A 127,560-nucleotide genomic window follows, 5' to 3' on the forward strand; every position below is an offset into this window, starting at 1 on the left:
AACCGAGTAAATATTTATAGCTTTTGACACATACTATAAACATTTAACCAAAAGAAAAAAAACAACAATTTAGTTACATGTAATAACCAGTTAAGTTAAATATAAAAACTTTATGATGGATTTATCTCTAAAGACCATAGCTTTTAGACAACATTGGAATAAACCATTAAGTCGTTTTATATATATAATCTGAATAATTAGTATGAATAAGCACGGCAACATTAAAAACCAAAACATGAATTACGAATTATTCATGTATACATAAAGGAAGTTAAACCGTGCCTACCGAATTATCCCATTGATATTCGAACAATGTGTAAAGAAAGCATGAGGAGGGCGGCAATAAAGACATACATTGTATGAAATAAAGATCATAAAAGTTTTAGCAGGCTATACTGACCCAAAACAAGATACATTGAAATTATGTGAAATAAAGATAAAAACCGTTTTGGCAGGCAATGCTGACCCAAAACAAGACAGTTGAAATTATATGAAATAAAAATAATAAAACGTTTTGGCAGGCAATGCTGGCCCAAAACAAGACAGTTGTAATTATAAGAAATAAAAATCATAAAATGTTTTGGCAAGCAATGCTGACCCAAAACAAGACATTTGTAATTATATGAAATAAAGATAATAAACGTTTTGGCAGGCAATGCTGGCCCAAAACAAGGCAGATGTAATTATAAGAAATAAAAATCATAAAATGTTTTGGCAAGCAATGCTGACCCAAAACCAGACAGTTGTAATTATATGAAATAAAGATAATAAACGTTTTGGCAGGCAATGCTGACCCAAAACAAGACAGTTGTGATGGTTGGAAATAAAGATAATAAACGTTTTGGCAGGCAATGCTGACCCAAAACAAGACAGTTGTGATGGTTTGAAATAAAGATCATAATGTTTTGTCAGGTACTAAGTAACACTGACCCGCAACAGCTGAAGTATAAAGTTCTGATACTAAATTTATTCTTTTTAGCTGTTAAATTCAATAAACGTATTTGACTTCAATCCTTGAATCACGGATACTATTAGGACTATTCCATCCATGAACTGCGGCAGAAGTCTTTGTTTGTTTTATTTTCCTTCCTCTAAAACTAAGTGCTGTATTCAAGTAACGAGAGTCATGGACAATTAACGACATAGTCAACTTTAAAGAGATGATGGAATAACATTAGGTGCTTTGAGCTTTCATCGTAACTAGGGTCCAGTTGTGTATCAAACTGCTGATCGAAGTCGTATTTAGTAAATTTGTATTTATAAAACAGTCAATTAGGCTTTGGTTAGTCAATGTTGATACGACTCGCACTTCTGGATCAAAATTCTAATTACGAAATTAGGTATGTGTCCTTAATGTCAGTGAAACGGCAACCCATCAATATTCGTATGTTCGTATTATCGGACTTATGGCATACCGCTGTCAAAAGAAAGAATATGGAAGTTGTTGATATCACGCTTTATTGCACACGTCCTTAAATGGGGAAAGTTCTTTCGTAGATGAATGCCATTCTTAGCGCTCTTCGTCCATAGTCAAGGCATGAAAATAAACAAACAAAAAAAAGAATATAAAATAATGGATAAAAATTAAATTCTCATAAATAACAAACTTGGTCTTACTCAAGGACCACAAACATAACGCATGTTAAGGAATAATATGCGATAATTAAATTATCAAAGTTTCTCTTCTTTAATAATCAACCATTAAACAGAAAAGATGTTTTTATCATGTATTAAATGAAGAGTATGAACTTTAAAATATCATCAGTTTATATCTATATATGTCTTGTCCGATGTTATTTTTTATTAACAAATCTAGTATATAGAAAAAAGCAAACGACCTTACAGTGCATAAGTATCGGCATAAAAATTATCAATTACGTTCATCGCAACCCAAACTATATCATTTACATGAATTATACTAGTAAAGATAAATAAAATAATACAATAAAAACATGTATTACAAACTGACAAACATTAAATCTGACTACATGTATCAAAATAATGGCAATTTTGTATGAAGTTAAAATAATTTATTACAAAATTAATTTATTCCAAACCAATCACCATGACGAAAAAATAATTAAATGTAGTTTAGCATGAGTTTCATGACGAAGCATAAAACAATACAGAGATCATAGACCAAGCTACTACGACCTCTGCAAAAATAAAACATGCGTTTCATGACGAAGCATAAAACAAAACCCACTACATATTAACTTTACAAAAGCAAATATACAGAGGTCATAGACCAAGCTACTACGACCTCTGAAAAAGTAGCATGAGTTTCATGACGAAGCATAAAACAATACAGAGATCATAGACCAAGCTACTACGACCTCTGTAAAACCGAAGCAGCACGAGTTTCATGACGAAGCATAAAACAATACCCACTACATACTACAATATTTGCAAAAGTAAATACACAGAGGTCATAGACCAAGCTACCACAACCTCTGAGAAAAATAATACACAGAGGACATAAGTACAAGCAACCACGCCCTCTGCGAAAATTTAAATATCGTCCACATTACCCAAAAACAGGCAAAGACAGGTAAATTGGTTCGTAATAAATAAGCATTGGGTTGCGATAAACATTTAGGTAAGAGACATATCCTTTTTATACCGATCACATAAAGCAAACAAGGTACACTTGCATAAATTAAAATACTAACAATTATAGCGATTAGGCTAACTTGCAAAATTATGATAAGCTCAAACCAAACTGCCGTGACGAGATTTACGAAAGTAGCATGAGTTTCGTGACATAGCATAAACAATGAACTCTGCATAGAACGTAATGAAAAAGCACATACACAGAGGTCATAAGTACAAGCAGTCAAGCTAACTGCACCAATTGAAATAACTCCAACCTTACCCAAACAAGTAAGTCAAAAGGGTTTGTAACACAATAGCTTAGCATTAATACTTAAACTGTCTTGCTCTTTCACATAAGTGTACTTAAAATGTATGAAACCGTTAAAAACATCATATAAATTATAAGTGTATAACTTTGCATTCTATCATGTATGGTATTAGTATCGTTATGCAATAATCCAATTTTTAATTGTAGTAAAATTTAAACAAATCATGTATCTACAAATATATAAGGCGGATATACGTTCTGCAAACATTGTGATGCTGTAAAGGATGCAGTAACTTGTAAAATTACAATCAGGTTAATCATCAGATAAATGATAAATAATTACATTTTGATCGCAAACGCATAGTGTCGCCACCCACATGAAAATCAAATTGACCTAATATCTCTTTGACAAAGAAATGAATTTGACCAACTGCTCATGTTTGGCATACATCTAAATAGTGAGTTTTATTCGAATGAAAGGACGGTTAAAAAAAAATTAACTGTACGTTTGTTCAAAATGTAAGCATAGAATAGCTTAAAAATAAAAGTATAAAATAAAAGTACAGTTCGTTTTTACCTGAAAAGCTAAAATGAAATCACTCCAGTCCAAAATTATCCATAAAATAAAAAACAAAATCACATATAATTTTGAACAAATTGTTTGATAATAATCACAAGTTAACACATCAAATGCTGATGTTAAAAGGAAGTGATAACAATGCACTTACACGTGAACTCGTGCTGACCCGCAATAAGAAAGATGATATCCGGTCATGCATTGGTCATAAAAGAAATTTCTCTGCACGTGAAAACAAGTTATCTAATTTCAACAATTTATCGTTTAATTAATTAGGACACTCTGACTCTTTGACCAGACTAGAGACATTATACATTTACAGTAATAAATTAATAGCTCACTCTTTTATTTAAGTCGGTTAGTAATAACCAATTAAACAGAATTATCTTCTCTGCTGTCTTAAATTATTTTATTCCGCTTAATTTTCAATTAGCAAATAAAACTGGTTATTCGTTCTTTGTGTAATCATACGTTTTTTGATTGAGTTAAGCCTGCTAATTGATATTTTATCGTATGTTTTTATATGTTGTGATGTTATGCTATTGTTTCAGAAAAAGGGAGAAGGTTTGGGCCCATTTAAACGTTTAATCCCGCTGCAAATGTTTGCACCTGTCCTAAGTCAGGAATCTGATGTACAGTAGTTGTCGTTTGTTTATGTAATATATACGTGTTTCTCGTTTCTCGTTTTGTTTATATAGATTAGACCGTTGGTTTTCCCGTTTGAATGGTTTTACACTAGTAATTTTGGGGCCCTTTATAGCTTGTTGTTCGGTGTGAGCCAAGGCTCCGTGTTGAAGGCCGTACTTTAACCTATAATGGTTTAATTTTTAAATTGTTATTTGGATGGAGAGTTGTCTCATTGGCACTCACACCACATCTTCCTATATCTATCAAAAGTTTATCGTGAAGACTTCCTCGTAATGAAGTCAATTTAATGTGAAAAGAAAATATCAACAATACCCCAATGAAAAGCGGCAAAAATTAAAAGTTCAAACACATCAAACGGATGGATAATGACTGTCATATTTCCTTGACTTGGTACAGACATTTTCTAGTGGATTAAACCTGGCTTTATCGCTAACTAATCCTCTCACTTGTACGACAGTCGCATAAAATATCCCTTCAATTGACAAAATTGTATGAACAAAACAAACTGACATAATACGTATACGTGTCAAAATAAGGGGTACAGCAGTCAATAGTTATCAAAGATACCAGGATTACAATTCAGTACTTGTACGCCAGACACGCTTTTCGTCTACACATGACTCAACAGTGACGCTCAGATCAAAAAAGTTAAAAAGCCAAACAAGTACAAAGTTGAAGAGCATTGAGGACCCAGAATTCCAAAAGGTTGTGCCAAATACGACTACGGTAATCTATTCCTCGGATAATACAATTCTAGTTTTTCGAAAAAAAATCAAAGTATAGTAACAAAAATTACCATATAATTGATATTCATGTCAACACCGAAGTGCTGACTACTGGGCTGGTGGTACCCTCGGGGACGAAACATCTACCATCAGTGGCATCGACCCAGTGGTGTAAATAGTTATCAAAGCAACCAGGATTATAATATCAATATCATGTTATACTCTAATTCACTATAAAGACACACACATAAGTTAAATGTATTTGAACGTTACAACTAAGATATGCCATGGCGATGAAATTGAACTGATATTATTTTAATTCGGTTCGTGTTGCTAAGTATTTAGTTTTCTATGGTGTGTCTTGTGTACTATTATTATCTTTTGTCTGTTTTCTCTCTATTGTAGCCATGGTGTAATGAGATTGTTTTTGATCTATGAGTTATCTTTCGTCCCTCTTTTAATGCTGAAAAATGATACTTGTAGTCGAAAATTAAAAAGCTGAAATGGCCACCTTTTGCACAGATTCTAGTGTCTTGCCAAACTTTGCAATACCATCACAATTGTTCGCGTGCTGCTGAACATTTCCGACCGGAATTTACCTTGCCAAAGTGGGTTGTTCGGTATTTGTAAAGTTGCACGAATCGGAAACAATGATTGGCTTTGAATCTCATGCCTCGCACAATTTCTGTATAAGCGTCAATAATGAGTTTTCTGTCGACAAAACACGCATGTGAATACAATTCTTCAATTCTTATATCCGGAATTTGGCATTAAAAACTAGCTTGAACAGTGTCATAATGTGCATATTTAGAGAGATTAAAATTTTGTATGCGCATGATTTAATTCCAAATGTGTTATTCCATAACCAACTCGTGATGGCGTCCGTAAAATTTACGAAGGGATGATTTCAACTTCACCATTTGGAACTATTGGTTTAATAGCTTCCTTGTGAGCAGCAACCCTCTATCAAGAAAATTATGATCGGAAATATAATCACGGGAATATCGTATCAATTGGGAGATATATATCCCGTACGCAGGTGCTGCTGGAATGTTGATACTTAGAAATGGAAGGTTCACAATTGGAAAATTGAAATCATCTCTTTTGTCGTTAAGTTTTGTTTTCAACCGACCCTCATTGTCAATTTCTAGATGTAAGTCAAGATATTAAGCCGACTTAACTGTATCTGTAGTATCCTTTATCTCCAGTTCGATGGGATAGATGTGTTCCACATAGTCACCAAATTTTGAATTATTTAGTGAAAGAGCATCATCTATATAGCGGAAAGTAGAGTAAAATGATATTGCTAACCTCTTATCTTTCTTCCTAAGGAGTAGTTATCATTCCATAGCTTATAACAATAGCTATGTGTCCTTGACCGTTGACTGTTCATATGAAAAGTCAGCTAGTCCTCCCGGTCTAAAATTTGTAACGCATATATGATGCAGATCTGCTGAGAAAAAAAACATTTACAGTGTCCTAAATATTGTTTCAAATTCGTTCCGGACAAACGAATTGTTTAGTTACAAAATTCAAAATTAGTTTAAAGGAAAAAGAGTCATAAAATACTCTCCTATAGAAGTTAATGGATATTGACAGGCTACTTGGTCTTTCGTGGGATCGACTTGCAAATGAATACTGCTATTGTTGAATACTAACTGCAATCGTAATTTGGTTCCACGTGTAAAGTATAGTGAAAATGAATGTAAGAATCTCTAAAATACATTTTCCCATCTGAGTATTCAAGATTTATGGGAACGAAATATGTTTTCTTTACACAAAAGAACAATGGTTTTCGTAATCTTACTTTTATCTAGTTAACTTTAATATGGTTTTCTTTACTTAAATTCAGAAATAAATGACATTTTTCGCTGCAAAGAATTAAATAATTTAACTAACTTAAGTCCCTCTTCTCGAAAAGCTGAATGATCAGAGTCTAAAGGAAATATTTTAATTCCATGGCCCACTTAACGATGTTAATGTTAACGCTGAGCGAAATACTATAAGTTTACTTACAATATCCATGGTATTTGATATGGAAACAACATATACTTATACACATTTGTACATTGTTAGGTAGGAGAATGGATAAATCTCAACAGAATTATTTACGGATAGTGGCAGTTGTTTACGGGCCAGGACTAAATGCAGTTCGGAGTTACTTTGATCGGTGCTTTCCACCAAATTTGCTAAACATCCAACTTTCAGGCGTGCTAAGAAAAAGACTTGAGGTGCTGAAACAGAAAAAAGTGATGACTAACGCTCAATGGGATACCTTATTTCCTGCAAACGGTATGTTTGGGGTCTTTTTTATTTATTTCAAAAGATGAATTTTGGGGTTTTAAGGCTTGCAAACATCGTATTTGATTTGGCTTTAATTTTTTTTTTATTTAAATCTGTCTTATATAGACGAAAGGTGCATCTGACGTATCATGTGTTTGAATAGTGTCAATTAAGACATGCACCTAACAAAATATTATCTTGCCAAATTAAAACCTTTCACGTTTGATGAATAACTCCATCAGAGCTAAACTGTAACTATTGGATATATTGATAGGATCACTAAGTGGAGAATAATAAGATTTCCTTCAAATGATTAGTCGTCTCTTCATTTTACAGGTAGCGTATCTTCGTGCATGTTTGATGTTGCGATAATGACACTCTTACTGCGACATTTTCATATTAAAACTGAACCAAGCGGCGGATACGATGTGCTTCCACCTGATCATGATCAAACACCGGCTGCCGATTTGGCGAGAATTAAGTTCTATAGAAACTTAATAGCTCACTCAAAAGACGGAACAATTGATGAAGAATGTTATGAGGAGGCGTGGAGACATTTATACAGTGTGAGTGAGGTTTTTTTTTTATTATTGTAGTATACGGCGTTATTATTTACCAAATAAAATGTTCTAACTACATGCAAATATGTCAAATGATCAATGATTAAGAATTATAAAACCTATATATAAAGATTCTTTCTAGTCAAAAGATTGATATCGTATCATTCAACGATTAGAAATTTAACATGGTTTAACATTACCTCAAAGTTATTGTGGAGTTTAAGCTTTCTCCTTATTGTTACGTAGGCTACTATGTCTTTTCGTCAACTTTCTTGTTTTGTCATTATTTTGCCAGTTTCTCTGTGACTTATGAGATTTTGATGTCCCCTTTATTTTCAAAGCCTATTGTTTTGAGTAGGTAAATTGTGCCTTTTTTCAATTGACAGGTAGTAGACAGATTAGGCGACGCTCATTTAAAACAAGATTGTGACCTATTAGGACGAGTAGATTTGAATATGGCATACAAGTCCCTGTGCGAAGAACTTTCAAGAAATATAGAAACACTGAGAGAACATGCATCTGCACTAGAATCTAGTCAAGACCAGCTGACCAGTGATTTGATAAAACAGGAAAAGATTTCAAGAATAAATGAGAATATAATTAAACAGTTAATAGAAGATATCCAAAGTAAAAATAAGGAAGCGGTATGCATTTTGGAAACACGTATGAACAATCTCAAAATACAACTAGATGGCATGTTAGACCATCTCAATACCCAGCAAAGTGCTATTCCATGTTATATGAAAGGTAGATTGTGTTCTTTTATAGTTCATCTTACTTGACTATACAACAAGCTTAGTGTATCAAATTTGTACTTACAATCCATCGTCAAATGGCATTTACAAAATGTACCGCGTAACCCAAATACAGGTCAAACAGGGATTTATGTACACAGATGTTTGTAGCATCCCCGTATCAATTAGTATAGATTGATCGAGAATCGTTTTGATTAGTTTCGTCTAAAATCTTATTCTAGTAATTGCGCTTTTTGAACAGAGAAATTGATTAAATATACTAATAGGTAAATATTATCTGACTCGCAAGCTATTTGGCAAAAAACTGTTGTTTAAGATAAGTAAATGTACAACGTAGGTTTTACAGTAATGAATTTAATTTATATGAACTGTTTTCTACAATTGACTTTGCAGGCTACAGTTAACTTATTAGCAGGGATAATAGACTACTGCAATCAATAGCCAATCACTGATGTTGTCAGTTCGAAACCCGCTCGTGCGGTTGCACTCGACTCCAAGCTTACTTTATAAGGATTGTCTGTTTTCCTATCGAAGGTCGGTGATTTTTTCCTGGCACTCCGGGGCTTCCTCCACCAATTAAAACTACCCACGACGAAATAGCCAAAAAGGGTGCTTTAAAGTGCGTTAAAACACAAAAAATCAAAATCAATCTATAGAATGCAATCAATAAAATACGTGACTGTATAAAATCATTTAAAAAACAAGCTTTATTCAATTTCTTACAGCCAAATGTTGTTATTATGATAGTATACTACATCATAAGAATTTAAGTTCCAAAAGTGGAATGTACACTCAAGATTTAGTGTTTATAAGATGTCCAGGATAGTGTATATTTCGTATTATTCTTTTTGTTTTGAATATTTATAATTCTCATTATTTCAGCAAAAATAGTGCGTCAGATAAAAACATGGATTGATGACGAGAAGAAGTATGTTATTATCGATGCTGAAATGGATGCGGTAGATCTCCTAAAGAAGCATTCTTTTTTGACAGTTGCTGGAAATGCAGGTTGTGGGAAAACCGCTTTTATAAGACATTTAGCACTACATTTTATGGCACAAGGTTATGAAGTAGTTCCAGTTATAGAGCCAAAATCTATTGTAGAATACCATGATGAAACTCGAAAACAAGTGTTTGTTTTGGATGATGTCTGTGGGGTTCATACAGTAGATCAACAGAAACGCGGGGCTTGGTTAGTCTATGGTCATGTAATCCAGGATTGTGTGTTGCAATCTGGTTCTTTACTGCTAGTGTCAGTTAGGCTTTCTATATTCAATAGCGAGTCGTTTCACGATTTAAAAGTTTTATCGCAAAATGTTATCAATCTAAAAGACAAAAAGTACGCATTGTCATTAAAAACCAGACAAGACATATTTCGATCGTATTTCAAAAAGGGTTATGAGGAACTAGGGATAACTGACAAATCTTTAAACGCGCACGATGCATTTCCTTTATTATGTCGAATTTCTTCTAGATCATTATACATAGTCGAAGATGATGATAAAGAAAATTTAGATTCGAAATCAGAGAACATTATCAATGATTTGGATACATTCTTTCAAACTCCTATTCCAGTAATTGAGTGCGATATAAAATCCTTGAGAATCGACTCGCCAGTTAGCTATTGTGTTCTAGTACTGTGCTTACTATTTAACGGTAGACTACCAAAGCATGATCTATTCTACTCAAATAGACATAAAAAGCTTTTGAAAGATTGTTTAAGTGTGTGTGGTTTGAATAGAGGTACTTCAATCAAGACCGTCTATGACATATGTCAAAGTCTGATAGATGTTTATCTAAAAGAAGTTGATGGTACATTTATGTTCATTCATGACATAATAATGGATATTGTTTCAGTTTGCTTTGGGGAACACTCCCCAGATATTATTCTCAAACATGCCAATATAGAGATAATACTTGAAAGAGTTCAATTACAAAAGAATACTGAAACAATCGGGTACAAAATTTTTATCCCAAAAGATCATCATTTCGATTTTTTTCATAGACTTTACACGGAAATTAAAATTGGAAATGTATGGCGGATTTTCAATCACTGCCAGTTAGAAATTCAATGGGTTCAAAAAGCATTTTCCAATTATTTAGAAAAAAAGAGTAACGATGAATTACGTTCAATCTTTTTTCTAGTTGAAGACAAAAAAGGAGATCGTCATCAGAAACTCCTTTTGAAACTTATGGACATCTGGGCTCAAACTCTTGATATCAACCCTGTAAATTTAGAATTTCAGTCATATCTTGACTTTATTGTAAATAAAGCCTTCTACTGTCTCCTAGGAAAGGGTCTTTTCGAAATGATAGAGTTATTAGAGAGAAGAGTATGTAGCGATGTGTACAATGAATTGTTTAAAGCTGATAGTGCGTGCACATTTATTGCAATTTTAGGAGGAAATATAAAAATATATTCTTGGATATTGAACGTTCAAAAGAAAAGAACATTATGGCGAAATTTACGTTATAAATTACTTCAAAATACATTTTTAATTCAAGATTTCCGATTGGCGGTAGTAACAGGTCGAACAAATATTGTAGAATGTCTCCTGCATTACGATATTTGCAAAACCTGTTTGAATGAATCGATAACTCCAGACGACCTGCTTCCCATAATTGGAAAACTTCTCGGATTTTCAGTTTATAAAGAAAGAGTAAAATTGTTCTTGACAAAGTTTATACAAAAACATATATTAAATCTAAATTGTGGGTTTGATTGGTCTGAATTCAATCTTGATAACTTTATAATGTATTATAGGAAAGAAGGATACATGTTATTCTTCACCAAAGATGACAATTTCAATAAGTTGATATATAAAAAATTTAATTCTGATGTTCAACCGATAGTTACCAAATTATTTCAGAATAGAGTAGAGTTTCAGTGTCCTCTGTTTCCACTACAACAAACTATTGGTGATGAGATTCAAGGTCGCATGAAAGTACAGCCAACATGTATTGCATTAGCAGCAAAACTTGGCCATGAATCCGTTGTTAATCTGTTATTACTAAACGGTTCTAATCCAAATAAAATCAATATCCCATCGAATAATGTTGCCAAATTACGTACTGCTTTACCAGTAGTTTACGCAGCTATGTATGGGAGATTATCTATTGTACGAAATCTGCTCCAGAATGGTGCCCATATTGAATCCACTGGCCCAATGGGGTGCACGTTATTGATATTTGCGTCTAGTTATGGTCATTATGACTTAGCCAAATTCTTACTGGATAAACATGTTGATATAAATGCTACAAACATGTTTCAAAACACTGCTTTATTGTATGGATCTAAAAAGGGACATACTAATATTGTTAATCTTCTTCTCGAAAATGGTGCGTTAACAAATACTGTATGCAACAAATCATCAACGCCATTGATAGAAGCTGCCAGTGGGGGGCATCTAGAAATTGTTGAGAAATTATTGTCATGTTTCTCATCTGTAAATGCTTGTGATAATAAAAACATGAACGCTTTAACAAAAGCCGCCAAAAATGGTCATTACATAATTGTAGAAAGACTTATTGAAAACCAAGCTGCTGTAAATATTCCAACACATAAAAGTGAAACAGCGCTGATGATTGCCTGTAGAAAGGGACATTCAATGGTGGTTTCAATTTTAATAAAACATATGCATGAATGTTTAAATAATCGGTATATCATCATGGAAAAGGATTGTTCCACACTTGAAATTGAAACCCGTATTGCTTTTTCACAATTACCCTATGGATTTTTCTCCCCATCAATTGCTGAAGAAAGCGAGGAAATGAATCAAGCCTTGTTGGTTGCTTATGAAAACAAACGTATTGCTATAATGAAATTCTTACTTGACAATGGCGCAAATGTACAAATAGAACGTTGTACCTCTCTATCTTTGTTAAATGCGGCGGTATCTAAGGGTGAATATGAAATCGTAGACTTGCTTCTGAAAAATGGAGCACAGGTACAAAAAAGAGCGAACTTTGGTATTCCATCTCTAACGCTTGCTTCAAATAGAGGACACACAGACATTGTAACCGTTTTGTTGAAAAACAATGCAAATATAAACTCTAAAGCAGATCGTCTAACAATCCCTTTAACTTCTCAAGAGAACATTTGGTTACAACAGAAACGGAACAAATCAGATTTAAATAATATAGAGACCGACAATGGCGGTACTGCCTTGATCTATGCATCGCTTAATGGTTCTTTGGAATTGATAAACTCCTTATTACAGGACAAAAACATCAATATAAACTCGCAGACATACATGGGAAGAACTGCTTTAATGATTGCGTGTGGGTCAGGCAGGGAGGATGTCGTCGAATTACTACTGCGGTACCACCCAGAGTTGAACATACGATCGAAACTAGGAGCAACTGCTCTTGATATTGCATTTATGAGCAAAATGGAAAGCACAAATATAGTACGACGTTTAATACAAAATGGAGCTACCCGGAGTTCTCGAAGACATGGTACATTTCCAGAACCAAATGAACTCCGTACTTTGCGTTCCGAATATTTACCAAAAATACTAAACCGAATAGCGTTTTTATTAAGATTTGCTTTCATATTTGTACTGTCGAAGCTGATAGTGTTTTGCTAGAAAACGCAAAAAAGATGTATATTGTGGATTCGTGAGTATTCAATGAATACCAATTTAAGGGGATTTTGTTGTTAATTTAAACTATGAATTTATTTGTTAAGCGATTTAAAAGTTTGTATAGACTTCTTTGTGTACTTTCTCAATGTTATACATCTTTTGTCACAGTGATTTTGTTTTAAAATCACAGTAAGAATCGATTGTTTAATGATGCGTCTCAAAAGTCTTATTTTTTTGCCTGAAATGTATGTTTTAAAATAACACAAGTGTAAGATCAAACCATCAACAGATTTAAAGTATGTGATAAAACACATTTTTTTATACACATTCTAAAATCTTGTCAATTTACAATGTTTTCAACGGAAGTGTTGAAATACTTTTTTCCGGGTGTATATACGATGATTTCGTGATATGTATTTCAATTTTACGTCAGTGTTTATGAATTATTATGTAGATTTAAAAACTGATATGCAGAATTATAATAAATTAGATAAAACTGATTTATCATTTTTTGTGAATAATTCTGATGTTAGTCGTTTATGTGGTTTGTTGTACTGTGCAATTAAGTTACAACTGCAGAAATTATAAATATGTCCTACATATTATTAAACATGCAACATAAAAATAAATATGGGGTATGATTGCCAATGAGACAACTCTTCAGAAGATAATAATAACATTGCACGTTTGTTTCATTATGATACGTTATTTTGATTGGTTAATCAACCTCGCGTCTTTCTGAAATTAACATTCATTACACAATGAAATGTAACATTAAGGATGACACGAGATCCCTCAATAAAGTACATAGGTAAATTAAAGAAAAATTTGATAGAAATCCTAGGTAACAAATGTATTTTATAAGTAATAATTACATTAGATGTAAGTTTCATTATAATACGTTATTCTGATTGGCTAACATGTTATTCCGTAAACAATTGCATCAGACAATAACATTTATCATGCATGATGACACGAGGTCCCACAAAAAAGTGCACAGGTGAATTAAATAAAACTGGATAAAAATCGTGTTTTAATGATTTTAGCTAAAAAAATGTAATTATATGTATTGAATACTTCTTTTTGAAACTTTATAGGGTTGTAAAAGCGTTGACCGTGCGTACATTTTTAGAATGAAGCGCTTCCGCGCTTCATACAAAATGTACTTCGGTCAACGCTTTTACCACCCAATAAATTTACAAAAAGAAGCATTCAATTCTTAATTGAATGCTTCTTTTTGTAATTGCATAGTTGTAAAAGTGTTGATCGTGCGTACATTTGTTTTTGCGGTTCATACAAAATATAATTCGGTCAACAACACTTTTACTCCCCAATGAATATATGAATAGAAGAATTTAATTCTTGTCCAAATGACACAGAAATTAACAACTAAATGTCATCGCACGGCTTTCAACTCTGAGCAAAGCTCATATCCGGTAGTCACCTATATAAAGTATCGTAATGACAAATGTAAAACAATTCAAACGAGAAAAGAAACGGCATAATTTGTGTACAAAAAATGAACGAAAAACAAAATATGTAACACATCAACAAACGACAACCACTGAATTACATCCTCGTGACTTAGGACAGGCACACAGATACAGAATGTGGCGGGATTAAACATGTAAGCGGGACCCCTTTTTAAACATGAGACAGAGGTGTAACAGCACAACATTAGTATGAACTATAAAAGTTAGTTACAAAAGGGCTCAACTCATCAGAAGCTCTGTGGTTGGTATATAGAAGTTTATTTTAAAAAAAAATGTTCGTTTTAAGGTTTAGTGTAGTTTTCTAAGACAATAATAATTGGAAAATTTTTACCATTTCAATTAGCATGTCAATTGTCTTATCCGTTTCTTTGCAATATGCATATCAATGGTGTGTTATGAAATAGTTCAGGTGCATTAAGAACCAATTTGAACGGATTTATAAGCATCTGCAAACCCAATGACAGCAAAGAGCGTCAACGAATTACTGCATAACATCTATGAAAATAAGGTCACAGGCCCAGGTGAACTATCTGTCATTGTATCAAAGGAAATGAAAGATCATCTTAGTCCTTTCATCATACTTCTCTTTCAAAAAGCAACCAAATACACAAAATACCTACAGACTGGGAACAGGCAAAACCTGTGCTGCATTAGATATAAAGTAAAATCACAAAAATACTCAACTCCGAGGAAAATTCAACCTAATCAAATGGCAAAATCAAATGATAAAACACATCAAACGAATCATAACAAAAAACTGTCATATTCCTGACATGATACAGGCATTTTCACAGACAATCACAGTGGAAAAAATTACCAGCTCTTTTCACTAAAATGTCTTAAAATAACTGATCTCATCATAACTAGCCAAATATAAGAAAACCTTGAAAAAACAATATTTCATATGATCAATAATATGACGTGTAATAAACGCTTATGCGAGAGACAAACTGATGTCATTGTGATGGACTTAACTGAAGATACTGACAAAGTCCCGCACACAAGATACTGTATATATAACGTAAACAATACTACGGCATTAACAATGAAACATTGTTATTGATTGGAGACGTTTTGCATAAACGTTCACATACATTGATACTAGATGGAGAACAATTAGAAAAAAATTGACCTGTTAACAGTTATTTCCCCGAGGAAGGGTGAACCTTAGTGCGGTTGCCAATTTATGTATTTCCCGACTCGTAGGGCTGTAACTATTGCATTATATCGAACACATATTGGCATTCAATTTGACTTCACCAACAGGAATAAAAGTTTTTTTACTGGACGGTACATATATATATGAAGCTGTGGTATGAGTGCCAATAAGACAACTCTCTATCCAAGTAACACTTTATAAAAGTAAACCAGGCCAAGGTACGGCCTTCATCACGGGGCCTTGGCTCACACCGAACAACAAGCTATAAAGGGCCCCAAAAATTACTAGTGTAAAACCATTCAAACGGGAAAACCAACGGTCTAATCTATATAACAAAGAGGAACGAGAAACAGGAATGAACTACGGGGCGCCGAATGGGACTCTTGTGGTTTTGTACTCGAAATTCAATTTTGTACGGACAAAAGTGAATTTTGTAACAAAAATGAGTTCAGTGTAACAAAATTTGTAGCATACTACAAATTTAAAATTTTGTCATACAAAATTATCTTTCAGTGGACAAAAGTCACTTTTGTAATGACAAAATTCATTTTTGTTACCTAATTTGAAAATTGGACGACATTTGACTTTTGTGAGACAAAATTTACTTTTGTGAGACAAAATTGACTTTTGTAAGGAAAATTGACTTTTGTGAGACAAAATTGACTGTTGTGATGGCACCAAACCTTCTCCCTTTTTGAAACATTAGTATATCATCACAACATAGGAAGACACACTATAAAATATCAATTGGAAGGCTTTACTAATCAATATTATTCAAATTCCCTGTCGATGATTAGACGAAAATATTCGAATTCATGAATTTAACTTATTGTTAGATTTATTTGATTATTATATACTGCATTTAACATATGATAAAAAAAAATCTTAAAAATTAAAATCTTTTTAAATGTACATAAGCCGAACATGCAACGGCACGTAAAAGATACAGTTTTGGCTGTTTTAAACCTATCCTGAAAATGTTAATTTTCCGTGTAATATGGATATGGGTAGTTAAATAGCTGCACATTTTTAGAAAACAATGAGATGTTGATGCAATCGTCAAATACTTTAAGAAAATAATACAAATAGACAGGAAACACTAACAAAAACCTCCTGTTTTTAATCTACTAACCGAGACCCAGTGGTTTAAGTGCCTGTTATTTTTTGTTTCAATCTTTCATCAATGATTATTTTTGCCAGAAGTATTGTCAGTGGTTGAAAGTTCTACGCTCCCATCTTGCCTGCAAGTTTCCTATTGTGTGTTTCTTACCAAAACGGTGCTCTTATTCATAAAATTTAAATGATTTTACAGCGGATTCCATCATGAGTGTGTCGCCAAAGGTAATTTTTTTGGTTAGCTTGCTTGTTAGCTGAACCGTGAAGTCATTGTTAAGTTCGATAAACTACCCTACTTTAAGAAAAGACTAGTCCGACAGAAAACAAATCAATCTGTCTGGTGGACTAAGCTACATCGAAAGGAGGGTGGTATACTTAACCTATAACAACTTCACGGTTCAGCTAACAAGCAAGCTATATTACCTTTCGCTACACACTTAATGGAATCCGCTGTAAATCCCAGTAAATACTGAACTAGGAACGACTTATGAGTTGAAAATATAAGGGGGTCGCCGGATTCCCTTTTTTCAGTTGAAAATAATCAGTATAATTTCTGTAGCGTGTAAAGGGTAAAATAATGTTAACGTCATAAAATTCTATCACTCATACATATAAGATGAAGACAGCAAATCTGAATCCCCCTGTCCTATCGTTAAAATGGAAATGTTTACAGCAACATACCATTATTTTTTAATAGAACTATGTGAACGGATTTTCGAAAAAAAATCAATTTAAAGTGGGAAAAGCATAATATTCTCTGACGCGTTTTATTTCAGTAATCCTTTGCTCGTAGTCGACATCAACTTGGAAGTATAAATATTCTTATTTAAATTTTCTTATGATTCCAACGAATTATAAATGCGTACTACTTTTCAACTAAATCTAAAATATCTTGCTTGAAGGTGATTTCGAATATGAACTGAATTTACTTGGATAGTCAGATATTTCTTTTTTGCCGCCGGTCTGTCTGCCATTTGAAGGAAAATACTTTGATCTAATCATGTATAGAACTTTGTAAGCAAAGTTACTTGTAAAATGATAAAATAATATATTTGAGTGGCTGGTCTCGAATTTGACAAAATTTTGGCTAGTATATATAGTTCAAGTCCGGTAATTTCGTGTGCCTCTTAGTCCAATGAACGTACTCCGAACGGATTGAAATACCGGTAGGCATCAAATAATTGTATATACAGTTGTCTTATCGGCATGCTATTACCACACATGTATTCTTACACGAGCTACATGTACTTGTTGACATCTTTATAAACAGTAAACAGATTAGCAAAAACTTTCTTATCAATGCATCACAAGATTGTTCTGTTATTTCGTTTACGTATAGTTTACATAATGTCCGTTCCTGTATCGGGACGTTTCTTGAATAGCCAAAACCATAAACAAATCAAAACTTCAGGACATGACCCTTTTATCAAGAATTGGTGCTCATTCTTATTGGTCACGAGTAAGCGCCTTACCAAACGCATTTTGTTAAATATGTATGAGTATAAAATTTTGATCTTATGAGGAGGAGGGGAGACAGTTTTCCGGATTGATATTCTTTTTTATTTTTTGCTAGTACAAATCGTTTTCATGCATTCTTGTTCCCTTTATTATCGGGCATTTTGTTGGACAAAATTATCATTTTCTCAATCCGACTACCCCAATCTCCCATCCTCAGAATTTTAAATGGTCATCCCATGTCCCATCCCGGTATCCATGACTTCGCAATGGCTATGGCTGCACCTTATTGTTGCATAAGTTTACAAAAGAAGACAAAGAAATACTTCCAGAATATATGTTAAAATCTAAAAAAAAAAATCATAAGAAATATGGGTCCTTTATATCATTAATCATAAATATGACTGTTTTAATTAACACTTGATTCATTTCATGCTTCCGTAGCTTTTTTCTGGATTTGCTTTTATTATGCAGAAATGTTCAAAATTAGATATTATAAAGCAAAGAATGTTTAACAATGTTTAAGAAGCGAAACATGTGAAGACAGCACATGATCGAAAGTATTGGTAACCTCTATTTGTTTTCTCCATAAACATGTTTGTTTCATATGAAAACTTTTTCTCCAAATTTTGTTTTTGTACAATAAACAGAAATAAAAAAGCTCCACAACTAAAATATAACCATTTGAAAAATAAACCTGTGAAAATTTGGCACCAAATTGCTTATTATTCAACTACATTTACCCCAAAACATGTTGTTCTTTTGAAGAAAAAAATTTAGTTCCATATGATATGTAAAGTTAAAGATCACAATTTACAAATTCTTATGGACCAAATGATAAAAAAAATGGCCAATCTGTCTTCGGTCAACCTAATATGTCTTCTTGAAATTATCATCAAATATATATAAATAAGAAGATATGATATGATTACCAATGTACTGAGCAATTACCAAACATCTTTTTTGAGACCAAAAGACAATGTCATTATAAAACTTTTCCCTCTCATCTTGATAGAGGTTGCATTCACATATAAAATGAAACTCATTATCAATTTTGTTATCAATACAATGTTTACATATTCTTTGATCCAATTTAAAGGCGTATTATCATCATTATATCTGCCCTTTTCAATGTGTAAATTGTGGTTAGAAATTCTAAATTTACATAATTGTCTAATATATTGTTTTGAGATATTTAACTTTGTATAAGTCTCAGGTTTATATTCCTCTTTTAACTTGTAATATGTGCGAAGTATGTTTTGCTTTTAACCTGACAAACATGAGAAAAAATAATTTCCATATCTTTCTTGTAATATCTTTTTCACTGTAGATATGAGTTTTCCTTTTAACATAGTTCCTTTATTTTTCCAAACGCGGTCAAATCGAATGAATTTTAGAAATGAAAAATGTGTATATAATAAATGCAGAAAACGCTGCGAGAGGTCAGTGAAAAGGGTATCTAGCTGGCGGTTCTAGTGAGAAAAGAAGACCGGATATTCTTTGCTGTTTCCTATGCCGACCGAGCAATTATAAATTTGTAAAAGGGGAGAGAACTTGTACTATCTCGCGGGATTTTCTGAAAAGAAGCACAAGTAAGCAAAATAATATTTCGTAGTTTACTTCTAACTTATAGAAAAAACTATGAACTGTCCAAACATAGAGAAAGAGAAAGGAGAACTTTTTCTTTTGATTTATTACACCTTCATTTCACAATATTTTGTAAGGAACCCTTTTCTAAACGACAAACGGACAAGAAATAGGCCACAGACAGAAAGTAAACATATAAATCAGAACGACAAAAAGTCGAAATTAATAATAATAAGTTAACCTTTAAGTTTTCTGTTATATTTGGTGTGATATTTGAGATGAACTCATCGAATTATTTCTTCCTAATCTTGATAATTTGTTTTAGATAGAATTGGTATCTTCAACTGGTCAACCTACTCACATGACTCAGCCTCAGGCCGTTTAAAAATGATAGTTGGTTTCCCCAACCCTACGGATCTTTTTTGACACTGAGGGTCAATTCTTTTTTCTCTTTTTTTCTTTGGCAGATCAAAATAAAGAGTTGATTTGCTTTCTATTGACAATTATCAATAATGCTTTTTGAAATTGTCTGATAATCTCGTAAACAGTCAGGGGACTTACTGAAATAAGTGATTTTTCAAAAAGTTTGATAATAAGTAATCTATATACAGTCAACTCTCGTTATCTTGAAGTCAGCCAGACCAGAGAAATATTTTGAGATACACATAGTTCGACTCAAACAAAAACCAGAAGTTTGACAGAAGAAGAGAAAAAACTCTTGCTTAGCTTGGTTACGCTAAAATAAATCCAGGTCAATATGGGAAGGGGATCGATAATCTATTTAAATGCCAGAGGTCATGTTTTGACATATATATGTGTATTAGTTCGCGATAAATAATGAATTTTTAATGCTTTTGTTAACCTTGGGATCGTAAATTTAGTTCGACTTAACCGAAATTTCATTAGGAGTCGAATTACATACATTTATATGGAGCAGAGTTCGGGACCATGTGAAAACTTGACTCCTCCAAAATTTTGAGACAACGAGAGTTAACTGTATTAGTGTTGAAAATAAACCAGATCAAGGTTGGGCGGTAAATACCACCCCCGGTAAATTTAGTTCATCTTAACCGAAATTTCATTAGGAGTCGAATTACATACATTTATATGGGACCATGCGAAAACTTGACTCCTCCAAAATTTTGAGACAACGAGAGTTAACTGTATTAGTGTTTTCAACATTATTTGTATTGCACACTTATTTTTTTTGTCAAGATTATTTATGATCTGTTAACCTTCAAACACATTGCTTTCTTATATATTATAATTAGTGGTCAGGTAAAGTGCCTGCACCTCGACTAGACAATGTATCTGGTAACTGTAATAACTAAAGGGTGTTATCACAGCTTCTCTATCTCACTTCAAAGCATTTGCTCAGACATACATCATGCTTAATTAAAATGTATTTTAATTTATTGTAAAAAATAATGACCAGAGCATGTAATGAGGTTCTGCACAAGTTTCTCAGTAATTCCCAAGTGTCTTATATAATAAGTTACATTCCTATAATAACTAAGCCTTGTTATCACAGCTACGTTAATTCCTAAATAGCCTTGTCTCATTGATTAACCATGGTTAATCAAAAATGTCTTAATTCCATTTAAAAATTAATTAGCAAGGCTATGCATTTAGTTTCTGTGCAAAGTCTCAAGAGTTCCCTAGAGTCCACTATAGATTAAATAATTGTACAAATAACAAACATATGTTATTACAGATTGAAAAAATTTAAGGAAAAGTATCCGTAATAACACCCGCAAGTTATTTTCTGTAATAACCCTATAGAGTTATATCTCTGACTGATTTGTGTGCTATTGTTTTAAAAATATTATTTTGTTTTTTGTTTGTGTATTTGTTATCATGGTTATAGATGCATTTAGTGTTCTAAAAAATTTGAAAACTTGACGTCACATACGAAACAATGACGTAATGCAATACATTGCGTCACGCCCAAATGACTGTTCTATTAGACCTATTTTGAGGGAAAATATTTCTTAATCTTACATATATTTAAAAAAACTGACTTTATGTAAAATAAAAAAAGAGGAGGGGTGTGATAAAGGTGTGCATCAAAGTTTCTCAATATGGATTAAACAGTAGGCTACTTGTCAAATATTCAAAACTACTGTACATGTACTACTAAACATGTGATAAATGTATGTACTATACAATGTTGACTGCAATATTACTATTTTGCCATTTATATCAACTGGGAAGAAAACTGCTGTAACAGAACATGTGAAAGCATGAATGCATTTGCATAGTACTTTTAAAAAGTAAGAACTCTCTGCATATCATGTACATTGTATACATGTATGGATTATGTAATATGTAACTGCCTCCAGATATGGCCACATATAGTGAGATATTGAGAAATTTTTAAAGTAGTAGGTGAAAGAAGGAGAAGTAGTAAGTTAAATCACTCTGTTTATTTTTTTCAGATATGCCAGACATATAAGAGTTAAATTGTAATGGACAAGGAAGATTCAGATTCTAATGGTAAAGGATCACCTTCAGATCCTGTTAAATTTATTATAATGGATTCTCAGTATGAGTCAGAAGATCCAGATATAATGCATCTACCAGCTCTACAACAATCAAAAGTAAGTTTTGTCTATATGTAAAAGAAATAATACAGAGTTCACAATAGTATTACAGAGTTCACAAAATCTTTTTCCCCTTGGAGGTCCTTGAAGAAAAACTGCTTGTCCTTGTTACTACATGTACTTCTATAACAAAATAACAAAATTATGTCAGTCCTTTGCAAATTTTGGTGGTCAAACTCTTCTACCACCACTTATCAAGAACTCTGCAGTGAATAGTCAGTCTGAAGGTATTCATTTCATGACAAAAACTAAAGTTTTAATGCAGACTGAAGTAAACACAGGTAAATTTGATTGCACATTGACTTATACATGTACACTGTTATTGATATAATGAATATGAAAATAAGTCATAGTATATGTACATAGAATATGAAAACAAAGAAATTGACATAAGGGTTTATCATATACTTGTATAAAATATTACTAAAATATTACAGTTCAATAACATTTAAAAATATCAAAAGGCTATGAAAGGATTACTAGGTTAATTGACCAGATTCTTAAGAATTTCCATAGCGGGCTGATAAAGGTACTGCTTCCGGAATGTAATCACATGCCTTTCCGTTAATTTCCGTGACGTTTATCACATGCAACTTCGTGCATTTCCGGTAATTTGATTGAAACGACAACAGAACGCGGGTAACGGCAAGTGATAAGACTTTTCCTAAAATAGTTGAGAAGCAGAAATGAATTAAGTTAAACTTATTTGGAAAGATGAGGTGTTAATATTATTAAAGAACATGACAAAACAAATAAATGCTTGTTCTATCAATAAAACAATTAAAGTAAAGAATTTGTTTTGGTTTTCTGTAAATATTTTCTGAAAGTGCAAAGACAAACAAATTTAGATTTTAATAGTTCTTGTCTATATATCTTCTGCTGAAGTACATGTATATGATAACAAGATAATTACATGTCATTTTTCATATTAGACCCTTTATCGGCCCTCGTTCATGATATCAGCCCTCAAGCCTGCGTCTCTTGGGCTTATATCACAACCTTGGGCCGATAAAGGGTTTGATATGAAAAATGCCATGTAATAGTCTATACTTATTCAATAGGAAAAATCAATAACAGGAGTTTTGAACTTGATAGTATCAGATGCCAAAAATGTATTGATAGACATGGTCAAGTCATAATTTGTTAGATTATATCAAATATTTATGAAGCTTGTACATGTACAAAATGTATGCATATAAAAAAAATTGTGGTATGATTGCCAATGAGACAATCCACAATTGACCAAATGACACAAAATTGACAACTACAAATGTATAGGCCATCATACAGCCTTCAACAATGAATATAACACAGCAAAAAACAAAACCCACTGAATAATTGCACACTCCTGAATTGGGACAGGCTCATACAACATGTAGCTGAGTTAAACTAATAAGATAGTGCCTTATTCAGTTATATAGTACAGTGGTAATTTATATGCACAACTTGTGTTTTATCATTATTACATGAATGTAACAGTTAAAAATATGGTCTTAAGACTATGGAAAAGACTGTTTTCTTTGTTGTGCAGTGTTGTAACACTGTTATGATATATTTGAAAATTTACTGTTATAGGTACAGTCACAAAGAGGGAAAGACAGTCAGTCAAAGATATTAGAGAACCTAACAAGAACAACTATAGAACAGAGTAAGATTTACATCAAGGATTATATATAGAATAATACATGGCAAAATCCGTATCGCATGCTGTATCACCACATGAAATCAATATCAGTTCCTATGGCCGAAGGTCTCGAGGGCTGATATAGGTCGAGTGGTGATACAGCATGCAATACGGATTTTGCCATGTATTATTCTGTTTATCATATATTTTGATAGAATCAGATTTATGGGATATCCTTGTTTTTTTAAATAGTCTGAAATTATCAGCTAGCAAAGACCCATTGGTTGTCTGCTCTATGGTCGGGTTGTTGCCTCTTTGACACATTCCCCATTACCATCATGATTTTACTATATTTTTCCAGCTGACTAGGTGTTTTTTTATAGACATCCTTATTTGCTTAATTTCCACATCCTAATGCCCACTATAATCTTATTACATTCTCAATATATGGTAAAGACCATGGGTAATGATTTAAAAAAAAATATTGAATTTAGTTGAAATGATAGGACATTTGTTTTTAGTGGGAACTCATTTTTTCCAGGAAATACAGCAACTGAATGTCATAGGTCAATCGTTAGGTATGCGATAAGGGTTTTGCTATGCGATACAGGTTTAGCCATGTGCTACGAGGTATTCAATACAGGGTAGTTGATACAGACTGAAAAAAAGAACCTTTATTAGATAAACAAAGTTGCTGTATTTTGTACTAAACATATGATAAATGCTAATATCAAATATAATAATTGTTAGTCTTTTAAGAAAAATTACTTGCTTGTCTTCCATAACTATAGTCATGTTTTGATGTGCACTTGAGGTATATCAACCATAATTTGTAAAGATAATTACCCAACTGTTAAATCAAAACTTTAGATTCTTTTGGGATTTAAGAGTATAATGCTTTTTCTTAATTGAATTGATTTCAGCATTTCCTTTTGGTAAAACTATTGTCTTTATATTACAGAAAGTGTCAATGTTTTAGTATCTGATAGTGAGTATGACAGCCATGGTAAATCTTCTAAAAGGAGATCAGCAAACTCATCAAGGTGATTATCTAAGTCAGTGTTACATCTTATTCAATGTTGATGTAAGGTTGGCAGTAAGTTCAAAAGTAAACTTTAACTTTTCGCATCATTTTACACTAAGTGTATTCCAAATTTTTGTGGTTCCCATGAATGATGTATTTTTCATTTATAAACATATGATTAGAAAACATTTTTAAATGTATGAAATTTAAAACAGCTAATAATATTTGATAACTGTATACTATGTCCAATTATATTGAACAATTAATGTTCCTTTGAACTGTATAGTTACATGTTTGAATGTAGCTATACAGGAACTGTTTTTGTTTCATATCCATACTCATAGAACACTTTGAAATAGTTACACAGGTACCGAATTTTGTGACAAGAGAGAAAAAAAAGGAAATCGTGGATACTTGATCTCTGTTGTTAAACATATTCTACACATTACATTATGAAATCCATGGAATGTTTACCACACAAACAATTATAAATCCACACTAATACATTTTACTTGTTATTAGTGACTCTGTTATAATGATTGTTGAATCTGAAGACCAAAGTGTGGCTGAATCAGAAGATCAAATGGAAGTTACAGTGATAGAAAGAAAAGGTATAATTACACCCAAATTCTTCAAGAAGGGGCTTTATTGCATTCACATTACACAACAGGTTAACTACACTTTATGACTTAATTTAAATTTTTATCATTTATTCACTGTACAAAAACGTGTGTGTATTTGACCACCAACCATAGTTGAGATATTGCATTGCTGTCCTCTTGAGTCCCATTTAGGATTTATTGAACATCCCTTAACATCCCTTAGTAGATTATAAAAACTAGTATATTAAAAAAGAGAAATGGGAACAACTGATTCAATAAATGGAAACAGTGAAACATTGTTATAGTTTTTGAGTAGTACGTTTCAGTTATTTTGGTTTTTTTGTATGAAGTGTCTGAAGTTTGTTATTTCTAGTCTGCAATTTTCTTTTTCTATAAATTTTCAGCTGAATCTAGTAAAGGAGTTGAAAAAGAAGAAAAGTCAGATAGCGGTTCCAGGTAAAATCAGTTAAAAGTATAAGACAAATATACTGTGAGTCATGCTCATCTTAAGTGGCATAACTTAAACTGTACCAAATTAAAGAAGACTGTTTGCAATAATGTAAAAAAGCATGTTGGAAGAAATTTTTTGTAACTAGTTTTATTTATGGAACCAGGTTAAATTATCTTTAAAAATTAATAGAGTGAGGTGAGTGTAAATTTTCTCATTGAAAATAGCACAAGCACATATTAATTTACTTTTTATTCCATTCTTAATAGTTAAAAGTGCAGATATCATTGCAAATGTAAGTACATGTACTATTTTCTATGGCTTCAAATTTACTACTTGATATCTTGATTTTGCATAATTTAATTTGACTTTTGATCATTTGAATTTTATTCTTTTTAGCATTATATCAAGCAGCAAACAAGACTTGGGAAAATATGCAACTGCTGAAATGTCCCACACACAAGGAGCAAAGCTTAGAGGTCACATGTTTCCTAAAAGTATTGATCCGTCTGAGGTGGATTTATTTCCTGACGATGAAGGTATTACATAGGGTTTCCTTGCTTAAGAGAGTATGCTTGTTCAGACTTTTAAAGAATATTGTTACTTGTGTGATTTATTGAAGAAAAGATAAAATTATGAATTGAAATGGGGAATGTGTCAAAGAGAAAAAAACAACCAAAGGCCAACAATTGGTCTTTAACATGGATAATCCCGTAATTGAATGGAAAAACTTTAAATGAATTTGTTTTAAATGTGATTTTATTTTGTTTCAAATGATGCAAATGGTTCATACCAGACTAGTAAGTTACTAAAAAATCTGTTTTAGTTATAACAGCCACACCTGCTGAACATATTGGAAGTCTACACTTGTCACAGCCTATGTTAGTCCCAGAAACTGTAGACGATGACATGTAAGTATTCAACAAAAAACTTGCATGCTGATATTTTATGTTTAGTGTCAAAAATTCCACACCAGTTTTCTCAATTTATTGTTTGGTATCTGCAAAAAAATATTTTATCATACCAAAATTAAAAAGAAGATTTCAACAAATTCAAATGATCTTTTTAGATATTTGTATTTTGAATAAGTCAAGACTGACAGATATGACTCTGTAGACCCTTGTTATAAATTGTAAAAAGTAATAGCTTCTTTAAAAATAAATATTTAGCATGTATAGTTTTAAACCTCGTTCTTCTAGGCTTTGTGTTGAAGACCATACTTTGATCTACATATTGTGACTCAGATGGAGAATTGTCTAATTGGCACTCATACCACATCTTTTTATGTTGATTTATGTTTTTCAGGTTTGCTGTATCACCATCACAAGACAATTTTCCTCATATTATACCTGACTCACCAACTAATGGTATATATCCAATTTGATTTTTATTTATCCCGTACACCTTAATTAGAAGGTTAAAGAGTGTATTATTGAAAGAAATGAAACCTTTCTTCAAGAATCTGTACCTGTTCATAAGGGTATTTTATTTTTTGCAACATGAATTGTTCCAATGAATTAATACAATAGCTTAATCCAATATCTTTTGTCCTCTGAAGAGTTCATTTAATAGGAACTTGAGATTTCTCCATGAAAAGTGGACTATTCATTGATTGATTTGGTTTAACAAAAACACAAAACTGTGAGTGATAAAATACATGTACCAATACCTAAAAATATTCATAAATAGTTTATGTGTAAATGTTCCATTATTTTTTATGCAACAGATTGTTTGGTTTCCCACAACAAATCATTTATGAATTTACTTTTTGTTTTTGCTAGTTTATATTCATAAATTCATTGTATGTTTTTGTTATAGTTTTTACAGTAAAACAATTGACTTCAAAATACACTGTATATAACCATTTTTTAATAATAAATATTTTAGTTTGTAATGAAGCTGAAGAAGAATATGACCCAACAGCAGAGCAAACACTGTCAGATCAAAATGTGGATTTTAATGTGAGTCAATGGCATTATGTTCATCTTTCTAGTAAAGTGATTGAAAATTTTGTTAAAAAAATTTGATACATTTAAACTCATTGTTAACCCTTTCGCCGATGATTCCTGGTTTACCAGGATTCACGCTTCAGACACCTGACGATGAGTTCCGTTTTACCGGGATCGAAATACCTCTTTTATATTTCCCGCTCAAAACAGTGCAAACATGAGTTATCTTTCTTAGATGACTACCCGGATAAAAGGCTTCCATTTGTTGAAAACTGTGTCAAAATCAGAGGAAATATACAGAATTTACGAGAATTTGACAAATGTTTGAAATGAGGGAACATTTTTTTGGAAAGAATATGGAAGAATTGAAGGCAAACTAGTATACTTTTTTATGTAAAATGTCGTTTTATGTAAAAAAAAAAAAAAACACACTTGAAATGGACATTGTTCAGTGTGAGGAATTTGTACAGCCTCATAAAATTTTTCAAAATTTTGCCGTTTTGGGTTAAAAAATTACGATTTGGGGTCAAAGAGCAGAATTTTCAAAATTTCACCTAGATAATGCCAAAAATCTGAATATTTTATGAGGAAAAAATTATCAAACCATGAACAAAACTGTGAACATGGTGTTAGTGAATAAAATAAAGACACAAATAACTACAAACAAGTTTTTATAGACATCTATTATGAAGATCTCCCACTTGAGTAATAGTAGACAGGGAAGCCATCGTCTCCGAGTAGCTTCTGTCTGGGCAGCAATTGGTAAAAGGGTAAATATGAAGAAAAGGAGTTTATTTGGTTTTTTTTAATATTAAACATATTCTATTAACAATCACCTGTTACATCAACCCTCAGTTGCCCAGAAAAAAACTAAGGGGCCCCCAATTTTTAAAGTCTCATTTGTCAGGGGAAAAGCAAATGATAAAAAAAATCCCACTATAAATTATTAACATTAACCTTTATAAATATTATCTATCCTTGTACAAATGACATTATGTACATGTACCTGCAATCAAAAGGAGTTTTGATACACATGATTGAGACAGCAAACCAAGGACAAAAAACTAAAAAAAATCAAGGGGTCAACATTACGTCTTCAATAAATAGATAGTGTCTCATTATTTGTCTGTGTAATATAGGAAGTTTATCAGGGAATTTTCTAAAGTCACATAGGTTTCCATAATATCATTAATATCAATTTTAGAGATATAAACATACACATCTTTTATTTATTAGTGCTTGTAGACTTTAATTGTATCTTACAAGTATTTCTTAGAGAGAGAGAAAATTGAAATTTCTAATAACCATTCAAATCTTGCACATTAATAAATTAAAGGGAAAATGAAGGGAAAATCAATGTCCTGCCAGCAATTAATTGATTTTTTTTGCTTTTTATTTAACTTCAGGGAACAGTTGTCAGAAATATATCTCAGAAGTCTAATAAAAGTAGGTCTGCAACCCAGGAATCATTCCATCTTCACTTCAGCTGTACTGAGTATTCACCAAAACAGGTACTTGTTTGTCTTTAAACTTCATCATATTTGTATACCTGAAGTTGCCAGTAACATGGAGTTTTGTAGCTATTTTTTTCTCCAACATAAAATATAAATTGACTGTTTTTAAACATTGAATATACTATGTCAGTAGACATTTGTTTGAGTTTTTATTTAGTCCCTTAAAGTTCAAACTGTTTTGAATCTTTTGATCAAAAGAAATAAAAGTCAAAATACTCAGTGGGATAGCATCGATCTTTTCTGTTATAACATTTTTCCACCAAACATTGCCCTTTATCCTAAGATATATGTAATAGGAATACACTGCATTAAATTTTATTATATGTCTGCATTAAAACTACTCTGCTTTGAAGGTTTATGCATGTCTCTTTTCATACAATAAAAAACAGAAATTAGACCCTTTATGAACTTTAAAGTTGGATAATTTTCAGCATGGGGTTTAATTATGATTTCTTGTTCCTCCAAACTATTGCTAGGTTTGTTCGAGAAGATGGTGGATGATGATTTCATTTCAACTTGTTCATAAAGTTATGAACCTTTTACTTTCAATAACTGATGGGTTGTTTAAATCTGATTCATATAAGCATCTCTCTTGTTATTATTGATTGCATAATAAAGCTTATCTTGGGTCCTCCACCACATAGGTTCATAGTAATGCTTGTTATTTTCAGACGGAAGAAGAAGCTTCAGTCCAAGTGTTAGAGAAATCTGAAGATGTTATTGTTATAAGTCAAGACGGAGAACAAGAAGGTACAGTTATCATTTTCTGTTAAATATAATTTATAAAGCTTAAAGCATTGTTTTCAAACTGTTTTACTATGCACCATATGTAAGCAATGAGGTCATTAAGTGTTACCCTTGACTGTCCTTCCATCTGTCTTTCTGGTGGTGGTTCCACCCTTCTGTTCTTCTCATTTTAGGATCAACACTCTATATTAAGTTTGCCAGATGCAAACTTTATGGAACTCATACACATTGCAAAGAAGTACAACATGCACACAGAGTTTAAATTTGGGCTGTGAGTCATTTTATTGCACTGGGGTTATGACCATTGTGGCAAGGCTTCTGACAATGGATCAAGAAGATAGACATAAACTGTCAGTAGAAAATTATATTGATGAGCATAATACTACAAAAGCATCAAATATTCATTTAGATCACAATATCATATTGGTAATTTTTCTAATATACTAAAATAATTTATATATGTTTATTTTTGCTTTGATTGTAAAATATTTAATATCTATGTATTTGGAACAGACCAAGGATTATCACAAGAATTTATGTTGCATTTATCCCAGTCCCAGTCAACTCAAAGGGGAAGTAAATCTATAGATTCTAAATCACAGAGTAGTGAAGGTAAGATTTATTATACAAGAACAATTACTGTTATTCAGCTGACTTTTATAAGTTATATGGTTTGCTACTGACCCCCTTATGGATCCATAGAGGGTTAGTAAAATCCATAGGGGTGAGGCAGAAGGAGAAATCCCCTATGGATTTTGTTCACCCTCTATTGTCTGTAGGGGTCAGTAGATAACCATAAAATGAATTTATTGCAAACTGGACTTTTTCTGTTGTGTTTTGTTGAAAAATAAACAATGAAACACAGCAACACTAATAGATGACGCCACCATTAACGCGTCATGAACCCCTTATGAAATTTACTAACCCCCTACAGTCTCATAGGAGGTCATCACGTGACAGTGTTAAACCAATCACAACGTGATAAAGCCCAATATTGAAAAAAAATACTCAACACTGATCTATTTTATAGTTATTCACTTTCATTCTTTATCCACTTGACGAAATTCACAAATGCAGATTTACTCTTCAACTGCCTAAATGTTATTTTTATTTTTATCCAAAAAGAAGTACTATGCTCCAGCTTGTATTTATTTTTAGCTCACCTGGCCCCGGCGCCATAAAACTATTTGAGTAAAGTTTTTTTACTCAGCCTGAGAATTTTCTCAATTTTTTTATTCTCAGCAAAATACACCGCCATAAAAAAATTCTCAGATTTTTTTTACTCAAAGTTAAGAATATTCTTAAATATTTGAGTATGGCCAAGAGCATACTTAAGTATAAAAAAAAATCTTAAATGTTGCTATTTAGGGTATTTGATATAAAATTACAATTGTTAATAATATTTTTTTTAAATTTTGAAGAACGTCACTAATCTACACAAACCAAGTTGTATCCAAAAAGAGCATACACATATTTATTCAGCCCAAAATTTTGTTCCATATATTTTGTAGAATAATTACTCAATTTTGTCAAAACTGTAAAAATTGAGGTTTCAAGGATAAAATATAGTTTAGGTGTTCGGGTTTTTTTTCTTTCTTTTTAAATAGATTAATCTCTCTTATATCTACTTTTTACAATTTACTACTGCATGGTACCTTAATAATATTGCAATATTGGTACCTCATATCTACAAACAAAATATATGTATAATCAAATATACCTAATGTCACCATTTCTACTGTTTATTATCTTAGATATCCAAATTATTACAAAGATGTAAAATAATTTCCCCCTTGTTTGGTTTTAAACAAGTTTGAAATTGATAAATGTCTAATGTGTGCAGTACAGTAACAGATTCGGGGGAGATACAGACGAAAAATATATCATGTGAAAATCATGATACAGAAGGAAATTCCCATATGCATGATCAGAACACAAGAATTTTACAGAATAAATATTTCTTACAAAATACAGGAAAAAGAACCATCCCCAATTCCCCCCTACCCCTTATAAAGACCCTCATATATCATTGTGACGGATAGTTTTGTTGGTTCTATTTAACTGTTTTTTATTTTTGAAAAGAATGTTTGAACACTTGGTGTTTTTAATAAATGAAATGGGGAATATATGTCATGCCTTCTCACACGACGTTGTACGTTCAATTTCTTTTCCTGTGCAATATGATCAATTTTTCGCAAATTAAGTTAAGAGGGGGGTAGGGGGGTCATTAAAAAAACTATCTGAATTAAGTTTTTTTTATCCTACATTGAACTTTTGATGTCGTCCCTAAATCGACTTGATTTCATATTATAAAAATCTCCGGTTTGTTGTTTTTTTTGTTGTGTTTTGTGTTTTTGTTTGTTTATAGATCTGAGCAAAAGAAGTAATAAATAATTAACTAAATAATGTCACATAGTATCTTCTAATGTGTCGTCTGAATTCATAATGTATGTTATTGGTTGGTCTTAATGTTTATTTGGCATGCCATACTCGATAGAAGTGCGGACGTGAAAGAAAGCATCCTTCATGTAAACGTCATCGCATATTAAGAACTTTGTATTACTTATCCTAATTTAAAGAAATGTAATGATGAAAATATGTTTATATGGCTAATGGGTTGTGAGAATCTAGAAGTTCTAAAACACTTATGTAATTTAATAATCAGTCTCTGGACTGAGAGGGATAAACTGATAAAAATGTAAATAATGCCAATTCGCTGACCCAATGAATCATTCATAGACCAAATTTAAATTTTATGGCACTAATGGTATCCATAAACAGCTTAAAATCATTTTTACATGTTCAATATATGCATATAAATATCTGGTTTTAATTTTACTTTTGGGCTCATTTTTTTTATTCTATATTTTGTTATTTGCATATCATTAAGAATTAATAATAATCATTGTAACAAATTGCTTGTAATTAAACTGCTCTTTTAGGGCGTCTTTGATTGACAATAAAAATATTGTATTGTATTGTATTGTATTGTATTATATTCCAAGGAGACAACATTTTGAAGATTTCGCCATTATTAATAAAACATCATCATTAAAACGTGTATCTTAATAGACAGAAGTTGTATGAAAATAAATATTGGCACCAACATAAATCTGTTGGATGTAGAAATCATCTTCAAACTAGGTGTTTATTTAGAATAGACCATTCCACGGATATTACATGGTTAACAAATCTATGCAGTTTTCAACTTTGTCTAGTTTTCCAGACTGAAATGATTTGGAATAAATTATGGTATAAATTAATCAGAGACATACAATTAAGGAATACCATTATTATGTCTTAATTTGTATAATGTTTTAACAAAGACATAATCTTTATAAAACAAAACAAAAAAAACTGAAACTCTTTAAAAAGTATATTATATATTTATAACAAGCTACGGGTAAATAACTTAAATATTTTGAGGTCTTTGTCTTTTATTTCAAGCCACAAATTATTTGTGACTTTATATCATACGACTTTCTGCCCATTGACAGATGCTGACAAAGCGTGCAGTGTCCATTTGTCAATGCTTACAAAATGCTACTTGTCATTTCATCCATCATGGATTTTTTTTATGTTTTACATCGTTGATAAAGAGATAAAAGCTGCCTTTTTGCGAAGTTTGGTACACTTTTTAGTTTTCAAACATCTATTTTACCGCTTACATCACTGAGAAAAAAATTCTCAACTGAGAAAAAAATACTCAGCTGAGAATATTCTCAACGTTGAGAATATTTTTTTATGGCGGATAAAAAAGTTCTTATTCTTAGCTGAGTAAAATAATTAATTCTGAGAATATTTTTTTACTCAGAAAAAAAAAGTTTTATGGCGCCGGGGCCTGGCCCAAAGGGTCAAGTGAGCTTTTCTCATCACTTGGCATCCGGCGTCGTCCTTAACTTTTACGAAAATCTTCTCCTCGGAAACTGCTAGGCCAAATGTAATCAAACTTGGCCACAATCATTATTGGTGTATCTAGTTTAAAAAATGTGTCCAGTGACCCGGCCAACCATCCAAGATGTCCGCCATGGCTAAAAATAGAACATAGGGGTAAAATGCAGTTTTTGGCTTATAACTCAAAAACCAAAGCATTTAGAGCAAATCTGACATGGGGTTAAATTGTTATTCAGGTCAAGATCTATCTGCTCTTAATTTTTCAGATGAATCGGACAACCCGTTGTAGGGTTGCTGCCCCTGAATTGGTAATTTTAAGGAAATTTTGACATTTTTGGTTAATATCTTGAATACTATTATAGATAAATAGATAAAGATAAACTGTAAACAGCAATAATGTTCAGCAAAGTTATATCTACAAATAAGTCAACATGACCAAAATGGTCAGTTGACCCCTTAAGGAGTTATTGCCCTTTATAGTAAATTTTTACCAATTTTCATTAATTTGGTAAATTTTTGAAAATTTTTACCAAATAATTTGTTCTGTTACTAATTGTCAAAGTTCATTATAGATATAATTGTAAGTAGCAAGAACGCTTAGTAAAGTAAGAACTTTAAACACATCACCATCAATAAGACACAATTTTGTCATGAATCCATCTGTGTCCTTTGATTAATATGCACATAGACCAAGGTGAGCGACACAGGCTCTTTAGAGCCTCTAGTTAAATATGTAATAAATTGAAATTTCATAAAACATAAAAGATTTTGCTGCACAGTCTGATGGCTTATGATGACATGATACTTATGAGAAGTTATATAAACTGAAGTTATTACAATACATTGCACTACTACTCTTCAAATTTGAATGAATAACATCAAAACAATGTGCCCCCAAGGGTGACTAGGGAAATAAAATATGGTCTCTTGGTCTTCTCCCAACCAGCATTAAAACGCTTGCTGAAGTGAGTCGTCTGTTTGGCTGTGTGGGATGTTTCAAATTCATATTCACGTCCAGTCAGAATGGGGACGTTTAATTAGATGCCTTGTGTAAAGAGAGTACCACACTCTTTGCACGTTAAGAACCCTTGCAACAACTCTTAAGGGGTCCGTAGGTGGCCTGTTGCAAGGCAAAATTTCTGTCTCTATCCAATATACCCTTATTTTCCAGTGGCAGTAAAAATTTTCCAGACTATCATCCTGAATGGCTTATATTATGACAAGACCTACCTATTGTATTTATTGTTAACTTGTTTTCGTCCTGAACATGAATGAAGTATTTGCCATTGGACTTTAAGCAACTAACAATCAATCAATAGATAAAAACAACATTCTTGAAAAAAGTGCTACATGTACTTTATTTTCAAAATTTTGTTTTAAATAAATATGTTTTCTTTCAAAAATTTCAAAATGGTGGGTCTTTCCTTAGTTATGACATGCTTTAGTCAATGAGAAATAAATTGTAACATAAAAATTGCATTAGAATTTTGAATATTTATCATGTATTTCAGGTTTTCATATTAAACTACCAAGAGAAGATGATCCCCTGCTGTCATCACAAAATCAGTTTGACAAAGATGTAGTCCAGGTTGAAAATAAACAAATATCTCAGTCAAAACAAGTGTCATCTCAAGGTCAGCATGATCAGGAAGAAGATATGGTTACTCAAACACCACAGTATTTTCCAAGGCAACAGACGTCTCAAGAATATGTAGACAAATTTACAAGTGAAAGGGAAGAAAATACTTTCAGTCAGAAGACAGATAAATCTTTTAGTCAAAGAATTGAAGGAAGTCAACAAAGGTATATTAAACAAAAACTCATGATATTACATACAGATGTATATTTGACATAGCTATAAGGGTTAAAATAGAGTCCCAAATTTTGATATTCTGTTTTTTATGTATGTCATATTTTGTGTGTGTTTTTAGAAAATAAATCTGGGATAAATGTTTTCGAACTGATATCCTGTATAAAGCTCTTATAATTTGAAGATAAAGGGGTTGCTATTTAAAAAAAGCAGAGTGTTAAAACATTGTCCAGTTCAATATGGTCTTGTGTTAAGCCCAATACTCTGTCTTCAGTCATGTTTAACTTCCCACTTTTGATGTCAGAGTTATTTTCAAATTCTTGTTATTCTATTAAATTCTGGATTATACATTCTCTTTTAGAAAACAAGTGTAAAAATGTTGCTTAATGAATAGACAGAAGCTCTAATGTCAATGAACTTTTTATTTTTAATTAAAGGACACCATTGAAGCATCCTCCATCTTTGTCTATAGAAATGATCACAACAGAGTCACAAGTTTCTGAGCATTCTTTCAAACTCAACAGTAAGTATTTGTTCTTATTGTAAAATTAATTGATGATGTCAATTGTAATTCTGAGACTGAGACCTCCATATTTTAGACTTTATAGTAGGAATAAGATAAAAAAAAATCAAAAATTGTTTAAAAAAAATAGTTTTTTTTAATGGACAACCATATCCCTGTCTCCTTCATACCCATCTTTGGCTTGGTGGCTTCTGCATCTTCTTCTGATATTCATCATTGAGTGGAAAGATAACTTTCCTTAAGCTAAAAAGACATATCCATTGTATTCATCAATTGCAATATACTTCAAACCATCATTTTATTGCAAAAATCGCCACTAGAAAAGTAACACAATGAAAATTCATCACAAATATGTAAAACCTTGAAGAAATTGGCTAGAAAAGACAAAAAGCAAAATATGTTATCCATGAAAATATGTCTGTGTACAGTTTGTATGCATAAACACATGCATTGAAATTCTTTGTATTGATGAAGCTAAATAATTGACAGGACCAGACGTACATGTTGGAAGTGAACAGTCTCCTCAAGAAGATACCAGAACAGATGTATTTAGAAAAATAAAATCATCAGACAAATCTACTTCTAGATACCAAATTCATGATGACAGGTAGGAAATGTTGGGGTATACCTTATTATAAATTACTGATCATTTAATTTACAATATAGTTTTAACTGTGAAAAAAAATCAAGAAACTAGATTTGTCTTGACGAGCCAGAACTTTTTAGCATAAGGAATGACATGTTCTGGAACAATTGCTAATGAAACAAACTACAAATAATCAGTACATTATAAAGTTGATAGCAAAAAGATTAAGATCAGGTGTTTCTATTTTTTTGTGTTTTTAGTCCTATCTCCCCTTTTCAATACATTCAAGTTGCCAAAAGACAGCATAACAAGTCACCCTGACCACCAACTGACAACACCCACAGAAAAAAAAAACAGTCAATAGATAATTTGAGCTATTTTTTGTAAGGAAGATTTGGATTCTCAGTTTTATGACTTGATACCTGGATATTTATCTCTCTCTCCCTACTATTACCAGCTTATATTATATTTTCTAAGCATCATCAACTGATTTTGTCAGCTTTTCAAACATCAATCTATACCAGTTTTAAATAATTAAGAAAATCTGAATGTCTTCTATTTGATAGTTATGCATAAAGAAATAAAATTCACTGATTTAATTTACATGTATGATATACCGGTATTGCTTTAAAAGAATTTGATTTTATGTTATTTTGAATTTCAGTGATGAAGAAGTATCATTTAAGACAGTTGAAGGCAAAGAAGAAAAAGAAAAAGACAAGAATTTAGATGAAGAGAAAGAAGATACTCCTCCAAAACTAAAAATGATCCGTACAATATCAAGTGAAGTGACTTCCACAGGTTATCAAGGCAGCATTGAAAGTTTACAATCATCAGCTCATCCAAGAGAAACTTCAAAGCAGCCTGAAGACACTACTGCTCAGCCTGAAGACGCTACTGCTCAGTCTGAAGACACTACTGGTCAGCCAGGATACACTACTGGTCAGCCAGGATACACTACTGGTCAGCCAGGATACACTACTGGTAATCAAGGATACACTACTGATAGTACAAGAGACACTACAATCCAGCAAGGAGACACTATTGTTGAGCCTCAGGATAATACATCCACACATTCAGTCGACATTAATCTCCATCCTTCAGGAGATGCTTCCAGTCATCCAAATAATTCAATGTTGGATGTTGACAAAACTCAATCATATGACACGGAAAAGTATTTAAAAATTGCAGAAAATTCTAAGGATAATATTGAAATTTTGACAACTGAAAAAGATGTATATGCACTCAATGAGTCTACTGTTGACAATGATAAGATTGTTAGTGTTGATAATAAAAATCTGCAAAATGTAGATGTCTCCAGAAAGAGTCCCCAAGTTTCATCACAGAAGACACCATCTCAGAACTCTAGCACACAAGAAGAACAATTGAAAAATGTAAAAAAGAATTCCAAAACTGTTACAGTGAAAACAGCTAAAAGTTTTAAAGAAATAAATGTAAATGTTAGAAATAATGGTAGTGGAAGAGAGACATGCAACAAGGAACCTGAATTGACTGGAGCACAACATGATCCGTATGAATTCCATGGTAGTCAGTCACAAATTACAGAAGATATTGAGATGAAAAAGCCTGATGAAAGCAAAGTTAACCCAGTGGTAAATAGCTCATCACTTAATGCAATTAATGTAAATGTATAAGTTACACAAAAAAGTCCTTAGGACATGCACAGTAAAAAAACTAATGTATAAATTAGTGTAGATTAAAGTGATATAGGACTTTTAGTGATCATGAATAACCATTGACAGACAAAATAATACTTAGACACTAAGAAAAAAAACCTTTTTAAAATACAATTTTAAGATAGATAGAAAGTATATAAATTTCTTGAGAAATGAGAACAGTGAAATTAAAAATGTATAATAAGTAGTATCGTTTTTTACAAACAACAAATTGGAGTAATTATTTATTTTATAGGAATACTATAGAACAAGAAGGATTCCAACACAGCCTGGTGAAACTCCACCTTCATCCAGAAAAAGGAAAAGGAAAGTCCATAAAAAGACCGGTCTGAAAAAAAAACCTGCAAAAAAGTCTGCAACAGAACATCATGTCTGTTTCAGTAGTCCTGTAACTGAAAGTCTGACCACTCCACCGTCACAAACAATTAGTGCCAAAAACCTGTCCTCTTTATCAGAAAAATCAGAACTTTCTAAATATCCAGCAGCTTTAGGGAGTATTCCAACCAGGACTGGTCAACAAATATCATCAATATATTCACCTCCTCAGGACAGGATTGAAGAAGATTTTCAGAATCCTAATACACCTGTAACTGTGTTAAGAGAACCTATAGTAGCAGATCAACAACATTCACCCACCACATCCACAGATATGGGCCCTCCAACATCAGTCCCATTGTCTGCTAGGAGTCCCACCACATTGACAGTAGTATCAGCACTTTCAACTGTTACAACACCATCAACAACAGCTGGCATGCTGACTAGAACAGAAACAACACCTTCAACAACAGCTGGCATGCTGACTAGAACAGAAACTCTAGTGTTGCCAGAAAGTGGTTCTCAGTTAGAACCTGGTCAGGTAAGATGTCTTGTGTTTTGTTGAAGAATATGATACTTGAATATTGGTGGAGCCCTTTTTAGATAGCTGATAGGACCAATTTAAGGCTCTGTGTTGTAGACTGTACTTTGACCTAAAACGGTTTACCTTTACTAACTGTGGATTGAATGAGAGAGTTGTCTCATTGGCACTCATACCACCTCTTCTTATATCTACATATGTCATGTGAATGTGAGTAAACTATCCACCTGTCCTCAAGAAGTGGATTTAAACATCTAAATGTTACTGGCCTTCAACAATAAGAAAAACCTAAACTGTACTGTTAGCTGTAAAAGGTCTCAACATGACAAATGTGAAACAATTCAAAGGAAAAACTGATAGTCAGATTTATGAAAATATGATATAGAACAACAAAAAAGGACAAATAATGACAAATGACAACCATTGAGTTTCAGGCTCTTGACCTGTAATTAGCACATAAAAGGTTAGGTAGAACAAGGAAAATGTTACTTCAAGTTTTCATTTACCATGTGTATAAATCAGCCTAGATTTGCAGTAATAAAACTTTGGGGTTTGATTATTGTACGCTAACTCAGAAATAACCAATCAAATACTGGATTTAGTGTTTCAAGCACAAATTTTGAACTCCAGGTACCGACTAATGTTTAATGACAAAGAGCCCTGAACTTTATAACAAAATGCAATATATAAAATTGCAAGCTAACTGATTATAATATCAATGTCAGGAATGGGCACTATTACTTATTTTTGTGTGTGATCGATTACAATCGATTACTTTATCAAAAGTAATTACATTACTTTTAGATTACTGTCGATTGCACGCTTTAAAATAATGAACAAAGATAAAACACAACTATGTTGCTCAGCTTATTTATAGTGGAAATTTAGAACATTACACAAACAGCTTTAAAAGCATGGTTTATAAAATGTTATTTGTTTTCTAGATGGAAGCTCTTTCAGGGGGTTCAAACTATTTTAAAAATGTTAAGTGAGTGATGATCAACGTGAGAACATGCATATGCAACCATTGCATCAATTACTTTTAATATTTCAGTTAATTTTCTCAATGGTTTGCAAAGTTTTTCTCTTATACTGACTTCAGTTAATGAATGGCTATTATTTATTTTGAATTTATTGAACCATAAAACTAATTTTTGACTCTTTACATTGAATAATCTGCGAAGCGGATTATGTAAAATGTGAAGAGTCAAAAATTAGTTTTATGGTTCAATAAAATCAAAATAAAATATTGCCATTCATTATAAATAATTTTGTATAAAAAATAAGGCTCAAAGAACTTTTTTATATTATTTATCTTGACAATAACAACGTACACACATGTTGGCGTATGAATACACAACGTCAGAGTGGGCGTGTCGCCATAAAAATTGACAACATTGAAAATAAAACTAATAATTTTAACCAATCAGAAGACAGTAAATACACAAAATTTATTTATTTTAATATAATACTTACTTATTATTATCAGATGTATTTAAATAAAATTCAATCTTGGCATGTAAATATGTTTTTTTTAATTTCTTGTAACATGAAATAATATGAGGCAGGCATCACCTGTAAATGGGGACGAAGTCTGTATGAAATATTTGTAAAACAAACAACCGGAAATATCGTAACGTTTCCGATTTTGGTTCTGTTGTTAGGGATTTAAGTTGTGACGTTATTTAAGTTATGACATAATAAGCAATGTAAACAAAGAAACGCTTTCATCAGGTGAGGTTTTTTCATATCAAGGAATTATTAAAAAATGAAATTGGTATTGTGTTCCTTCCTATTTTATACTAGACTGATATAGATATATTTTACATAAAGTTTCATACCGGAAAAAGGAAGTACATTGTAGATTGCTGCGCAAGTCCGGGATTTCAAAACATGACATAAAAAAAATTGAGCAATTTTGCGTTCATTAGTACAATGAAAAATCGGGAAATTTTCCCGAAATTTTTTTTTTATTGAATTTTCTACTGTTATTAGGGACTTCGTCCCCATATAAAATAATGTAAATAATGTTCTTTTTTTTTCAGGATGTACAAGATGACATTAGAATCAAAACTGTAACAACTACTTTAGTTACTTACAAGATTGTGGAAACAGTGGAGAAAATCAAATTCAAAAATGGAACTGTCAAAGTTTTATCACAACACACAGTATGTATTGTCAGTGACTATCGACAGAATGTTCAATATTATGAAATACAGCGACTTCTAAATAAATTATCGGTGATCTTCTGCTGTTGTCTGCTCTATGGTCGGGTTGTTGTCTCTTTGGCACATCCACCATTTCCATTCTCAATTTTATAAAATGCATTTTTTTTGTATTGTATGTGAAAGACAATGCTGTTTATTATTGGCATTATGCATACTAGAAGATGCCTACCAAATTGCAGTACAATTGAGCAATTGTTGAATCAAATAGTTTTTAAAATTCTCTGGTATTATGTCAACTAAGCATGCCTAACAGAGTTAAAGACACAGATCGATAAAGGTATTGGATTGGATTGTTTTCTAAAAAATTTGCTTTTTCTGTGGAAAAAAATTGTTTCAAAAACATGTCTAGGAAGTACAAAACACTACATTTATTTATTTACAATGGAATTGGTCTCTTCCTTTAGTAGTAAAGGCAAACAAATTTGTTGGAAATAGTTGCTCTTTTAAAATTCATGAACAAGGATGTTAAATACCAGTTACTGCAGAAATGCTTAAGTTATTTACAAAAAAGAAAATAATTTTCAACTAATTTGTATATTGCTTTTAGTTCATACTGAAGTAAGGACTTTTCCTCTGTTATCATGTTAAAACAAGTATTAAATTAATGTTTATATATTGATTGTGTGTTGCTTTGAGACCAAGTAATTTCTGTTATAGTACTATTCCTTGTTTTGATTTGAATTTTATTTATTCTTTCTTTTAATGCATGAAGTCTTATGATTCAGAGAAATGGTATTAGTTTAACATTATCATTTAAATTTGTGTACAGGAAAAAATTCCAATAAAAACACTTCAAAAGAAAACAGAAACAACTGAAGAATACATCATGTCCCCTATGTCACCTTCAAAGACTAACAGTACAGTGACCTCTGGTGACCTTGGAGATATCAGTTCTTCACTTTCAAGGTCAGGAAGTAGTGGTCCAAATTCATTAGATGTCAACAGACTTGGATCAGAAGTTGTGGTATCTCAGTCATTAGAATCTGCAGGTACTTTTCAAATATTAAAATATTTTTGTTGAATATAAAAACAATGTTGTTTTAGAATGGTTTTATAAATGTTATTAGATATACAGTTTTATAGGTGTAACACCATCAAATCATGGTATGGCACATTTGATAAAGGATAAAAAAAAAACTATCTTTTGAAGTAGACAGTTGTAGGTAATTAATCCTACATTTCATAAATCATAAACATATCTCTTGGGTACTTCAAAGCACCAGTCTTTTTTTTTGTGTGTTTTTATAAAATATTTTGGAAAACTGTGGTAACATGGTTAATGAAGCTTGTACACCGGGGAATAAAGGTGAAAATTTGATTGGTTAACTTCCAGTGATGGTTATTTCCTTAAATGCATTGAAATATGAGAAATTTTGTCTGCAGTACTGAACAGGTTAACCCTTTACTCATGCCAAGTATTTCTTTATTTGAAACAAAGATAAAATCTGCACAATTTTTTTACTGCAACTACCCTCATACCCAGATTAAAAATGTTTTCATTTTATTGATCACTTTTCTTTTTTCAGTGTCAAGGAATATATTATTGTTGAGGGAACAAGTGACAGCAAGCCCTAGAGACATTCACCACGTATCAGGATCAGAAACTTATTCACCTCTGGAGGTATCCAGTATACATAGGGATGTGGATCGTAGATTAAGCTCAGAAAATCTGTTCACAAGTCCCGACACTTCTAAAGGAGAAGAGGAGGTCAAGAGAATTGAGACTGGTAGCCTTTCTGATGCTATAACTTGTGCACAGAGGAAAATTGTAACTGAACCAGGTTAGATTATACCATTGGTGAATTAATGTGTTGTTGGGTCACTCATTTATTTTTTTTCTCTATTAGAATTCTTCTATAAATATTATTCTCAATACAACAGTTTGATTAGAAAAACCAACATAGTAAAAGATCACAAACAAATTCATATTACTTAAGCAGCGCCCAAATTTTTCTTATGAATATCCCTGAATTTTCTTTATGAGTTAATCAATGGCCAAGAAGTTACTACTGTAATCACTAGCCAGCAAACACTGAGGTTGGGAGTTTGAACCCCTATCCTGCAGGTGAACTCGGCTCCAATCTTGATAAACTAGGATTGACAGTTTTCCTATCGAAGGTTAGTGATTTTCTCTGGACACTGCAGTTTCCTCCACCAATAAAAACTGGCCGTCATGAAATAGCCCTTAAGCTGTGCTTAAACATATTTGTTCTTTTGACTTAAGGAGGTAGACCTAAGTTAAGGGAAATAACTCTTAGAGTCATTAGTACGTTTGTGTCAATCATTTTCATAAATATATTCTAAGCTTCTATGTTACATAGATTATTTTCAATCTGTTTCAGGTAAATGCTTAAAATACGTGATGAAACTTGACTTTTACAAATACATAACTGATTTAAAGAGTTATCTCCCTGAACCAAGGTCTAACACCTTAAGTTATCACCTTAATTTCTTTTCATTTCTAAATAAATCTTTGTGCTATCCTTAATTTTGGTTGAGAGTCACTGAATTCATGTAGTACTTATGAAAGACTTTGATATTTGCAATTGATATAAGATTTGATATAAATATGTGTATCTTATTTATTGCTAATGGAAGAAGAATACTTTCAGAATCCCTCTAAAACCAAAACACTTTATTCTTAATTTTTGAAGACAAAATAAGGACATATAGCTTTAAGTGATGCATGACTCGTATTCAAAAACAAAACAACAACCTTCATTTTAGTGGAATTACCCATGCCAAATTTAGAGGTTGATTGATTTAGGGGGTCTCATTGGGGGGTTTCCGATCCCGGATCCCGCTTACTGTTTTGTCAGATTCCCGTATCCTGCTTACACTATGTACATAAGCAATTCTCATTTTTTTGTCATTTCCCAGGTCGCGCTAGACCTCATTTCCCATTTTCACGACACAATAATTTGACTTTCACGTGTCCCGCTTTCAAAAAATCGGCAATCCTGCGTCACGCTTAGACCCCAATGAGACCCACTATTTAATCATGCTCTACTGAAGATGTATAATAATTACTTTGGTCACTATAATGTTTTTTAATCAAGTGTGGTTAAGAATTACATCTTAAGATATAACCAGTATAGATACAACCTTGTTTATTTTAGTATAATTACTTTGTTCACTATAATATTTTTTAATCAAGCGTGGTTTAGAATTACATCTTAAGATATAACCAGTATAGATACAACCTTGTTTATTTTAGTTCAAAGAAGTGGCGAAGAGTCAGAACCTCTGTTTATATTACCAAAGCCAACAACCACTGGGTCAAGTGCCGAGAGCAATGAAATTAGGTATTTTGTATTACAAAAGCCATTAACCTATTAGCTAGTCTTGTGGAGAAAGCATTATATATTTGGAAATCACATACCGTGGATTCATTGTTATTCATTGGATACCAGTTTTTTGATAATTCCTTTGTTCAGCATTGAACCATGAATTCCAGTATACAAAGAATTACACATTTTCATAAGATATCCACTAAAATGCAAGTTTTCTTCAATCCACGAAAAATTTGTACCTACAAAAAAAAATTATTTCACAGTACAATAGAGTACCTAACTGTTCTATTGTATCATTGTATATTACATTTTATACTATATATTATCAAGTCTTCAATCTTCAATCAGCAATACAAATTCAAACAGTTTTGATTTCCTTGTTATATACATCCTGTTTTAAGTATACAGACCACTTTATGATATTGGTACTGTGACCAGAACAAAATGACTTCAATGTTGAAATCTATTTGTGTGGGATACTGAAGTGTAGTTTCAAAGATTTTAAAGGGGTTTGATGAGGGGAGATAATATGAACACAGACTAGGTGTCCTCTTCAAAAAGCATTTAGTGTATCATTGCATTGCCATAGGAAGTTCCTAAAAAAAACTCTCACATTTAGAAATACTAGAATGTTGGGATCTTTTTTCTATATAGGAGCCTTTATGCTTATTCCTAAGGAACTTTCAATTTCAGACTGATAGTTTTTGCATTTGAATTGTCATTTTAGGGCCTTTATAGCTGACTGTCAATAGGGCTTTTACTCATTGTTCAAAGCCATTCAGTGATAGAGAGTATCCACATAATTGGGCTTTTGGATATATAGTTGTTTCATTGGCAATCATACCACATCTCCTTAATTGTTTATTATTATGATTTCAGCCCAGAAATACCATATCAGGACCAAGCTATATCCACAACTAAGCCAGACAAACAAGATGACAAAAATGTGGAAGTGACATCCAAAGAAATAGGTGAAGGTTGAAATATATTATTGTGCATGTGTCCAACATGAATTAAGCTATTTGTGTATATTTTTCAAATTCCTAGAATGCAATCACTGCAAACTTTGGTTTTATCAACAACAAAAATTATCTATTGTGCATATGTGTCCAACATGAATTAAGCTATTTGTGTATCTTTTCAAATTCCTAGAATGCAATCACTGCAAACTTTGGTTTTATCAACAACAAAAAATTATCTATTGTGTTTTTAACTTATTTTTTATAGATTAAACCATGATTTGATAAAAATTTATCACATATTCTGATATGAAGTGCTTCTTTCGCTTTGTAAACAACACTGTGATAAAACTTTCGATATATCTATAATACTTAGCGCAGACTCCAAGATGTACATAATAATAGCTGTTACAATATAATTCCAATGTAAATCCACATGTATTGAAACCTATTTGCAAACCCTTTGCAGATTTTATTGTTTAAAAAGTTGCAATTAAAAAAAGACAAAATTACTGTTATTCTTATTCAAATGCATAATAAAAAGAAGTAATGCACAAGAGCTCGAGAAACCAACAAAATAAAAACAAAATAAAATTCTGCAGAGGTCAATAATGTTTTTGGCGCATTTAAGTAATTTCAAAACATGACGTCATACAAATGAAAACACTAGAGTTGAAAGTTTTCTGTGACGTGAACCATTGCAATGTCCTTTACTATTGTATAAAAATTAATTATCAAGATAGGTTTTGTTTGATTTTCTATTCTATTGCATTATTCACATATTTACTGATTTCAGCAAGTCAATATGGCGGCTCCTTAGTTACGAAGTGTCAACTTTGGATTTGACGATAGCTTACGAGAAAAACTTGTAAATCAAAATGACATTATTTTGAGAAATAATCCATGCAAGCTACAGATTTATAAGAATGTATGAGCTTTATCTAACAGGGAGTAAAAAAGAACAGCCACACACACAGCATATCCACCTTCGCTTCAGCTCTTTTAATGACCATATTTGTCCTATTAAAATCGAAATAATTCATGGAAGCCATAGATTATTGAAAATTTACACATGGCCTGGGCCGTGATATTCGTTAATTTTATCCCTCGCTGACACTCAGGATAACATTTGAATATCACGGCCCAGGCCATGTGTAAATTTCCAATAATCTATGGCTTCTATGAATTATTTCTTAATTATATCCTGTGGACTCATTTATTATCTTTGATTCAAATTCCTAGACTGATGAAAATCACATTTATGTGGATATTTGATTTCATGGTTTTGCTAAAATCTTTATACAATGATTATACAATTAGAATTAGTGAAAGTCAAGAGATTAAATCAGTTATCATCAATAAAACTTTATATGATTTATAAATTACAGATGCAAGAATAATGGCAAAGTGGAAGGACACTCACTTTTATCCTGGAGTTATAAAGGAAGTGTTAGGAAAATCAAGGTTTGTGAATTGGATTGGAAGCATAAGCCACATATAAAACATTCTGAAAAAACAAACGTGTAACCCTGGGGGGGGGGGGGGGGGGGTGAAGTCCTATTCATTCCGCTGACGTCTAAATACATTAGGTGTTGTCAAGATGCTATCAATGATGTTGCATCAAAATTAAACAATTTAACATTCCTTGCATTTTTTTCTTAATTCACATTAAAAGTCCATGTGCGGTGGATTTATTTATTTTCTTTGGTTCCAATTTTGTGGACTGAGGAAAAATTGTTGTTTAGTAGATTTTTAATTTTGTGGTTTTATCTTAAAGAAAGAAAAAAATTGTAGGTTAGATGTCACAAATTCACAATATTTTGTTTACTTTGTTTTTATGTTGATACGGTAATTTTACAATGATTATGCCCCACCTACAATAGTAGAGGGGCATTATGTTTTCTGGTCTGTGCCTCCGTTCGTCCGTCTGTGCGTCCGTCCGTCTGTCCTGCTTCAGGTTAAGTTTTTAGTGGAAGAAGACGTCAAGTCTTCTGAAGACTTAAGGGGCCGACCCTTGGCATTGAGTCTCTGTATTCCGCATTCATTTCGTGTATTACAATTGCAAAACAACTTAGATTCTTTACACCGATTTTTACACATGATTAGGCATCTGAATCATTTAATTTGTAAATCATGATTGTAAAACAATCATTATCGTAAATATGAATCTTTTATTTATGTAAATTATTAGATTTCATCTCATCCACATGAACGTTATTTGTTTACTTGTAACAGGATGTTTTAACTGTAGATATTTGTATTACGCATGCGTGAATTTGGTATTGGGACAACTCGCCCTGTTTACAAGTTCGCCCTTGAAGTTACGAATTTGCAATCCTGCAGACAAGAAGATTTTGTTTTTATATAAATAAAAAGGATATATAAAGTGTTGTCTTTATTCATGGTTTTCCTTTGTCATGTGAATTAGATGCCCTTAGTAACATACATCCCGTTTTCAGGGGTCTCCTCCCGTCCTCCCGTTTAGGAGAAAAAAAACTCCCGTGTATGAAATATTTCATGAATGAAAATTTTCAGACGCCATATTTGATCATTTCTGACTACTGTACGGGTGTAATTGACACCTGTGTTAAATTTTACCTGAACATCAAAGAAGATGTATAATTATATGGCTTCACTTGACAGCTTGGGTGTCAAACATACTGGTAATCAACGATGTTTACCTCCGGCTAACTGCCGTTGTGTTAATCAAAACGATGTGTATTGGGAATATTGAAATACTTTTTTGTTACTTCCCTTTGTTTTAGCCTGTTTTCAGTTATTTTGCTTTTAAAAGTGTAAATTGTAAAAAGACTATAAATGATTAATATTTTAATCAAATAATCATAAAATGATGTTGATTAAATGAATTTAAATGATTTTGGACAAATAAAAAAATTAAAATTTATAAATTATTTTAGCAATCTAGACCTCCTTTCAAGGATTACATTGAAGTTTATATGATAAATTTGTTTCTTATTGATCAAAGGATAACATACAATATGTACAACTAGACTAATAAAAGGTCTAGTAGTCAGATTTATAGATTAATTCCTAGTAAAATCAAATTTATATTTGTAAATGATAGTACATATTGGATTTTATTGTGTAAGCTAAGAAATAGCAAGATATTTTACCTTGTTTTTAAGTCTTTTTAAGCTTTCTACAAATATGACTTTCATAATGCTTAAAATCCATGCAGTACTAGTGTTAGTGTGTGTTATTTTTTTAATTAATTTATGATGTTGCAAATATACATGTGGAGCTTATTTCTTTCTTATTTGTCTAAACATTTACAAATGATAAGGAGATGGAGACATGAACAAAAATATATACAGATATATAAATATAATGATTTATTTGCAAGCAGTGAACAATCATTTGTCAAAAACAAAACAAAACAAGAAACAGATTCTTCTTATTATTTTATTTTATTCAAATAGAGAGTCAATAAGGGAACTATAAACATTACAACTTGATGGAAATTTAAAGAAAAAACACAATTTCTACATCATTTGGTCACATTTACGACAAAATTTATGTCGATAAAAAACATGATGTTTTGACCATTCAGTACTTAATAGATGCATAGTTCTTGGGGAAAAGTTTCATCAAATAATATGAATATAAATGACTTTTTTTGTGCTCATTTTTTACAGTGGGTTGTGATGATCTTCCAGTTAGGTTACCCTCATTTGGAGTGTTGTTCCCAACCTTTTAAAGGTCCATCTTTGTGCATTATTCAAAATTGGAAATTTCAACAAGCATCTAATATTCTTAATCTGGAAAATAAACCCTGGTCTCCTAGCTTCATGTATATTTTTTCTACCGATTTAATATATAAGTAGAATCATGCAAACAGACTTAAGGAAAAGGCATGTAAGTTCATCATACAAATATGACACTTTTTCTAGACAATCCAGATCTTGCAAAATACGTCGCTAAAAATGGTAACCTTTAAAAACCCATATGGGAGCTTTCAAAAGTTTGCGGGTATGTAACAAGTCTTACTATTTTTATGCTCCATTTATGGGCAATATGTTTTCTAGTCTGTCCGTCCGTCCTGCTTCTGGTTATAAAGTTTATGGTCGAGGTAGTTTTTGATGAAGTTGAAATCCAATCAACTTGAAACTTAGTACACATGTGTTCCTCTTGATATGATCTTTTTAATTTTACTGCCAAATTAAAGATTTTACCTAATTTTCATAGTCAACTGAACATAGAAAATGATTGTACGGATGGGAAATCCATGTACTTATGACCTTTTCTTGTTTGAAGAAAAAAATACATTTTAACAATAATGGAACAAAGCAGCCTGGGTAAGTGGGCCTGCTTTTATGGTAATTCAAGTTACTTTTTATTCACCTTCTTCCACTTCAGAGCTATCAGCTCTTTGATTGGTCAAGGTAGTTTTTGATTAAACTTAAGTCCAATCAACTTGAAACTCAGTATACATGTGCCCTATGATATGATCTTTCTAATTTTAAATGCCAAATTAGAGTTTTGACCCCAATTTTACGGTTCACTGAACATAGAAAATGATAGTGCAAATTTCAGGTTAAAGTTTTTGGTCAAGGTAGTTTTTGATATAGTAGAAGTCCAATCAACTTGAAACTTAGTGTACATGTTCCCTTTGATAACATCATTCTAATTTAATGCCGAATTAGAGAATTTATTCCAATTTCACGGTCCACTAAACATAGAAAATGATAGTGCGAGTGGGGCATCCGTGTACTGTGGACACATTCTTGTTTCTTTCAGATATAAAGTAAGATTTGATGATGGTGATGTTCTGGTTATAAAAGGCTGTGATATACTTTTGATTGACAAGTTACCTGTCAGTCAACCAGTGATGGTACTATCTAAAGATGGCTATTTTTATCCTGGTACCATTACAGAGGAAACAGAGAAAGGGAATGTTATTCAGTATACAGTGCTCCAAGGCAATGGTCAGAGTGCAAAGTAAGCATACATTAGAAATAAAATTAAAAGTATGGCTTTTTCTAACAAGAAAACCAAAGACAGAGCTCACACATTCATACACCTGATTCCTCTCCAACACCTGATTCCTCTCCAACACCTGATTCCTCTCCAACACCTGATTCCTCTCCAACACCTGATTCCTCTCCAACACCAGTTACAGAGCTCACACATTCATACACCTGATTCCTCTCCAACACCTGATTCCTCTCCAACACCAGTTTGTAAATTTGTAAATGATACATACATGTAAGGTGATTATTTGTTGAAAGACAAACATTTCATACATTGATATCCATTGTTGAAGTTTTATGTCACCTGCAACATAGTCCATAAAGCTAGCCTCAGATATTCTATTTAGGCTTCATTGTAGGTGTATATTTCATTCCAATAAGTTGATAAATAGTCAACAGCTTTTTTCCAATTTTCTATATTCAACTACCAACACAATCTACATGTACAACTGTATGGGTAAAGTAGATTTAATGAAGATATTGTATTTTAAGTTTACTGTTTCATTGACATAAATTACTTTCATCTCATTACTTTAAAAACAGTGTAGAGATATGACTTATGGTGTTTACTTTACCAGGTTCAGATCCAGCCAGGTAATACTAAGTGAGGACCAAGCTGCTTGTCTCATAGCAGACTTACAATGTAGGCTTGGTGACCAGTCTGAAGACACTGAAGAACCTACTGTGCATAATGCCAATGTTAGCTTAGGTAAGTAAAGGGTGACCAGTCTGAAGAAATGTATACAGAAAAACAGGATGATTAAACTGCAGGAAAAGTCTTACACATGAAAAAATAATATTACGCCAAAAAATGCAAATAGGCGTTTTTATGATTTCCCTTAAGGTGGTAGAAAAATATGGTAATGTTTTCAATATTAATAATTGTACTTTTGTTAACTGTCTGGAAACTTGACTCACCACAATTTGACTCTACATTTCTAGTAAAAACCTTCCAAAATATCTTTATTTATAGTAAGTGTGCATGTCTCATTTTCAATGTAATCCATATGCAAAATTTCATGAATTTCAGCCACAATTAGATCATTGTAAGAAATAATATTAGCAAGCCTTCAATGAAAAGTTGACTTGCAGATAGGAAAGTTCTTTACCATGTATATATTTATTTTAAAGAAAATTTAGTAATGGGAAAGAGAAGGAAAGAGAGTAGATATGAACAACTAAACATGTCAACTGAGGAGCCAAAGCCAGGACCTAGCAGTAAAAAGAAGAGTAAAACTCCATTTTCTCCTACTCCTGGCAAAAGAAAAAAGATTTCCGGACCTTCTACCAGTACGCCAAGAGTTGCCAAACGCAGGAAAATAGCAGAAGGTAAAATATAACTAGAGGCTCTAAAGTGTCTGTGTATCTCACCTTGGTCTATGTGCATATTTAACAAAGGACACTCTTCAACATTGTAGACGAGAATAGATTTCATGATAAAAATCTATTATGTTGATTTAGTATTGCTGATCCTTTATTTAGTCTGTTTAGTTTCTCTCTATAATCTTTATTTTTTTCTCAAAACACAAAAGAGGGTAAACAAATCCTATTTAAAGGCAATCACTCCTATAAAGAGTGACAGTCTTTTTACTATACTGGCAAAATTTGACATAATAGCAAATTTGGCCTTGCTGATAATTTTTTGATTTAAAGTGTATTTATCAATAATTATTTTTATCATGTAAGAGAAAACCCCCAAAAAGGGTTAAAATTGTCATTATGGGCAATAACTCAAATAAAGAGTGGTCATACAATTTCCTCCGTATTGATAAAATTGTAGAACTTGTCTAGCATATCTCTGCAATAAAATTGTAGATCTTGTCTAGCATATCTCTGTAATAGAATTGTAGATCTTGTCTAGCATATCTCTGCAATAGAATTGTAGATCTTGTTAAGCATATCTCTGCCATAGAATTGTAGATCTTGTTAAGCATATCTCTGCAATAGAATTGTAGATCTTGTCTAGCATATCTCTGCAATAGAATTGTAGATCTTGTTTAGCATATCTCTGCCATAGAATTGTAGATCTTGTCTAGCATATCTCTGTAATAGAATTATAGATCTTGTCTAGCATATCTCTGTAATAGAATTGTAGATCTTGTCTAGCATATCTCTGTAATAAAATTGTAGATCTTGTCTAGCATATCTCTGCCATAGAATTGTAGATCTTGTCTAGCATATCTCTGCCATAGAATGGTAAATCTTGTCTAGCATATCTCTGCCATAGAATGGTAAATCTTGTCTAGCATATCTTTGCAATAGAATTGTAGATCTTGTCTAGCATATCTCTGCCATAGAATTGTAGATCTTGTCTAGCATATCTCTGTAATAGAATTATAGATCTTGTCTAGCATATCTCTGTAATAGAATTGTAAATCTTGTCTAGCATATCTCTGCAATAGAATCGTAGATCTTGTCTAGCATATCTCTGTAATAGAATTATAGATCTTGTCTAGCATATCTCTGCCATAGAATTGTAGATCTTGTCTACCATATCTTTGTAATAGAATTATAGATCTTGTCTAGCATATCTCTGCCATAGAATTGTAGATCTTGTCTAGCATATCTCTGTAATAGAATTATAGATCTTGTCTAGCATATCTCTGCCATAGAATTGTAGATCTTGTCTAGCATATCTCTGCCATAGAATTATAGATCTTGTCTAGCATATCTCTGCCATAGAATTGTAGATCTTGTCTAGCATATCTGTAATAAAATTGTAGATCTTGTCTAGCATATCTCTGTAATAGAATTGTAGATCTTGTCTAACATATCTCTGTAATAGAATTGTAGATCTTGTCTAGCATATCTCTGCAATAGAATTGTAGATCTTGTCTAGCATATCTCTGCAATAGAATTGTAGATCTTGTTTTGCATATCTCTGCCATAGAATTGTAGATCTTGTCTAGCATATCTCTGTAATAGAATTGTAGATCTTGTTAAGCATATCTCTGCCATAGAATTGTAGATCTTGTCTAGCATATCTCTGCCATAGAATTGTAGATCTTGTTTAGCATATCTCTGCCATAGAATGGTAAATCTTGTCTAGCATATCTCTGCCATAGAATGGTAAATCTTGTCTAGCATATCTTTGCAATAGAATTGTAGATCTTGTCTAGCATATCTCTGCCATAGAATTGTAGATCTTGTCTAGCATATCTCTGTAATAGAATTATAGATCTTGTCTAGCATATCTCTGTAATAGAATTGTAAATCTTGTCTAGCATATCTCTGCAATAGAATCGTAGATCTTGTCTAGCATATCTCTGTAATAGAATTATAGATCTTGTCTAGCATATCTCTGCCATAGAATTGTAGATCTTGTCTAGCATATCTCTGTAATAGAATTATAGATCTTGTCTAGCATATCTCTGCCATAGAATTGTAGATCTTGTCTAGCATATCTCTGCCATAGAATTGTAGATCTTGTCTAGCATATCTCTGCCTTAGAATTGTAGATCTTGTCTAGCATATCTGTAATAAAATTGTAGATCTTGTCTAGCATATCTCTGTAATAGAATTGTAGATCTTGTCTAGCATATCTCTGCAATAGAATTATAGATCTTGTCTAGCATATCTCTGCAATAGAATTGTAGATCTTGTCTAGCATATCTCTGTAATAGAATTGTAGATCTTGTCTAGCATATCTCTGTAATAGAATTGTAGATCTTGTCTAGCATATCTCTGTAATAGAATTGTAGAGCTTGTCTAGCATATCTCTGCCATAGAATTGTAGATCTTGTCTAGCATATCTCTGTAATAGAATTGTAGATCTTGTCTAGCATATCTCTGTAATAGAATTGTAGATCTTGTCTAGCATATCTCTACAATATCAGTTTGAATGAAACAGTTTGATGAGCATTTTATATTTGAATGGCTTTATTTTTAGATGCTGAAACAGAATCTACTACTGCTCCTAGTGGAGATACATCCCCAATTTCTCATAGAAAATCTCCTCGTAAAGGGAAAGGTAAGTTTAATTGTATTATTTCTTTTTGAAATTTAGGTTGTAATATTTTGGAATCCCTTCTTTCATATCATATTTTGCTTCATTTGTTGTCGAGCCTGCAACTTTTGTTGCAGAAAGCTTGACGTTGGGATAGTGATCCGGCAGCGGCGGTGGTGTTAGCTCACTTTTTAAAAGTTTTATATTTTAGAAGGTAGAAGACCTGGATGCTTCATACTTTGTATATATATGCCCCATATTATGAACTTTCCGTCAGTCACATGTCCATGTCCTTGACCTCATTTTCATGGTTCAGTGACTACTTGAAAAAAAAATCAGATTTTTTGTAATGTTAAATTCTCTCTTATTATAAGTAATTGGATAACTATATTTGGTATGTGCGTACCTTGCACAGGTCGAGAACTCTAGATTTTCTGACGTCAGAATATATTTGCATAGTAATTTCCAAAACACAAGGCCAATACTGCATTAAAAAACTGACCAATCGACTCAATGAACTACAATGCATTGTGGGCTACTACGAGTAAACTCCTACTTAAAACACGCGGAATTAGTGGGAAAACAGTCAACTAATATATTGTCTGGGACTCTCATTACCAAGGTTTTTATTCTGCAAATATATTTAATGTAAAATATATAACGTAATCTTCAATTTGCATGCTCAGATTAAAAAAATATTGTATACTGGCTTCACGATCCTACTTTCTTTTTAGCCTTGCAAAAGTAGTTTTGTGCATTGTTATGAATTAAACCAGCATTAATTTCACGACATGAAACAGTGAAATATCCAATGAAGTGACCACTGTCCAGTAAGAAAATCATATGAGCTCTTTTAAACCGGTATAATGTCATTCCAAAATAATTTCTGCCTAGAAAAACACGAAAACTTTCATTGAAACACTTCTTTCTTTACTGAATGCGTAAAAATTTTATCTGGACCTGAACTAAAAGTAAGAACATCATAATATCCAGTATGCTAAAAATAAGTGTTATGAAAGCAGCAGGGGCGGATCCAGCCATTTAAAAAAGGGGTCCTAACCCTGGACAAAAGGGGAGGGGGTTCGTACTACAAGTTCCCATCCAAATGCACTGATCGTCCAAAAAAAAGGGATCAATCCCCCCGGAACCCCGCCCTCATGGAGCGGGTAGGGTATAAATATCATCCATCGATAATCTCCGTTTGTTGCTAATTTTATCACAAAATATACCTCAGAGATTTTTTATCGTTCGGCTGCTGACATATGTAAAATATCTCCAATATTAAAAGTCTCTGGATCATAGTGGGTGCCATATTACCTATGATTTTTTTTTTTCTAAAACGTGCTTTGTATATTGAAATAAGAAGGTGAGATACGAGTGCCAAATGAGACATTTTTTCAACAAAGACATAATTTAGTAAAATAAGCAGTCGTAGGTTCAATGCCAAAAAGTAAGTTTTAAATGACCCCAAAATTACTTGTGTAAATCAATAAAAAAAAAACGGCCCAATTAAATATATAAAAGTAGAAGAAATCTATCCAGTAAAAAAAAATATATTGTATAAGAGCCTGTATTTCAGTGGTTGCCGTTTGTTTATGAGTTACATATTTATTTTTCGTTCATTTTGTTTTAATATAATTAAGGCCGTGAGTTTTCTCGTTTGAAATGTTTTACATTGTCGTATCGGGCCCTTTTATAGCTGACTATGCGGTATGTGCTTTGCTCATTGTTGAAGGCTGTACGGTGATCTATAAATGTTAATTTCTGTGTCATTTTGGTCTCTTGTGGACAGCTGTCTCATTGGCATTCATACCACATTTTCTTTTTTTTTATATTATAGATCCAACGCTGCAATTTTCACAAAACATACCAAATTTTCCATCTTTTCGCACATACATACATGTATGGATAACATCATTACAGCTTATTTCCTAATGCATGTAGAGCAAAACTTTGGTTAGCTTACTTGCTTTGTTTGTATATTGTACAAAATATAAAATATACAAGTTAAAAACTATGCCTACATATAAATTGTTTAATGATGCCAATCTTATTTTTCAAAGCTTGTATAAACAACTATACAAACAAAGCAAGCAAGCCAACCAAAGTTTTACTTTGCAGGTATAAGAAATCAGCTGTAATGATTTATTCAGTTGATAGATTTTGTTAACACTGCCATTTATGTAAATATTTCTTCGCCTTTTTTACGAACACAAAATTCAAGGATCACACATATGTCTTAGATTATCTATACGAAAAATGCTGTACTCGTGAATATCAGCACCGGCTGTTATCTACGGCTTATTTTACACCAGTTAGTTTGTCTCGTGGGTAATTATGTTTTTTGTCTTTTGTTTCGTTGCTGTCTGGTTGACAAATACATGAAATCTCGGTGCAATCATCAAACATGTTAATGGCTATATATCGGGTAATTCAAATCCTTTTTTCTTCGCATAGAAACAACTCTTCGTTAATCTGAGCATGGAAGTAATACTTTATATCACGAACTATAAATGAGGATGCACAAAATGAAAAACTAAGCAAAATTGTGAATCCCGCTTTGCACGAAAAAATGTGTTGTATTGCAGTAAATAACACGTGTTCTTGGTTGATTGTAAACACGTAGTAGTTCATCATGCATTGTGACTCATTTAGTGGATTGGTCAAAAACCTAGGTAAAAATAAATTGCGTCACCTGTAAATAAACAATTACATGTGCGAGAACATAAGTATGCTAATTTATGCATTTCCATATAAGGTAGTGGTCCTGACCTGTTGCAGGGTCCTCATGCCTGTCAGACTGTTTTCACTTGACCTCAACCTTATTTCATGGATCAGTGAACAAGGTTAAGTTTTCGTGGTCAAGTCCATATCTCAGATACTATAAGCAATAGGTCTAGTATATTTGGTGTATGGAAGGACTGTACAGTGTACATGTCAAACTGGCAGGTGTCATCTGACCTTGACCTTATTTTCATGGTTCAGTGGTTATAGTTAAGTTTTTGTGTTTTGGTCTGTTTTTCTTATACATTAGGTCAACTATATTTGGTGTATGGAAATATTCTATGATCTATATGTCGGTAATGCAGGTTTTATTTTACCTTGACCTCATTTTCACAGTCCATTGCTAAATTTAAGTGTTTGTGTTTTGGTCTGTTTTTCTTTATTTATAAGCAATAAGTCAACTATATTTGTTGTATTGAAGAATTGTTAGCTGTACATGTCTGCCTGGCATTTTCATCTGACTTTGACCTCATTTTCATGGTTCATTGATCAATGTTTCATTTTCTTGGTTAATGTTGAGTTTATGTGACAGTTGTAATAAAGCTTTATATTTAGGTCTATCAAGATAGTATCAAGGATAAGTAAAGAAGGCGAGACATTTTAGTGTGTGCACTCTTGTTTTATAAGAAATGAATTCAAGTTTATCATTCTTATTTTCAAAACTTTTTCTTTTCATTTTTAGTACACACCTGCAGTAAAATATGAATATATTGCTTGGGCTGCTCCTATCGTACTCCCACTTTTTATGAATGAGTTACCCAATGTCATTGAATAAGGACATTAGAATATCAGTCAATTGTAAAAGGGAAATCATCACAACAAGGAAACATAAACGAACAAGCTAGGATAAAACATCTTAAAAGCCGTTTTTTTAACATATAAGTACAATTATCATTTAAATTCATTCAAATCTATCTAAATATGTTTTTGTAAACTGTTGAAGCATTCTCTAGATAAGTTTGTTCCCTTATTTTAAGTCAATGTAATAGTGTGTTAATAAAGGAAACAGCAAATATTTGGCATCATCAAATGCACTTCGATCCTAAATAACTGACATATTTGTTCTTTTAGAATAAAAATAATTTTTTAGGGCTTGAATTATTTCTAGTTATCCATGCAATTTTCATGTGCCCACTGTAATGGATAAAGCATTAAACAACTTCAGTTTGCCTGATCTAAAACTTGTACTCAAAGCTTACTGCTACAAAAGACAGATTAATTTTGAATTTGGTGGCCTCACTTTTACTCTTCTAGATTTATGCCCATTTACAAATGGAAAAAAATGCTGACTTATTTGCTTCACCCAGATGTTATGAAATTTATACACAATGCTCTATACCACAAAAAGTAATCAAGTATGAATTTAGGTAGCATCACTATAACAATTCTTGAGTTATGTCTCTGTATAACATAGTATTCAAAACAGGGCATTATCTGTGTCCCAAGAACACATTTACAATTTTTAAGTACAGAAATAAAAATATAAGAAATTATGTGTCACATGAAAAATATTATTCACAACATTATGAAGAAGTATGTTGAAAGAAATAGCTGAAATTGCAAATATAATTGTAACAGCTTGCTTATTTGACCATTAATTAAAATATTTATATCCATTTATAAAGGTCCAGCTAAATCACCACAGAAATTGTTCCAAGGAATGTACTTCATGTTCACCCAGGTGAAGAAAACAACTGATATTGTAGCCAGAGAAAAAGAGATGTTACGAGACTCTGCACAGGAGACGTCTGCCGAGGAAAGTGGTCCTGATGGTATGTTTGTATCACACCAAAAATGTTTATAAATTCAGAAATTATTGCAGTGTTTTCATTTTTGAGAAAATGCGACAGGGTTATAACAATATATATCGCTAAATTTATATCTTATTTAACTCTGAAATGACAAAATTGCAATAATAAATGCACCCAATAATTTCGAACTTATGGTATCTTTGATAAAGATTTGGTCTGTATTATATATATGTGATTTTTCTTGCAGGAAAAAAATTCTTCCCGTCATCACTCCCATTTATGATTCATTGCTTCCGTTTAATTTTCAATTTTCGACCACAAAAGAATTGTCTGTTTTTATTTTATCACTTCTGATGCCAAAACTCCAGCTGAAAATTCTCAAATCTACAGTTAAAAATAAACAACTTTGTCAAATATATGATTTATTAGGTGGTTAATTTTACACAATTTTTGTTGGGAAGTGAAGTTTTTTTCTGATTTCTCCTCATTTACGCAAATGGCAAATTTATACAGTGGTTGTAATCCTTATAATATTTGAATATATATTTTTTATTATGAGTTTTTTTCTCATTTTAACAGCATTTCCATAACTTTCCCAAGGAAGTTCCAACAATTGGATTTGATAAATTTCAAGTGTAGTATACTCTTTAAAGAGAGATAACTCTGTTATGACTAGTTTTAGCAAAGTTGAGTGGATTTTACTTTTCATTATTTTTTCAGAGCAGTGATATTGATATTAGTTATGAGGAGTTATTTCTTTTATTTTTTTTAGATGAAGGGAAGGTTCCATTTGATAAAGACTTCTTGAAAAGCCAAATAACCAGAGAAGGTGGAATCATATTGCATACAATAAACAACAGTTTTTTACAGGTACTTTTTTATGTAGAATATGAAATAGTTTCATGAATTTATATACATGTGGTGTATGTCGTTGCAAAATATATATGTCAATGGTAAGTTTAATTTTAAAAAAATATTCTGGGAGATTTGAATCAGTAACTTTAAATTTATAGTGGTATGGAATATTAATAGATATGGCCAAAAAAATGACTGATGTGTAAAATAAAAAGCATATGTTCTTTATCAGTATATCAGATGTGTTTTCAAAACTGAAGAAAAAATTAAATAAATGTATTACTAGTACATTGTGTTTTGATTTATTGACTTTATGATTATGTAAATAGAATAAATGAAAGTATATAAAAAATATTTTAACAAAAAGACATTTGTTTGATGCTACATTCCTTACATAAGTATCATTGGTTGTGTGTTACTATTACTGGTATACATGTATCCAGAATGACTTGTCTAAACCATCAACTTTTGACAAGTAATTGGAGGGAAAAAAAGAATCATTTAAAGACATGGTTAATTTCAAGTACTTCAGAATTTTTATACAACTTCAACAATTTTTTTGGGGTCGTATAATGCTGTCGTTGTTGTTGTCCCAAAACACATTTGGTTTCCGGACACAAACTTTAGTTTATGTGAATGGATCTCTATAAATTTAACTAGAAGGTCCAATACCACAAAAGGAAGGTTTGGGTTGATTTTGGGGGTTATGGTTCCAATAATAAGGAATAAGGGGGAATGGACAATGACTTGTGTGTAAGTTTATGGATCTCTCTGACATTGTACCACAATTTTTTATATAACAAATGGGAGGCTGGTATAGAGATTAGTGGTAAATGCCCAACAGTTAAATATGCAGGATTTAGGGCATAAAGGGCCAATAACAATCATTTTTATAGTTTCCAGTCAATAACTTGTGTATAAGTGTATGAATCTCTCTAAAATTGTATTACAATGTTCCACAATTCAAGGGGAAGGCTGGAATTGAATCTAAGTGTAATTGCTCCAAGAGTGGGTTCCAATATTTTTAAGAGGTTCATATTTTTTTTTTCAAAAATTTTCATATTTCAAGAAAAAATCTCCAATTGCACAGTATTGTGCAATAGATTTTAAAGATCTTTGAACATATTTATTTTGTGTCAGAAACCTTTATTTTGTCAAAAATGTGATCATAATCCCAAGTTAAACAGTATGAAGCTTGAATATTGTGTCCATGTGTCCTAACTGTTCTGACAGGATTCAACTTCTATTGTCATGTCAGACTGCACTCTGCAAAGCATTTTATTTTTTATTGCAAAATTTTGGAAGTGAAAGATTAAAAAAAATGATGACTCACTTTTTAAATTTTGATAGAATTATTTATATTCTGCATTTCTTTAGATAGAATTACTGTGGATTAATTATAACTCATTGGATACCAAGTTTCATAGGTACAAATGTACCAGGAAATTATTTTTTTTAATATCAACAAATTACAAATTTTCTACTAGGAAGTATGCATTGAAATATTAAACCACAAAAAAATCAAATATCAATGAAAAAAAATATACTTCAATCCACAAAACAACAAAGAGGATGCAGTAATTTTTCAGATTCAGGAAAAATTGTATTTTCATGTATATTAGATTTTGTAGTTAAGCCAAAGTCTGTATACAAGCGCATAGAAAAATGTGTTCTTGCTGAACTTTAGATTTCATAGATCTAATGAAACCCATGAAAATTGGTATCCAACAAATAATAATTTAATTTTGGATGTAACATGTCTTCTGATTAGCTGACCTTATTTTGTTATGAGCCCATATATAATATATTCATATTACATTACATTGCAATGTTCAGGAGTTTATAGTACACAAAAACTAAAACTAGACATCTTTCAATCAATTTCTTCTATTTGGATTTTATTTATGAGTTATTTCAGAATTTTAAACCAACTGTTGGGTTTTAAATTTAAAATTGCTCATGTTGAATAATTTTAATCAATTGACCTTACATTTACCAGAGTTCAATTTCAGCCATATCTGTTTCAACAACCTTTTTGTTAAAAAGATCTTGATAGAATTCAAATTGACCACTTGCAAGAAAGTTGATGAATCAATGCAATGTCTGGTTTATTTTTCTAAAATATTTTAATGTGCATGTTGTATTGATTGCTTAATTGCCATGATATATTTCAGAACAATTCATCCATGTTCCTGATATCAAATTCATATGTACGGACAGTGAAATATTTCCAAGCATTGGCAGCTGGTTACCCTTGTGTGTCACATCGATGGATTATAGACTCAGTATCACAGCAAACACTTCTAGACTATAAATCCTATATGTTACAAGCAGGAATCAGTATAGAGAAGAAAAAGAAAGTAGAATGGTATGTGAACTAATGGACAATAAGACCCACTCCTTTGAAATAAACATTTTGCCTTGATTTTTTTGGGGAGAAGAACACTATGGCCTACATTTTACACTTGAATCACTATCATGGTAATGTTCATTTCAGGGACATTTGTCCAATTTTGATTTATAGATAATATTTTTTATGAATAATAATACACAACAGCACACAGTTGCCTAGTATTATTAGGTCTCTATGATAAATATAAGGAAGAAAATATATGACCACATGGCTGATATATGCAGTTGATATTCAATATATATTTTGTTTACTTTGTCTAGGAATGCACACAGAGGAGATTTAAAGGATATGACTGTAATGTTAGAGGGTGAGAACTTGGCAGAATGGTCAAACATATTGGAAATAGCTGGAGCTAATTTAGTCAAGAAATTACACAGCAGAAGAGCTACTGGTATAGTTTTATAGTATTATAAACATGATATTATAATACAATATTATTTGTTATTTTAATTCCCATTGGAAAACACAACAAATTTCACCAATATCAAATGTGTTTTTTTCATAAAATGATTTCTTCAACAAAAACAAAATCTTTAAATGTCAAAAGTTATTGTTAAATTCAATTCCTTTAAAAAAAAAAATACAATGCTCTTTTTTTTTTATTGATTTAAGCTTTAAATATAATTGCAATTATATCATTTCTTTTTCCTCAATATACAATACACACATCATACTGTTGTATATAGATTCTACCCCTGCATCGAGTGTGATAAGATATTTATCCACTTGAGACAGTTAAATTTTCAAATTTAAAACACGAGGCTCCCAGAGCGTTTTAAATATTTAAAATTTAACTGTCGAGAGTGGATAAATATCGTTTTACACAAGATTAGGTGGTAGAATCTGTTTCTCTAATGATTTTCAACGATATACAGGCAAATGTATTTCTTCTCTCTGAATGATCTGCAAAAGATGTGTTCTTTCTTTGTGACGTCATCAGGCATGGTCGCCTTTGTTCATGCTGTCACAATAGGAAATTAAGAGAAAAGCAAGAAAATTCGACATCCTAATCAGTTTTTTAACCAATAAAGAACTGACATCATACGAACCACAAGTTGATTAAAAAAATTTATACAATGGGTGCAGAAAGGAATAAATTGACAAAGAATTAGAGAAACTTTTATACATGTAGGAGCAAATTTGACATTTCTTTGTTAATCATTTCCAAGTTTCTTTTTCTTTTTCCTTCCCTTTTCTTCCAATGTAATATTGCATCAAGATATATTATTTGAAGCAAAGATGAACAGACATATCTCTGTGTCCACATTTTCATATCACATTCCATTATATATTGTTTTCTCCAGTACTTGAACCTAGTAAGATTTAGTTCATCAGATATACTGTACAATAGTATACTATTTATATTTACAGATGAAATTGTACAAGTTGTTGTGACAGACAATTCTTGTAAACCCCAGATTCTACGATCAGCTAGAACACTTAGAACTCCTGTAGTATCAACTGAGTGGTTAATCCAGTGTTTAATCAATGGTCATCTGATGGACTTCACTGGACATCCTATGTATGAGTATGACTATACTGACAGCCAAGTCATTTGAGACATATAGTTATTATAGATTTTTTCAGTGTCTCTTTATGTTGGACAACTCATGAACATTTGGTTGATTTCTATGGCTCATAAAGATACATTTCTTAAATTTCCACATCTAATGGACTGTTGTCTCAGATATTACCATGCAATTACAATGCTTTGTTGGAATTTAATGAGTAAATCATGGCTCACTGTGATATATACATCATACTTCATTCCCCACTGATGGACTTCACTGGATGTCTCAGATATCACTATGCCATTACAATGCTTAGTTATAACTACTTTATTATTGGATAAGACACGGAATATAATGAAAAATCATTGCTCACTCTCTCAGTGGTATATTTCATAATTCATTGACAACTGATGGACATTCCTGGGAACCTATGGCTGAAAAATGATGGACTACTATTTAAAAACATTGAATTGATAAAGAAGCTGCAAGCATCAGCTATTTGACAGTAATGAGAAAAAAATACAATTTCAAATCTGACTCTTTATCATTAAAATAATATCATTATTGTTCTTACATAAATGATGTTAATTCTTTTTCATATTAACAAGTTTTTCAAGATCATTTTTTAAACTTATAAATTATTTACAATTTAATTCATCATGAAAATGATATCATAATTAGTCATAAGAATGATTTGTCATGTTAAAGAATATAAGGAAAAAAATGTCAAGACAGAAAATTTGATTGAATTATAAACATGATTATGTGTAGATAACTTTTAAACAATATGATGGTTTTGAATTTCTCTTCTGATCTGGAAAGATTTTATTTAAAATTCTTTTTTGTTTTGTTTTAAGAAACCACATGGATTTTTTTTATGCAGACCTAACAGAATACATATAGTAAAAAATATATTTTATTATTAAAAAAATAGAAAGAATTATACGGATCCATAAAATTTACGTTTTAAAAAAAGTGAAGGATATTTTACAAAATTGTGGTTCCTGGTTCTCTTTGCTATATAAATTTGTCAAAACAGTTGGTATGATGATAAAAAAATGTGAAAGACAACTTCCCGGTGTACAAATTATGGAACTAGAAAGATTTTCAGCTAAATTTTTATTTTGCTCAATCAAACTATTTCCATTACTATTTGAAATTGTTTTCTGTTTATTTTGTTGTTTTTCATGAAAATTGGACTAAATAGGTTATGTGATGACCTTGAGATAATAACTGCTTCCAGTGATCTTCGATGGGTGACTGTCTCATTGGCAATTCCAAAATGTGTTATTTTTAAGAAATGTTTGTTTCTGTTCACTATAAATGCATGATGGTGATATAGAAAAGAAACATTTATCATATGCCAAAAACATTATAGAATACTCTAGATATTAATCAATCATTAGATATGATTATTTTAGTAATAGTTTTTAAGATTGTTATTGTTTGTTTTATTGTTAGTTATGATACAGTGTTGAATGTAATAATTATTTTATATTTTTCTTACATTTTTAATATTGTTTTTTTTGTTTCAAATGTTCCTGTATAAGTAATGAATTGATAACAATATTTTTAACTGTCACAAACTGTTCATGCTAGTTAGAAATGTTGATCATGTTGATAGGTGCTAATGATTTTTGTTTGTGTTTGTATAGTATATTAAAGATGAATGCATTTTAAATTGATCTGATGTTTAGTTCACTTTGTTCTCTTTCAATGAATGAATTGTTTATTTTAGTATACTGTGGATCTATTTTTATTTGGTGAGGTACCACATTTTTTTTAATGCAGGGTTTTGGGTAACCAAGGATTAAAATGATCAACAAAGTATGATTTTTCTATAAGCTTGTAAGCCAAATTTTGCCAAACCTTGAAATTGAACATCTATTAGAATAAATTAGTCCACAGTATATTAATGAGGTCCGTGCGTAGTGGATGGTCCTCGTATAATGATAAGTCTGTCTGTCCATCTAAAACAAATTGTGCCTGCTCTTTATCTTAAGTACTGTTATTATTTCAAAGTATATACCTGACATGTATATTAACCAACACCAGAGGGGGTGTCATAAATGTATGTACAACTTCCTTGGTCAAGAGTCAAGGTCATTAACTTTGGTTTCAGTTGACAACCCCATGACCTTTTGTAAAGATACAAATTTTTAAAACATGCTATTTACAGTGGTGCCCATAAAGATGGGATCCATCTCAATGATGCCATCAGCGCAAAAAGGCTATATTGCATGATTGACTCAAAGCAAATTCTCATTAGTTGTAACTGTGACTTGACTTTGATTGTTGCTTTCCACATATTATAGCTATTTCAAAATTCTAACCAGATTGCAATTTATTTTATTGATCCAAACTGTTGAACTTGTCGGAAATCTTAACTACAGTGACTTGACTGTTAGTGTTGCTCTCCACCAATTGCAACTCATTCAAAATGTTGACCAAATTGCAATTTGTTATATAAAATCAAATTGTTCAACTGGTCAGAAATTTGAACCAACTGCTGTAGAAAAACGCAGTCAAGTCGTGAAAGTGCAAGGTGATAAAATAAAACATACTTACAATCCTATAAGACTTTAACTCCACTTTAATGATGTTGTGACAAATTTAGTTTATCAGTTTGTATAGGTATATTATAGTCATTTCCATGCTGAAGGGGAACTGTTTATTTTGAATTGCTATAGAATTGTCCAAACTAAGCTTTCATATAGTTTTTCTTTCTAAAAGTGTTCTATATTTATAAGAATTAGACATTATTTGAATTAAAACATTTCATATGCAGTAAAATATGTGTGAAATAACAATATATGTTTGTATGAGGTTTCCATGGAGGAGATTATCATTTTTTCTTTCAAAAAGTCTTATTCAAAAGAATAATATTTTAGGTTATCTCCCCATGGAAACTTATCAATAGCATATTGTTATTTCACACATATTTTACTGTATATATGTTGTTTTATTGAAAATGATATCTGATTCTTAAAAATATAGAATACTTTTAGAAAGAAAAACTATATGAAAGCTTAGTTTGGACAATTTTATAGCAATTCCAAATAAACAGTTCCCCCTTCAGCATGGAAATAACTATAATATAACTATACAAACTGATAAACTAATTTTGTCATAACATCATGAAAGTTGCGTTAAAGTCTTGTAGGATTGTAAGTATATTTTATTTTATCACCTTGCACTTTCACATTTTGACTGAACAATTTATTCAATATTCTGACCAGTTCAACAATTATGAGTTACAATTGGTGGAGAGCAACACTAACAGTCAAGTCACTGTAACTGCTATGGGAAACTGCAGTCAATTGGTGATTGTGAAAGGTAATAATATATTAGCATACTTCAAATTTTAATGGACCTATCTTCCAGTTCATAGCTACTAGTGAAAAATTAGTCAAATAATTTTGATGCACAATTTATTGTAACTGTCAGGCTATACAAGGTGATAGGTACATTAACCTAACGATTAGCAATGACATGTTGTAACATTGTCTCATGATGCTGTGATAAGCCAATCAAATTAAAACAGTTTTCCTATCACACTCTGTGCAGTATAATAATGAAAAATATATATTTCCGCAAGAAATAGATAACAGGCAGCATCCATAAGAGAAATGCCTTCTGTTATATATGATCATAGACATGGTAGAACAACTAATATATTTTGAAAATAATAGACCGCGGTTGACATTAATACACTTGATATTGAATGGCCTTTTGTAACACTTGTTTAAAGTCGTCATAATTTTGGTACTAAGGCTCAATTTCAGGTCACAAATGAAAAAATCATTTTATTCATTATTTACTTAGTAGTAAATTCAAGTTAATTGTATGTGTTATACAATATATGGTGTTTGTTCTTTAAAATTATCAATTATCCTGGATGATATCAATATAAGCTACACAAGGTTTATTCAACCCAATTGTGAAAAAAAAACATCCAAAGAGGAACAACATCTTTACAACATTGGCAGTTGTTTAAAACAGTATTTGATATGATGTCATCCAATATAATCTTACCAGCAGAGCTCTTGGAGTTATATTGGTATTAAAACTGGTAATACAAAAGAAGAATGATTGTAATTGGTAATTGTGGTTGTTGGTTACAAATCTTGCCACTCCGTGTTCTATTATTTCCACCTTCTTACCTGACCCATGTGAGCTATTCTAATCACTTGATGTCTGTTGTCGTTTTTCGTAGATCCTTTCTACTGAGCCAGTTTCAAATATACTAGGGGTGAATGAAAAACAAGATCTACAAAATGACAATACAACCAAAAAGATTTGATGACACCTTAAGAAAGAGATAAAAGATACCAAACCAAAAGGCACATTACAATTTAAATATCGAAAATAAACGGACCATGCCATGGCTAAAAAAGAAACAAATTAACAGAAAAAAACAATAGTATGCAAAACATAACATAGAAAACCAAAGACTGGGCAACATTAGTCTGCTTCCCAGCCGTTATTGAAATTCTTGACAACAACAAATTATTAGTAGTTAGTAATTTATAGGTCTAGTTTTGCTTAGTTTTTATTTTCTATGTTGTGTCTTGCATACTATTATTTGTTTGTTTGTCTTTTTCCTTTTTAGTCAGCGTTGTCAGTTTATTTTCAATAAAATTGAGAATGGAAATGGGGAATGTGTCAAAGAGACAACAACCCGACCAAATAAAAAAACAGCAGAAGGTCACCAACAGGTCTTCAATGTAGCGAGAAATTCCCGCACCCGGAGGCGTCCTTCAGCTGGCCCCTAAACAAATATATACTAGTTCAGTGATAATGAACGCCATACTAATTTCCAAATTGTACACAAGAAACTAGAATTAAAATAATACAAGACTAACAAAGGCCAGAGGCTCCTGACTTGGGACAGGCGCAAAAATGATGAGTTTGAATATCCCTCTGGTATCTTTTGCCACTCTCTTATTGTCAACCACTAGTTCTAGACAAATGCTATTTGGTATGCAGTTTTATTAGAATTGGCACATCCCATTACCATGAGGATTATTTCGCCCCTCTCTCTCAGTAAGGTTCTATTACTTTGAAAATTTGCTTTAATACATTTATTACTTTGTGATAAGGTCATTTTTTGGGGAACCACTCGTGGAAGGTCAATGATATTTGGCATGCATTTGTATAAGTAATGGTATATCTCATTTCCATATAGATTACTTGGTTCATTGACGACCTTGAATATTTCCATAGCTTACATATTAAAATATTGCTATTTTAGTTTCACCATTTGCATTAACAAAATAACAAATAGGCGAGAATAAGTTCTGTGGTAACAGTTATTTACTTTTTCAGAGCTCTCCTCTGAAACTATTCAATTTCGAACCAATGAATGATCCATATAGTATATCTAGTATGATTTTTTTTATTTGTCTTCGTCAATCATCAACTATGGCTACACTGATAACATATATAAATTTTCTTAATCTTAAAAGAATATAATTGACAGAAAATCTGGCTATGTAAAAGTACTCAGAATGAACCTCTATATCAGATAGGTAAACACTATAAAAGTTACTTGTAAAAACAAAAATAATCAGCATTTAAGGATTTCAATATGACAAACCATCGGATATTTATCAGCCATAAATAATCAGAATATAAAACCTACGAACACGACAATACAAACAAGACCGTTATATAACCGGTCAAGGAGTTGTAGCCTGAATGACATTTTGTTTTCACTTACTTTCATGTCCGATGTATACTTTCAGGTAACTATGAACTTAATTAAGCAATTTCAACCAAACGTGGGTAGTACGATCCTTCTGGTTTCTAGTATAAAGTTTGCATTCTTTCAGATGGTCTGACTACACAAATGCTGAAGGTGTAAAATCCACTTAAAAATCCTATTTTCACCATAATTATACTTTTCCAAAATATTTTGACACTGGTAATAGAAGGGTAAAACATGTGGAATGAGTCCTTGAAGGGATATTAGCTACGAGATATAGAAAAAGATAAAGTATGATGTTTCGTTGTTCAAACATTAATGAAAGTTAAATCGTCGAATTATGATTCCCTTTTGACAGGAAGTTGGGTTCAGCTTTGTCAAAATAAGCAAATGACTTTCAAGTGAACAATTTGACGTCATTAAATCCGTATTGATGTGAAATTTGATTGAATCCTTCAGCTAGAAATGGGTAACAAATGAACTGGATGTATTCAACTAATAAAGAAAAGGAATTTTAATATTGAAAGTGAAACAAAGGTAAACCATTTGTTTGAATGATTCTATCTATTAAAAAGTAAAATCACAAAAATACTGAATTCCGTGGAAAATTCAAATCCCTTAATAATTGGCAAAATCAAAAGCTCAAACACATCAAACGAATAGAAAGCAACTGTCATATTCCTCACGTGGTACAGTCCTTTTCTTATGTAGAACATTGTGGATTAAACCTGGTTTTGAAGCTAGTTAAATAAAGGCAACAGTAGTATACCGCTTTTCAAACCTCTCACTTGTTTGATGGTTGTTTACAATTCTATTATATTGACAGTGATGTGTAAACAGACATGATAGGTAAAAATGTCGAAATAGGGATACATCATGCAGTCATTGTATTATTTTGTTAATCACTATAAAATAAACAGATATATAAACAAAACTATGACACAATAACACAATGCCGGGATGTATAAGTACAGAGCCACGACATATGTCACAAAGAAACACAAAAAGGCATACAGAAAAAGCATAATACCAAAATAGAAAGACAGAAATACAAAAAATATTATAGAAAAATCACACAATGACCGGATGTCTTGGATTTATGAAGTTGATGCGAAATATTTATCAACTATGCATATTTACACAGGTAAAATACGATAAATTACATGTTTTCTTATCATGTATTGTGAAATCAAACAGACCTTTCAAAAATCTTCGTGTACTAGTTTGCTATCTATTTATATGTTTATATGCAGTAATATAAACGTCGGCGGTCTTTGGAGGTCGCATCGATAGTGTCTAGACTAAAATACACACCAAATGCTGATACTGTCGATCGAGTCTATGAATCTTAAATTGTTTGTTTTATACTTTTTATAATTTTAATATGTTTTATTATGTTAGTCGAATACAAGAATTTCAGTCTAATTGGTCAACATTAATTTGACAGCTACATGTAATACCCCTTTATTAAAGGGGTTTATGTTCATTGAAAAGAATAATTTTAATATTTTTTGCCATTTATCTCTTGAACTAGAGAATATAAATAAAAACTGCAAAATTTTATAGGTAATACACGAGAAACAAAAAGATTATATAGTTTATACCATTGGCCATTTGTTGGCTGAGTCTTTATATGAGTTGATATCCTTAAAACAGTTTGTTTTATTTTACTTTTTTTGTCATACTTTGACCGATTCGAAAAACCGAGTCATAGGTGTGCTTTTTCCTGCAGTGACCAGCGTCAACAATGTAGAAGTTTTTAATAAGGTCATGTTATGGAAAACCACTAGTGATAGGTCAATGATATTTGGAATGCAGTGGCCTATTTCATTTCCATTGATATTATTTGTAACTGCTTTATAGTCCTGGTCTATTGACTTTTAATGTTTTGCATATTTTACATGTTAAAAGTCTGTGACAGATCATTTTAAGATGACCCATTGATGTTAAGAACATTATTTTCAGTTGTAAGTTTATTTCCATTAAAATTATATGACCTTGTCCCGTCATCATGGTTCATTGACTTTGTTAAACTTTTGCGTAAGTATCATAGTAAAGTGTGTGTTAAGGTGAGTTAAAAAAAGCCACTGGTGCTAATTCGTGGTTTGCAGTTTTATAACATTTTCCATATTCATGGAGGTTATTTAGCAAGTCCTCTTTAGTTATGGATCATAGTTTGAAAGTTTAGCGTAGTTTTTATTTCATGTTCATAATACTATCATGATTACAAAAAAACGAGATCGTTTAAAGACATATAGATCTCTGTGTCAATTTTGGCAGCCAAGGTTTTTTTATGCCAAAACAATTTAAATTATGGGAAAATTTACCATAATTGAAGTTAGAATACAAATAATATTTTTTAAGGGTTCATAGCTTCATAAATTATAAAGGACGGTGCAAAAAAAGTAGTTTTTTCTTAATAGTATTATCAGAAGAATTTCTTTATGAAATGTATAGTATTTTGGTCTGATTAAATAGTTATCAAAAGTACCAGGATTATAATTTTATACGCCAGACGCGCGTTTCGTCTACATAAGACTCATCAGTGACGCTCAGATCGAAATAGTTAAAAAGCCAAATAAATACAAAGTTGAAGAGCATTGATAAAAACACCAAATCTTAGGGCCAATTCGAAAACTTCGTGCACATCCTCCAATATATCCTTGTAAACATCGAATCTGAAGGCTCTTATAATATAGATTTACAACCCGAATCGTACGTCGTGGCGACTTACTTTTCCAATGGTTTTTGTTTGCGTAAAACAAGAGACGGATGATATACGAAATGTGAATTTAAACACAAGTATCGAAAAAGCAATCATGGCAAAACACAACCAAAACATTATAATAAAATACTTGAGATTCAGCAACACGAAACCTCAATCAACATTGTCACATAGGCATTACATCTACTCATGCTGTAAAGAATATGCACGAGCGTAACATATTGATTTAAACATGAAAACACAAAACAACGGAGCAGATGATTGGTCCTGCTGATAAATGGGAAGTTGCAAAACTGATTGTCCGAAACGAATTATTATTTCCCAATTTCACTTTTATTAATGATTGAACAGAAAAGAAATCATTTTTTTTACTCGTAGCTAGTGCCCCTTTAATTCACAACAGTAGAAATACTCATCAATGTGAGATAAACAATTGTTATTGCCGATTTACTCCTCAAAGTAGTTGTTGCCATTACAAAAATACTTTTCACCTCCAGTTTCATTTCTGACTATTATCTAGAAAATTATTATATGTATAGAAAAGTTTTTTATGCTTTTTTGTTTTTGCGTTTTTAGTAATTATAGATACTATAAAATAAATTGGTCTGGTGGAAATAATTTTGCTGCCATAAATCTTCGTGAAAAATTCTGTTGGTTAATGACCTGTGAGGTCATATCACTATTTAAAAACACATTTTAGTTATTTTGTTTATACTTAATGTTGATAACTTAATGCTTTCGTCATTTCATATTTTAATATAATTGCTTGCTTCAATGGTTTAGACATGGAGAGAATCATGTGTAGCACCCCATGGTGTCTCTTCCATGTAACTAAGCATACACAAAAATCGTATTCCCTAAAGTCACAAAATCGAAAACATCCCTACTTTAGAGAACCTGTAAAATCTAATTGTCTACAAAAATTTTGGTCGAAGACACTGAAAGTTGGTTTAAAACGACATTGACGAAAAGTAAGATATTAATTCGAAAAATGATAACAAACGAATTCGTTACCAATAACACAGGATTTATAAGTTAAAGTAACCTAGTAGGAATATCATGTTTTTCTTATAAACTTTGTTTTGATCAGATGTTGTTTAAGATTCGGACAGGTGCGATGATGAGGGGTGTTTACGTTAAAAAAAAGTGACCAAAAAAAGTGATTTTCTTGGGGTTTTTTTTGTTTTTTTTTGCAATAGGTTTGTAAGCTTTTCTTCCACGCATTCCCTTTTCATCAATATTAGTGTAAATCACCACTTTACCCAACATTGGCTACTGTTTGGTGGTTAGTTTTTAGAGGTAGAGGAAGCTGGATTAAAGGAAGAGATCTTAGACAGAGAAACTTGCAATGTCAGGCAGTTAAGATTGGAAAGAACTCGCCTGCATTCCGTGTGTTTCGAACCTGTCATCACAGTGTTGACATGCTAATGTGAAATACAGAGGCCTCTCAACTATCGACGTTTCTTGGCAGAATGGTCCCCTCGAATATAAACAATCTTTACTCTTGAACATCATGATTGACGTAGATGTTTTGTCTGCAGAACACATTCTAGGACAGTTGTCCTTGTGTCATGATAAAGCCTTGTTTATTACATCATATCTCCTTAAATATTCACGTTTCTAACATGTGTAAACGATCTGTTTACTTGGGTCATGTCAACCATCACATTTCAGAATAAAAATTGAACGAAAGTGCACTTGGCCAATAAACAATGCTATTTTTACATTTTACACATTAATTTCGATATTAAACAGAAATATTTCACTATTCTATTTAGGTAACGTTTTATTACATTTCTCCAAATGTCTTCTTTTTCACATCTGATTTGCCTATAAAACTTAATATGAAATCAGGATGACGGTTAATTCTATATGTGACATTCTTATCTTGATTTCAACAATATTTTCTTTATACATAAACTAAACTAATGATTTCTTCACCAATATCGCCCCCTACTACCAATCAAGAATATCGTTGCTCACAAGATCGTGAAATATAAAATCTAATTCATACAATATTTTGATTATGAAATGTTATTATATTAAAAAACACTGATAAATTTTAAATACAACTTATAAACAACGGAAAATAAAAGAAATCAAAATAGGAAAAAAACATTATTTTCAATCCAAACCTTTTGTACTTGTAACCTGTAGAGCTATACATCAATCAAATCTCTTGTCATATTTCAGATTACAATAGATTTTCTTGTCAATCATTCAAACATTTATACATATCATTGGATTGTGGTTTACCTGGCTGATACTACAGAACGGGTGAGCGTTTCATTTCTTTTTTTTTTATAATTTAATTCAGTTTTTTTCTCGATTAAATGGAATCTTGTGTATCGATAAATACGATATTTCATACATGACTAATTTTAGATTCTTTTTGCAAACACTTCGATGTATTTGACATTAAAATTTTACTGGATATTTCAAATGATATGGTAATTTGTCCCTTCAATTAATCTTTATGACAGGCATTAAATATCAATAAATATTAAATTATATTTGATGTTTAAATCATTTTGAATGTATATATATTATAACAATTATTATGTTACTATCTCTAAAAATGTTTGAAGTTAAATGTGTTAACACATTCGACAACTACAAGTCTTTGATGCCTATAATTTTCCATTTATTTGACATTCTCTTGACTTTAAATAGTTCACATGCTTTCAGACAAGACATCGTGAATGATACGTTTCACAATACTCAAAAACCAATTTATCTTTGATGTATGCCATATTTTTTTTTAAAAGAAAACATGATCAAACGTAAGGTATGTTATTGTCTACGTAGAACCATTCATTCTATTATATAGACTTAATAATGTTCCAAAAAGAGGGACCAATGCAATAATTATAATTGCATTTTAAAATTGGTCAAATTAAAATGATTTGTTTATAAATAATATTAATAAATTATTGTTTTAACAAACGTTTTCTATGACTTACAATATACATTTTCTTCTATAAAAAAAAAAGGCCAAGAAAGGGGTATCTTTGACGAAAGCCTCTTTTCGGAATACCTTTTATTTGCAAACATATATTATTTATATTTTACGGAGTTGGTCGGCATATTTAATGTGCAAGTATACTATTATTTCTATAATAGATATAGGAAGATGTGGTGTGAGTGCAAATATTATTTCTATAAGCATACATATATATATATACTAAAGAGAAATTTTTGGCTAGTTAAATGCTACTTGTTAGTTATCAAAAAGTTATAAATATTTACAAATGTATATTTAGGACAATATAAAAACAACTGAAAACTGTTTATTATATTCATTTGTATTATTGGTTTTTTGCTATTGATATTTCTAAGCTACAAAATCAGTATATTAGCAAACGGACTGGGTTTTTTTAAATTGAAATACAAACTTACGAGACATAATTGTGTTTAACGTTTTGTTTTTATGTTGTATATGTATAATAATTACTACAAGATGATGATTTATTATATAATTATTCAAATGAAAGGACTGAAGTAATTTTTATTTATCATTTTTACTAGCATTTTTAAGCTTCATGTCTGTTATGTTTTCCTTAAAGAGATCAATGATCGGACAACGTATAAGATAATCATAATAAACAATTATACATGTTAGTAAATGATGCTATTCTTTAATAGGTTTATAAAATAAAAAGAATCGTAATAAACCCAATACATAAATGTCAAAATTTTGAGAAATATCAAGAGACAGCAAGGGAATGGCCTCAGGTTCCCAGGAAACAAAAATATATGATGAGGAATTATGCATGAATCGCAACAAAAGTTATGAGACATTAAAGCTTTTTTGTTTTTAAAAGCGATCATAATTATTCAAACTATCCCATATAAAAATATTTTTAAAATTAGTAAAAAGAAAAATCTGAGAAGAAGAAAAAGATGTAGAGACGTAAGAAATATCACTTGAAAAACACCTCTCTATTTTATGTTTCCCGTCTTACTGATAGGTCGAATGTAGATTTTGATGACGATTAATCTACATCATGTCACTACAGGTCAAGAACCAAAAGATAAAAGTTGGCGTTTAAGACAGCGGTTGTCATTTTGGTTGTTGACCAAACCGCAAGGCAGTACGTTTTATGTCAGTGAGATTTAGTACTTGTTGTATGACAAAAATAAACAGAGCATATTATTTTATATAGGACTATCAACGGCTAGTTATATCGCGGAAGTCATAAATAGGTATCATAAAACATTCTTTCTTCCGAAACTGTGTATAAATTTGCATTAAATGTATAATTATATATTGACATAGAAATGTTATATATAAAACGTATGAAGTGTATTTCTAATGTTAGAAGTTGTCGATACGTCACTAAGTGGCAATCATACCATATCTTCTTTTTTATATATAAAGCTTATACCGGTTAATGAAGACGTGTAAAGCTTGAAACACACGAGGTTATCGCCAGCCCAGTAGTCAACATTTCGGTGTTGACATGAAAATCGATAATGTGGTCAATTTGACAAATTTCCTGTTTTTCGAAAAACTAAGGATTTTCCTATCCCAGGCATATATTACCATAGCCGTATTTGGCACAACGTTTTGGAAAAAAAAATATAGAAAAGCGACGAAAAACAATCAACAGTCAACAAAATGCTAAGCAGAAAAATAATTATTGAGCAATAAGCCTATTAACACCATAGACCTAAGATAACACAAAGACTCGTGCTCTGGAAGGTACAGCAGTTTATTCTAAATGGAAGCTGTTTAAAAACACTAGATATAAATGCAAAAAAATACTGGTGTCAAAATTAATAAAGGTTCTCATTCAGATTTTCATGTAAGAATTGGAAAGAGTGTTTTTGTTTGGCTTTACAACTATTTTGATCTGAGCGTCACTGATGTGTCTTATGTAAAAGAAACGCGCGTCTGGCGTTATAAATTATAATCTTGGTACCTTTGATAACTTTTTACGAATACAAATTTATTATTATTTATTTTCTCACAAAAAAACTAGAAAAACCGAATGAAAAATGCAAGAATTAACCGTGATTGAAAGAGCGTTACGTTTTTATTTGTAAATTAACCTAATTTCTCTACTTTGTTTGTGGTGAAGATAATTAATTTCTTCTTCTCTTCCATTAAAAAAAACTTGGTTGAGACAGATGGTAAGTTTGACACAAATGCATGCAATTAAACCAGTTATATAATGTGTTAAAATAGCATCTTAACAATCTAAGTTTATGTGCGTTCATGAAAATTATATTTTCAAACTTGGATCCGAAGGTGAATAGATAATATAATAATTCACATGTTTATTTCCATCGACTTTTAAACAGCAGTGTACAACTGTTGCCTTTATTTAACCAGCGTGTTCATAGTTGAAAAAGAATCTGCCATAGTTAACAATATAAAAAAACATATGATAAAAGCATTCAGTCACATTTATATTTTTATTGGTACATGGAAAGGACTTTAATGCTTAGTATATCATTTCTTAAATAATTATTCCTTCACAAACAAAATAGCACATAATGGTTTTTATTCCTTTTTGATGTATCATATTTTGTCAAGACATGGTGGTGTGAAGCATTCATTACAATTTATTTATTTCTATCTTGTTTATTAAATCATGAAATTTTGCCTTGTCAAATAATCTTTGTTTAGCTATGCTACATCGCCTTACCTTGTTATATATTTTATACTTCTTGGAATCAGAATATCTACTATAATTATGTTTATAATCACATTATAGGTTATAAATTTAAATTGAACTGGATTTAATGTTAAACGATTGAAAGATATACCAGGGTATGTCTTAAATCTGAAATATGTAAAAATAGAAAAGTTAGAGGGTTGAATACAGCATTGCTTACTGTTTGAAAGGGTTAATGGAAGGCTATTAGCAGTAAACTAAAAAAAATTGAAAGTGTAACTTAAATCTTCAACATAATTAACATCGGTAAATTCATTAATGTATTTTTTGCTTGTCAAGAAAATTATATGTCTGTTACCACTCATTATATGATACTCTTTTGTAGTTTGTAAGTAAATAACATTTTCTAAATTGTTTGCGTAAACAAAATATATGTATTTCGTAGTCATCATTTTGCAAATTCAATGCCAATATTAAATTCATGATAACTTGGTACAAACGATCTTACAATCTAGACATAAACAACATAATTAAACTTACTAATTTCAGACAAATATGAATAAAAAACGAATTCGGTTGATCCCTGTACCAATTGATCATATCTGAAATGATAAAATGATAAAAAATGATAAGAACATATAAAAAATAATATTTCATGTATAAACAATGCCACTTAAAGTACTCACCGAAATGTCATTCCCCTTTTGAATATTCACAGCGTGTATTATAAAGGCTAATTGTATGCAAACCTAATTCCACAGAGAGCACACGCACTTTTGTTGAATATCAAATAGTCCATCATAATAACGTAAGACAATATATATATTCATATAACAGTTTCGAATTTATTTCATGAATATAATTTGAATTTAAATACGTTCAGCATCATTACCATTATCTCAAAAACACAAAATAGCAGTAGAATTACTTAAAAATAAATATCATTAAATGTACATGTGCTCTGTTGTTAAAGCGGCAAACTACAATTAGGGCAAAAAATATCATACAATTATTTTTGTTTCAAGTGTTAACGAAAGCGGAATTTTGACATACCATTTCTTTATTAGCTGTCAGCTTGAATGAAATGTGTCAAAACAAGCTCAAAAACATCAATGATGTAGTATTAACCTAATTTTCATAATGAGGTTAACATGAGTTTAACCCCATAACTACAAAATGGTTACCGATAAACTAAACAGGTTCAACTATCAAAGAGAGAAAAGAATGACAATATCAAAAGTGAAACAAGGTTAAACCCTTTAGTTGACTGATTCTATCCACAAAAAAACCCACAGTCTTATACATATATTACCGATGATAAACATATTTCATTAACCAATACCATCACATTAACAGACCTAACACACAAAGACAATCTATCTATTTATAATTATGTTTATATCGGGGTACATGCATGTCGATAGTCTTTGCAGGTCATCGCGATGGTTAATTAGATGGCGCATAGACTAAAATACACACGACATACTGGTCCATACTATCGAATTTATGCATTGTTAATTATTTACTTTTTGTAAGTTATGTATACGTTTCAGTATGTTATATATCAAATAGAAGAATTTAAATCAAATGGTTGACCAGGAATTTGACAGCTAATATACTTTCCATTGCATAACACCTGTAATCGCATTGAGCAATGAATGATAGTAAAATTAACTGTTGTTTCAAAGACAATTTGTTTGAAGGCATTTTAGGATATATGAATCTAAAGTCAGTTATATGCCTGTTATATATCCTGACATATGTTTAGCAGTTAAAAGTGTTGGTCGGTTGAATATTCAACAAAACATTGCTTCAGTTTTTCATTTGTGAATTTCCAGTTGTATGTTACAACATACCAGCAGTTATACTTATTGATTTTAAGTCAACATATGATAATCCGGGATTTGTGCTTCAATTTTCTTTACAAACAGTTGCTGTGTTCAGAAAGAAGAAAACAAATTGAGACACCAATTCTTCGTCATTAAGGTTTATTCTTAAAATGTTAAGTTTTAAAATGCCTGTACCAAGTGAAGAATATGACAGTTATTATCCATTCGTTTGAGGTGTTTTAGCTTTTGGTTTTGCGATTTGATTAGGGACTTCCCGTTTTAAATTTTCCCCGGAGTTCAGTATTTATGCGATTTTACTTTTTACAATTCTTTTATGATTGTCACAAATGATCAAATATTCATTCAGTGTGTTGTGGTTACATCAATGTTAAGTCTTTAATATAATGTTTAGTATATTGTTGTTTTGGGGTATTTTTTTTTTGCTCTCGTTTTCATTCTTTTGATCTATATGTTTTCAACTATGATGCTGTTGCAAACTCGTGTCTGGCGTATGATTTGTTTAATCTGATATATATAATGCATTTATATTCTTCGTTTGGAAATAGAGGAAATATACGACAATAGTACCAAACATGAAAAAGAAGCCAAAAGAGAACTGAAAAAACCGTGCAAGAACATTTGCAAGCTAAGTAAAGGTTATATAGAATACTACTGTAAATTGGGAAATTATTGCAATGTTTTTATTATTGCGAAAAATGCGTCAGGGTTATAATAGCAATAATTAAAACCCACATTTTGAAATGTTTATGTAAATTTTACAGGATTTTCCTGAAAATCGCAAACATTGAAATCGAATCAATGTAAGTCTAAAATGACAAAATCGCAATAATAAATGCACGCAATAATTTCTAATAATCTAAAAAATTAAATCAAAAGGAAACTTTATTATGAATTTAACTAAAAAGTTATACAAATGTCACTACTGTTCGGGCCGAGAGTATTATCAGTTTATAAGTCAGAGCTGTGGTACTGGCATCATAATTTATAGTATATATTAGTTTTTTCTCCATTTTTTTATTAATAAATTGTTCTTGTTTGAATTTTGCTGTCTTTGTAGGTTTTTTGTTTTATATCTTTTAACCTACATCTGTATTTATACATCCCTACCTTTAAATTTTGCCTAAATAGTTGGATCGTTCCTATATATAGGAAACACATTTTATAAAAATCTTCTTTTAGTATTCAACATATACAATTGGAGGTTTAGAAAATGTCAATGAAAGAGCAACATATGACAAAAATAACCGAAATACTCTTGAGGGCATCATAAAGTCTTTGATAATAGATAGGTGTCTTTACTAGGTCAAGCACTAGGTCGTTGATAGTCTAACAAGTTATGAATATAAATGAAACAAATACAATCAAAGATCTGCTATCAAAACCAAGGTCTTTAAATAGTTTCTTTAAATGGTTTAAAACAATACATTAAGGTATGACTATGAAATAAATTAAGACAAAAGTAGTTTTACGATGTTTGAATCTCGTAAATCAGTAAAGAAGAGGTAAATCAATCTAACAAACAAAAGTGGAGATAATCGCATGGCTTCGAAAAGGTGGAAAATCTGGTTGCGTCGCCGCAGTGACAGCATTTCCTGTTATGCATACATCACCCACAATGCAAATTACCACTACGTCAAACTGTCATAATTGAAAATCGGACCAAATTTGTAAACTTTAACATATGACATGTCGTTTCTTGTATATAAAGATGTAAGACTGCGAAAATTTGAGACTAGTTAGTTGAGACACAGACACATCGCATCGGTTAACAATTCGTGATTGTAACTACTCATGTACACTATCATATGTTTCAGTTATTCGTCCACATTACTCTAGGAGTAGCTATTTGATAAGGACCATACGCCTACCAATAAAGCCCATATTGTGATAACATGCACCGGCGTAATGTATCAAATAAGATGCCAGATATGAAGCAGAGGTTATGCTAGTTAACTAGAGCAATCTTCTTTTTTTTGTTATTGGTTCTAGCTTGAAGTCGTATATCTTTGTCAATGTTGAAGATCGTTGAAGAAAAGATTAAAAAGTTACTTATAAATTTCAATAAACATAATATATTTACTACAAAATTATTAGGTCAAGCAATTCTTAACCACAAATAACTGTAAACAATTACCAATTGATTCCATGCATACAAAGATTTGGTGTTTACCTTCGGCTGTATCTGTAGATGACTTTACCAAACCCTTTAAAGTAAAAGATATAATTCGTGTAAATGTTTCCTTCCTTGAACAGGTTATCAATTTTACAATGTATTAGATCGTTGAATATGTTTTTATCTGTATAAATATTCTATAAATTAAAAGCCAACTTAATAGAGTTGCTATACATTGATGTACATTTATGGCAATATACAATCTGTCAATACATTTGCAAGTATATTCCAGAATAGGCGACTTTCACAATTCCACACTCTTTAGATAAAACTTATTATAGAATCTTCTTATCAATCGATAATGAGGCTGAGGGTGTATCGATCGCTTCCGGCTTCATTGAAAACAATGGCATATAACATAAACGAAACGCTGAACTATTCTGTCGATAAATTATAGGCTATGACTTGCTTTAAATTGCGGAAATTTTATTTTGTTATAATAAAACACCCATGCTAGATCAAGTTTTTCTCCGACTGTTAATAACGTCCTTACACTAAATCCATATTATATTGGATGTGTACCGATATTTTTGTATTAGAGACATACTCTTGTATTAGTTTTTGTTTAGTTGGTTTTTTTTTGTTTGTTTTTTTTTGTGTTAAACAAACTCTTAAGTAATTGCGAGATGTGTTTTATATATAACTGTTTGGTTTAGCTGTTTTCAATTGATTGATTTTATATCTATATGTTGTGTAGTTACACCAGTTTCTTAAGTTAGAGGGAGTGTTTGAAGACAGCAAACATGTTTTAACCCCACCACATAAGGTATGTGTCTGTTCCAAATCAGAAGACTGTAAATCAGTGGTTGTCTTTTGTTGCTGTCTACTTATTTTTTTCCTTTTAGCTAACATCTACGTCATTTTGTTTCTGGTAGAGTATTCTCGTTTTTTAATCTTGTTATTTAGTTTAAATCACAATGTAAAATAAAGTATGTAATCGTAAAAATAGTACAAAGTCAATTATATATTGATTTACGTGTACGTGTGGCTGAAAAGATTTTTCGAAAAGATTATATAACCAGAACCAATTCCATTTGGTATGCCGACTGTTGGCTTTACGCTTATATATTTATTACGTTTTGTCTTTACCATGTCTACTTTGTCCTTAATCTAGCTTTATCATTGTCATAGTGACATGTTCAGTTGAAAACCTGCTGTTAATAGGTGTAAAGAAATAAAAAAGAATGTCATATTATCCTGATTATTAAAATAAAACAATTTCTTCTCATTTTAAAGTTATTAATATGTATAGTAGAACGTTATCGTAATCATGGTAATTAGAATGAATGAAAAAAACTCTATTTAATACATCATCTTTTGGTTCTTGCATAAACATTAGAACTCCACCTGTAAAACTTTAATAATGATAAATTTCTTAAATATCATAATCTAAAGAAAAAGTTGAAAAAATATTCATTTCGCTCTATCATATTCTATGATAAAATATCTGTCTTTGCATGCTATTGTGTATTGCATTATTTAATTAGATAAAATAATACACCATTGCATACCTAAAATATTGTGTCCGTGTGACAAAAATTCCACTGCGTCTTAATAGGCATGAATCAGTTAATTATTTCAAAAATATAGTTTTCATTAACATAATGACATTTGTTTTGCGATTAAACATTTATATATGTGAAAAAAGTCACTAATCAAATGGCAAAATCAAAAGCTCAAACACATCAATCGAATGGATAACAACTGTCTTATTTCCTGACTTGGATCAGGCATTTTCTTGTGTCGAAAATGGTGGATTAAACCTGGTTTTATAGCTAGCTAAACCTCTCACATGTATGACATTCGCATAAAATTCCATTATATTGCCAACGATATGTGAACATAACAAACTGACATAATAGGAAAACAATGTCGACAATAGGGGTACATCAGTCGACATTGTGTTATAAAGCAGTATAACACAAGACCGGCGTATAAGTGGCGCCTTTTAAATTCTCTCTTGATCGGTTTTTGGTGGTTACAAACTTATTCTGGTGTCAGACCACCAAGTCACACCCTCCTGTTTGAAACGTAAAAGTAACCCTACTCTGACACAAACAAGTGCTTTTACTGATATTGTTGACTAAAATTAACTATCACATTTGAAGAAATGAAACTTTTGTGAAAGAAATCTATTTAGATCATTTTGATCTATGAGTTTGCAATAAAAATATGGATGTGTGCGCTCCATGTATAAGGTAAAATTAAAAAAAATACTGAACACAACGGGGAAAAAAATCTGATAGTCCCTTATCACTTGGCAAAATCAAATGACAAAACACATCAAAAACGAAAGGGCAACAACTGTCGTATTCCTGATTTGGTACATGCATTATCAAGTGTATACTGGTATTCCGATTTCTAGAAAACCAGTGGTTATTTGTTTACAGTACTAGTGTTCCAAAGGTCCGTTATTTCTAATAATACTTTAAAAGGTACCTTGAACATTGACATATAGACAGCTGATACATGTACAATTCAGGATATACCTGGTTTCAATGAAGTTAAACTTAGGCTGTGAAGTTGTAAAATTTAGTTTAATAGATAGGGAACTTATAAACGTGTATAAGCTTCACAAAATTTGGCTGATGCAGATTAAAGTAAAAATAAACGTTTCCGAATAAAAAAAACTATATTTTAGTATTAATTCAGTAATAAGTAAGTAAGTAAGTAAGTATTTATTTATTATAGTGACATGTGTTTTTCACAAAACATTATATAATACAGTGAGATATAAAAACAATAATTAGAACACCCGACCCTTTGGGTCTGTAAGTCACTTTAAACATAAATTTCAATGATACGACGAACAAAAATAAATAAAATGTTATTGAAAATTTTCATATAAAAAGTTGTTTCTCTTACTGAAAGCTTGCAATAGATATTTAGATGTTTTTCTCGGATGCTGACATAGTAAATATTTAAACTGTTCTTCATTTGATAGTATAAATAAATTGTCTATTTGAGAGAAATGTTGCAATCGCAGATTGTTATAAAAGTTACAGTTGATAAGGAAATGAAATTCGTTTTCCACACAGTTATGGCTACACATTTTACACAAACGGTCACATTCGTCTTCACCTACAAAACGACCAGTTTCTAACCTGAGTGGAAGAATGCCACACATGAGTTGCACTATTATGGATCTTTCAGTACGGTTAAGATTAAGTTCAGTGTATTGTTCACAGCAGTATTCAGATTTTATGAGACTGTATGTTCGTAGTTTCGGATAGTTTATTAGACCTTTCTGCCAATCTGCGGAGCATTTATCTTTGAGCAATGTTTTACAGATCAGTGAATCGCAAGTGTTTTTTGTAATAAAATTGCTCTCTAGTCCTATAACTGACATAATGTTTTTCACTTCGGATGACCAATTGTTCATGCAAATTTTGTAGTCCCAATTGAAGAAGCGTTTACTTATACGAGTGTCGTCCATTGATGTAAGTTTGTTCCAATACCCTATCATATTGCACCATCGTCGTTCTTTTGAGTTCATCCAACCAACTTCGCCGTTTGTTGCAAATGTCGGTGCAAATTTATGGACGCCAAGAAAATAACGAACTGCTTTGTTCTGGATTTGATTCAAGCAAGCGAAATCTTTGTATCCCCAGATCGAAGAGCTGTAGTCAAGCACTGGAACTACACAAGAAGTAAAAAGTTTCTCAAAAGTTTTGATTCCGAAGTCTTTTAGATAATGAATCTTGGAGATAACTCCTTTTAAAGCTCTACCTCCAGCTTCTGATAGTCTATTTGGATTGTCTTTAAAATCCTTTAGGTCGTGAAAAGTTACACCGAGGTATTTGTATGTGTCAGTTATTTGAAGAAGATTGTCACCGATTTTGAACTGGAATTCACTTCTTTTAGATCGAGACGGACGAAAATGCAAAACTTTTGATTTCTCTGTATTTATCAAAACAATAACAATAATAATGAAAGTCTCGCGAATCATATTGTTTATTTGAATCATTTAGCAAAACCTGGTTATTTTTTGCAGAACATATCAGTTAAACTAATCTAAGTCAGTGAGTTTCTCGTCGGACAATGACACATTGTTCTGCTTAAAACGTTTTGCTGTCGGCATTGCATCACTTATCATTGTTTACATAGAAGTGTTATCATTTATCAACAAAAAGGCTCAGTTTTGACTATTGAAATAAGGGTAAACCAGGTAAAACAGCGATTCATATTAAAAACAATACCAATGGTAAGGTATCAATTTGATGGCAGCAAAATAGAATTAATTATAATTGAGATTATGAAATTTAAATATAACTCCAAAGAAATATTAAAAAAGTAAATTCCCTCTTGCAAATGGCAAAATCAAATGCTAAAACACATCAACCGAATTGATAACAACTGTCATATTCCTGACTAGAAAAAGTTTAATTATACCTGTTTTTTACCAGCTAAACCTCTCACTTGTATGATAGTCCGTTCCGTTTTAAACAAGGGGCATTACGCTACGTATGGACTCCACTGCTGTCATTTGATAACATAAATTAGACTGATTTAAAATAGATACATTGTTTTAAGTGCTTTTATATAAAAGTGTTCGCTTACACATTGTCAACAGCGATAGCTAAAGCATTGTTTGATATCAGTGTGCCAAAACTATTTTGAAAGTTGAGGAAAAAATAATCTCAAAATACCAAAACTTTGGAGGGAAAAATGTTACCCAACATTTTATTGCAAAAGATACAAAGTGTGAAAGGAATGTAGTGTCTTATGCATAATGTTTGCAAAACCGGTATCCTTTAAATATCTTTTAGAATTAAATGAAAGTAGAAACAAATATTTAAACGTTATTAAAGACTAAACGAATATAAGCTGCATTTCAACGATCTTGTCAACACTTTTTGATACCCAAACGCTTTGATGAGTGGAAAACTTTTTACGACTACCTGCAAGTAGTTGTGCATCAAAATTAATAACAAGAACTGTAGAAATTGCAGTGAAACTGAAAATTGAAAAAATAATTAAAATCAACCGTACTAAAAGTCCTTCGCAGAATAAATAAAATCTGAGATCAACTCCGTGTTGGACAGTTGAAATCGTCGTTTAAGTACAATTATATATATTTATGTATACATTTATTTATTTATAAACTAAAATGAATCGTGCCATTCATCAAATGTTGAGTTTGTATATGCATATATATTTTTTGATTAAACTAGTTTAAATTAGGTTGTTCCAACTATTGCTTTGTGATCTTGACACTTTGAGCTTGAAGGCCTGTGGTGAATAGGTGTAAAGAAATAAAAAAAAAAATAGTATAGAATCAAATAATTTTCTATCAGTTTAGTGTTATTAATATGTATACTATAACGTTATCATAATTAAAAATGAATAAATAAATCCATCATTTCCTTTATTATTGAATTAAACATCCAAACCCTAACTAAAGAATCTTTATACTGATGGATATATTTTTTTAAATCTTAAGATGAGTCTCCTCGTGGGTTTTTTGATTATGTCATGAAAACTTTTTCATAGTGACTAAGTGATTACTTAATTAGCAGACGAAATATTTCATGATTATTTGATTATTTTATAATCTTGGACTGTATTTGATTATCTTGTTGAAAAACAATATTTTGTGTGTAATTATTTGATCACTTAGACACCCTAAAAGGGCCTCTAAGATTTTATGGGAAAAGTTCCATCGGGTACGCCCCGACTAAAGGTACGAGTTGTCTAGTAAATCAAAGGGTTGAATGAAATAGAATAAAGTCTTAATTTGTTTTCCTCTAAATCATTTTTAATAAATAATAAAGTTTGTATTTTAAATTATATAGTGAATTCATTCTATTTATAGATGTACTGAGATAAGGGTTAAGAATATGTGTCAGATGTTAGGACTCCCTGGTTCCTTCCTTCAATTCAGGGTCAAATATTTTGCCCCATTACACCCATTTTTCTGTTCATATACGACTTCATTATGTCATTTACCAAAATTGTTGCAGATTCTAGATTTCTTTTCTTTCGATTTGAGACCCAAATAATACCAATATGAATTTAAGGTAGAAGTCAGAGTATGTCTTTCCCGACATTATTTTTTAAATCTTTAATCTCGAAAAAGAGCTCAATTACCTATCAAATTGTTTAGGCTTTTTTTTCTGTATTCCATAAAAATGGTCTTTCACTTTTAAATTGTAGATTTTTGTTGGTCCTTTATTTTTGCAGATCTTAAACATTCGTTTTAGATGTTTCACTTTCAAATATGCTGGGTTTAATATCACTGAAGAGAAGTAAGAGTCGAAATGCGCGTCAGATGCTGTTAACGTTATTGAAACATTGACATGTTTTCACCGTTAACCTTATTGAAACATTGTGAAAAGAAAAATCACAAAAATCATAAAAAATAACATAAACCGCAAATTCATCCTGCTTTGCATTGGCAAAAGCCAATTTTGTCCGGTAAGGAACCAGTCTACGATTGACAAAGGGAAGTAATTTGTAATAACAGAATCATGATCAAGTCGGTAATTGCATGGCATATGGAAATTAACATTGGAAGGGGGGATAACTCCGCAAAAACGATTCTTTTTTTTGGTCAGTTTTTGATTGATTTTCTTAAAGTTTATGTAAAATATGATACTTTGATGGGGTTATAAGTTGGTATTTGACCTTACATAATCTTCTGCTCATGTAATGTACAAAACCGAAGTCCTATGGGAAGTTTTATTTTTTTTGTGAGCATTTTTCATTGAAGAAAATGCAAATTTGAAGCTTTGTGGCCATTTTGAAAAACAATGTGAAAATTTGGTATTGTTTATTTCTGTATACATTAATTTTTTCAGCATCTTACTTGTCTAAAGAAACTTTAAACCGCAAAAAGAAGAATGAATGCTTAATTATTTTTATTAAATTTGAGATTATTTACCTTGACATGTAGAAAATTTCAATAAATGGTCAACTATAAATGAATTACGAAATCTAGATTATAACTTGATAAAAGATATGAAAGCACCTTTAGAGTTGTTCGTTATACTCTTTAGGCCGCTAAAAAAATCAAAAATCAAAACATTCTGGTGAATACAAGCAGTAAATATATTATTTTGTACCAATTTTTATTGATACTAGAACACACCCGTGATATCGCGGATCCGTGACTGAATTAAAGTATATAACTATGCGTATGCCTTAATTTAGTTTTGATATTCTCATCTGATAAAGTCATGCCGATTATAAGATGCACAGTTTTCTCTGCTTTCAAAATCTTTCTGTTTGAACCCGTCGACCTGGAACATATCAATTAATAGTAATATTAATAATTTGGAAAACAAAAGGGCCTGGAAGGCAGTATTGTTTACTCCACAGTATACAGCAAAATTGTAAATACACCGTCTGGTGGTGCGCCTGTCAGATGCGGAATGTACAGATAAGAATAGGTAACAGGTGAATATACTATTGGTATCGGTGTCGTACTCGATCCGGAATTTCTTAAATGTTGGCAATATTAATTACGTGGAAAACAAAGGGGCCTGGAGTGGTGTAATTTTCAATCAACACCATTGTACTATATTAGTTATATATAAAGTTGAATTCTTTGTTTCATCGTTTTTACGCGATGACGGCTGACACATTGGACCTCGTTATTTTAGTATTATAGATGTCTGCCTTTTTTTGCAAGAGTTACCTCCCTTTTCAATGCAAATCTCTATATGAATTCTAAATGGTGATTAAAATCATTTTTTTAGTCTTCCTCAAGTAAGATTTTATGGGATTTTGCTAAAAATTAAAACTTTAAAATCTTCTGTTGCAATTACTTTCAGGTTAGGGTCAAATTTATGCTAGATTGACTGGACTATTAATTGCCCGAACAGCAATGCCATACCTCACTTTATATTAAACCATAAATTGGCTTTCGGCATTGAGTCATTCATCATGTATGACTTTTGATATTGAAAAAATCCTAGAATTATCTATATTATCGCATTTGTGATACATAAACAGATAACTAATAACTAATATGGCTAGATAGTATACAACAGACCCAATCAACCACTAGCATCCGACTCGTCTAAAAGAATAGACGCACAATCAAAAGCAAACAACGAGTTTTTTTTAAATATGAAAACATCATTAAATATCACTTAAAAGTTAGCCAAAACATAAAACTGTATGATAATTGAGCGGATCGAAGTAGTTAAAATTGATGAATAAATTTGGGAAATTAATAAAATATAAATCGCATTGTTCAAATGTTTTGGAAACGTGCTTTTGCTTTATCAAGATGTTAAATAATTTTAAAGTATCCAAATTTTAAACGGGATTTTTTTTTCTGAAGCATATCATCATGTGCAACTGTGTCGGTTACATTCAATGCCTTACTTTGATAACCTGTCCAGGGGCGTTGTTTTGCTGCGACAAAGCGTTAAACATTACAATAGATTGAACGATTTAGGTAAAATTGGCAAAATAAACTATGTTTAGTAAGTTTAAGGAAATATTTGGTACTATCTACAAAACCCAAATGAATAAAGAATTAATTCTTATTAATAAATTTTATTCAATAGCCATTATTGTTTCGTAATAGTGTGTTCGCCTCGCATGGTTGATTTTTTTAGGGAATCGCTAAAGCATGACTAGAGCGGTCTTCCCGCTTATGAAGCATGAAAGTTTCTAAATCTGCTCCTTGGTTTTAATGAATAAGAGCAAAGACTGTTCGGAGCAGTCTGTCCCATGTAGTTCGAAATTTCTCCTGCAAACTGTTAAATTACCTTTTAAACAAGAACTACGTTTAGGGAAGTTATGAATGTAACTAAATAAGTTAAATTTAGACAACTATGGTGGCCGATTAAGGCCATTTCGCGTTTTCGCCCTTCATAATCTATAGGGAAAAAACTTGAAAACGCGAAAAAAAAAATCTTTCCGATATCGCGATTTCGCGTTTTCGCGTTTTTGCCCTAAATAATATGAAAGGAGAAAACGCGAAATGGCCGTAACCGGCCACCATAGAAAACAATGTAGTTTCTTCAGATATATAAATCCATATGTGCGCTGGTCTGTCTAAATACTATGAGTATAATTGTAAATAGTCTACATATCCTGCTCTCTTTATTCCTGTTTTTATGTCGTCTATTCATTGATGTAATGAAAAGTCTGTATACCATTGTAATTGCAAAGATTTAACAGTTTAAAGGTATATATAAATAAAAATTCAGCTCAGTGTGTCGGTCTAGTACGAACCAGATTTTAATAATATTCATATTGTAACATAATACCGTTTTGAATATGCATATAATTTGCCGTTGGACGTCAGACAGCTATCCATCATCACCACCATAATTTTTATTTAAATCAAGATTTTATCATTTCCAAATTCCAAAAAATTGTAATCCATTTCTTCGATGATCACTCAGGTTTCTATGTAAGTAAAGCTAAAATTGATAATATGATCATTCAAAATGATTAACTTTTTTTATATTTATAAAATAGAATAGTTTTCTATCATTTTAATGTTTTTCATATGTATAGTGTGATGTTATCGTAATTAATAAGAAGTAAAACTTTTTTTTTAATCAATCATTCTTTATTTCTTGTACTAAACATTAGAACATTACGACCCGACCAGTGAAAACTTTATTATAATGATAGGTCTATATGTCAAATATCTCTAACAAAACTAGTAAAAAGATATGCAATTCTCCCTCATTCATCCTTTTTTTTGGAATGAATGAAAATTTCAAAACAGTCTGTTAAAATAAAATACGTCTTGTTTTATGATATTATATATAAAATATATATATATTGAATAAACAGACAGGAGAAGAAAATAAACCTGCATAAACAATTACACCACTGTCCGATTTAGGGAAGGGTTAGACGGCCGCTAACATGTTTAACCCAACCATCTTCTATATGTGTCTGTCTAATATCAGATGCATTAAATTCAGTTGATGTCGTTCGTTGCTGTATATCATATTTGTTTTTTCGTTGTTTTTTTTTAAATTTTGTACATAAATCAGACCGTTAGTTTTCTAGTTCAAATCGTTTAGACGTTACGCGCGATGTTCGTACATGTAAGCGTAACATAACGTCGCGAATATTTCGTAACGTTCAAACCAAAACTTCGACTGAAACGTTGGTTTTAAGCATGTGCGACATTCTTGTAAGACTCCGCAAAATCGACGACGCGTTTTAACTACTTATCGAAAATTGATGTACTTTAGATTTTTGAAAAATTAAGAAAAACAACATTTTGAAAAATAATAAAATATTACCATTATAAGAGCTCTGATAAGCAAACAATTGACGTAAATTTGAGTTGAGTTCGTTTTTACGTCACAAAATGGCGGTGCGACAACCTTGTAAGCCTTTGAAAAATCGCTCATAAATTACCATATATCATTTTTGAGGATATTTGTTTTTAAATTCATAAAATTAAGAAAAATAACATTGATGTAGTAAATACAAATACTAAACTTTTTCCTTTTAGATAAATGTTTTTGATTCTCAAATCTGGAATACCATTTTATTTTCTCCCGTGGGACGGATTTCACCTTGTAGTATGGAACACTTTATTTTTTCTATGACGCCATTAAAACGTCGTAAAAAATGCATAAAAAATGAAGGAACCTCTTTGTTAAATAATGGAAAAAACCGTTTTTCAAAATATTAAATAGTTTAGAAGAAAATTACAGTTTAGTGGTTACAATAAATGAAATATGTTACGCGGGACAGCCTAAAAATAGCCGTTTTTCGAAAATGAAGCTTGTCGCATGCAGCATAAAACATAGTTTCAACAAATATTTTTCTTTTTTATTTAAAAAAACACACTTTTGTTCAAAATGCGTACAATAGCAATGAATATGATATCACAAAATAAGATATTTTGGACTTGCATTATGTCAACTACACCGATTTTCCAATGAGGTACGAACATCGCGCGTAACGTCTTAACATTTATCATTTCATGAACCATATAGCTTTCTATGGGCTTTGTTCATTGGTGAAGGTCGTCTGATGGCCTAGAGTTGATAAATGATACGTAAATTCGTCTCCAGTAGAGGATAATCTGATTGTTAATCATACCACATCTTTTTATTTTCTTTACAACTAATATCAATATCAATTTTTCATCGATATCTTTAATTTTCTATCTCTTCAAAGGAATGATTGTATTTTAGTTTTATAGTTTTTTTTCTGTAAAGGTTCTATATATATGTTTCATTGTTCGACAAAGTACACACTATACATACATGTATATCCAAAACAATTAAGTACATGTAATGTTTGACTGATTGTGAAACTACAGTGTTATATATTTGACTAATACTTTAGATTGGACCCCATTTACAATAAATCCCATCGTTTGGTTCTGCAAGGTGGAACAATGAGAATTAAAGATAGAGAATTTGGTCTTTAATTTGATAAAAAGTAAGGTGTTTGATTGGGTTAAACTCCTTTTGTTGCAACAGGTCACACTTGGGCTCCCGAAAGAGCTACTACCGGAGCTCATTGACGTGCAGAGATGTGCTTTTATATTTGTATTGTTATGAGTTACAATTTATGACAAAAATAAGCAAGACCCATCAAAACAACATCTGATAAACAAATTTAATAATACTTTTAGATATTTGGATGATATTTTGGCTCTCAATAATGACGACTTCAGTATGTATATTAATGAAATTTATCCTGCTGAACTTACTTTAAATAAAGCTAATACTAGCAAAGACCACTGCCCTTTCCTCGATCTTGATATCTATATCACTAACGGAAAGCTGAATACTAAAATTTATGATAAAAGGGATGATTTTTCATTTCCTATCGTTAATTATCCGTTTTTAGATGGTGACGTTCCCTTGTCACCATCTTACGGTGTTTGAATATCTCAACTTGTACGATTCGCTCGTGTATGTAACAATGTTTTAGATTTTAACGAGAGAAATTTATGTATTACTGAAAAAATTATTACACCAGGTGTTTCGATATCACAAACTAGTCAAAACATTTACTAAATTTTATCATCGGTATAAAGACATCATTCGTAAATATAGCTCAACATGCAGACTTCTTATACGTTCAGGTATTTCACATCCAATTTTTTATGGAAATATTCTTTATAAAGCACAAAGGTGTCAGTATTCACCTCAGAAACTTACAAAACCTTTGAATAGACTTATCAAGAAGGGATATAATTACGATACTGTTGTCAAGTCATTAAAGATTGCATATTTTGGCGTTAATATTGAGTCACTGATAAGGTCTTTGCGTCGAAACTAAACACATTTATTCTGAAAAACAGTTGTTGGCATGCCACGGGTTATGTTCTTCTCATATATGTTATGATGGTATGATACTAAACCCCTAACGGGAAGGATTGTGCCTGATGTTCATATGATGAAATCATAATCTTTCAGTCAGTTTAATTGAAGTATGGAGCTGGCATGTCAGTTAACTGCTAGTAGTCTGTTGTTATTTATGTATTATTGTCATTTTGTTTATTTTCTTTGGTTACATCTTCTGACATCAGACTCGGACTTCTGTTGAACTGAATTTTAATGTGCGTATTGTTATGCGTTTGCTTTTCTACATTGGTTAGAGGTATAGGGGGAGGGTTGAGATCTCACAAACATGTTGAACCCCGCCGCATTTTTGCGCCTGTCCCAAGTCAGGAGCCTCTGGCCTTTGTTAGTCTTGTATTACTTTAATTTTAGTTTCTTGTGTACAATTTGGAAATTAGTATGGCGTTCATTATCACTGACCTAGTATATATTTGTTTAGGGGCCAGCTGAAGGACGCCTCCGGGTGCGGGAATTTCTCGCTACATTGAAGACCTGTTGGTGACCTTCTGCTGTTGTTTTTTTATTTGGTCGGGTTGTTGTCTCTTTGACACATTCCCCATTTCCATTCTCAATTTTATTTTATACATTGTCAATACATTTTATACATTGTCAATACATTTTATACATTGTCAATACATTTTAAATGACATTGAAAGTATTGATGAGGAATCTCCTGTTTTTGTTTATTTATTTTGTTTGTTGTATTTGTTGTATTTGTTGTATTCATCTAAAATCTGATTTTTGTTGTTTACAAGTAACTGAATTATATCTGCAGGCATTTGAAATGCAAATGTACATATGCATGTGTTGTGTGTGCTCTTATATATCTTTATACACATTGAAATTCCCAAAACATTTGCAACACTTCAACATTCCTTTATTATTTCCTACAAGACAGGGTGGCGAAAAAGGGACTATCGTTAAACATCAAAAACGTTTGTCGTCATTTAATGCAAGTCAATTAGCCACAATAGCAAACAAAAATAATATAAGATTCCCTCAAATCATAATATAAAGATCAAAGTAACCAAAGTCAATTATCATGTAAAATATTTGTTTAAACAATCATTTAAAGCCATCTTATTCGTCAATCTATAACTATTAAAGACGTCATTTGGTTTTCATTGTAATGGTAATCAATATTAGTCCTTATTAATTTTACCCAATAAAAATATACCTTAGAGTAGCAAACCATAAGTATTTCTCAATCTTAAACTTTAAATGACGTATTTTGGTTTTCAATATTAGTACTTATTAATTTTTGCCCAATTATGATATAACTAAGAGTAGCAAACAATAAGTTTATGCATTCCATTTTCGCATACATCACCTGTCTTTGGTATTTTTTATTCAAATCATAAGGAAAAAGATTATAAGACTTAGACATTAAATACAGTTTTATGGTCAAGAAATAATTTGTGATGATGAATTGCCTTATGTAGGTTGTTTTAAACATCTATCATATACCGTCTCACGATACTATGTTCTTATTCATCAAAGATTTTGTCAGGTACATAATCATTTCATCAACTCTGTGTTAAAACGCATGTTCTTACAGTAACCACCAAACCAAGAGTACATCACACACACATGGGCAATAATCATTTCATCAACTCTGTGTTAAAACGCATGTTCTTACAGTAACCACCAAACCAAGAGTACATCACACACACATGGGCAATAATCCTTTCATCAACTCTGTGTTAAAACGCATGTTCTTACAGTAACCACCAAACCAAGAGTACATCACACACACATGGGCAATAATCCTTTCATCAACTCTGTGTTAAAACGCATGTTCTTACAGTAACCACCAAACCAAGAGTACATCACACACACATGGGCAATAATATCCCCCTTAAGTGACTTATAAAAGACAACTGTGGTCATGTTACAAGCAAGATGTTTTAAAAAAACAAAACAAATGCCATCAAGAGGTCATCACACACACATGGCATCAAGAGGTCATCACACACACATGGCAATCATATGTTTTATATTTACAAATATTGAATGTACAATATTGAAAATCTGGGGACTGCACAATGAACCTGGTTTTTTTTAATTTTCCTCTCTTAATAGTTGTCTATGAATCCAAACAAGAGGAAGTTACATGCCAATAAGAGTAACAGTGACCCAAAAACACACAAACAATGTTATGCTGTTACACCACTGTCCCTGGATAGGGGAGTTTGAGCGCTGAGCGCTCATAAACATGTTTAACCCCGCAGCCTTCTTTATGTGCATGTCGCGAGCCAGTAGTCTGTAGTTCATTGGTTGTTGATGGCTCATATTTGTCATGTTTGTTTTTTGTGTTGGTATGAACTAGGGCGTTAGTTTTCTCAATTGAATTGTTTCATATTTTTCATGTAGGGACATTTTATAGTCGACCATACGACATGGAGTTTCGTATAGTGGAAGGCCTTACAGTTGCCTATAATTCTTACTTCCCCTTCTTTTGAACTTTGGTGGATAGTTGTCTCATTGGCAATCGTACCACATCTCCTTGTTCTTTTTTATAAATAGAAAATATACAAAGAGAGCAACGTACATGCAGTATTCGACAATAGAAATGTCAAATTCTAAATCACCACAATTTTACACAAGTTGTAATATAGACTTCCAAAAAGATGTGGCAAAACTAACAAGAAAGTACAAAAACAAAACAAAACAACACTTAACGAATAAAAAGTAAACCACTGATGTAGTTCACGACTAGGGTTTGCACATTAACATGAAGTAAATAAACATTAATTGTTTGTTATCTAGATTTTAACTCTATTCGTGTCTTTTTATTATCACTTAAACTTTTCTCAGGTGCCTATAAGATACACTTTTTATGTTAATTTCTTCGTACTTCTCAAGAACAGCATTGGCACACATGCAAAATCAATAAATAAGCCCGGAAGATTCATGGTTAATCACATGAAAGAATGCAATCACGATAAAAAAAAAAATAGCATAAGTTACCTAAAGGTCATACGTTGTTGGCCCCTGCTAATTGTTGAAGGTCGTATAAGTTACCTAAAGGTCATACGTTGTTGGCCCCTGCTCATTGTTGAAGGTCGTATAAGTTACCTAAAGGTCATACGTTGTTGGCCCCTGCTAATTGTTGAAGGTCGTATAAGTTACCTAAAGGTCATACGTTGTTGGCCCCTGCTCATTGTTGAAGGTCGTATAAGTTACATAAAGGTCATACGTTGTTGGCCCCTGCTCATTGCTGAAGGTCGTATAAGTTACCTAAAGGTCATACGTTGTTGGCCCCTGCTCATTGTTGAAGGTCGTATATAGATCTTTAGAAGTCTTTCTTTGATTTACATGTGTTTTTGAGTTGTTCCTATTCTATCTATATTGATTTTGTTAAAATATGTTAAGTGTTTTTAACTCGTGACTTATCATTTATTTCTGATAGTTTTCCACTTATTCACATATTGCTGTCAAGCTGGTAAATGTTAACTTTTCCAGCGATACGTCCTATCACCTTGTATTTAGGAAGTAGACCCCTTCCTCCCGAGGGTTTTAGGTCTGATAGTTTGTCAATTATATAAGTAAGGAAAAGAAATTGAGTTGAAACAATCTTTTGATTTTCCATGCTATTAGAAAGGTGTTTTTTTTTATTATTTTATTTTAGAGGTCATCTGGACTGTATATGTTCCAGTAACCTCTTTTAGAACTATTTGGAGCAATTATACGAACATTATTTCCCTTAATATGTCTAATGTTGACAAATCCATCCATATTCCAATTTGTAAATGAAAGAGGCGATTCTCATTCATCATAGATACATACGTGATAATTATATTAAATGAGTGTTAAAACATTCTAAAAATCCTAATTTTTTATTGGTTGATTATAAGGATAATTTTTGATATTTTTAGAAATTCTTTGTAATTCATGTCATTAGATTTCGTGGTATTTTTTTATTTATTAGTTTTTTAAACAAGGCGCTTTTGAAATTTAGATTCACCTATCGAAATGTTACGTAGACTAAGCATCGTAACTCAGGCAAAGTTGGCTTTAGTTGAATTTGACTATTTGGTTTAGATATTTTTGACATAATATAGCTCTTCAACGGTTTCGGTACTTATACAACCTCGGATTTCAAATGTTTGGCTTTGAGCGTTCCTGTTATTTTCAATTTTTTATCATACCGTCAAATCATTTAAAGAACGGGAAAAAATCCATAATAATTGATATTTGTTGAAAATATTATGTATTAGGCTGTCTTGAAATAAAATTCAAATGCGCAGTTAATTGCTATTCGACTTATTGTTACCTCTTAGATTACATCACTAAAGACAGATATTTTGACATAAAGTTAGGTAATTGCTGATGTCATACAAGGGAAGGACGCATGTTCTTTTTGATGGTAATCACGTTATTCATGTACTGCATCGTCTAATCCGTTTTGATGCATACATTAAAAGAAAACGTTTATAACCAACCAATGCAGTTAAAACAAAAATACATAGTATACAAGTCAATATGAATACAATGTGTTTTGGGTAATACACCATGAAAAAAGCAATTAAACCACACAAAATTCTAAAGACTACTTATATTTCCCTTTTTATGGAATTAAACAACCGTGTTGTCTCCTTATTCAAATGATCTGAGAGATATTATGGTAGATTCTTTCAACAAATGCTATATGTTTACGCAGTTTAAAATATTCTTTTCGGCTTCGTAAATAATATATAAAAAAAAAAGGAATTTGACAGTTTATTGGATAGATTCTTATTTTGTACTATTTTTTATTTTTTGTACAATGGAATTTCAGTGTAGGAATGAGTAAGGCATCTAGGATTTGATTTGAAGATATACATGTATGCAAATCTTTAGAAACCGTCAATGTTGTTACTTTACAAGGTCGTGGCTCTACTTAGTTAATGTTTTATCACCACTGTCATCAAATGAAAAATAAAAATTCAGAATTGTTTTAATACTTCTACACTTAATAAATTTGATCATGTCAAAATAAAGTTATAAATTTCGAAAGTTGTCAAACAAGGTCATGCACTTGAATTACTAAATACACTTTGTCATGTCAGCCTTTATACTATCTTACTATTCGGGATGTGTTTTGCTCATTGATGAAGGCCGTACTTTGGCCTCGAACAATTGCTTATAGACCTACGGCATATTGGCGTCTTGTCCATAGTTTTATCATTTGGCAATCATATCATTTCTTCACTTTTTTTTCGTAATTGTTTTTAGCTTGGTCAAAATGCAGCAATTTTAATTGAAAGTTTATAAAGAAATGCAAAGTAATCAAATTATGTAAAAAATAATCTAATGAGTTTGCTTTTTAAAAAATGTAGTTTTAATTTACATTTCTAAAATCAACACAATCTATACTGTTATATATTTGTTTTGGGGCCAGCTGAAGGACGCTTCCGGGTGCGGGAATTTCTCGCTACATTGAAGACCTGTTGGTGACCTTCTGCTGTTGTTTTTCTATGTTCGGGTTGTTGTCTCTTTGACACATTCCCCATTTCCATTCTCATTTTTATTGGTTAAACAAAACAGAAAATACACACTATTTATTGTCTATTATATTTACATTCATATATATAGTTATAAATTGGTCTATACATTATATTTTTAAACATTAAAAAAGCAGAAAAAAACTTGTCAGTATCATGGAAAATCTCATTATCAATTTTTCATATAATCTTTCTTTAGTTGATCTATTAGATATTAAATTGAAAACATGAAAAAGCAGCAAAAAGCATGACAGTATTATGGAAACTGAATTTTATCATCCTTTTCTAAAACAAAAATTTCATAAAGATAATAATCTGCGTTAAGCTTGTACAAAACAGTAACAATATTTTACAATATTATTACAACGGTGTCATTCATAATATAAAAGCACTATGTCATATATGCAAGTAAGACATATTCTGCTCCAGGTTAAACAATTTGAAAAAATGTTCGACAACAATTATATCAATTAAACAATAGATACCACAATTGTATGCACACAAAGATAATCAGAATTTCTTATGACTGGTGCGGTTTTAAAAATAGTGTCATTGGTTTCTTAAATTCAAAGAAACTGTCTAAAATCTGTCAGGTAATTTTTCGACGAACGTGATCGTTTTACTCCTAAGCTTCATTATTAGTGTTCTGAACCATGTGTTCTTTTTGCCCATGAGCAAGCAGTTTTATTACTTTATGAATTAAGATGTATAACTTTTGAATGGACAAAAGATACCCTTCAAAATATGATATATTATCATAGCTTGTCACATGATTAACAATGAATATGTAATAAAGGTTATGATAATTTACAATTTATGGATGTTTCAAACAGGACTGATGCTAAGGTTAGTTGGGATTTTGATAGGTTAATTCTATTAATTATAGAAAGGAAAAAAGAATTAATAAGCAGTAAAAATTTTAAGAAAAATTACATTAACTCAAAAAAAAAAAAAGAAGGAGCATGTGACAAATGTATGAAAAAGACTTTTTTTGTAAATAATCACATTTTTGTGATGAAATCATCTCCAGAGATTCTATTAAACGCAATCTCACGGCCATCTTTGTTTGAAAACTGCTTTTGTTCTGGACAATTTCTATAATGCTGAACATTTGAGAGGAACGATTACATTATAGAGTATCATTTTATTGTTTTTTTAAGTTTCGCTGACCAGTAATATTGTTCACTCGTTTGAATAAGTTGGAACATTTGGAAAAACCGTTTACAATTAATATCAGGTATCATTTTTATCTACCTTAACTTAAAGTAAGATTTCAAATATTGTGTAGTTTATTTTCAGAATGTCATATAAATACAAAGGGGAAAAAATACCAGCATTTTCTCTGAGCTCAAAAACGCACGTCTTCGATTGCGCTACATTAAAAAAAAGCCTGTAATATTAGTAGAAATCAAATTTCTAATTTTATTTTAATAGGGAGGGTATTTGGCATACTATAATTGTCTCTAAACTTGGATGATTTATTTTTTGATTTTTCTAAATAAATCACTGTATTATCAATTTCCTGGTTCGGTTTTGGGCGTAAACACAACTAAACAACTTAACAAGGAAATCATACTTCTAAAATTGACAAAAGTGCAAAATATTTCTCATTTGCCTTTTAAACTTCAAAATGACACATAACACCACTATCAATCAATAGAAAGTTTTGCATAAGAAAGCATGTGTAACATAATATGATTCTCTACACAAATGTGTAATTTCCTGCGAAAGCGTTTGGCCTTGTGGAAGATTTTCTCCCCACCTTTGGTAGTCTTTGTAATTTTGTCAATTGATATGATTCTAGTTCAAGTAATTTCGTCTTAAATATGTATTATAATTTTATATAAATTTTGAACTCTTACATTTCTTATGTCATATGTTGTATTTGCTAAATGTATTTTTATATTTTATAATTTTAAATAAATTACTTTTTTCGTCAAGTTGGTTTTAAATGAATACAGGAAAACAAACTCAGAATATGGCTTGTGTTAACATTATTATTAAACAAAACCCATCATTGCCTTCACACATGTGTAATGCTCTGTAGCAGCAATTTTGCCATTTTGATTTGATGTAAATGTTCTAAAATTATCAAGATAAATAAATCATTTAAATGACATCGATAAAATATACTATTTCAATTATATCTGTCAATCATACTTTATTAACTAAGATTTTGAATTTCGCAAAGGCCTTGCAGCTAATGTAATAGAAACATACAAAATTGTACAAAATCATGTTTCATCTTCTTAACCAGTACAGTATTAACGGCAGAATTGATTACGGGAGCTCAGCATTACTGAAATAATCAAGTACGGGCGTCTTTTTATTTATATTTTAAGAGAAAAGAGAAAAATAGAGTTAAGAGAAAAGAGACAAAAGAGAGAGAGAGATAGAGAGACCAATTTATAACTTTTAGAAGATGTATAATTAAAATCATTTATTTTTTTCAGAGCCACCATGACCACTAAACTTCTCCTTGTAGCTTCCATAGTTTGTTTCACCGTTATTTCGGGGAAGGACAGGCAAAAACGAGAAGTTATAGGAACACTAGCAGGTGGTGGCATGCACGTATCAGATATGATGGCACAGTCAATACAGATTGCCCTTAAAGACTGGGCTATACGTACAGAACTGGAAAAACAAATGTACCTTTCAGGTAAGCAATAAAATATGTATTATGTAGTTTAGTCTTAAGACAGTGTTGTCTCGATACCCCATTTGTATGAGTTCGAATCCCGGCGACGGAAGAACAAAAATTTGCTTCCAGAAATTTACAGATTTAGCATTGCTATGCTGTTATAAATATACCCACAAGAATTAAGTCAATGCTTACTACATGTTATAAGTTTTAATAGCGTATTTAATATCAAAAGAAAGGAATATGAAATTTCTTTTCTTCTTCATTCGAAAAATTTTAAACCAAATAAAAAACAAAGTGAAAAATAAGATCAGTTAATGATTATCAAAGTATCATGTATTTGTTAACTTAGGGTTATGTTTGTATAACCCTTTTGAAATTGACAGTTACAAAGACGTATGTAGATAGAATAACACCTTTCACGTGTACAAAAAGCTAAAACTAGTTGGAAAGATAGATAGTTGTAATAACATATTATTTGTATTGTCTCAAATATTAGTCTATGGTTTTGAAATTCTTGCATTTAGGATCTATTTTCAATTTCAAAATTGCTTCATTTTGAGATCTTCGATTTAATATTAAGGTTTTGACAACGTTAACCCAAATATAATTTGCTAGAAGGAGTTTTGTTTACAAAGATGTCAGTCGGTTTGCATATCCTTTTTCATTTAGGTAATTGTCCCTAAAAACTTAAAAGACAAGTAGTTCTCAAAATTGTAAAAACATAGAGAATTAAATCTTCGAATTAAATCTAACTTTATCTAAAGCATAAATTAAAAAAAGATTTAAAAGTCTTATTGCAGTGAGGTGAGACATATTTCTTCATTTTGAAGGTCAGTGACGTGAAGATCAGCAATAAATATGCTGTTGAATTTCTTTTTGATGTTTTTTTTCGTTTGCGTGTAGTGAAGTTGTCTCATAAATTGATACACATTTCTTGCCCTTTAAATTGACAACACCAACATAATGAATTATGTACCTTTATCTAGATATATAGAAAAACAGACAAGCTGCTAAATTTATGACTCATCATAACATTTTATTGTTGTAAATTTAGAAAACAAATTCAACTAAAATGTGTTTTCTTTTTTACAAGGTTGTCACACTTTTCACATCAAATTCTTTGGCTTCATACATTCATCAAAAGTACAGAGCTGCGTTTACTCTAATGAAATGGAAATGTTAAATTCTCCTGTTTGACATTATCGAAGACACATGACGATTATTAAGTTTTTGATGAAGCAGATATTACTGTGAGATAAATAAACAAATAACTTCACGAAAATCTTCACGAAAATCTTCACGTAAATCTTCATTTATAATATTTATAATTCAATAAATCAACCAAGATTATTTTTTCTGAAGTGTTCAAAAGTGTTGAACAGTGAAGGAAAAACAACATAACATAACATATTGTCATTTTATTATTAATTTAAGTTAGTGGCATCTATTTCTGCAAAATCTGTAATATACCGGTAAAATGAAAGCATGCCCAACTCGAGAGTTTTATGTATATAACTGGGTATCCATACGTTTTAAATAAACAGAAAGCAGATTTGCTGAAGTTGGCGACCTTAAAGTTGGTTTATATATTGTAGTCTCCTGTGAGACCTAAGCATAAACCATATATGATTATATATATGCGAAAAACGAAAAAGGAAAAAGGAAAAAATTGAAAAAAAAGGAAACATGATGATAAAAAAAACCTGTGTAAATGATTTGATGTATATAAAGTACTCATTTACTAATAAAAGAGGAGATACGACAAGGTTACTTGTTAAAGGCCCCCTTAAATTTGAAAATTAAAAAATTATTACAAATGATCAATATAAGCGAGACATTTTTTTAACAATTCAATCCAAGACAAAACTGCAAACAACTTGACTGGGTTGCAATTTAAGCTATCAACATAATTGCTCATACCATGTTTGACTATTTTTAAATATTTAAACATTTCATTCATTCAGTGTATATGTATATTCAATGTTTACTCACCTTTCATTTTAGGGTTTGATAAAGTGTCAAAGGGCAGCTATTTATGGCATCGATCTATGTTCATGAACTTAAAGGAATACAGTAAAGTCCAAGTTCTCAATCAAAAGGGTTTTATAAATCTTAGGGCACTTGCGGAATTTGAGAAACTGTAAGTGTTATTACAAATATCAATGTGTTTTGCATATTTTCAGAATACGTCTCTAACTTTGATATACCAAAAAATATCAATAATATTAATGCTTTATTTTGACCAACAAAGCTTAATTAGTTTGTCCATTATTATATAAATATCTGTCATAGATGACCAAAACCATCTGACACATGTCGTAGCCATCACCCCGTCTACTTTACCCCAGTTAAATTTAACCTCACCAAATGTGAAAATTTACATAAAAGTCTACGCAACATTGAATCTTTAGATAAATTTAAAACCGAACTAAAAAATCTTAAATTGAATTCAAAAGCCCAAGTACCAAAACATTATGACTTTGGCAATCGTAAACTCAATATTGTCTTGACACAACTTAGGTGCTCAGCTTCTTTTTTGAATTATGATCTTAACAGAGTCAAAATTATTTCAGATCCGTCTTGTAGTTGTGGTGCTAAGTGCGAAGATTCACGCACTTCTTTTTTTTATTGTCCTAATTATGCGAATAAAAGAACCAAATTATGTAATAATCTATATTGGTTACAAGATAACTCTCTACTAAATTTGAACACCTTAACTTCCGGCGATAAGTATTCAACTAATGCTGAAAATGAAAGAATTGTAAAGAATGTATATGAATTTATTAAAGAGTCTAAGAGGTTTCTAATTGTGTAATATAGCACATTATAAAGTGCAAATACATGCTTATTGTGTATAACCATTCATATCATCACACACCATCTCTTCACAGTTCCAATATTTTATATATATATATATATACTGTATTGTTTGTATGCATGCTGTGTAAATATTGTATTGTTATAAATTGTTATGGGAGAAGACTATATAAGTTTCATTAACTTGTGTCTCATCCCTTTTGCACATTTAAGCAAATAAAATATGTTTAAACTAAACCTAAACCAAATGTGACTTATCAACCCATCTCCCCACGGTTTCCTATATCATTAACTTGCCCTTGTTATCTTAATCCTTCTTTTTCCTGTACAGTTATGCAATCAGATTGTACGGTAATGTCTCTTGTTCATTATCCATTAGAAGACCACGTTTAATTGTAGTTGTCTTTTTAATGGTTGTTTAAGTTGCAATAACATTAAATCACATCAATTTAGACCTGAGAAATCAGATACTAAAAATAAATGCATTTTGCGTACGTTAGTAAAATGTGTTATATGACATTTGAAACAACGTACTGTGTCATTGACCAGAACTGTTTCAGAATACTCCACTTGGAACATGCAGTCTTACCAATAAATTATATATATTTTTTTATATTTATAAATATTACTAGTACCGGTATATATCATTTTTAATATTTATTAATATTACTAGTATTTAAATATCTGTCTACAAAGCTGTAATTATCAAATAGGACAAAAACAACAAAAAACTTATTTGGACGCCCGCAAACATGATTAATCCCGCCACATTTTGTATGTACCTGTCGCAAGTCAGGAGCCTGTAGTTCAGTTGTTTTTGTTTTTGTTGTTTATCATATTTGTTTGTTTGTTTTGATATTAATCAGGTCGTTCCTTTGATATATATTGTTCTGCTGTAGAGGGGGGGGAAATGAGAATGGAAATGACCCCAAGACTTGCGTAGTATTATAGCGAACCCAATTGAACCTTTCCATAGATTCACCTGATAATTACCTGTCCATTTAAACTTTTGGCATTTCTATTGTCCCATTGAACAAATACAACAGGTATTGTTCTCTGTATAGTTTATTCACCAGGACCTTTAAACTTCTTCTTTCTCCACATAGGAATGGGAGGTGGAAAATTGAAAAAAAATGTCATCATTTGTTCATAGATCATAGTGTTAAGTCTGTTAGCGTCAATTTAAAAAAAACTTGATTAGGACCAAACTTTTTAGTTTTTGCAGTATCCTTCATGTTAGGTTTACTGGAGTTATTAAAACGTCAGCAAACGATGAAAAGAAAATTATTACTAAACCTGAACGTAAAATTAAAAACTGTGTAGGCTTTCAAATCTCAGATTGTTTGTAAGTCACTCACCTCAATATAACACTGACCGATAAGATGTTACATGTTTATGACTTTTTTTAACAATTATTCCAACAGTAACAATAGAAATGTAAATATAACCATTAAGCTTTTTTTGCAAATAAGAATATTTTTTCTGAACGATGACATTGCACAGGTATTATTCATGGAAATAACATAATAAAACGGTCGCAGAATAAAATTTATGATAAAATAAAATACAGAAATAGGGCAAATATATATGACGGACTGTACATAAAATATAAGGGCATTATTTTTTCAGATCTGGAACCTCTCAATTTACAAAGTATTAAAAAATATTATAAATTAAGGAATGTATCTCCCTCATGCAAAGCTCTGATTCTTTTCACGAATTTGGCTATACTTTTTGAACCTTTTGGATTATAGCTCTTCATCTTTTATATAAGCTTTGGACTTCAAATATTTTGGCCACGAGCATCACTGAAGAGACATGTTTTGTCGAAATGCACATCTGGTGCAACAAAATTGAAACCGTTGATTTTATTAAATATCAGACAAATCGGTTTCACCACACATTAAAATTACTATTAGTTTTAGAGCTCTACAATCGAAAAGAACCAGACAATTTGCATCCGGTAACAACATTTAAAAATAATGACCGTTGTAATTGAAACTTGGAAAACTTGAACAAATACAAAAGTAGCTCGAAAAGTAGAGACTTCCAACAAATGTTAGCGTGCGTATCAAGTCAGGAAATATTGATGTGACATCTATATTTATGTTGGTTAGTTCGTTCTTGACCGCTCCTCAAGGTCAGTTTAATGTCTTGACCAATCATCAAGGTCAAGCCAATGTCTTGACCGCGCATCACAGTAAAGCCAATGTCCGGTTATACTGTTTTCTCACGTTAAAATGTATATGATTTGTCAGCATATCGAAAACATCATTACTTCGTATTACATGACTCATTCGTATTGGCATTTTTATTTCATGATGCCACATTATTCATTTTTCCTATCATGAGTACTTATATATTTTTTTGTCACACCTGAGAAATAATTATATATATATGAATACGAAACGTCTGAGATTTCGATATAAAAGTCATAATAAAAATTGCGTTAATAGGAAAACTATTTGTTTTACTAATATACTGTTGTTACAACATACACGTGTTTAACCATTTATGAGCGTTTGTATGGAAAACGCAGCCTTAATCTGGAATACCTAGTATATATGATATTAAAAACTCAATTAACCTAATAAGAACAGCTTAGAGAAATCATCTCTTCGTAAATTTTACGGACGCCATCACAAGTTGGTTGACCGTTACGGAATAACCTTTTCACAAATGATACTGGATATGTTCTTTATGTCGTAACTACAGTCCCCTTCCTTTTCATAAATGGGACCTACCGAATTAGACTATTTACAGGATTTGTTATCTTATAAGCAACACGACGGGTGCCACATGTGGAGCAGCATCTGCTTACCCGTCCGGAGCAACTGAAATAACCCCTATGTTTTGGTGGGGTCCGTGTTGTTTATTCTTTAGTTTTCTATGTTGTGTTATGTGAACTATTGTTTGTCCTTTTCATTTTTAGCAATGGCGTTGTCAGTTTATTGCAGATTTATGAGTTTGACTGTCCCTCTAGTATCTTTCGTCCCTCAGTGTAGCGTATAAAAAATGCTTTCGATACATATACCAATGAGACAATAAAATAAACATAAGTCAAGACAATATTATTGTTAAAAAGAATGAAGATAAAGAAACAACAGTCGAGTAAACATTTCACAGCAAACTAAATTCTGAGTATTAAGAATTCCACCACAGATTGATATCTGGTGCTCCAATAACCTTCTGATACTGTATTGTACTTCAATAATCAGTTATCACAATATGTGGAAAAGACATTTTGTTTTCTTTCCTATCACTCAACAGATTTTTTAATTTTTTTTTAATTTGAAATGTCTGTTAGTTTGCTTTTATCAACTTACTTGTATCAATAAAATACATGTTTTTGATTAGTTCAATGTGTCATAATGATTATGTTCATAATATGTTTGAGACATAACGTTTTACTTTAGATATGATTCAACATATATTATCAACATAATTTTATTATATATTCAAACAGATCTGGAGTTCCAATCCATGTTATGCAAAATGACTTCAAATTAGTTGAAGAATGGCAAAAGCATATAGCTCCATATTGTGAATGTCCCATTCCCAAGTGTAACCCTAAATATCCATACAGAACAGCAGATGGTGGATGCAACAATTTCCATGTTCCAACATGGGGACAAGCAAATCGAGCACAACTAAGATGGCTGCCAGCAGCTTATTCTGATGGTAAGGTTATTTGTCATCTGTTCAAATTAGTCCAAGGTACACTGAGTACTCTTATCATACCTACTCGTGTAGGTAGTAAAGAACAGCATATACCTTTGCACAATACACTGATTATATGCAATATGCACAGTAACTTTTTGTTTTTATACATTCTTAATTTTTCTTTCAATGTTGTTTAGTATAAAATAAAAAAATAATTCAATTCGTACTTTATTTAGCCCTTTTTACTCTTTTGATTCGAGCTGAATCTTTTGTAGACATATCGTGCGTTTTGCATATTCAATTATAAGCCTGGTTTCTTTGATGATTTTATTTACTACATTGACCGCATGCTGATTGTTGAAATAACTTGTTGTGTAATTATAGGTTTAAATGTTCCAAGAATTCACAGTGTTACCGGAGCATCTCTACCAAGTCCTCGACTTATCAGTAACGTGGTCCACAATGCTCATATGAGTGATTTCAGGGAACCAAAACAATCTATGATGATGATGCAGTTTGGTCAGTTTCTGGATCATGACTTCGTTGGAACTCCAACAAACAGAGGTAACATGTTTATTCTGATGTAGATCATATAATCTGTTTTTAATATCAACAATTATAAAGACGCCTTCACGAGATGACTGACCGTTATTGAATATTTTTTTTGCTATGTCTTTGTCAATTGTGTTCGACTTATGATGACTTTGAATATCCTTTGGTATTGTTTGTCCCCTTTTACGTTGACCTCAAGTTTTGCTTAATGTGACAATTTTATATATACATCATAACTATTGTGAAGGTAAAAGACCATTTTCAAAGTATATGGTATCTAAGCGTGTGCATTTGACAATAGACCTTTCACATCTTAGTAACTTTGTTATTCAAGAAATTGTAATAATTTTTGACAGGAAAACATGCAAGAAAAAAAGATGTTTTAACAAAACTGCTTGAGGAAAACTAAGGGAATATATGTTTCAAAAGCAAAACTGATATAATGACAATAATAATCTGATGACGAATATATCCAAATTGAAATGGTAAACTGACTTTTGTTGAACACTGCCTTAGAAAATTCAACTTACACACTATGACAAAATCCCTTATTAAAAATTAAAAAAAAAAAAAACCCAAAAAAAACATTTAATGTGTTTCAGACAGAAATTTTCATTTGAAAAATAAATATGTAAAGACATTATAATTCGAATATATTTTTTTCAATTTCAAATGCAATACGTTTAGGAGTAAAATTATATCAGGTATATAGCGTGGGGAAAATGTTGGTACAAATACATCATTTCGTAATTTCGAAAGAAGAACCATAAAGGAACAAACGGCCAATATGTCATTTGTATTGTGCTATGTCATATAGAAAAAAACACCAGACATAATTACAAAGTAATTCTAAATTACAATGCTGAGGCTATGATATAAATATAGAATTAGTGTACAAAATTCATGAATGAAAAAAATATTAATAACTATTTCATTGAAAGTTTTACTATCATTTTAACAATTAATAAGGTTATTGCCCAAGTTTATATGAAACTAATGAGATTTTTGACATACACGTAATATGAATGATAACATATAGCTACTTTATTGCTACCTTATGTTCTAGATGTATTGGTACTGTCCTATTTAAACACTAAATGTCTACCGTAGGTCTGTATTAAAGAACTTTTTCAAAGATCAAAACATCTGACGAAAAAATGATAATTCAAAATGACGTCAAACCATTATTTCTATTATTATGTAATTTTCTATTAAAATTATGTCTGTCAATATAAGGTAGCTGATTATTAAAGTGAATACCATCTCGACCCTAATGTAAATAAAAAGTAAAACATATAAATCGCATGCACCGGGCAATATCAGATATATTTGCCTTTAAATATGAATTGAAATCCTGTGGTTGTTAGTTAAATACTGATCTTTACTATCTTTGTATCAGTCGGCGAGTTCCTCGAAACATCCAATAGCATTGCTTAGTGATTGATGTCAATTGAGATTGATCCCAAGTTAAAATGTTGGCCCGAACATCAACTCTTCGTGTCTGTATGTCAAACACATGTGTAATGTTGGGTTTACATTAACCACAAATAATTTTTTAAGAGAGAGGGCAAAAGTTACAAACAGAATTATCAAGCTTGAACATAAACTGATTATGCCGAGGCAAAAAAACGAAACACGATCATAAAACAAACAACAGTATACACAACACAAAATATAAAAATTAATACTGAGCAAAACAAACACCACCAATAACTGAGGACTTTTCTTGTTTCCCTTACAATTTTTTATTAAGGCTTTTACTTTCAACATATACAAATTATCATTCTACAAATGAAGCATATACTCATAGTCCTTGTTTTCTCCTTCAGGTTACAACAATTCACAAATCCAGTGTTGTGATCTAGACCCAACTACAAGAGATAAAAGGTAGAGTGACATCAACATTATCAAAATACGATTTCAGTGCATATATTTACCTTGTCATATTGTGTTAAATTCCTTGAAAACAAAATTCTTGAATATTTTGAAATACTAAGGCTTTTCTACCTCAGGCATATATTACCTAGCTGTATTTGGCAAAACATTTATGAATTTTGGTCCTCAATGCTCTTTAACTTCGTACTTTATTTGATCATTTTAACTTTTTTGGAATCGAGCGTCACTGATGTGTCTTTTGTAAACGAAACTCGCGTCTGACGTATATCCAAATTTTGTCCTGGTATCTATGATGAGTTTATTCATACATTTTTTTAGTCTAAAGCAATATCTCTATATTAAAAAAGAAAGCTTTATGGTTATTTGGTAAAAAAAATTCATATCAACAGTCATGCAATGTGTCTCCACTTTATTTTCTCTCTATTTATGCATCACGTTATTTAATATGACAAGTATAGGTGAAACATCTAGACCAGTATCATTAATAACTGCACTGTTAAAAATAAAAATACCCAACTTTGATATATAATTTATAAAAATTTGCCAATGAGAATTACACTTTATTTCATTTCGTGCACATTTCCGCATTTGTAGATCTTGAGGATCGAATTTAAAAGTTTAAAATGTAAAATGTTTTACTTAAAAACCATCGATAGAAAAGAAAACATTACTGTAGAAACAAACCATTACATTAAAAAAAAACACAAAAAACATGCAGATTTGACACCCATATTCTTTTTGACATTTGTAGAGGTTCCTGTTTCCCTATACCAGTTCCACCAAAAGACAAACGTTTCCATAACCCCTGCATGAATTTTGTTCGTTCTTCAATTGCACCAGAGCTGTACTGTAAACCAGGTATGTATGCTGGTCTTAAATATAAGTTTTTGTATTACTTCCCTTAAGTATACGGTGTTATTGATACTTCTCATCCAAATGAGCACAGATGGAATAAATAATCAAGTCGAAACAAAGAATTTTATCAGAAATAAGAAGGACTTAAGTCTGTAAACTTGTAAATGTTATTCATTCTTAGGGAGTCATGGACATTTTTAAAACGAAGATGTTTTTATTGAGGTAAATAAATACATTGACATATTGTGTTTATATTGAGGTAAATAAATACATTGACATATTGTGTTTATATTGAGGTAAATAAATACATTGACATATTGTGTTTATATTGAGGTAAATAAATACATTGACATATTGTGTTTATATTGCAATAAGAAAATTATAACTAAGGCATATATCTCAGGACATGATTGTCACCAATGATTAAATATCAGTCTTCAAAAATTGCCTTTGAAATATAGATTTTTACGAATTTTTAAAGAATTAATTTATCTTCACGAGTTAATGTTTTACTTTAGCACCAAGAAATCAGATCAACCAACAGTCTTCCTTTATCGATGGGTCTATGATTTATGGAAACTCAATGAAGGAGCAGACATATCTACGTCTTGGAAAAGGAGGTGAGCATATTTTTTGTCTAATATATGTACTAAAATTTAACAGCTTCATCTTTTTGTTTAATTTGAGTATTGTACGTTTATATCAGGGGACACAATTTCATGTCAGTATGGGTCACCGTGCTATTTTTCAAGCTATGAGTCGTTGAAAATAGCCAAAATTTGGTTAGATTGTTTATAAAAAAAACACATTTGTGTGAATAAAAAATATTCTATAAAACAGAATTTTGAAATAAATTGTGAAAAGATAGATTTCATGAATATGTTTTAAGAAATTAAAAAGAAAAAAACGGGGTCAACGAACTTGTTTTCTTGCTACAGGTATAAATTTTAAAAAATCCCTATTAGTCCAGTATAATTTTTTACTAAAAGAGTTATCTCTTCTTCTCTTCTTAAACGGCTCATTTGAAAAAATTATGCTAAAAACACACTAAATGATATTTGTTTAAATAATTTGGATAATACAATAAATCACCAATTTTTCTTAATTTCAAAAAGCAGTCTAACCGTTAAATTGCAAATCTGAATTTGTACTGCGAATGTACAACCCAAGATGGCGGTATACCACGAATCTACAGTAAACGATGAAAACACGAGACAAGAAGGATTATAAATCGAGCAAATATTGTTTTGTGAAAATTTCAGAGTAAACGACAACATTGCAAAACAGCCTTCCAATTCAATCCAGACATTTTATGTGGAATATAGCAATGGTCATTTTCGTATTTTGATCTTGAATGATCATTAATTAAAGAGATCGTAGCACACACAAACTTATAGCTTAATATTAACAAAATGGACTAAACAATTAGTTATTTAATCCGCAAGCTAGTAGTAATGATATGTTTTTATGAGAACATAAAAAAAATTAATAAATGGAAATATTAATATGTTTGAAATGAAAAAGCAAAATGACAAAACCCTAATATTGATTGAAAAATGCTATTTTTTTACATACGAAAAAGTAAAATCACAAAAATATCGAACTCCGATGAAAATACAAAACGGAAAGTCCCTAATCAAATGGCAATCTAAAGCTCAAACATATCAACGAATGAACAACAACTGTCATATTCCTGACTTGGTGACTGGTTTTATAGCTAGCAAAACCTCTCACTTGTATAAGTCACATAAATATTATAAAAAGTAATTGGAAAAGAAAATGAACTTATTTCTTTGCAGGTTTACTAAAGATGACAGATGGTGGATTTTTACCTCGTTATGATGATGGAGATTGTATTATGGAAAGTCCTGGAGAATACTGCTTCGGAGCAGGTAACTTACTAACTTGATTTATTAGGGCCCCGACTAAAAGTCGGGTCGCCCTATAGTGATCAGTCTGTCCGTCCGTCCGTAACACTTTCGTGTCCGCTCCATATCTAGAGAACCATTATGATTTCATACTTAATACTTAACATGATTATCAACCAACACCAGAGGGTGTGTCATGTTGTATGTACAACTTTCTATGTCAAAGGTCAAGGTCAAAAACTTTGGTTTTAGTTGACAACCCCGTGTCCTGTGGTGAAGATCGTGTCCGCTCCATATCTAGATAACCATTATGATTTCAAAGTTTATACTTGACATCCATTTTAACAACCACCAGAGAGCGTGTCATGATGTATGTACAACTTCCTAGGTCAAAGGTCAAGGTCAAAAACTTTGGTTTAGAGTTGACAACCCCGTGTCCTGTGGGATTGTGTCCGCTCCATATCTAGATAACCGTTATGATTTCAAAGTTTATACTTGACATCCATTTTAACCACCACCAGAGGGCGTGTCATGATGTATTTACAACTTCCTAGGTCAAAGGTCAACGTCAAAAAAAAATTTGGTTTCAGTTGACAATCCTGTGTCCTGTGGTGAAGATTGTGTCCGCTCTATATCTTGAGAACCATTATGATTTCAAAATATTTTACTTGACATCCATTTTAACCAACAACAGAGGGTGTGTCATGATGTATTTACCACTTCCTAGGTCAAAGGTCTGTCTGTCTGTTGGTCTGTCCATCGCTAACAAATTTGATCCACACTATATTTTGAGAGGACAGCTGTTATTATTTCATACTTTATACCTGACAAACATTTTCAACTTAACATGTATATAAACCAACACCAGAGAATGTGTCATAATGTATGCATCCTAGGTCTAAGGTCAGTCTGTCGGTCTGTCCATCCGTTCGTTGTTCTTAACAAATTGTGTCCGCTCTACCTCTCGAGAACCGTTTATATTTCATACTTTATACTTGGTGGGTCATAATATATTGAAGGCATAATTCTAAAAATATGTGACAAATATCAATTGGGCAGCACCTTTAAACATATTGTTCAAACATCAATCCATATATCCAGAAGTCACCTTAGAGTAGTCAACAATTAGTTCACATCATGCAGTCATATCACTATTATACTATGAAAGTAAGATGAGAATATTTATCAGTTTTAACTTAAAATCTTAGATTGAAATCACACATGAGACTATGTAATAACTTCAAATAATGCTTCATATCAGATTATCCATACAACTTATTTACCCCACGTTATTGACAGCGGGGCCCACAGAGATGGCTTCCATCTCAATGATATCTAGTTCGATCAAGCACTGAATGGAATATGATATTAGTGCATATGTCGAAGTCATGGCTTGCAATGAAGGAGATGGACTTAAATAAAACTGGTTATTTTTTCGTTATGAAGCTGAAATATAACCTGCAAACTAATTTATTCCATTAAATCCGAAAGTATCTCTTAAATTCAATGTCAGTGTAATCAATAGTTTGAAACATATATGTGTGTTATTTCATTTTAAGTTTTAAATTTACAATATTAAACACATAGACACATTAACAAGGTGAATAGATGTAGACTGATGTATAATATTAACCAAAATGTATAAAACAACAAATACCAATATAAGAGGAAAACTAAAAAAAAATTAGTGAAAAAGAAAAATTTACTTTTTTTCAAATTTCAAAAACTTGATGTAATGATTTTATTGAATGATTTCTAAATTTACAGGTGATGACAGAAACACAATTGTCCCGTCTCTTGCCTTCCTCCATATCGTTTTCTTAAGAGAACACAATCGATTGGCTGTAGCTTTAGGTAAAATAAACCCCCACTGGACTGATGAAATAATTTTCCAAGAAACCAGAAAGATAATTGGAGGAGTTCTTCAACATATCATCTATGCCGAATGGCTTCCTCTGGTTCTAAACAAAGAGTTTATGACCATGTATGGTCTTAACTCAGTATATGGCAAATATAATACAGTCTACAACGAAAAGTTGGACCCAACTACAGCTAACGTTATGGCAGGTGCCGCTTTTAGATTTGGACATTCGATGATTCCGAATTTCCTCGGATACGGAGCTCCAGGGGGTAACAAGATTGCAGAATTCCCCATATACAAAACATACAACCGACCAGGTGTATTGATGTCACATGGGGGTAAAGGGAATGATTGGATTGGAGAGTGGATGTTAGACGATAGTCACGCTAAAAGTGATCGATGTGTTAACGATGGTGTAAGAAATTATTTGTTTATGGATCATCATGGTATGAGCTTTGACTTGGTAGCAGTCAATATACAGAGAGGACGAGATCATGGACTGCCTCCATACAATGCGTGGAGAAAATGGTGTGGACTTCCACCAGTAATTCACTTTGGTCATGGACCAGGTGGTCTAGTTGATCACGACAAAGAATCAATTATTCGACTTTCCAAATCTTACAAGTAAGTAATACTTTTAATATTTGAATGTGATGAGAAATAGATGTACACGCTTATTTCTTGCTGAACCGGATTTCCCTGATCTGTACAAATTTAAAGATAATCACAAACTTGTTTCTTCTTTCACTTTGCATGCAAAAAATATCAATTTAAATGTTCTAGAATCGAGAAATTATAATGATACTAGTAATTATAAAAATAATAATGATGATGGAACTAGTAATGACATATTCAAAGGTAAAAAATATACCTTATATCTATATATGATGGTAATTGTTTACCAATATCGCCATCCAATTGCATAAATTTCCTTCGTATCTATACTTTCATTCACCGTTTGCTTATTTGCAAATAATAACATAAACGAACTGATAATACCAATTTTGCAATACAAGTATAACGTTTTATAATGTGAAATAAAATCTAATTTTCTTAATTTGTTTAGACATGTTGACGACATTGATTTATATACCGGAGGTCTGTCGGAGAGAAGAGTAAAAGGTGGATTAACAGGTCCAACATTCCAATGTTTAATCGGAAAATCATTTGCCAACTGGAAATTCGGCGATAGATTTTGGTATGAAAATGACTTCAAGCTGACTGGATTCTCCCCTAGTAAGTATTCATGATGGTATAGATTTTAAATGCATAGGTCTGTCATTGGTGTTATTTCAATTAGCAGAATGGTAAAATTCGAACAGTTTTTGTTCATAAAAATCATATCAATTCGGTTTCAAAGCACTAGAAACGATTTTCCGTTGAGAAATCATATCGGTATACACGAAACCAATAAAGTATAAAAATTAATAGAAGGATCACAATCAAATGCCGAAATGTTTGGTTTTATGTGGGGTTTTTTTTGTCTGCTCGTTTTTTCGTTTTTGGTCATGGCATTGTCAGATTTTGTTTCGTATTTTGGCCATGGCGTTGTCAGATTGTTTTCGATTTATGAATTTGAATGTCCATTTGGTATCATACGCCTGCATTTCACATCTTTGCATGATCTATAGATTGAAAATTTACGATAAACAAAAACATCCCTTTAACCAAAATAGTTCTTGATTTTTTTGCTAATTGAGGATGGTACCACAGATAAAGGAAAGTTTATCAGTGGGAGTTGGTAAAACGATTGTTCCATTACATATATATGTATTGCAAACACATAGCATATGTTTGTATATATTTAAATATGAGTTATGGACGTATAGAATATTTTGTACGAGTTGTGTGTACGAATTCCGTAAATATTGATTTTTAAGAAATGTTTGACAACTGTAAATTTATTGGTGAATATTTCTACGAATAGTGACAATTTTATGAATTCGTGATATAAACTTTATGATAACTAATATATTTCACTTATTTAATTTTAGGACAACTTGAAACCATCAGACATCACAAAATATCAAAAATTATTTGTGAGAACACCAAAATTGACCATATCCAACCGGATTCATTTTTACTACCCTCAGAGCAGTGAGTATATTGACTTATATGACTTTTGTAAGGTGTTTTATTATACGAAGATTATAATTGATTTAATTCATGTCTCAAATTGAAATCATCACTTCGTTAATTTTACGGATGCCATCACGAGTTGTTTGACTGTTATGGAATATTCGTTTCTCAGATGATATCGGAAATGTTTCTTATGTCGAATCCTGTTCCCTTTTCACGTATGTGATCTACCAAAATAGACTATTTACTGGCTTTGTAGTAACATAAGCAACACGACGGGTGCCTTATGCGGAGCAGGATCTGATCACCCATTCGGGAGCACATGAAATTACCCTCATATTTTGGTGGGGTTCGTGTTGTTTCCCTATTTTGTGACATTTTTACGTATTATGTCTGTTTGATTTGTTCACACATCGTTGTCAATATTATTGAATTTGATGCGACTGTCATACAAGTGAGAGGTTTAGCTAGCTTTAATTCATCATTTTCTACATAGTAATGTCTGTACCAAGTCAGGAATATGACAGTTATCCATTCGTTTGATGTGTTTGACCTTTTAATTTTGCCATTTGATTAGGGAATTTCTGTTATGAATTTCTTGGGAGTTCAGTATTTCTGTCTTTTTTTCTAATTCAGTTTTCTACCTCTAATTGCTATAATTATATATCATATAAGAACTTAATAGAATACATTACCACAACACACTTTAAAATAAATACATGTTTTCATTGCAAATTATAAGTAAAAAACAGAAATATCGTATACATATGTGATCTGCTCTAATATATATATATATATATATATAAGTACGTCTGAGTCAGTGACAACCCTACAACAGATGTATCCATCGGATCGCCATCAATGATGGTGATACATGGCTGTGTACATAATGTATATACAACTCGTCTAAATATCAACCCAACAATGTTAGATCTGTAAATTTGCTTTCGCAAATTTTTGGTTCTTCCCTCGACGGGATTCGAACCCATGCTACTGTGATATCGTGACACCAAATCGCCTGCACTGCAGCCCTCCCGCTAGACCACACGACCACCTGGCCCAGGTGGTCGTGTGGTCTAGCGGGACGGCTGAAGTGCAGGCGATTTGGTGTCACGATATCACAGTAGCATGGGTTCGAATCCCGTCGAGGGAAGAACCAAAAATTTGCGAAAGCAAATTTACAGATCTAACATTGTTGGGTTGATATTTAGACGAGTTATATATATATATATATATATATAAGAATGTAATTAAGATTTTCCCTTGTTTAATTTTGCTTTTAAGATATGTCTATAAATGTGCTTATTTTTTATGTTTTCAGTAATCACAAGATTCCTTGCCACGCACTTCCAGACATTGATTTATTAGCATGGTCAGAACCAAGTGAATTGCGTACAAACATTTTCTTCCCTGTTCCCGCTAACCCGGTACCTATCTGGAGTAATCTCGGACCAGGACATTTCGAAGAAGCATACAAACACATTGCAGCTTACTAAGGAATAGTTCTGACAGGAAAAATTCCTTTTGTACACAATAATAATGGGATTATTTTGTGGACAATTATGGCAGTTCTTTTATTTTTATAGATGCTTCAAATAATATCGACAATATTTTATTCAAAGGAATTTGATGCATTTCAATATAGGAGAAAATAAAGAGGACTGTTTTAATCAAAATGCATCAAACTGCCTACTCGATTCTTGGATGATATGTCGGTATGATTTCTTATCTTAGCATAATATACTTGGTGGTTATTACAGTTTGTTTTATATCAAATGATGTTGTTTTGTATATGAAAACTACTATTTTGTGTATGCCTTATAATCTATAGGGACACATAAAGATACAGAAAAAGAATCAAATATAAATAATGCAGTCGCTTAACTAATACACTACAGGGAAAGACTGCCATCTTAGCTGAAGATTATCTTGTCGTTATTATTTTTTATTTTAATATCTTTTGTTTTATTATATTAAAACGTTTTGTTTATTTACCTAAATTTTTATAGCAATAACATGAAATGGATACACATAAAGTCCGATTCATCATTTCAAAATAATGTATTCAATTCGATATTCACAACTTCATTCACTGCTCCAAAGTACTACGGATTTTTGGTTTTTATTCCAATTATTTCGCAATCTTATTTTTGTTTTTTGGCTCAAGTCATTGTTGTCACAGTTCACTTTTAAAACGATCCTTTATGATTCAATATTCTACATAAACACCAAAAACCAATCATAATGTAGCCCGTAAAACGAAAATGTATATTCCGTTAAGATCTGAAAATAAAATAGATTCACTCAAAATGAAATAAAATACACAATAACAGAACATATTTGGTTATTTCTTAAATAATGCGATACGAATTCAATAATAAAACATTCTCAATTTTTTGTACACCGTTATATTGAAATCTTAAACCCCAAAAATCCTTATCTTACTTGGATAAGTATGTCATGCAAATAACTTTTCAAAACTATCAGGAGAATTTACATAATTGGATTAGTTCTTTCACAATTTCAACTCCAATTTAAAGAAATATTGTGGAATATTATTTTCGCTGGAATCAAATAGTAAAGACGGATTTTCATTCCTTACGGAATAAAGGGTAAAGCATATTTGTTCTAACAGGACCAAGTATGCTATCTTACATTTCACAAGGTTTGCAGAGAAACTTCTTTCAGAAGAAACAAATATACGATGATACATCTGGAGCAGGTGATATCTTATTAATACTGAGAGGGATTTGAACATCGCTCGGTGCAATTGCATTTGACTCTGATGTTGATTCTGACCGAGGTCGATGGATCTCTCCAGGGAGTGCGTATTCTTTCAGCAATAAAAACTGATCGCTTTGAACTAGCAAATAATGCTGTACGTAGAACTAAACACCAACAATCAAACAATTATATAAAAGATGGTTAATGACGTTGCTTGACACCTCCTTTTGTTTTTATTTAAATGCAAATGATCTAATTTCATTTCGTATGAAATCATCCTAAATGAAGCATCCCAGACGACAACTTATCTTATTACTTTATATTTGAATAAGATAAATGCCTCCTTAGCAAAACCATGATCATCAATTTTGGTAAATCAGACCCCTCTTGTTGCGCATGTTCAAGGTTTTGAATCGCGATAGGGTAGACATTAATTCTAATTTTTTGCATTAAACCTTTTTTTTTTTGTTCTTTTATTTCTATTTTTCTGTTGGTTTTTCCTTGTAGTTCTTTGTTTTTTGCTTTATTTGTATTTTTTAATTTGATTTAAGTTTCTTTTCTTTGGTTTCGCATTATCCTCTCTAACAGAATAATCTTACCAATAGCATTCTGTAATTTGTTTGTACTTACGAAACAATAGAATATAACTAGAAACAACGCAACCGTGTCACACATTGGGGAAAATTTAAAAAAATTGAATGACATTATTAGATATAGACAAATCAAAGAGCAATAACATACCGACAATTATTCAAACCACATGTGCAAGTGCAAACAACAGACTTAAATTTGAAATATTTGATAGATTATAACCATTTCTATAAACTTGTTATAGGACAGATGTTAACACACATATATCCATAAAACGACTAAATCACAATAAGTTGAAACAATTCACGTTGAAATTATACATAGCAAATCAGAAAACTTATGTAGAAGGTAAAAACATATTATCAAATGGATTGATAACGTGTAAACACATTGTTTTGTCATAAATTGACATGTGAATCCTATGTAAGTCTCTATTAGTTATGTCTTCATTTTTAAGTTTAGGGTATGTTTTGAATTGTGCTTATGCAGGTACATTTTAATAGTTTATCTTGAAACTGATCAAAAGTCACGTAGTTCTATTTTCATTATTATGGTTGATACAAACGCGTTTTAAGTTTTAAAATGATATTTCTCACCAGCTGTCAAATAAGAAGTAAACAACACATAACAACAACAATAGATGACTATTTTCTATTGTTTTTCTTCTTGTAATAAATAACAATATGAAAAAGGAACATAAAGCAAACGATTCATGATCATTTGGCAGTTATTTGAAATGCATCATCAACTGCTTTAAAACATTACACATCTTACTTTTGATAGATCGAAAGTTTACATAAAAAACGACAAAATTTATGAATAAGAGGAAAGAAGACATTACAAGGAAACAAATAAGGATAAATTGCAGTCCTGGCATTTATAGTAAAGTTTACAAGTTTCACTGCCAAAGTAGGTAAATGAAATACTTTTAAAAAGAAGAGAATGCAAAGATAATAAACTATTAAATCAAGATCACATAATATATTATCAAACTATTAAACACTAGGTTATAAACAGTAAACATACAAGAGGACATCAACAAACTAGCAATTTGGGAAACAAAATGGAATTTTTATCCTGATAAATGAAATGTACTAACAATTACAAGAAAACACAAACCTATTATTAGCGAGTACAAATTGCATGGCCACACTCTTAAACATGTAATATCTGCCAAATATCTAGGTTGTACCATTAGCTGAAAACTTTAATGGAACGAACACATCAGAAACATCTGTAACAAAGCAAACAAGACCATTGGATTTCAGATACGAAATCTTTGATGAGACTGTCATCAAAGTGAGAGGGTTAGCGCTATAAAACCAGTTTTTAATCAATCGTTTTCTACATTTGAAAATGTCTGTACCAAGTCAGGAACATGACAGTTCTTATTCGTTTTTGATGCGTTTTGATATATGATTTTGCCATGTGATTGTGGACTTTCCGAATTGATTTTCCTCTAAGTTCATTTTTTTTGGTGATTTTACTTAATTCTCATAACACCACTATTAGGGAAACTGCATACAAAGCCCTAGTCATGCCGACCTTGAAGTATGCGTGCACAGTATGGGACACTTTCCATCAAATACCAACATGTAGAACAGATGTGAGAACAATAAGGGACCAAAACGCACAACCACTAACCACCATCATTGCAGGTGTTCTTGTCGCCTACACGAGACGATTAAGACCACAGTTCAGGATGTTTTTTATAGAATGTATAGCACAAAGATTTTCACATTTTTTTTATCTAAAACATTTAAATGCGCATCAAAAGCAAAATAATCAGTTTATTAATTGTGGCCGCAAAATGGCAGAAGAAGAAGTAGAAGTGCATGGTACACCCGTCGCTTTTTCAAAGAATGTAGTTCGAGAACTGCTCAATGTAATATAATAATTTATAAAACAAAAATAAAGAAATGTTATCTGAATAGATAGAACTCAGTCATCAAAGTTTAATGAAAACTGCTCAAAATACTATTAAGTTATTGCCCAAAAGCTTAAATATCACACTTTTTTTTATGAATAAAACCCCCGGAAATGTAAAATCTAAAATTTGTAAAAATCGAAAGGGATCTTACGTCAATATATATAAACCATGAGTATGTCCAGTAAGACCCCTTTTAGGCCCTAAAATATAGCAGTTTTTAAAATTGATAAAATGTCAACTTTAAGCTATTTATTGGAAAGAAGAATACTTCTGTGACATAAATATGGGCTGTTTTTGACAATACCATGCACATAATTCGGTTATTAGCATCATTAAGTCATGCTAAATTTCTGAAATCTACACTATTTTAGCATTTTGGTTAATTTTTAGACGGTTTATACAGTTTCTGTCTTAAATGAAGGCCGCATGTGTGTTCATTCTTAATAATTAAATGTAAGTTGTGTTTGATGATAATACATGAAAGAGGGACGAAAGATACCAGAGGAACAGTCAAACTCATAAATCGAAAATAAACTGACAACGCCAGGGCTAAAAATGAAAAAGACAAACAGACAAATAATAATAAACAAGAAATAACATATAAGACGAAATCTGAGCAACACGAACCCTTACAAAAACTGTCAGGTGCCCCGGAAAGGTAAGCAGATCCTGCTTCATATGTGGTACCCGTCGCGTTACTCATGTTATTACAAACCCGGTAAATAGTTTAATTCGCTAGGTCACATTCATGACGAGGGAAGGGAATTGTAGTTATACGACAGTATAAACATATTCAATTTCATCTGTGAAACGATCAACCAACTTGTGATAGCGCCCGTAAAATTTACAATGGAATGATTTAAATTTCACCATTTGGAACTCTTGGTTTAATAGCTTCATTGTAAGGAACAACCCTCTATCAAGGAAATTATGATAGGAAATACAGGCGCGGAAATATCGTATCAGTTGGGAGACAATTTTTTTTTAGTAATTCTTATATGCTTGTTTGATTCTTTCAAGTTAGTGCTTTGTAATTTATGCTTTATGTATTTTTGTATTTTATTTGATTTTAAATGTGAAGCGCTTAGCGTAATTATTGTTATTATATAATGCGCTCTATAAATATTGCATTTGTTTTAATAAAGACTCCGTAGGCAGGCGCTGCTGAAATGTTCATACATAGAAATGGAAATTTCACAATAAGGAAGGTAAAATCCTGTTGTTTATCGTAAAGTTTTGTATTGAATCGACCCTCAATGTCAATTTCTATATGAAAAGTGACATATTGTGGTATATTTGATAGATTTGTAGTACCTTAGCTTGAATTAGAGTGTCTTTAATGACTCAATTAGTTCAAATCTTTCACATAACCTCATTGAATATTCTGAAGTAGACAAAGATAAAAAAACAAAAAAAATACGAGTAGCAATGATTACTAGTTCTTATAAGACAAAAATCAAACAAGACCATTAGATGTAGATATAAGCATTCATAGGTGACCGAACGGTCTTTAACAATGAGTAAAGCCCTAACTAATAGTAAAAAATAAAAGGTTCATCTAAGAAATTATGTGAAACTACTAAAAATGAAAACAACAACGGCTTAATTTACGACAAACAAATCAACTAAATGCAAATATGACAAAAAGCAATCAAAAACTACCACTACATGCTTCGGAATTTTTGCGGGTACCTACAAAATGTAATGGCAGTTGATCTGTTTTCAAGCTCTCGGCCCTGCACAACGTTAGAACAATAAAAAAACTTTAAAAATTACGAGATCAAAGCAAAGCACAAAACACTACACCACGGCTTCTGGTGAACATTGTTCCACAAGTAAAATATGTCATGGTAAGTTTAAAGTATGTGTGCAGTCTAACGGTTGTGTCACAATCAAGGGCAGGAGAACAGGACAATTACTACAATTTGAACATATTAATGGTCACCTATGAAACAGACATATTTGGTCAACCAACTCTCGTTATCGTCCTTAAAACTTCCAAAAGTTGACTTCAACTTCATTTTTACGAATCCTTGGTTCATAAGCATACTTGTTACCGACAACAGGAATATCATATCGACTAAGAGAAATAAAATCAAACAGATGATGCTTAAATGTTCATACATAGAAACTGAAAGTTCACAGTTAGAAAACTTCCTTTCCTTTTGAGCTTTACTACTTACATTTTTGAACTTTCCGAATAGACACTCACGTCTGTTTAGGTTTGTTCCTAAGAAGACATGATACATGTAAGAAGGAATGTATGTTTGTAATTTTTTTACTGCCTTTTAAAAAATGACGATACATACCATACATAAGTACCACCTGACAGATTTTATTTTAACAAATCATGGCCCTTAAACTACAGATGAAGTGTGAGAATGACGGATTTTATATACCACTTGTAAACGTCTTTTTTTCTATATAAAACAATTAGTTTGGGAAGACTAAACACACTTCTGGTGTATAAACTTTTAACCCTGGTAGACGAAGAGTTAATAAAAACAATTGTGTTGGTGCCACTACTGGTAAATATTTCCTCTCCGATGATATCCCTAGCCTAGTAGTCAGCACTTATGTGTAGATATTAATTATCATTGATATGTTCATAAACGCAAATTGACAAAACTTTGAATTTTTTTAAATACTAAAAATGTTCTACTCCTGTAATCTTAGCTGTAGTTGTCAAAATCTTTCGGAATTTCGGGTCATCAATGATTTTCAACTTCGTACTTTTTTTACAACGTCCCTTATAATCGGCTTTGGGTTGACGCACCGCGTGTCCGGCGTACAACAATACATCATGAGTTATATACACATATGAAGTTGTTGAATGCAACATCCATGTTTTTCTTTTAACAGTCAGAGGAAATCATACTGACACTGTAATGACTGCAGAAGATGTGTGCTAAATAAAGGCAACAAAAGTAGACCGCCAACCAATGGTCAGAAATCGATAAAGCGAAAACAAATCAGGGTAACAAACTTAAACCGAGAGAAACACATCAACTACAAGAGGAACACATCGAAAAATAGAAACATTAAACTGCGAAAAACACAAACATGCATAGAAACGATTTATTTGATAACAACTGCCATATTTCTAACTTGGGTCAGGACAGTTTTAGCAAATATTGGGTTTTATGCCTGGTTGTATGGACAGCCAAACCTCCCGCGTATATGGAAATTTACGAAGCGCCTTATATGCTTTTTTGAATACAAATCATCTTAGAGTGATTTTACTTTTTCTTCTTTGACTTATGAGTATGAATGTCCGTTTGTTATTTTCGCCTCCCTATTTCTGTAAAAAGATAAGAACCAACTCGGCATTCACAACACTTCAAGGTTAAAGGATCATTTGAAAAACTACACAAGCATTTTTTACTTTACCATGTATCAATACTTTTGTAATATTTCTGTCATTGCAATATGAATTTTCCCTTCTCAAAACCATGTAAAAAGGATCTTTTGCCATCTTCGATAGCAATCAGCCTGGATCTTTCATGAAATAATAATTTTGAAAGAGGACAGCATTTGATATTTTTTTATATAGTTGAAATTATGCCTTGTATTTAAAAAAAAATTTAATTGAGAAATTCAACTCCCTCATTCATAGGTCTGCTATCTTTTTCCTTGGTTTCCGTTTCCTTAATGTTTTATAATGTTTTCTGAATTTTGTTTTAGTCTTTAATTTTCAAATATTTTTTTTTTTTTTTTTTACATATTTGTCAATATAATGGAAATTTAAGCGACCATCATACAAGTCAGACGTTTAGCTAGCTATATAACCAGGTTAGATCTACCATT

At 31.4% G+C, this 127,560-nt stretch overlaps 3 protein-coding genes across 6 annotated transcripts; all 3 read left to right on the plus strand.

Annotated features, from left to right (window-relative positions):
* The first annotated feature begins 7,467 nt into the window (after positions 1 to 7,467).
* Positions 7,468 to 13,585, plus strand: LOC134714409 (ankyrin-1-like). Its single transcript, XM_063575649.1, has 5 exons — positions 7,468 to 7,662; positions 8,043 to 8,403; positions 9,294 to 9,603; positions 11,176 to 12,869; positions 13,452 to 13,585. The coding sequence occupies exons 1-5, from the start codon at positions 7,468 to 7,470 to the stop codon at positions 13,583 to 13,585; spliced, it is 2,694 nt and encodes an 897-aa protein (XP_063431719.1).
* A 6,168-nt stretch (positions 13,586 to 19,753) lies between these two features.
* On the plus strand, positions 19,754 to 66,100 carry LOC134714410 (TP53-binding protein 1-like). Its single transcript, XM_063575650.1, has 33 exons — positions 19,754 to 19,812; positions 22,246 to 22,407; positions 23,986 to 24,058; positions 24,996 to 25,077; positions 25,581 to 25,669; positions 26,065 to 26,116; positions 26,508 to 26,647; positions 26,935 to 27,019; positions 27,414 to 27,475; positions 27,996 to 28,069; positions 29,464 to 29,568; positions 30,243 to 30,321; positions 30,832 to 30,930; positions 35,724 to 36,015; positions 36,460 to 36,545; positions 37,035 to 37,152; positions 37,796 to 38,744; positions 39,064 to 39,684; positions 41,730 to 41,852; positions 42,682 to 42,901; positions 43,439 to 43,693; positions 45,130 to 45,217; positions 46,085 to 46,176; positions 47,553 to 47,628; positions 50,923 to 51,123; positions 51,734 to 51,864; positions 52,287 to 52,484; positions 55,045 to 55,125; positions 59,511 to 59,657; positions 60,409 to 60,506; positions 62,666 to 62,859; positions 63,165 to 63,295; positions 64,276 to 66,100. Exons 2-33 carry the CDS (start codon positions 22,276 to 22,278, stop codon positions 64,461 to 64,463), a joined length of 5,361 nt encoding a protein of 1,786 aa, XP_063431720.1. The 5' UTR covers positions 19,754 to 19,812; positions 22,246 to 22,275; the 3' UTR covers positions 64,464 to 66,100.
* Positions 66,101 to 75,040: 8,940 nt separating this feature from the next.
* On the plus strand, positions 75,041 to 120,502 carry LOC134714543 (peroxidase-like protein). Of its 4 annotated transcripts, none has more exons than XM_063575877.1 (13): positions 75,041 to 75,124; positions 102,727 to 102,932; positions 104,922 to 105,057; positions 109,201 to 109,415; positions 109,782 to 109,961; positions 111,779 to 111,836; positions 112,597 to 112,703; positions 113,219 to 113,320; positions 114,500 to 114,592; positions 116,336 to 117,053; positions 117,496 to 117,665; positions 118,424 to 118,526; positions 119,830 to 120,502. In XM_063575877.1, exons 2-13 carry the CDS (start codon positions 102,734 to 102,736, stop codon positions 120,002 to 120,004), a joined length of 2,256 nt encoding a protein of 751 aa, XP_063431947.1. In that variant the 5' UTR covers positions 75,041 to 75,124; positions 102,727 to 102,733; the 3' UTR covers positions 120,005 to 120,502. The 4 variants fall into 4 exon arrangements, with proteins under 4 accessions (XP_063431947.1, XP_063431946.1, XP_063431950.1 ...); XM_063575876.1 differs by lacking the exon at positions 75,041 to 75,124 and adding an exon at positions 100,981 to 101,119; XM_063575880.1 differs by lacking the exon at positions 75,041 to 75,124 and adding an exon at positions 101,337 to 101,510.
* Positions 120,503 to 127,560: the final 7,058 nt, after the last annotated feature.

Source organism: Mytilus trossulus, chromosome 4, assembly GCF_036588685.1.
Source record: "Mytilus trossulus isolate FHL-02 chromosome 4, PNRI_Mtr1.1.1.hap1, whole genome shotgun sequence".
Taxonomy (NCBI): domain Eukaryota; kingdom Metazoa; phylum Mollusca; class Bivalvia; order Mytilida; family Mytilidae; genus Mytilus; species Mytilus trossulus.

Coding starts and splice junctions, on each gene's coding strand:
- LOC134714409 (XM_063575649.1), top strand. CDS start 7,468: ATGACACTCTTACTGCGACATTTTCATATTAAAACTGAACCAAGCGGC. Junction 8,404..9,293: donor TATTCCATGTTATATGAAAG/GTAGATTGTGTT, acceptor TCATTATTTCAG/CAAAAATAGTGCGTCAGATA. Junction 12,870..13,451: donor CCGGAGTTCTCGAAGACATG/GTACATTTCCAG, acceptor ATTATTATGTAG/ATTTAAAAACTGATATGCAG.
- LOC134714410 (XM_063575650.1), top strand. CDS start 22,276: ATGGACAAGGAAGATTCAGATTCTAATGGTAAAGGATCACCTTCAGAT. Junction 25,670..26,064: donor TACAGTGATAGAAAGAAAAG/GTATAATTACAC, acceptor ATAAATTTTCAG/CTGAATCTAGTAAAGGAGTT. Junction 55,126..59,510: donor ATCTCCTCGTAAAGGGAAAG/GTAAGTTTAATT, acceptor CCATTTATAAAG/GTCCAGCTAAATCACCACAG.
- LOC134714543 (XM_063575876.1), top strand. CDS start 101,043: ATGATTAACAATGAATATGTAATAAAGGTTATGATAATTTACAATTTA. Junction 105,058..109,200: donor CTTGCGGAATTTGAGAAACT/GTAAGTGTTATT, acceptor ATATTCAAACAG/ATCTGGAGTTCCAATCCATG. Junction 111,837..112,596: donor CCAACTACAAGAGATAAAAG/GTAGAGTGACAT, acceptor TGACATTTGTAG/AGGTTCCTGTTTCCCTATAC.